The sequence below is a fragment of the Chionomys nivalis genome, chromosome 9, assembly GCF_950005125.1.
Source record: "Chionomys nivalis chromosome 9, mChiNiv1.1, whole genome shotgun sequence".
Taxonomy (NCBI): domain Eukaryota; kingdom Metazoa; phylum Chordata; class Mammalia; order Rodentia; family Cricetidae; genus Chionomys; species Chionomys nivalis.
In genome coordinates, this window is record NC_080094.1 from 53,234,648 (window position 1) to 53,339,656 (window position 105,009).

A 105,009-nucleotide genomic window follows, 5' to 3' on the forward strand; every position below is an offset into this window, starting at 1 on the left:
GACTGCAGTTATAAGCAGTTGTGAGCCACCTAATATGGGTGCTAGGAGTCAAGCTCAGTTCCTCCGCAAAAGCAGTGTACACCCTTAATTGCTGAGCCATCTCTTCAGCACCACTACTATGTGAGTCTAGATAGCGAATTTAAAGTAATAGCTCTCTTCTTTCAGAGTGTTCCACTCTTGAAACGGATCTATCTTAACCAATATCTTTTCTCTGCTCATCGCTGACTGCCCAGTTCCTTTCTCAAATTCCTCAAATCTCCTTTGCCTCTCAAGCTATTTCTGTGCCCTCTTTATTTGCATTTTTCTGCATTTTACATTTTTTTCTGCAGATCCCCAGATTACATTTCTAGTCTCCTGTTCCCAGGTATACCTACTTCTCTCTGGTTCCTAACTCAAGCTCGCTCCTTGGCTAATACTTTGAGGGCTCTGCAATCCCCTGTCATTGGTCCCTCTAACAGAAGTACACCCTTCTCCCAAAGCCAAAGGATCAGGTATTCAGTGGCTCCGGTGACAAACCTGATGTCAGGTTACAGATATTGTTTTCCGAGAAGCCACACTACAGTGTCAGCGGAGCCACAGGCTGCCTATAATGCCGTGTCCTCACCTGGCTATTCCTTCAAGGTGAGAATAACCAGTACTCACCTCTAGGACGAGTGTGCTCCCGGAAACATGGCTCCGAGCCGCTGGCCCCTGCCGCCTGCACTGCTGCTGCTGCCTCTGCTGCTCTCACACAGAGGTGAGACATGAAGTAGGCTGGGCATGAAGGAGATACTCTTTCCCATCTTTTAAAAACTGTGTGTGTGTGTGTGTGTGAGAGAGAAAGAGAGAGAGAGAGAGAGAGAGAGAGAGAGAGAACGAGCTTTCCCCTCTTTTTAAAACTCTGCGTGCACACACACAAGGAACCATGAGACACAGGTGGAGGTAAGAACAACTACTGGGTTTGAGTCTCGTCTTCCACGGTTTTGAACTCAGGTCACTAAGCTTGGCAAGAGATGCCTTTACCCACCGAACCATCTCACTGGCCTCACTGTTCCCTTTAATAAGAGTGTGCAGGCTAGCTGAATATGGTAGCTTGTGCCAAGTACTCTGAGGCAAAGGATTGAGAATTGATTCCAGCCTGGATCATATAGAGAATCGTTGTTTTAAAAAGTCTATAAATAAGCCTAGTAGTGGTGGCGCACGCCTTTAATCCTAGTACGCGGAAGGCAGAGACAGGTGGATCTCTGTGAGTTGGAGGCCAGCCTGGTCTACAAGAGCTAGTTCCAGGACAAGGCTCCAAAGCTACAGAGAAACTCTGTCTCGAAAAACAAAACACAAACACAAACAAAAACAAAAAAGTCTGTAAGTAACAGTGTGGAGGTTACCAGTTAGATAACAGCTAACAGACAAGGAAGAGGGCAGAGATTGGTGCTGCGGGTGGCACTAAGGCTCAGAAAGCAGACCAAGCCTCCTCGTAGAGCAGCGGTTCTCAACCCTCCTTTAACACGGTTCCTCATGTTGTGGTGACCCCCAACCATAAAATTATTTTCATTGTGATTTCATAACTGTAATTTTGCTACTACTATGAATCATATTATAATTATCTGTGTTTGTGATGGTCTTAGGCCACCCCTGAGGAACACTGCTGTAGGCTAATGTCAGCTCATTTCACTTTATCTTCAGCAGTGCCGAGGGGAAAGGCTACTTTGGGCTTTAGGCTTTCTCATTTAGTGACTTCTCATCTCTCTTCTTATAGTGACTTTGGCCCCTACTGGGCCTCAGTCTTTGGATCCTGCTCTCTCCCTTCTGAAGTCATTCCTCTCCAGTCTGGACCAAGCTCCTCAGCGTTCCCTCAGCCAGGCACGGTTCTCTGCATTCCTGGCCAACGTTTCTTCTTCTTTTGAGCTTGGGAGGATGGGGGAGGGCCCAGTGGGAGAGCCCCCACCTCTCCAGCCCCCTGCGCTTCGACTCCATGACTTCCTCGTGACACTGAGGGGTAGCCCAGACTGGGAGCCCATGCTAGAGCTTCTGGGAGATGTGCTGGCGCTCCTGGGACAGGAACAGACTCCCCGGGACTTTTTGGGGCACCAGGCAGGTGTCCTGGGTGGACTTGTAGAGGTACTGTTGGGAGCTTTAGTTCCCGGAGGCCCCCCTGCTCCGACGAGGCCCCCATGCACCCGTGATGGGCCGTCCGACTGTGTCCTGGCTGCTGATTGGCTGCCTTCTCTGATGTTGTTGTTAGAGGGTACACGCTGGCAGGCCCTGGTGCAACTGCAGCCCAGTGTGGACCCAACCAATGCCACTGGTCTGGATGGGAGAGAACCAGCGCCTCACTTTCTTCAGGGTCTGTTGGGCTTGCTTACCCCAACAGGAGATCTGGGCTCTGAGGAGGCTCTTTGGGGTGGTCTGCTACGCACCGTGGGGGCCCCCCTCTATGCTGCCTTCCAGGAGGGGCTGCTCCGCGTTACTCACTCTTTGCAAGATGAGGTCTTTTCTATTATGGGACAGCCGGAGCTTGATGCCAATGGGCAGTGCCAGGGAGGTAAGTGCTGCCAGGGTGAGGGATGGGTTGGAGCAGGGAAAGAAGCTATGACTAGGCTCGTTTTCTTCCTTGCTCTTTCCCTCCTAGGGAACCTTCAACAGCTGCTCTTATGGTAAGTAACAGGAGACCTCCACTTCTGGGGAGCTGGGTCTGAGCAGTCTGTAGGGGGCGTGCTGAAGGCTTTAGCCCCCAGAAGTCAGATGGCTATCAGGAGTGTGGATTAGTGGTTTTGGAGTGCGATGCCTGGGTTGGTTTCTAACTCCCCTTCTTCGTTGTCATGTGACCTTGGACACATCACTTTTGCTGTGCCTCCCTCTCCCCATTTGTGAAACAAAGTAATCACTACTGCAGGGTTGTTGTGAGGAATAAAATAAGTCCTGCGGTGGAGGCGCACGCCTTTAATCCCCGCACTCGGGAGGCAGAGGCAGGCGGGTCTCAGTTCGAAGCCAGCCTGGTCTACAGAGCGAGTTCCAGGATACCCAGGGCTGTTACACAGAGAAACCCTGTCTCAGAAAACCAAACCAAACCAAAACGAGAGAGAGAGAGAGAGAGAGAGAGAGAGAGAGAGAGAGAGAGAGAGAGAGAGTTGATGAAGTATAAACCAGTTAGAATAGTGTCTGGCATATAGTGCCTAACACATATTCACTAGTAAAGATGGGACTGGAGTGGGGCACAGACGCCCGGGCTCCTCTATTTCAGTGTGACAATGCCAGAGCACAGTTGGACATACTCAGTCGTCAGGATGATTTCCTGATATGAGGCCAAACAAGTGTTGTGTTTAAGCTCCCTAAAACCAGATAAAGACAGGAAGTAGGATAAGACCAGCTGGATAGAAGTAGGTTGTCCCAGGCAGTTTTGTGTCCGTTCCTCTATCCCAGTATTCAAGCCAGGAAAAGCCTATGCTGGTCACACCCCCTAGAAAGCTCTGAGCTAGGTTCAGAATCTTCAACTGGAGGAAATGTGACCTGATTCCCATCCTGCTTGCTCTTCCCTGTGCACCCAGGGGCATGCGGAAGAACCTTTCCTGGGATGCCCAAGCGCTGGGCTTTCTTTCTGCAGCACCACCACCACCCCCTGCGCTTCTGCACTGCCTGAGCAGAGGTGTGCCTCTGCCCAGGGCTTCCCAGCCTGCAGCTCACATCAGCCCCCGGCGGCGGCGAGCCATCTCTATAGAGGCCCTCTGCGAGAACCACTCGGGCCCAGAGCCACCCTACAGCATTTCCAACTTCTCTATCTACTTGCTCTGCCAGCACATCAAGCCTCTCACCCCACCGCCCCCTCCTGCCACCCCACCGCCCCCTCCTGCCACCCCACCGCCCCCTCCTGCCACCCCACCGCCCCCTCCTGCCACCTCACCGCCCCCTCCTGTCACCCCACCGCCCCCTCCTGTCACCCCACCGCCCCCTCCTGTCACCCCACCGCCCCCTCCTGCCACCCCACCGCCCCGACCTAGCACAGCTGTCATTTGCCAGACAGCTATATGGTATGCAGTCTCATGGGCACCACGTGCCCAAGGTTGGCTCCAGGCCTGCCATGATCAGTTTCCTGATCAATTTCTGGATATGATCTGCGGTAACCTCTCGTTTTCTTCCCTGTCTGGCCCCAACCGTCGCTTGGTAAAGCAACTCTGTGCTGGTCTGCTCCCACCCCCCACCAGCTGCCCAGAAGGCTTGGTCCCTGTGCCCCTTACCCCAGACATCTTCTGGGGTTGCTTCCTGGAGAATGAGACACTGTGGGCTGAACGGTTGTGTGTAGAGGAGAGTTTGCAGGCTGTGCCCCCCCGGAACCAGGCGTGGGTGCAGCATGTATGTCAAGGTCCCACTTTGGATCCTACTGACTTCCCACCTTGCCACGTTGGACCCTGTGGAGAACGCTGCCCGGATGGGGGCAGCTTCCTGCTCATGGTCTGTGCCAATGACACCATGTATGAGGCCTTGGTTCCCTTCTGGGCTTGGCTAGCAGGCCAGTGCAGAATAAGTCGTGGAGGCAATGACACTTGCTTTCTAGAAGGCATGCTGGGCCCCTTGCTACCTTCCCTGCCACCTCTGGGACCATCCCCACTCTGTCTGGCTCCTGGTCCCTTTCTGCTTGGCATGTTATCCCAGTTGCCACGCTGCCAGGCCTCTGTGCCAGCCCTTGCCCACCCCACACGCCTGCATTATCTCCTGCGCCTACTGACCTTCCTTTTGGGGCCAGGGGCTGGGGGTGCTGAGACTCAGGGGATGTTGGGTCAAGCTCTGCTGCTCTCTAGTCTACCAGACAACTGTTCCTTCTGGGATGCCTTCCGCCCAGAGGGCCGGAGAAGTGTGCTGAGGACAATCGGGGAGTACCTGCAGCGAGAAGAACCCACCCCACCGGGCTTAGAGCCCACTGTCGGCCTCGGCTCTGGTCTGAGCAAGGTGGAGCTCCTCTCCTGCTTCAGTGTGAGTACAAACGCCCTGGAGCAAGGGAAGGGGCCGCAGGAAGTTTCTCGAATGGAGAGGCGAGGAGTAGTGTCCACTCAGAGTGACGAGAGCACACCGCTGTAGAGTTGGGCTGGCTTGGGTTCTGTCTTCTCATCTATAATCTGAGTGATAAAGATAGTAACTTTTAGGGTAGTTGTGAAGGCTCTGTGGAATGCAACATGATGCGGGTTTAGCCTAGTGCATGATTCAGAAACATGCGATAAACTCCATTATTCTGTCACACTCTGTGATTCTCCCCTGGCCTGCTACAGGAAGTACAGGGTTTGATCCTCTCCCTAACAAGTGAGAGCCGTGGCCTGGAACGTAAGAGTGAAAAAGAAAGACTTAAGGGACTACAAGTTAGAAAACAGGTTAGGTTCATCTGCCACATAAATTACTGTGATCTGAGGCAAGCGATGTTTTCCTATTGTAGCTTCTTTCCGTATGACGAAAGGAGCTATCAGTGTATGAAATTTCATCATTAGTTCGTTGGTTATCTGTTATGTAAAGGCACTTTGTGAAATTTTATTAGTTGATGTCAGGGCCACTTTTTCAAGTCTTAGACTGAACGAAATGGAATTATTGACAGTGATTGTAGTTTGGTTCAGGCCTACATGTATTTGTGGAGCCAACTATAAGCCTGGTGTAGGAGACCGTACGAGAGAGGATAGGACATGGCCCCAGACTGAAAGGGGCCTACCATCTGAAGAGATGTGCATATGAACTTCAGAGGAAGGGCGTGCAAGCATCCCCACAAGTTGAGCTAAAGTCCCTGGGAAAGCTTGAGGAGGAGCAAAAAGACAGCGCTCTTCCTGCATGTTCTTCTCACTAGCCTGTACTGTGGGATCTACTCCAGAGGGAGAAGAGTGTTTGGGCCCTGAAAATTCTAGTGCAGGTAGGTGGAGGGATGCATGGGTGGCTGAGGGACAGCTGTGGCTTGAGATGCCTGCTCACTGAGGTCAGACCCACCCTAGCCTCCTGTTCCCAGGCCTACCTGCGCATGCCTCCAGAAGATCTTCAGCACCTGGTGCTCTCAGCGGAGATGGAGGCTGCCCAGGGCTTCCTGACACTCATGCATCGTTCCTGGGCTCAGCTGAAGGTGGGCAGAGAGGGAAGAGGAGCAGGGAGAAAAGGAATAAAGAGATCAAAGGCCCCCAGACCCTAGTGTTCTGGGGGGATTGCTTCAGTGACAAGGGGAACCCTAAAGGGGAGGTGACGAAGACACCGGATGCCCTCAGAGGCAGCACCCGTTTCTGTGTTCTTACAGGTACCGCCGTCTGAGGAGCAGGCCATGGGTCGCCTGACAGCCTTGCTGCTCCAGCGGTACCCACGCCTCACCTCCCAGCTCTTCATCGACTTGTCGCCGCTCATCCCTTTCTTGGCCGTCCCTGACCTGATGCGCTTCCCACCATCACTTTTGGCCAATGACAGTGTGTAAGCACCACCCCTGCCTCTGTCAGAGTCAGGTCAGAGTTCACCTGCAGAGGTCCCGTTCAGAGCTCCCCCCCTCCCTGTCCACAGTGACAGACTGTAGCAGAGAGGATAAAAGAAAAACGTTAGCACCTGTTACTCTCCTTAGCCTGGCTGCCATCCGGGACCACAGCTCAGGAATGAAGCCCGAACAGAAGGAGGCCCTGGCCAAGCGCCTCCTGGCCCCTGAGCTGTTTGGAGAAGTGCCTGATTGGCCCCAGGAGCTGCTGTGGGCAGTGCTGCCTCTGCTTCCCTATCTTCCGCTGGAGAACTTTCTACAGCTCAGCCCTCACCAGGTAGGAGAATCATCTTTATTCGATCACACCATCCTCCTCAAGGTGGAATGGGAGTCAGTAGCATCTCTCCTAGTGGGGTTCCTGTCTCACCACTACCCCACCTCTCCTTCCCCATCTCAGATCCAGGCCCTGGAGGACAGCTGGCCAGTGGCAGGTCTTGGGCCAGGGCATGCCCGACATGTGCTCCGTAGCCTAGTAAACCAGAGCATGGAGGATGGGGAAGAACAAGTACGCAGGTACGTAGTGGAATCGACCATAACCAGCGTGGAGGTGGTAGAGAAGCAGGGAAAGTCCCCTAGGAAGGAAGGGGCAAGAGAGGAGGACATGGCCCTGGTGATCTAGGGGCTCAGAGGGAGACTGATATATCGTGTTCACATTTCCTAGTTTAGCTTACGTGCCTACTCTGCGTACCAAATAGTTCACCCTTTGGTATGGTATCAGTGACCACATGAAGGTCAACTTCATGCCCCCTTCAGGCTTGGGTCCCTAGCATGTTTCCTGAGTCCTGAAGAGCTGCAGAGTCTGGTGCCCTTGAGTGATCCAATGGGGCCGGTAGAGCAAGGCCTGCTGGAGTGTGCAGCCAATGGGACCCTCCGCCCAGAAGGACGGGTGAGCCCCTTGGTACAAATTGGAAAGACTCCAGACTGCCCCACGGACTATATGAGTGACTTGCCCAGTTGCACCAACCGAGGTTAAGCACAGTGGTGTGGGTTCCTAATCCCACTCCCTGCCATCTCTGTTGCTTAGTGCCGACTCATTCTTGCCTCTTTTCACCTCTTCCTAGCCCTACCCAATGACTCCTTTTGTGATCTTGAACCAGGTCCACTCTGGTCTCATCCCTGGTTTCAAGTACTAGCCCAAGCCCTGGTAAATCCAGGTGTGAGTTTGGAAGGGCAGTCCTGGATACAGTTGTATTTTCTCTGCAGTCCCAAGCCCTCCTCTGTTCCAGGTGGCATATGAACTTCTGGGAGTATTGCGTTCATCCGGAGGAGCCGTCTTAAGCCCCCGAGAGCTGCGGGTCTGGGCACCCCTCTTTCCCCAGCTGGGCCTCCGCTTCCTGCAGGAGCTCTCAGAGCCCCAGCTCAGAGCCATGCTTCCTGCCCTACAGGGAGCCAGTGTCACACCTGCCCAGGTGGGCTTGTCTTACTCCCTGAAGCCCCAGTCATGAGAATCACATGTAGAGATATCATCAGCCCTTCCTTTCCCTGGGTAAGCCTCTTTCCCCTTTTTCAGCTCAAGAAGACCCCTCAGAGAGGTTGGTCCCTGGGATGGTTGAGAGGGCAGGTCCAGGGACCTGTTTGGGACCTGGCTGATGGGAACTGAGAGCTACTGATTCATTTTCTATCCCATTATAGGCTGTTCTGTTATTTGGAAGGCTCCTCCCTAGGCACGATGTGAGTAGCATCAAGTTCTCCGTATCCCCTAGAGGCTCTGGGCCCTGTTCCCATGACTCTTGCCTCGGCTCTGCCCTCCCTGTCAGTTCCTCTCATACCTGTAGCTCTTACTATACAGGGTTATTGTTTCCAACATCCTGCCCCTCCCTTCTTCAGACTGCTTGTCTCTTGTCCCTTAGCTCTCCCTGGAGGAACTCTGCTCCTTGCACCCTCTGCTGCCAGGTCTCAGTCCCCAGACACTCCAGGCCATCCCTAAACGAGTTCTGGTTGGGGCTTGTTCTTGCCTGGGCCCTGAGCTGTCAAGGCTATCGGCTTGCCAGACCGCTGCACTGCTGCAGACCTTTCGGGTATGAGAACAGGAGAATGAGATAAGCAGAAGATGGGTGGGACACAGCGGGCGGGCACCTTCCTCATGGTCAGAGACCACACATGCATGCACGCTTTCATGCACACATGCACACAGATACCACTCATTCTCATGCAGGTAAAAGATGGTGTTAAAAATATGGATGCAACAGGTGCTGGCGCAACTGTGTGCATTCCTGGTCAGGTACGTGCGGGACCCCCAGACTGAGCACCTCTCCATCTTCTGGGTGGCTTCATCGGGCTGGTGTTGCCTCACAAACTCCCCCTACAGAAGCTCTGAGAGTTCAGTAGCCTCTGTGCCCACCTAGATCTTAACAACATCCCAATTCCAGATTCAGATAATTATTGCTCCCATTATCCCACACTGTCAAAGCCAGAAGGCCCAAGATCCTCCAGGCCAGCCTCCTGCTTTCAGACAAAAAGAATGAGGCTGAGAAAAGCTCGGGGACTTCCATTCATCAGGTGTTTAACTAGCTCAACACAACCACAACAGCCTGCGGCGTGAGAGCACCTAAGTACTCATTGCTGCAATGGCAAATGCCATCCTCCCCGTCCTGGATTTGATCCCTTTCTGCCCTTCTCTGACCCTCTCACCTATCGCTGCACTGCTGTACCCATCTCTGCCAGTAGCCCAGCCCCACCACTTGGCCAGACTGCCTGCTTCCCCTGCTCCCACTAAAGCTTCTACAGCTGGACACTGCGGCTCTTCTGGCAAACCGAAGGCGCTATCGGCAGCTGCCTTGGTCTGAGCAGCAGGTAACTCTTTCTTCTGCCATGGGAACACCCTCCATGCTTTCTCTACTTCATTTACTCAGTCCTTGCTCTGATAACTTATCCCCTATCACTGAGCTCTCTCCCTCCCTCTCTCTCTCTCCCCCAAGTAGGACTCTGGGGAAAGGGGACTGGTAGGAATCACAAAGTGAAGAAATAAGGCCTCATGCTCACCTCTGAGGTCCTTAGGACAGTACCTCTGCTGGGAGCTGTTCCCTCTTTGTCTATCTATAGGCACAGTTTCTCTGGAAGAAGATGCAGGTGCCTACCAACCTGACCCTCAGGAATCTGCAGTGAGTAGCTTGGGCTAGACAGTCGGTTCAATTCAGTTAGTTTTATTATTGTTGTTGTTATTAAGTGCTCACTAAATGCTGTGTGATGGGGGCGCAGGGATGGGCTATTAGTCCATCCTTGCCAGCATTCAGGTTTTCTTCCCTCCCCTTGCTTTCCTCCTTCCCTTCCCCGGTGCCACAGATATCCAATTATTGCTGTGGGACTCAGAAAACCTGGGCTCATGTCACATCCTTGCTACCAAGAGTCAAATCTCTAAATCTAAGCTTCAGATGTTTCCTTTTATATAATGAGAATTAAAATAAAGTTATTGTGAAAAGTGAATGAAATTAAGGCCCATAATATCCTTCACACGGTACCTGGCTCAGTAGAAACTCCTAATAGACATTTGCTGTTCCTAATTTAATTCAAGGTGACTTTAGAGCCACTAGAGAAAGAAGTATCACTTTACTTACACCTACAGTAAGAGAAGCAGGGGCTTTGGAATCCGAAGACAGCTCTAGTCTCAACTTACTTCCAGTAGACCGATGTTAAGAATATCCCTTGACCTTTGTAGAGCTTTGTTTTCTTGCTGCTAAACAGCGATGATGTTATGGGAAGCCAATGATGTTATCTATGTACAAACATTTCACAAGCTGTAGATGACTATCAATGAGCACAGTCTCTGTGTGGAGAGTGCTGATATTAAGGATCAGGCAGGCTATTACATGTGTTAAGGAGCATCTTCCCACTCAATGCCCACAGGGCTCTGGGCAACCTGGCAGGGGGCATGTCCTGTGACTTTCTGCAGCAGATCAGCTCAATGGTCGATTTCCTCGCCGTGGTGCACATGCTCTACCAACTGCCCACTGGTGTTCGAGGGAGCCTGGTGAGAGGGAGGCTTTAGTGGGAAGCGTGGACCCTGGGCTCAGAATCCCAGTCTCCATGCCCAGCTCTGTCTTCACCCTGCCTTCTCTGCTCAATACTTCCCAGCGGGCCTGTATCTGGGCAGAGCTGCAGCGGAGGATGACAATGCCAGAGCCAGAGCTGACTCCCCTGGGGCCAGAACTGAATGAGCTCGACATAAAGCTACTCCTGGACTTACCGTAAGTGCTTACCTGGAGATATGGGGGCTGCAGGATGCTCACCTTTGAGTAGACGCTCCTTCTTGGGAAAAACCCAGAAGAGGTAGCCTTTTGTCCGGTGGTTTCCTGACAGCATCTGCAGTCCCAAACAGGAGTCTCTCAAAGATCTTTTACATATCCATCCACTCCCAAGAACGGCCCTGACACAGGCTGGCAATGCTGTGTTGTGGTCATCAGGTGAACTTGGGAAAAATCTAGGCTACATTAATGGATATGTAGATGTGTAGTAACTGAAATGAAGGAGGAAATGGTCTTTTTAGTTAGTTTGTTTTTTGTTTTTCAAGACAGGGTTTCTCTATGTAGCTCTGGCTTTCCTGGAACTTGCTCTGTAGACCAGGCTGGCTACACACAGAGATCTGCCTGTCTCTGCCTCCCAAGTACTGGAATTAAGGGTGTGCACCGCCACTGCCTGGAAATGGTCTATTTATGCCCTAGAGGATTGTAATCTGATTAGCACATTGTGTTTTCAGTATATTCAGAGGAGTGGATGGGGGCAGGGGATGAAGGGTCTTAAAAAGCCTCCAAGATCCCAAGAAGCTATCCATAGAAATGTATAGGTTTATTTGTGAGTGGTTCCATGGGGGCAAGACTAGGATTAACAAGATAAAAGCTTAGAGTTTTTTGCACAATGTAATGCAATTGAAGTAGTGAGCTCCTGATCAGTTTGTGCTATCCAAACCTAAGCTTGATGGTCCCAGGGAATGAATGTTAGAGAGAAGATTCGAGTATGAACTGGGGGAGAGAAGGCTAGTGAGAGGCTCCCCCATCCTTGAGATTCTGGTTTATGAGTATCTTTTAAAAAGAGTCTCACTGGCCTGGAACTCACTGTGTAGACTAGGCTGGCCTGGAACTCCTAGAGATCCACTTGCCTCTGGCTTAAAGGCATGTGGCACCAGACTCAACTTTTTTATTTTTTAGATCTTTAATAATTTATTATTTTATGTGTATGATTATTTTGCTGCATGTATTTCTACACACCAAATACACCCTGCTATCTCCAGAGGCCAGAAGACAGTGTCGGGTCCCCTGGAATAGGAGTTCTAGATGGTTGTGAGCTGGGAATCGAACCCTGATCCTCTGTAAGAGCAGTCAGTGCTCTTAGCCACTGAGCCATCTCTCCGGTCTCTAGTTTATGAGTACCTTACCCATGTGTTTACCTTTCTCATTTTCCCAGCCCCTTGCCATCTGAGCTGCAAGTGAGAGGCGGGAAAGGCTGGAGTTAAAGACTTCCTGAAGATGTGAGGATGGTGAAAGTAGCTAATGCCCATACATGTTTGCAAGATTTCTTATAGATTTTGGTTCTCATACACTTGGCCTTTTTCTATATAGGGAGTACAGGTACCACTTCTGATTTCTGTTTTATTCCTTTTAAAGGCCATTTAAATGTATTTAACTATGTTGATTCTCTAAGATAATTGAGAACTCCAAGAACCCAGCCAAGGTAGCAGACCTTGGACCATGAGTCAGAAAACCGGAGTTCCTGGAATGCTAAGAGTTTTGAACAGTGTTTAATATCTGGAGCTTTTGAGTTCATTAGATCAGGTGGGATTGTTTCAAAGGCTAGTTAGAGATAGCCACCGTCCTTGAGCTCTCCCTTCAGGAGCGTGGTGGGAGCTGGCTCAGGACTGCTGAACGTCAGGTCTGCGTAGAGTCACAGTTGAGATCTGATATTAGGAACTTGAGGCTTGTTGATCCCTCCTCAACTCGGCTCCCTTCCACGTGAGTGTCACCACTGTCGAATTTCCATAATAGGATCCAGCTGATGGACAGATTGTCCAGTGATTCCATTATGTTGGTGGTCGAGTTGGTCCAAGGTGCTCCGGAGCAGCTGCTGGCCCTGACCCCACTCCACCGGGCAGCCTTGGCAGAGCGGACCCTAAAAACCCTGGTAAGAGCTCGCCCCTTCAGACTCAGATCTGCTGTGCCCCTCTTCAGTGCTCTTTCAGCCCTAGGCCCAAGCCCTAGACTGCTAACCTACCCACTGGCCTTGGCTTCTAGATCCGCCTCTCGAGTTTTTGATCAACTTTCTTCATGTTTCGTGCTCGTGTCCCTTGGAGTCTAAGAAATCCTTTGGATTCTGCCTCTTGATCTTTCTCTCTGCTTCTGGCTGAGCTCACTTGGTTTGTAAAGCAGTGAACAAGAGCCTTCATGGCTGCTGAGTTGCACGTGGGGGGGGATCAAGGGACTTGGTGTCCTGTTCAAAGTGTCTGATACTGTGGGTCTGGTGCATTGTCCAAGGCATGATGCCTCTCTCCAGGCTCCAGAGGAGACCCCGATCTCTGAAGAAGTGCTGGATACACTGGGCCCCTTGGTTGGATTCCTGGGAATAGAGAGCACACGACGGATCCCTTTACCAATTCTACTGTCCCAGCTCAGTCAGCTGCAGGGCTTCTGCCTAGGAGAGACATTTGCCACAGAACTGGGAAGGTTGCTGTTGCAGGAGCCTGTTCTTGGGTATGGCCCTTTGGTAGCATCCTATACCCAGGTCCTTGACCGTCAGTCAGGGTGGCATCCCATCCCATATGCTTAAAGGTACCCTGAGTCCCCAATCTTTTCTCCCAGTTCACTCAACTCCATGCTGTCCCATCTGTCCCCCCAGGAAGCCAGAGTTGTGGAGCCGGGATGAAGTAGAGCAAGCTGGACGCCTCGTATTCACCCTGTCTGCGGAGGCTATTTCCTTGATCCCCAGGGTGAGGTGAAGGAACAAGGAGACTGAGAGGTGGCTCTTGGGAGCTAGGCCATAGAGGACAAAGGAAGGGCAGTCTGTGCCTGGGGAGGGAGGCTGCTGAACAAAGGCAGGACTTGTTTATAGCTTTTGTTTTCCATTTTGTTTGTTTGTTTGGTTTTCTGAGACAGTCAGGTGGGCCTGAACTCAGTCTGTAGCCCAGGTGGGCTTAAAATTTGTGGCAGCCCTGCTTCAGCATCTCCAAGCCTGAGCTGCAAGCTCTGATGCGAGGATCTTGAAACTATAGCTCCTGGCCCTGACTGCCAGATTGCCTTTCCTTCCCCCCACTCTTTCTCTCTCTATTTTTTTTTTTTTTTTGGTTTTTCGAGACAGGGTTTCTCTATGGTTTTGGAGCCTGTCCTGGAACTAGCTCTTGTAGACCAGGCTGGTCTCGAACTCACAGAGATCCGCCTGCCTCTGCCTCCCAAGTGCTGGGATTAAAGGCGTGCGCCACCACTGCCCGGCTCCCCCACTCTCTCTTGCAGGAAGCTTTGGGCCCAGAGACCCTGGAGCGGCTTCTGGAAAAGCAGCAGAGCTGGGAGCAGAGCAGAGTGGGGCATCTGTGTGGGGGACCCCAGCTTGCCCACAAGAAAGCAGCTCTAGTAGCTGGACTTGTGCAGCCGGCTGCCGAGGGTCTCCAAGGTGAAGCTCCCAAGTCCTCCAGCAGAGTGTGTGGGAGAAGGTGGCAAGGCAAACAACGCAACTGGAAGCCTGGATGGATGACTGTGGGTGGCTGAGCTTCGGCTGTTATATACAAGGCCCTGGGCTCCCTCATGGACACCACAGTGGGGAGGGAGGCTGGGTTCTAGGTGTGCTGGACCTTCCGAGCGGTTTTCCTGCTCCCTGAGCTTTGGTCATCAGTAAAGCACAGGGGTTAGAAGATGATATTCAAGGTCTCTTCTAGTTGTCAGGGTCTATAATCCTGGGAGTTTATAACCCATTAAATGTTTAAAGTCGGGTGTGGTGGTATACACACCTGTCACCCAAATCCTTGGGAGTGGAGTCAGGATGATCAGGAATTCAAGGTCAGCCTTAGCTACATAGCAGATTTTAAGACCAACCTGGGCTACAAAAGAAACTGTCTCAAAAAAAAAAAAAGAAAAAGAAAAAGAAAGAAAGAAAGAAAGAAAGAAAGAAGAAAAAAAAAACTATCTCAAAACAAAACAGCACCGGGTGGTGGTGGCGCACGCCTTTAATCCCAGCACTCGGGAGGCAGAGGCAGGCGGATCTCTGTGAGTTCGAGACCAGCCTGGTCTACAAGAGCTAGTTCCAGGACAGGCTCCAAAGCCACAGAGAAACCCTGTCTCGAAAAACCAAAAAAAAAAAAAAAAAAAAAAACAGAACAGTTTTTCTTGTTCTCTCTGACCGGCAAAGTGTGGCGCTCTCTGCTGGGAAAAATCCCTAGACAGAAGGAGACATCATGAGGCTAGAGACCTGGGTTCTAATTCAGCTCTCATTAAACACCTGAGCAATCTCCTCTGTCTTCCATTTAACAAAGGATGGCCTCGTGATAGCCAGTCGCTTCTGTTCAAATGCCCCTTGAGCCCTGTATTTCTCACTGTCATCGTTCCCTAACCCATGCTGCCCACACTGCTCTGCTCACCAAAGACTAAACAATCTGCAGGTATCACTGGAGGCATAGTTTAGTATTAGACTGACTCTTGGTCTCTGCCTTCTGCCTTCAGAACCTATACCAAGCTGTGCAGACATACGGGGCACCTTCCCAGCAGCCTGGTCTGCCACACAGATCGCAGAGATGGAACTCGCAGACTTTGAGGACTGTCTGTCACTATTTGCTGGAGATCCAGAACTTGGTCCCGAGGAACTGCAGGCAGCCATGGGCAAGGCCAAGCAGGTTAGGGAAGGAGAGACTAATAGGGCCAGAGGGATTCAAAACATGAGGAAGTTGGGTGTGATATGAGACAAAAGGGGATGGAGACTTGGGTACGAGGTGCGGAAGCAGAAGGTGAAAGTGAGAGGTTTGGATTCTAAGTGGAAGGTCAGGGGGTCGATACTGAAGAAAGAGTAGTATAATAGGCAGAGGGCCTATCTGAACGTCTATCAAAAGTGCCCAAGGAGCAGGTTCTTAAAAGGCAATTGCTGGGTCCCATGCTGGACTAAGAATCTCTGGAGTTTGGATTTGGGATCTGCACTTTAGCAGGTACCTCAAGGGGTCTTATACGTATAGAGTTTAGATAGAATTCATGGCCTAGAGCTTTCTCTCAACTAGAATGGAGAATCCAGCCTTTCAGTAACCCCTAAACCAGAGAAACTCTCATTTCACTGTTGCGGAAACCGAAAACAAGGCGAGCGGGATTAGACCGGTGTCCCACAGCTAAAGTCCAAGACCCTGTGTTTGACTCCCAGTCCGGTGCTTTTTCTACTCACATCGCCCCTGTCTTCCTTCTAGTTGTGGGGCGCCCCTCGGGGATTCCGTCCTGAGCAGATCTTGCAGCTGGGCCGGCTCCTGAGAGGTCTGGGGGAGCGGGAGCTGCAAGAGCTTACGCTGGTGGACTGGGGTGCGCTCAGCAGTCTGGGGCAAATAGAGGGCTGGAGTTCTGTCCAGGTAACACCTTCTTCGCCTTGCCCCAGACATCCATCCTGTAGTCCTAGTCCTCTAAGTTAGCAAAAGCCCAAGGGATTTTTCTCTTGAGATACTTTCAGGCCATTCTTTCTATCTTTTCTTGATTTCGGTTGTTTTGTTTTTGTAGACAGGGTCTTCTTATGTAGCCCACTCTGGTCTTGACCCTCTTCCAGAGCTGAGGATAGCCTTGAGCTTCTGATCCTCCTGCCTCTGTCTCCCAGATTCTGGGATCGTAAGTGTGTCACCACATTCAGTTTTTTCTTTCTTAATGCTCTATATTAGTGACTTTAGGAGCTCTGTGATTTGTTCTCTGAGGTCCTGGATACATTGTATCCGTTAGCCCCTTTCTCCTCCTAGTATCTTTGTGAGGGAGGGCAAGGATGTTACCTTGATTTTCCTCCACGGCTATAGGATTTTCTGATGGTTAGAACAAATCAATGTAGTCCAGTAGCCCTTCCACTCCCATTTTCCTTCCCATCCATTAATTCCCCATGATTTATCTCTTTATCTTGTGCCCTACCAGCTCCGCGCTGTGGTCTCCAGTTTCCTGCGGCAGAGTGGTCGGCGTGTGAGCCACCTGGACTTCATTTATCTGACAGCGCTGGGCCACACACTCTGTGGCCTGCGGCCAGAGGAGTTACAGCACATCAGCAGCTGGGAGTTTAGGTTACCTATGGAAGGTTTGGGGTGGCAGTGCTGTGGTGGAGACGGGCTTACAAAGGGATGGGCCCGTGAAGGAAGGGAGTCCCTTTGAATTCACCTCTTCCTCCATCATCGAAGTTGAATTCTCCTCCCTTTTTTCTGACTGCTCCACAGCCAAGCAGCTCTCTTCCTGGGCAACCTGCATCTCCCGTGCTCCGAGGAACAGCTAGAAGTTCTTGCCTATCTCCTTGTGCTGCCTGGCGGCTTTGGCCCAGTCAGTAACTGGGGACCTGAGATCTTCACTGAAATTGGCACAATAGCAGGTAGGGAAGCTGGGCCACCGATAGTCACGAGTGGTCAGGGTTTCGTTACCACATCGTGGGTGGGTTGTGACAGTGAAATGTGCTCTGCTTCCTTCACCAGCTGGCATCCCGGACCTGGCTCTTTCAGCATTACTGCGGGACCAGATCCAGGGCCTGACTCCTCTTGCCATTTCTGTCATCCCTGCTCCCAAGTTTGCAGTAAGTTTTGGTGGACTGGGACCTAGAGTTCCCAGAGGGAGAGTTGGGTCCCAACGGGGTTCCATGGATGTACTGACTCCTGTCCTTGCCTCTGTCTAGGTGGTATTCAACCCTACCCAGCTGTCTAGTCTCACTAGTGTTCAGGCTGTAGCTGTCACACCTGAGCAAATGGCTTATCTGAGTCCGGAGCAGCGACAAGCAATTGCGTGGGCCCAGCACGAAGGGAAGGAGATCCCGGAACAATGGGGTAAGTGACCGACTGCCCAGCATGAGAAGCTGTCATCTGATCCAGAGTCCAAGTCCTAACTGGTGCTGTCTGGCCCTCCGCCCACACAGGACAGTCTCTGGAGTAGAGGGCTCTATACACAGAGAGTTCGTTCTGCAGCATCAAAGGCTCCTGGGGAACAGACCGTGATATTCTTCCCATTCCTTGTCTCGTTACAGGTCGAAGCTCAGCCTGGGACCTCTATGACTGGTTCCAATCCTCCTGGGCTCTGGCACTGATCCTCAGCTTTGTTGGCTTCCTGTTATGATACTATTCCTTCTGTTGAGGGAGAAAACTTGCACCATACTGAACATATTGTGAATGGCAGTGCGTTCTAATTCTTCTCAGGAGGGACATGGGTGATGCGTTCCACCGCCCACCTGAGAAGCAGCGCTCCCAGCATATGTGGCTCCTGCCAACATGAATGACCCCACTCTTTGTTTTCACTTCCTGCTTCCTCCTCACCACCCCAATAGAAAGAACACAGACAGCTGGGACATAATATGGAGTCTTTACTAGGACAGGGAGTGAGGGGCAAGCAGAACAGGCCACCATTAAATATGCTTGATTCATTTGCTGGGGATGGGGAGTTAATGTTTGCCATGCACAAGAGGTGCGGGGATCCGAATATCCTGTCCTCTCTCCAGACGCCGTTCACAGTCAATCAAATAGTTCACTCCGTCGATGACCAGCTGCACCAGCTCCACCTGCAGGACACTCATCCTTGTTCTCCACATCCCACAATCTATCTGAGCTTCTTTGTCTCTTCTTTTTATTTATTTGCAGACAGGATCTCGCTATGTAACCCTGGCTGGCCTGGAACTTGCTGTGGAGACCAGGCTGGCCTGGGATTCACGGAGATCTCCCTGCCTCTGCTGGTCTTAAAAGCCTGAGCCACCTTGCCTGGCCTGAGTTTCTTTCTTAGTTTCTTTCTCTCTCTTTCTGATCTTGTATCTCTGAAAACACATTTTTTCTCTCCCCTCCCCCACTCAACCTGAACTTTATTTCAGCTTTTATTACATTCCTAAGGCTCACTCACTGTCTCATCGCAATTCCTCGACCTAATTCATAAGACCTCACCTCTGACTTGCCAAGTCGGTCCAGATTAGAGATGTCAAAGACACTGCCTGTGGCAGCGGTGTCCACCCCTCCTGTTCCGCGCTTCTGGAGTCTTAAGTTCTCCAAGATCTTTGGGAAACGGCTATCCTATAGGCAAGATAGAAATCAGGGCAGGTCAATAGAGGTAAGGGCTGTTCCTACTTTGCCCTGTCCTTTAGCCATGATATGATATGCTATGACTGGCTCCTTCCAGAATGCCTCCTCCCTCCTCAAACCCCACTTCTCACCTACACCCCTCTTTAACCCCACATTTCCTTTACTTTGCTTAGCAGGGGCAGTTTGATGTGCACTCCTGCCCGAAGTCCAGTGCCCAGGTTAGATGGACAGGTCAGGATGTATCCCAAACGTTCATTCCACATGAACTCCCAGCCTCGTTCCTGGATCAGCCTCTCCACCTGTGTCAACAGAGGTTCTGTTGTGAGAAAATCAGGGACAGACATACCCCTCTTATTTAGCCCTATAAACACTCTGGAAATAGGTCTCCAACAAGAAGCTTTAGGATGGATGAATGACATGCTCTTTGTTGTTAAAAATCATTGTCATCACACATGAAAGGTAACTTTGATATTGCATTATATGCATACTGGTAAGATTGTGGACGAATAGATTGTTTGTGTGGAAGAAATTTGAGGGAACAATGAATACATTAAGGGTGACCTATGAAATGAACGGAAGTGGTAGACAGAACAGAGAAATGGCTGATTGTTCCATGAGTTCTTCTTACATCAATTATCTCTTTAACAAAGAGCAGAGGGTCCCTTCGGACAGAAAGGGGATGATAAAATTTGCCACAGGAAGAGGCAGGAGAGCCTACTCTTAACTGGAGAAGGAGCATGTGTAATAAAGCAGAGAGAAATGATAAAGTAGAGCAGAGAAGCCAGATCCATAGGTACATGTGTGAAAATGAGGGGGGTACAAGAGGGGTCCCTGTTTTTCTTGACCAGCCTAACCACCAGTAGAATTGAAGAGACTGGGGTCTGCCAGGATAGATACAAAGACCACTACCCAGGATAAGTGAAGATGACACCTTACAGCTCAGAAGGAATCATAAGCCTGAAGCTAAACATGCTGAAGCTAACACTTATTGCAGGACAATTATTTTGCCTGCATTATGTCATTTCATCCTCACAACCTAAAATATAAGCAATCTTATTATCTCAACTTTATAAATGATGAAACTGAGTCATATAATTAAAGAGTATTTCTCTACCCACTCATAAAACATTATCCATCCCTTGCCAAAAATAGTATAAGCTTCCCAGCTAGAATCTAAAAGGGAAGCTCTCTTTCTTTACAAGTCCAAAAATAGAACTGTAGATACAAGAATATATAAGGATCAGATCTATGGCAGCTTCTATCACAGAATTAAATATAGAAACCCAACCCATAAGACACAAACTCACCTCTCATCTAGAACCATACATTGTAGAACAGAAGCCATTTCAGCATCCACCTTCCCTAGTCTCTCTCCCTTCTCAGCTCAAAGCTGAGCTACAATGATAGAATCCAGAGTCGAGGCCTACCTTGGCTTAGAACTGTGTGATGTATCATAAACATACCATTCTCTCACCCCCTACGTCAACCCAGGCTCAAACGTTCTCCTTAGCTGCACATCCTACCTCACACCACCCGCCCCAGCACTGGTTTGTCACATCATCGGTTCTTTCTTTGCATTACTTGGCAAAGATTATGCTTTATTTCCTTCCTCAGGTGACTGACATTCTTCCTATTTCAAGAGTAATACATGCCCTGGTTTTCCAAGAATGACCCCATTTGTAACTATTGTCCTCACATGGTTAATGATTAACCTTTTCTATTATCAGAAATACCCTGGGTTGGTTGACAAATGATATAGCCAATCTGCCTATGCTGCTCTTGGGTTTTTCTCATTTCCTCCCACTTAGCTCCCTTGCACACCCTTCTCCAACCTCTTTGAGGCCCCGGCAGAATCTTTCAAACACTCTCTTCATGTTGCCTCCTTTCTCCATAGAGATGACCCGTGTGTGGTCCTCCTCGTTCACCCAGATCAAAAAACTCTTCTCATTGTTGTGCCTGGGGGCAGGAGGTAAAGGGATCAAGACAAGAACTGGGGGACAAGTGTGTGTGTGTGTTTGTGCGCACACGCGTGTGTACACACATGTGTATCTTACACACACAAGAGAAACAAAAAAGGTGGATCAGCCTCATACCAGATTCCCCGGGCATCTGGCCAATCTCGAGCCATTCCTGCTGCGGTCAACAATGGGGACACAGGCTTATCAAACAGAAAATGGTCCTGAGGAGAATAAAGGGATTAGACTTAGGAATTATCACAGTATTGTCTGGGCCTCTCAAAGTCCGTCTATCTTATCTGGCCCAGCCTCCCCTCTGACCCTTTCCCAGCAACTGCTCCCATAACCCAGTTCCCCCTCAGGGCCCCTCACGTCTATAAGCTGTTGCTGCTCAGCCTCTGTCATCTCACTGAGCCGATAGTATCGTCCAGCCAGGTCACCCTTCAGGCCGCTCAGTGCGTCCACCACCACACGCTCTACCTCTCGTCGCTCTGCCCGCGTGCAGGCTGGAGGCAGACTGAGTCCCCTGATGCTTCGGCCAGTTCTGACTCTTGAGGACAATACGTACCTCTCGTCAAAGTAGCCGGAACGGATCTGAGGAGTCAGAGAAACGGAGAAGTCACAGACACACAACAGGTGGAAGCTCTTAGGGACTATAAAGCACGCACTGGAAGGGAGGACACACTGGACAGGCAACTGAAGAGGGCATTGTGATCATTTCTCCAAACTTCCCACTTTGGCCTTTTGAGGTGTGGGGGGTCTCTCCTGAGCCTCCCGAGAACTGAGATTACAGGTGTGAACCTCCACCCCAGTCAAGGCATCGTCACTTTTAAAAGAATATTCTTTCACAATTTCATACACGAAGTGTACTTTGATCATATTCTCCCCAACCCCATTATCCTGACACAGTCCCTCTTATCCGCTCTCTTCATATCTGCTAGTCTTCAAGATAGCTACTTCTTTCTCTTATCACTATCGAAAGCTTAGCAGTATAACCGTGAGTCAGGAAGCACAGTGTAACAATTAGCGATACAGAACACTGTGCACAGGCTGCACAAATCGCAGGTGTCAGAGTTGGCTCACTTTACTGGCATCAAGGTCAGTGGTGTGCTTCATTGTTCGGGGGTCATATCCGTTGTGTCGCTCCTGGATCACAGGGTCAAAGAGTTCAGCAAATACCTGGTAGGGAATGAAGAGGGAGAGGTGGTTATAAAGAGGAACTCCTTCCTGCGCTTCAGCTGTAGATAGATTTCACTGGGTCAGAAATGTGAGTACAGACAGTCCAGAGTCTTGAGGGAACAGACATGAGGGATCTTCAGGGAAAAGGAACTGGGATTTCCGGGAAGGCGACTTGGGTCACCAGGGAGACTCTGAGGGGCCCCCTACCTCGTAGGACTCCTCATCTCCAGCCACCATGCCCACAGTCTTGATGAAGGGGTGGCCAGGGTTGTCCACGCCAGTCTGGATGCACTGATCTAGAGTCCAACCAGTGGGTGTGGTCTTGTCGCAGAGCCGTGCATAGACTGCTGGGGTCAGGTGACTGGCCATGCAGTTGTTGTGCTTTCGGAGGTCTGGGTACTCAGCGCTGGGAAGGGGGTACCCAGTAACCATGGAGGGAGGGCACAGGAGACTAGATCTACTGGTGTCAGCTGGGAGCTGTCCAGTGAGCCCTGTCTGGCTTTGCTCCTTGGAAGGAGGGGGAATTAGAGGTAGGCTAAATCTTGATAATCTTTTTGGGGATTTCCAGGGTCTTTTTTTTTCTCCCTAATAGTTCTAGATGCCTGTGGCTGCCTCAATTCCCCCAGACCTAAACAGTTCCTTTTCTCTAGTGTGCACAGCATTAGGGGTGGGGGAGGGGAAACACTCGGGAGAATTAAGGAGAACAAGGAGAATAGGTCGAGCTGGGGAAAAGGTAGTCTTTAGTCATGCAATAAGGGATTTGGTTAGTGGGTGAACCTAGACTTTGCAGGCCAAAGCTGGCTTGGAGGCAGGGACATCGGGTGACAGGTTCTTACACATGTTCTTGCCTTACGAATTTGGCCCTACTCCTTCTATACGGCTGGGATCTCCAAACTGTACAGAAATCTATCTTCGGGGGCCCTGTCTATTGCTCAAAACATCCTTTCTAGCCCTTCGGTTCCCATCACCACCACCACCCCCAGCCCCCACCTCGTGCGTCTCAGGCACTGATACCTTGGGGGATACAGTCTCCGTTCACTGGCGGCTCGTACAGATTCCGGGCGGAGCAGAATCCCAGCGGCGAGAGACCCAGCTCCAGCTAAAGCCAGGAGTCTAAGTCCAGGGCGGGCAGACAGCAGACGGGAGAAGGGACCAGCCATGGTTTAGGGATGCGGCTACTGGATTCGGAGCAGGATCTGGAGCAAGTCTGGAACTAGGAGGGAGGATGCAACCAAATAGAGAAAGAGCCTGAGCTGGGTCCGAGGCTGAAGCCAAAATAGGGGTCACGATGAAGGCTGAAGCTAAAGTGGCAGCCGGTGCCAACCAGGCTGCAGGAGAAGCGCAGCGAGGAAGCAGCCAGCCAGAGCAGAGGGAGGCCCCAGCCGCAGTCTCCAGGGGTGGGGCTCACTCAGGCTCCGCCTTCCCGCCTGCCACCGCGCTAGGTGTGCGGGGGTGGGGTTGGGTAGCACCAGCCAGGTAATTAGGGAGGCCGGAGACTCACTCGATGAGGTTGGGGACATAGGGCCCACCAAGAATGAGGGCAGTCAGATTTCAGCACCAACTGGAGGACAGCACCACGGGGTTGCCGAATTTGAAACACCCTTCTCCCATGCACCCTCTGTTTAATCCGAAACCCAATCTTGCCTATTTTGTGGGTATTGGGGGGGAGGGGGGAGATGACATTGACCAGTCTCTTCTCTGAATTCGATCTGCACGCAATCTCTCCATTTTTCCCAGGAGAGGCAGCCACAGGAAAACCACAAAATAAACTGATAGAAGAGGAAGACCGAGAGAGCAGAACAGAACTGACGCCCGCTGCCTGCCTCAAGGTCACCTTTTCCTAGGAACCGGGAAGAGGAAGGGGAACTCCCTGCTACACCCAGACCACACTTTCCTAACAAGCAGAGAAAGGCTTACTTAAGAAGAATCAGGAACCTATTAGCTTTATTCCATCTGTGATGTCTCCCCTCATCCACACTGCCCCCAAATCTTCAGCTTGGCTATTTCCTGCCTCCATTTCTCATGGGGCCCTACCCCCCCCCTTTTTTATGTCCTCCCCTACTCTCCCCTACTTCACCTTTGATCTTTTTCCTCTTCCTCGATTCTAGGCTCAAACCTGTCTGCTGTTCACAGGACTCTGGAGTCCTGTCTGAAGCTTGCCTACCTGTTGATTGCTCTGGGCGTGGGGCTGGGGCTGGGCAGGGAATGGTGAGTTTCTTCTTCCTTCTCTCCCTCCTCTGCAGCTGGCAGATCCTGAACTGGAGGGGAATATAAAGAGAGAAGGAGGAGGGTGTGGTGAGATGATTGGGTGTGGAATGGAACAGGCAGGCACAGGTCTCCTGAACCACATGGATTTCCTCTCTTGGCTTTCAACACAGTTTAATCTGGAGGGAAAAGGTTGGTGACTTCCAAGGGCAGAAGGTCATCAAGAAATCTGTGCCTTTTTCCTGGTCCCCTCTCTCTTCTGTGAAGTGCACATTCAGACTCAAAAGGATTGTTTCCACACTAGAAGTGGGACTAGGCGCAACTTGACTTTTATTATATCAGGAAGGGGAATAAAAGCTGGATCTGAGATAGGGACCCAAGCCTTGGTGTGGAGGGCCAGCCAAGGCAGAGCAGACATATTGGCCTAAGTATATCTTTCTTAAGCTTCCTGATGTTCCAAAAGACAGTAAGATATTTGGGAATCTTTTTTTCTTTTTCTTTTCTTTTCTTTCTTTCTTTCTTTCTTTCTTTCTTTCTTTCTTTCTTTCTTTTTTTTTTCTGAGACAGGGTTTCACTGTAGCTATCAAGCCTGTCCTTGACCTAGCTCTGTAGAGCAGGCTAGCCTCAAACTCACACAGATCCTCCTGCCTCTGCCTCCCCAGTGCTGGGATTAAAGGTGTGCGCCACCACCGCCCTGCTTGATATTTGGAAATCTTATGAATCTTTGGAAAAAAGAATTGAAAGACCTGGATAAATCCAGACCCCCCCTAGCAGGAAAAAATAGAGCCAAAAATCTAAGCGGGGAGAAAAGAATCAGAAATCTAGGATTAGATGATTCAGTTTCAGGAACTAGCTGAAGATAAAGTTAGATTGTAATCTTGAGAAACAAGGAGTTGCCCCCTTGTGACCATCACTGGTATTCGGAATTTTCTGTGACACCCTCCCTACCCCTTTCAGATTATTGGGCTGTGGTTTCTTCCTTTAAAAACCCCCTCTCCCAGTTACTCGGGGTCAAACTCCTCTCCTGCGAGGGTAATTAGTCTCAGCCCCAGTGCACTGGTTCCCATCTTGTCGATTAAACAATTGTAGCAAGTACAGTCTCTCTTGAGTTACTGGTGGAGGGGGCGGGGGGTTGTGTTATCCCGAGACTTGAGTGAGAGTCTCCTCACACCGGGGGTCTTTCAGAATTACCCTTCACAGTCCCCACTGGCCCCACAAATACTCATTTCCTTATTACCCTCAAGTCCCCCCCCCCATGTCTCCTTTTGACTTCCATTATTTGTGGGTATCCTTAGAAGCTAAACACTTCTTTTTGGGGGCTCCATTCCTTGAACCACTTCTCTTGATAAAATACAATTCTCAGAGAATAGTTTGGAATCTACTGTTGGGGCTTGCTCACTTTTGGAGAGTCAAAAAATGTTACCTCTGCTGTGGGTGCTCATTATCTAGGTAAAGGAGCAGGTATGAGTAAGTAAATATAATTACTTGGGATGGTATGTATTTACCCAGATAAAAGAAGGAGGTAATCTTCCAGAGCAATGGGGCTGTTATTTGGCTGAGAAAGTGTTGGGAGTGGGGGAGAAAATGTTGTCAGGGATGGGAAGAGAGACTAGCAGAAGGGGAACAAAGATAGCTAGAGCAGACAGCAAGTTATTCAAGCTTGGAAAATGCCTTCCTTCATGAAATAATAGCTCTGCTGAGAAGTCATATATTTGTGTACTGAGACCCTGTCAGGTATCTGATGTGTTGTCAATCATTTTTTAAAAAATTACCTTATGGAACTGGAGAGATGGCTCAGTGGCTGCTCTTTCAGAGGACCTGAGTTCAATTCCGGGCAACAACATGGTGACGGACAACTGTCTATAACTTCAGTTCCAGGGGATCCGATGTTCTCTTCTGTTCTCTGGGCACCAGGTACACAAACATGCAGGCAAAACACCTACACAAGCCAGGTGGTGGGGGCATACACCTTTAATTCTAGCACTTGAGAGACAGAGGCAGGCAGATCTCTGTGAGTTTGAGGCCAACGTGGTCTACAGAGTGAATTCCAGGACAGGCTCCAAAGCTACACAGAGAAATTCTGCCTTGAAAAACCAAAGAAACTAAAAAACAAAACAAAAACCAAAAAACACCCACACACATGCAAAAAATGTTCTCTTGCATATGGGAAGAAGCTATCTCTATATATATAGTAGTTTATTTATTTATTTGTTAATGGTTATCATTACTAAAAAATAATTATCATTACTAATATTTATTGCTTTTAAGTACTTTACAATTACAAGGAACCTGAGAGGTGGCAGTAGTACATGCCTTTAATTCTAGCACTCGGAAGGCAGAGCCAGGCAGATCTCTGTGAGTTCAAAGCTAATAGAATGAGTTCCAGGACATCCAAGGCTACACAGTAAAATCATGTCTCAAACAAACAAACAAAAAACAACCCCACAAAACCCTACACTTACAAAGAACCTTTAAAAGTGGAAGTTACTTCATTGAGAATTAAATCATTCTAACATACAAGTATTTTCTGTGGAATCGGTGAATTTTTACACTTGGGAGATGCTGTAATTACTTGCTCCAATGGTTGGAGTTGCAGAAGAGGTATGAGTCTGAACATTAACTATCACTGGTTATTTGTCGATCCTGTCCTTAGAATCATCTCTAGCCACTCAGCAGGCCTTGAGGGGTGGGGGTCAGTAAGTTAAGGCATATAACTAGGAAAGTTGTGAGGTCCCTAAAGTTACAGAGAACAAATGGAGAATTTCAAACTCCTGACCAGGGAAACGTAAATGAAGATTTAAGGACAACAACATACATAGAAGAGCATGCTCTGGTACGATCGTGTCTGTCCCATTTAGACAAGAAATGTCCTTTATGGGCTCATGTGTTGGAACTTGTTTGCCAGCTGATGGACTTTTGGGAAGTGATTGTATTCTGAGGGCTCTGGTCTAATCAATACATTTATCCCTTGATATATTCATAATGTTATGACATTATTGGAACATGGTGAAAAGGAGGATATAGGGCCTAGTTGGAGAGAGTTTGTCCCTGTGGCATGTCTCAGACAACGCATCTTGTCCTCTGCCCCTTCCTCCCTCTCTGCTTCCTATTAGCCAACAAGCAAATGCCTTTTACCAAACCACCCTTAAGTTCTGCCTCTCTCATGGCCAAAGCAATGGAGCTAAGGATCAAAATTTCTGAAACCCTGAGTCAAAACAAATCTCTTTCCCCATGGACTGTCGCAAGAAGCAGTACTTGTAAATGTTTAGTTCCACCCTTACAAATAAGCACGGTGGAGGTGACTTTCCCAAAGTTACAGTTATTTTTGTTTGTCTGTGTTTGTTTTTCTTTTTTTTTTCTATTTAACTTTATTTTATATGCATTGGTGTGAAGGTGTTAGATCCCCTGCAACTGGATCTTCAGACAGTTGTGAGCTGCCATGTGAGTGCTGGGAATTGAATCCAGGTCCTCTGGAAGAACAGTCAGCCTCTCAGCCCCTGTTTTTGTTTTTCGAGACAGGGTTTCTCTGTGAAACAGCCCTGACTGTCCTGAACTTGCTCTGTAGACCATGCAGGCAGGCCTCAAACTCACAGAGATCCGCCTGCCTCTGCCTCCCTAGTGCTGGAATTAAAGGCGTGCGCCAAAGCTACACAGTTAAGAGTAGGAATCAAACCCAGCTGTTCAGATTCCAAGGCTGGAGAATAGAGAAGAAGCAGAGTGTAGAGACAGAAAACGGTTTACTCGGTTTCTCATGTCTACCATTTGCTTATATCTTTCCCAGATCAGTCTCTTTGTTCCTCCCCTTAACTTTTCCCATCTGTTTCTGTTTGTCTCCAGCGTCCCTACCTTTCCTCTTTCCACCTTCTCGCCTCATGTCTACCTATATTATACCTGGATTTGCTTTACAGAAAAAAAAAAGACTCGGTTTTTGCCCTCATGGAGGTGCAATGTCACAAACTTTGCCTCTTTTTCGTTTATCTCAGTCTTTTTTCCTCCCATTGGTGTCAGTGGTTAACCTCTCTGTCTAGGCTGTGGACTGGCGACGCAGTAGGAAATAAAGAGACAGAGGAGCATAAGGCTGCATTTCCCCAGGCAGCCACGAGGAGCCACCCTCCTCCACTCTGAAGCTCCGGCCAACGCAGCCTGACTGTTGCCGGTGCGCGCCCTCCGCGGATTGGCGGGACAGCAAAGAAGTCGCGCTTTGATTGGGCCGCTGTCAGGTGTCGCTGCCTGCAGGTTCGGCTGCGCGAGCGGCGGGAGGCGGGTGAGTGCGGGCCGGGGGCGGTGGGGGAGTGGCTGGGGCTGGGGGCGGTATCGGGGAGGGTGGGCTCGGCGAGGGGCTCGGCCTGCGCCCGGAGCCGTGGGTAGTCCAGGGTGGGGACAGCTTCGGAGGGAGGCCCAGCCGGGAGGCCTCAATGTCAGCCTAGGGAGAGCGAGGCGGGGACGGCGGGGGCGGGCAGAGGCGAGTGCGGTCAGGATGGGAGGGCGGGATTCGTGACCCGACGCCTTGAGAGAGAGGACGGCCGAGCGGGTCAGTGGGAGAAGAGACTGGTGTGGAGGGGTCTGCAGGAGGCATAAGGGGACCCCCGGGAAGATGGAAGGCTTTCAGGGACAGGGCTGGGGGTCTCTGGGAGGAGGGGCAGGGCTGGATCGCAGGGGAGGGTACCGAGGTAAAGGGTCGTGCGCGAGAAGCCGAGGGAAGGGAGGACCAGCGGGCGCTGGAAGCTGGCGGAGTGAGGGAAGGGACTGGCTGGCCAGGGGAGAAGGTCTGCTGAGGAATGGATTACTGGGGAGAGGTGAGCCTCCAGAAGGGCTAGTCAAGAGGAAGGGAGCTCTTGTTATAGGGGATCCTCGCTGTAGGGGGCCATTAAGTGTTCGTCATTAAGGGAATGATGCTACCCAGTGTACCCTGGAGGCTGAGGCAGGAGGATTCTAAGTTCAAGGCTATCCTGTGTTACACAGAGCCTGTCTCAAAAAAAAAAAAAAAAAAAAAAAGAAAGTGTTAGCCAGTGTGATGACTCATGTGTAGGTTTGAAGTGTTTACTTCTGGGAGTCTCTGAGTGGGAGAATTGGCTGGATTCATTGCATTAATTGAACAGTGATTGGGGTGCAGCAGTCAGTGTGGGGAGTAAGGTTAGGGGAGTCAGTGAAGAGCCATTATCACAGATTGGGGAGAGAAGCAGGATGAGTGAGCTACACTGAGAACGGCCGGCCGGCAGCAGATGGAAGACTGGTGTCAGAATAAAGAATATGTCAGGCCGGGCGGTGGTGGCGCACGCCTTTAATCCCAGCACTCGGGAGGCAGAGGCAGGCGGATCTCTGGGAGTTCGAGGCCAGCCTGGTCTACAAGAGCTAGTTCCAGGACAGGCTCCAAAGCTACAGAGAGACCCTGTCTTGAAAAACAAACAACAACAACAACAAAAAAGAATATGTCAGAATCTAAGGATCTAAGGAAGTGGGAAGCAGGCAAAGAGGCCCATGCCAGTGATCCCAACACTTGGGAGACTGAGGGAGGACGATTGCCATGAGTTTGAGGCCAGCCTGAGCTACAGAGTGAGACACTGCCTCCAAACAACGGGGAAGAGTAGGCAGGGAGGCGTGGGACGGGACTTCACTTTTGAAGGTGAGAAAATTCCGTATTGGTGGTGGAGTGCGGAGTTTCTGTGTTGGTTTCCTTTTACTATTGTTGGAGCCTCTACCAAATGCAAGGTGATGCACGCAGACTGTCCTCCACTCTAAGAGCTGAAGAAGTTACAGTTCGCTGTTGCCCTAGCCCTCTCCAGATCTAATTTAGCGTCGGTGCTCCCTAGATTGCCTTGTTTCCTCCAACCCCTTCCCTCCCTTCCAAAGCAAGACTGCCCTTTAGCCTGGTGTAGACGCTGTTGCTTTCTTATGCAACAAAGTTTGGGGAAAACATAAGGGGAAAGAGCACAGCAAACAGGAAAGTGTTTTTTTTTTTTTTTTTTTTGGGAACACCACATTAAAACCCCAGCCTCTCCCAGAAGTACATCCAAATAAAGCCTGGCTTTGTCATAGCTATTCCTGCCAGGCTTCTATGTTTGCTTTGTTAACTATGAATTTGGATCTTCATCTCCTTTCAGTCTGTGTTTGTTTTTTTTTTTGTTGTTTTTTTTTTTGTTTTGTTTTGTTTTTTTTGTTTTTTTGAGACAGGGTTTCTCTGTGGTTTTGGAGCCTGTCCTGGAACTAGCTCTTGTAGACCAGGCTGGTCTCGAACTCACAGAGATCCGTCTGCCTCTGTCCCCCCCCCCCCCCCCCCCCCCGAGTGCTGGGATTAAAGGCGTGCACCACCACCGCCCGGCTCAGTCTGTGTTTGTGAACAGACTTCTCCATCCCTATTATCTCCCATCACAGGGTTCTAGTAGAATTCCATGAGCATGGCTGGATATTGTTTACAAACAAACAAAAACAAACAGGGAAAACTTGTTAGCAGCACAGAGGTGGATAGGCTGTGGTAAGACAAGTGGAGAAGGAATCTCAGATGTAGGGAGAACTGCTGTTTCAGAAAAGGCACAAAGAATGTGATGAAATTCTAATTGGGGAGTTGTGAAGTATCTTTGGGAATGCCTCGGTTAGGTCGCTTACAGGGAATTCAGAGAGATGGTCTGTCAGTCAGGAGGAGTGGTGTCTGCAGACGGCCTGCATAACTGGAAACGTCAAGTAGAATAATGTTCTGTCTGTGGTTGAGCAATAGAAGCATGAGATGGGGAGGCCGAGATGGCCAAGGTCTATAGAAATCTATAATTTTCTAATCAAAGCTGCAACCCTCGTTGTAATGGCAGATTTTAAAATTAAAATGGAGAGAGGAATTATGGAAGTCTTTAAAATGCTGTATGTTAACTAATTCGCAAAAGGAGTTCTTGGCTTCATTGGGGCTGGCAGTGTTTCTGAGAACTTCTATGGAACATGGAAAATTTCTGTTGAGTGATTCCATTTTATTTTTGGAAAATAATAATAGTTGCTCATACCCTTACAATTCATTATTAGCAAATGCTAGCCTGTGTGTATAAGCTTCCGATCTTTTGGAGTTTTGAAAATAGACATTTATTTATAGGTAAGATTGTATAGGTATCGCTGGAAACTCACCGCCATTCTCGCTTTTCTTCAAATGTAACTACTGTTACAGATTTGATGTCTTTTCAGTCCATTTTTAAAATTATGCCATTTTAAAAATTATATGTTTTGTTTTGTTTTGGGGCAGGTCTCACTGTGGTTCTGGCTGGCCTGGAACTCACAATGTAGACCAGGATAGCCCTGAGCTCACAGAGATCTCCCTGCTTCTGCCTCCCAAGTTCAGGTACTGAAGGCGCGCACCACCACACACAGATTCAATCTTTTAAATGGCTACTAACTGGGGGCTGGAAAGATGGCTTAGTGATTAAGATCCCTGGTTGTTCTTTCAGGGGACCCGGGTTCCATTCCCAGCACAAATGTGTACAGAGACACCTGCAGGTAGAACACCCATACATATCAAAGAATTGCTGACAATCAGCAACAATAACAAACCAACCAGGAGCCTGTACTGACTGCATATGCAGTTATGAATAGCACGTGTTTATTTACGCAAATGGTTGTGCTCCGTGTTTTTCTTGGGCATTGGTACTCGGAAACTGTTGCATACAGCTTACATGTATAGTGTGTATGTTTGTGGATCCATAGCGCACATGTGCAGGTCAGAGGACAACCTGTGGAAGTCAGTGTCCCTCCCTCCAACCCTCATCCTCGTCAGGTAGCTCCTAGGGTTCAAACTAAGATTGTTAGGCTTGGCAGCAAGTACCACCATCTGATCCGTCTTGCTGGCCCTCATTCATTTTTAAAATCTGGGTTTTTTTTTCTTCCATATAAAGAGTTTACCATCCTTCTCCTTATGGCATCTGGATTGTTCTTAGTTTTCCGCGTAGGTCACAATGAGGTAGAGAAGGGAAGAATGTCCTTGGGTGTATCCACGTGGGTAGGGGAGTCTTACCACAGCCTATCCACCTCTGTGCTGCTAACAATTTGGGCTCGCTAGATGTTGAGCTAGCATATACATTTTAGAATTTCTTGTGGCATTCCTGCCGTCTGCTTACTAGAAACCAGTGTGGCACTTTGCGGTTCTGGTAACCAGGAATGTTGCCTGACGGATTCTCTCTGGTGTTTCCATTAACACTCAAGGCATGTGCACGTAGAGTGGAACTGCCAGCTTGTTCCGATCCAAATTCATAAGATGTTCTTACCAGTGTGGCCTTAGGACGTTTTTTCCAGTCTAGCTGCTGCTATAACAGACCTTGTCTTAGGCCAGCGTTGGTCTTGCAGTACTAAAGGACTGGATGGACCACTGAGATCGTTGTTTGAACGGATTGAGAACTGCTGTGTGAGTGTTTACTCTCAGTCTCTCAGCACCAGACTTCCCTGCTTGGACTGATTCTCTGGATTTGGATATCTGTTTTTCTCAGATGATGTGGATGAAGGAGAAAGGGCAAGCACAGGAGATGTTAGTGTTCTGAGACAATGCTTAGCGTGGAGGGTGTCCTGGAGAAATGTTTCTTGAGCTAATAGCAGGTAGTAATGAGGATGGAGTTTAAAGGCAGATCCTTGGGGTCATAGCATCTCTTTGCCTTTGAGTCGAATCCTTGACTGTGCTTGGGGAGGTGCTGTGGGGAGGTGGAGAGAGCTGGGAACATTGTGGAATGAATCCAGTGTTTGAAATAAATGTCACTCTAACCTTCTCTTGGTAGGAATCAACTGTAGCCTTCCTTGGAGAACTGCTTCTTCTATTTGCTGCCTGGAGTTAACATTGTTTCCTGCTGGCAGAATCAGGGACATGCCAGCACTGTAAGGCTTAATCTCCTGATCCTCTTACCAGTTCTTGGCTGGGGTGGGGTAAGCAGGGAAGAAAAGGAGTCCTTGCTTTGCTCTTACTTCTCTTTAGTCATGTCAAATCGTAGTACAGTTTCCTTTCTTATGGGTCCTTTCCATCACTTTCTTTCTTGTTCCTCTTGTACCTGTGTAGTTCCCTCTCATTGTCTAGTTCCCTGTACCCCATCCCTACCCACTGTAAGGGTGCTGGATTCTAAGCTGATGGGGTACTCACTTCTGCAGAGCGGGATGAGTGGGTGTTCCGGCGGGGATGTGGTCATTGACGGCCAATGAGGACGAGAGCAGTACGGCCCACTTCTTCCTCGGAGCTGGAGATGAGGGCTTGGGCACCTGTGGAATAGGCATGAGGATGGAAGAGAGTGACAGTGAGCTCCTTGAGGACGAGGAGGATGAAGTGGTAAGTCTAGGGAAAGCGATGTAGCTTGGTGTTGGGGCCCCTGCCCTAGAGAACTGATATTGCACTGGTTGGACACAGCGGTTCTTTGCAGACACAGACTCCCTGTTGTAAACAGGCTCTATCCTGACTAGGGGAGGGGCCATAGAGATTGGTCAGTCGTCTCTCTCTGAAACCCCTGCTCAAACGTCCTCCTCCTGTTGTCTTCTGGTCACTGCTGCTGCTTTTGAAGAAGCACATTTCCTACGGGCTTCTTCTCTAGTGGGCGTCCTTTATCCCTCGGGCCTTAGAAAGATGTGACAGTGTTGGAGGTGACAGATGTGGGAACCTGGAGTTCCTGAGAGCGCTTCTTTTCTCTAGCCTCCAGAACCTCAGATTATTGTTGGCATCTGTGCCATGACCAAGAAATCCAAGTCCAAGCCAATGACTCAAATCCTAGAGCGACTCTGCAGGTTTGACTACCTGACTGTAGTCATCCTGGGAGAAGATGTCATCCTCAATGAACCCGTGGAGAACTGGCCGTCCTGCCACTGCCTCATTTCTTTCCACTCCAAAGGTTAGGGTCTGGGAGGGAGGCTGGCCGTGGGGGGCTGGTTTGGGGAAGGAATTCTTTTCCCTCTAGTAAGAGGCTGTCAGCTTCTCCACACACAAGGGAACATTGAAGGGGAGTTTACCTTCTGTTTCAGGATTTGCTAGGTATAGGTTAAAGCCTATATCCCAGCCACACAAGTGCGAAGGCACTTACTCTCTCTTATAGACTTGGATCTCTGGGAGGATCCTACATGTAATTGTGTTCATTTTCCTGATGACTATCCTGGACTTGAGGAACTGGGCAGATAAGTACTTGGTTAGATGTGTCTGAGGAGCTCAGTGGCAGCCGCTGTCTCTAGCAGGTCACAGTCTCCTGCTGCTTCTCACTCTGCCGCTTTGACTTTCTTTGGTCTCTCCATTTCTTTCTCCCTCGCAGGCTTTCCTCTGGACAAAGCTGTTGCTTACTCCAAGCTTCGAAACCCCTTCCTTATCAATGATCTGGCCATGCAGTATTACATCCAAGATAGGTATAGTTTCCTGTGGACCAGAGGGGTGGGTGGCCTGAAATGCCCACTTTAGGAAGCCTACTTTGGCGTGGCGCAGTGAAGCAAACATGCTTCATTTTTTGTACCATTTTATAGTTCCCTGTGCAAATAAAATGTCTAGTCTTTTCCCTTTGTCATCCCCACCTTTCCTGCCTGGTTAATTTATTTGGGGGGGGGGTGACAGGAGGGAGGTGTATCGGATCCTGCAGGAGGAAGGTATTGATCTGCCAAGATATGCCGTGCTCAACCGTGACCCCGCCTGTCCTGAGGGTGAGTAACTAACTGCCTTGATTTCCATGATTTTAGCCCGGTATTTGTTCCTTAAACTTCTGCTCTAGACATATCTGTGTGGGCCTTTGACTGTTGGATTATAGGTACAGTTGTGGGTCTTTAGACAGAGCCGTTGAACTTTTATATAGATATTATCATATCTAAATGCCATATATAAGCATTGCTGTATCTGTTATAGGACGTGGTCATAAAATGTGAAAGGTTGTTTAGATTAAAACCTCAGGGAAACAGGAGTTGGAGATACTCTCCAACCTTAGTTCCTAAGAACACTCCCACGCCCATCTTTCAGAGTGCAGCCTGATAGAAGGTGAAGACCAGGTGGAGGTCAATGGCGCTGTCTTTCCCAAGCCCTTTGTGGAGAAGCCAGTGAGTGCGGAGGACCACAATGTTTACATCTACTACCCCAGCTCTGCTGGGGGAGGAAGCCAACGCCTCTTTCGTAAGGTATGGGAGACATCTGAGCGTCTGGGAAGTCAGAGAGTAAAGGACAACGGAGTGAGGCTGTTGGGAAGAGAGAGGGGATCTGTGGGCAAAGCCTGGAGATGGAGGCAATGTTGTTCTCCTTTCCTTTCCTCCTCAAGATCGGCAGTCGGAGCAGTGTTTACTCTCCCGAGAGCAGCGTCCGGAAGACTGGATCATACATCTATGAGGAGTTTATGCCAACAGATGGCACAGATGTTAAGGTTATGGTGGATACAGAGATTTAAAATGTTACAAACACCCGGGTGGGAATGAGGTGCTTGGGAGGCAAGTGGCAGTGTGTATGGATCTTAGAAAACAAAATGTGATTTCAACTGGCTTCACATTCAAGTGCACCATCGCATACATGTGGAGTCAGAGGTCAACTTGGGGGAGTCACTTCTCTCCTTCATCCATATGAATCCTGGAGACCAGACCTGTCAGCCAGCATCTTTACCTGCCGAACCATTTCATGACCCAGTCTTTGTATTCTTAACGTTTGGAGGAGTTTTTGGTCTTGTCTTTGTTTTAAGACAGGTTCTTACTGTGTAGCTCTGGCTGACTAGGTTGCTGTGTAGACCAGGTTGTCATTGAACTCATGAAGTCCTGCCTCTGCCTCCTGAGTGCTGGGACTGAAGGCGGGTGCCACCACTCTTGACTGGGCAGAGTTTGGTTTTTATTGTGGAAGAGTCTACAGACCTAGTGCTCATATTGTCTTCTCACACACAGGGTGAGCTGTGGGCATACTCAGTGGTGCTCTGTACCCGCAGGTATATACAGTGGGGCCCGATTATGCCCATGCTGAAGCTAGAAAGTCTCCAGCTTTGGATGGGAAGGTTGAACGGGACAGTGAGGGGAAAGAGGTGCGCTATCCAGTCATGCTGACCGCCATGGAAAAGCTGGTAGCCAGGAAAGTCTGCGTAGCTTTTAAGGTAGAGAGGGCTCATGGGGCTGTGGGATGAAGGGAAGAAGGGGAAACGGGCAGGGTTTGGGAGCTGATTTGCTCTGCCTTTTCACTTTTGCAGCAAACAGTCTGTGGATTTGACCTTCTTCGTGCCAACGGTCACTCCTTCGTGTGTGACGTCAATGGCTTTAGCTTTGTCAAGAACTCGATGAAATATTATGATGATTGTGCCAAGATTCTGGGGTAAGAGACATAGTGGGCAAGGGTACGGGGAAGAGGGCTCAGGAGCTTTCTCTTTATAAAGCGGGTGTGATGTCTGTGCCTGTTACCCGGCACTTGGGAGGTGGAAGCAGTTTCAAACTATCCTGGGATACATGAGGCTGTATGGATAAATAAACAAACAAACAAACAAACAATTAAGCTTTTGCTTTATTTTAACTATTTTAAAAACGATTCAAAAGTCAAAAATGAAAAAGGAGAAGGAGCTACTTGGCCCCTGCTGTCTCCGTAATACATTCCTCAGAAATGACTGCTATTAGCAGTGTTAGCTGTGACAGATCGCCTTTCTCTCCCATGTGTAAATAGCTATATTTAGTTTACTGACTGTGATAATACTGGGTTTTGCGTTCAAAATAGCGTGTAATACCTAAGCCATTCAAAAAAACACAAGGGATGACGGTATAGTGAGCATCCACGGGTATGGTAGTTCTAGCCAAGCATCAGGCCAGATATGGTGGTCCATACCCTTAATCCCAGCACTCGGGAGCCAGAGGCAAACGGATCTCTGTGAATTCCAGACCAGCCTGGTCTGCATCACGAATTCCAGGCCAGTCAGAGCTACACAGTGAGAGACCTGTCTCAAACAAGTACATTGTTGAGAGTGGCATGGTGGCTCAGAGGGTAGAGCACATGTGTGTGCACAAGCCTAGCTATGAGAATTTGATTCCTGGAACCTAAGGTGGGAAGAGGGAAGCAGCTCCACAAATTTGTCTTCTAACCTCCACACCCATGCCATAACATGTACCCACAAACACATCATGCACACATATGCACACAATAATTAATGAAAAAAACCCACATTATTAAGTGTTGGGCTGGGTGTGGTGGTGCACACACTTTTAAGCACTTAGGAGGCAGAGGCAGATGGATCTCCATGAGTTTGAGGCCAACCTGGACTACATAGTGATTTCCAGGGCAGCCAGAGCTATTTAGCGAGACCCTTTCTCAAACAAACAAAAACAAACAAAATGTTAGTTATGATAGTTCACATCTGTAATCACAGTAGGAAGGTTGTCACAAGTTTGAGGCTACTTTAAGCTACAGAGTGCTGGTGGCACACACCTTTAATCCCAGAACTTGGGAGGCAGAAGCAGGTAGATCTCTGAATTTGAGGCCACTATATGTGAGTTACAGGACAGCCAAAGCAACACAGAAAAACCCTGTCTTGAAAACAAACTAAAGCAAAAAATTAAAACCAAAAATATTCTATTAAGGCCAGGCATAAAGATATACACATATAATTCCACATTCAACAGACCGAGGCAAGAGAGTTTCAAGTCTGAGGCAAGCCTTTGCTACCAAGCAAGACCCTGTCTGAAAAAAGCGGGAGATGTAGTAGAATTGCTTGCCTGAAGCCCTGGGCTCAATCCCCAGCCCCTCATAATAGCAGTGTTGACTCAGACTGGAGTCCCAGTATTTGGGAGGCGAAGGCAGTGTGGGGGATGAGAAGGAATCAGGCTTAGTCAGTGAAGCGCTTACTGTACAAGTGTGAAGACCCAGATCTGAATCCCAGCTACCATGTCACAAGTCGCGAAGAGCCTGTAATTGCAGCATAAGGATGCAGAAACAAAGAGATCCTAAGGGCTCACTGTCCAGCCAGTCTAGATGATTGGTGAGGTCCAGGTCATCCAACTGGTGGAGAGTGGTCAAGGAAGACACCTGACTGTGACCTCTGACCTCCACAGGCACACATAGGCTGGTGTATGCACCTGTACACAGGAATATAACCCATCTACCTACACACATACAAAATAGAACCTAAAGACCATCTGCTATCTAGTGAGTTTGAGGCCAGTCTGGGATACATGAGAAAAAATACACTATTAAGAATATGTGAAGACTGGGTGTGATAGCCCATGCTTTTAATTCTGGTGCTTGAGAGAGGTATGAGGTCTCTGTGAGTTCAAGACCAGCCAGGGCTGCAGGAGTGAGACTCTGTCTGGATATAAGGTTCAGATGGTATAAGAGCTTGCTATGCAAACCTGGTGACCTGAGTACAGTCCCTGGAACCCATGTAAAAGTTGAAGGAGACAACTGACTACTGAGAGTTGTCCTCTGACTGCCACACGCCTCTGACTGCCCATGCCCACACATATACCTCACACACACACACACACATCCCCACACATATACATCACACACACAGACACACACACACATCCCCACACATATACATCACACACACAGACACACACACACATCCCCACACACATACTTCACACACACACACATACACATCTCACAAACATAGACACCCATGCCCACACATATACATCACACACACAAACACACACACCCATCCCCACACATATACATCACACACACAAACACACACACACATCCCCACACATATACCTCACACACACACACATACACATCTCACAAACATAGACACCCATGCCCACACATATACATCACACACACAAACACACACACCCATCCCCACACATATACATCACACACACACACACACAAACACACACACACATCTCCACACATATACCTCACACACACAGACAGACACACATGCCCACACATATACATCACACACACAAAACTAATCAATTAGTTAATTAATTAAGAAAATTCAAGATGGACATGGTAGCACATATCTATAATACTAGCACTTGAGAGGCAGAAGCACGAGAATCTTGGAATTCAAGGCCGGTCTGCTCTACGTAATGAGTACCAGCCCAGCCAGGGATACATAGTGAGACTCTGTCTCAGGAAAAAAAAAGTTTTTTCACACATGTATTAGAAAAATAAAAGCAGGGCTAGAGAAAAGACTCCGCAGTTGAGAGCACTGTTACTCTTGGAGAGGACCTGACTTAGGTTCCCAGCACCCATATGGGGCTCACAACCATTCGTGATTCCAGTTCTAGGCGATCATTACCTTCTTCAGACCTTTGTGGTCACCGGGCACACAATATGAGCACATACATGCAGGCTAAACACTCATAAAGTAAAATAAAATTTAAAAAAAGTTAAAGAATGTATAAGTTAAACCTGGTGGTGTATGTCAACACTGGGATTGTGAGAGGTGCGATTAGGAGACTCAAGAGTTCAAGGCTAGCCTAGTGAGCTGGAGGCCAGTTTGGGCTATGTGAGATCCTGTTTGAAAACAAAAATAAAGAAAAGAAAGAGAATATAGTTGAAATGCCTGTATAGTGCTGAGGTTAAATCTTTTCCCCACACCCAAAGGGAACATTAACCTTAACTGGTTTATCACTGCCGTGCTTTTGTTTCTGCCAAATGGTTAGGCTCTGTAGCAAATGCCTTTAGCAATGAGCCATGTCCCTGGACTTTTTTTTTTTAATGGGGTTTTTGTTTGGACGTTTCAGACTTTATATTAATGCTTTCTTTTGCTGCATGACTGCATATACGTGTGTGACCTTCTGTCATACAATTGTTCGTTTATTTTTCCTTCAACTGTGTTATGTTTTGCCTCCCAGGAACACCATTATGCGGGAGCTTGCCCCACAATTCCAGATCCCATGGTCCATCCCCACAGAAGCCGAGGACATTCCCATCGTCCCTACCACATCTGGCACTATGTAAGGAAACGTTAAAAATCTGGGCTGGGTGGTGGTGGCGCACGCCTTTAATCCTAGCACTCAGGAGGCAGAGGCAGGTGAATCTCTGTGAGTTCAAGGCCAGCCTGGTCTACAGAGCGAGTTCCAGGACAGGCTTCAAAAGCTATACAGAGATATCCTGTCTTGAAAAGAAAATACGTAACTCCAGCACCATGTCTAATCTCAGCGCCCTTTGTTCTCTGATGTCTCAAGTAGAATGTGATGGTGGGAGGTGAAGGTTTGGGGTGGGAGGATGGCTCTGAGAACACTCCCCATCTTAGGATGGAGCTCCGCTGTGTCATCGCAATTATCCGTCATGGAGATCGAACTCCAAAGCAGAAGATGAAGATGGAAGTGACCCACCCGAGGTAGGAAGAATGGCCTAATTTAGATGGAGAAGGGACGGAGCACAGTTCCCTGGAGGTCTGATTTCTTTTCTTACTTTTTACTTCTTTAAAGGTTTTTTGCTCTCTTTGAAAAACATGGTGGATACAAGACGGGAAAATTAAAACTTAAGCGACCTGAGCAGCTCCAGGTAAGACGTGGTGGGTCTGGGCAGGAGCCCTAGTCTGACAAGAAAGAGTGTGGGGTTGAGAAGGGCTGGACGGGAAGGTGAAATGGACAGGAGGAAGGCCTGCACGGTTCCTGGTGGTCTCTCTAGGAGGTACTGGACATTACGAGGCTCCTGTTAGCCGAACTGGAGAAAGAACCAGGCATTGAGATCGAGGAGAAGACCGGGAAGCTGGAGCAGCTGAAGTCCGTGCTGGAGATGTGAGAAAGGGGACAGCAGCAGGGAGCTCCTCACAGGAACTGAGGTGCAGGGCAGAAGGTGATGCATGGCTGTTCCCTGCAGGTATGGGCACTTCTCGGGTATCAATCGGAAGGTGCAGCTGACTTACTACCCCCACGGAGTGAAAGCTTCAAATGAGGGCCAAGGTAAGCAGCTTTCTCCTGTATCTCATCCTCCTTTTCTTCTTTCAGATTTTTAAAATTATATTTACTTATTTAGTGGGGGTGGGGCACATGTGCCAGAGAGCAACTGTGGAGCTCAGAGGACAGCTGTGGGGGTTGGTCCCCTCTTTCTACCATGTTGGGCCTGGGGGTAGACCTTAGGTGCTTAGGTTTGGTGGCAGATGCCTTTACCAGCTGAGCCATCTCACTGGCCTCTTTTTTAAGACCCAGTCTTGCTGTGTAACCCAGGCTGACTTCAAATTCCCAGCAATCCTCATGCCTCCGTTTTCCAAGAGCTGGTTTTCCAGGCATGTGACACCATACTTGGCTCTCAGATCTCTTATTCTCGACCTTGTGGATGGTTTCTACCTGTAATTACCTCTGTTCTTGTCAGAAGCCTAATGTCTGTGTGTTCCCATCATAGTCCCTGGGAAATGCCCATCCACACACCTTCTTCCCTCAGATCCACAGAGAGAAGCCCTGGCTCCCTCTCTCCTGCTGGTACTGAAGTGGGGTGGAGAGCTGACTCCCGATGGCCGTGTACAGGCCGAGGAGCTGGGACGAGCTTTTCGCTGCATGTACCCTGGAGGCCAGGGTAAGTGTTGGAAAGTGAGTGCCCACACGGCTGGGATAAGATAATTAGAGTGAGGGGAGGGGAGCGGAGGGAAGGGGCAGATAATATTGTTCCCCCACATGACTGGGTGACAGTCTGTGCTGGAATTCCCCTTTGCTCCAGGTGACTATGCTGGCTTCCCTGGCTGTGGGCTGCTTCGTCTCCATAGCACTTTCCGTCATGACCTCAAGATCTACGCGTCCGACGAGGGCCGCGTGCAGATGACCGCTGCTGCCTTTGCGAAGGTAAGCCCTCTCGTTCTTCCACTGCCTCCGCTTCCATTAGGTAGAGAAACAGTTGGAGGACTTGGTAGAAAGTGTTCAAGAGCTGCTGTGCTAATTCAAGAGACGTCTGTGTCCAAAGGGACTGGGAGCGGTTGGAGTCGGCCTCTTCAGGCTCTCTCTCCATCCCATGTCTGGGATGTCGACCAGGAAGAGAAGCTCGTAGACCTGTGCTTTCCTTCCAGGGCCTCCTGGCTCTAGAAGGGGAGCTGACACCCATTCTGGTGCAAATGGTGAAGAGCGCCAACATGAATGGGCTGCTGGACAGCGACAGTGACTCCCTGAGCAGCTGCCAGCACCGTGTCAAGGCACGGCTGCACCACATTTTGCAGCAGGATGCACCCTTTGGCCCCGAGGACTATGACCAGGTAACATGCTCCTCCTCTGTATGCCGGCTACCCTGCAACCTAATTCCTAACATTCTAAATACTACTACCTGTTATATGCTAGGCACTGTTTTAGGATATTAATCTACAGTATTTTGTTTAATCCTCCCAACCACCCTTTGGGGTAAATTCATGTCCATGTGGATAATGAACACAAATTCAAAGATTAAAACTATTTATGTAAGGGCTGGAGAGATGGCTCAGACGTTAAGAATACTAGCTACTCTTCCAGAGGTCCTGAGTTCAATTTCCAGCAATCACATGTGACTCAGAAGCATCTATAATGAGATCTGGTGCCCTCTTCTGGCCCGCATACATACATGCAGGCTGAATACTATACATAATGAATAAACAAATTTTTAAAAATTTATTTATTTATAAAGATATGTTGATATAAGTTTGGCATCAGGGTTCATTTGGCAGACCTATCATAAGACTATTTAGAATCCTTATTTATTTCACTCAGTGTAAATGTCATCCATTTTGCTGCATTAATATTAATGTGTTTGATTGTGTCTTGGGCTCTGCTAGAGGTATTATATGCCCTGTGGTTTATGTTTTAAATCCTGTAAAGGGAAGCTTAGTCCTTAAACCACTGACCTAGGGTCTTGAAGTTGGAGCACTGTTTCAGTGATCTGTATAAACACCGCCTCCAGGATTATAACTTAGAGTGCTCACCGGTTCACTGTCTCACAGTCTTGGGCCTTAGTTGTGCTTTCTGAAGTGGTAGTGCAGTGCTGATTGGAGTGGGAATCCATTATATCTGGAGGCTTAACTAGAACTCTGGGATAGCAGGCTCTTGACTTCATCCTCTCCCTGTAACTGCAGGACCTGTCCCCTTCACAAGAATTTGTCATGTGATTGGTCTAGTATCTTAGTTTTCCCAGGTGAAGTTAGAAGCGTCCCAAGTTTCCTTTCTTCCTTTTTTTTTGAGGCAGGGTGTTGCCATGGAGCCCAGGTTGGTCTTGAACTTGCAGTGACCCTCCTGTCTCTGCCTCCTGTCTACAAAGCTTCCAAGCTTTCTAAAGCAGGGGTCCAGAAGTAACACAATGAATGGTTGTCATTTTATCGTGGTGAAGCAGTCACAAAGCGAGGCCTGGTTCACAGAAAGAGAGAGAGAGACAAAGGACAAAGAATTAATGGTCACCTTTAATCTGCCTGGGAACTCTTAGAACTGGCCCACCCCTCTTTCATCTTACAGAGGAGGGACCTAAGTTCTAAGCAACTTAAACAACCCTTTCAAGGTGGCGGAGGTAGTCTAGACCCCAGGAGTCTTCTCTGAAGGCCTGGCTGCTTAGTACTTCAGTCCCTGCTGCCCATCAGCATTGAAGGCAGTTGCCGGTCCCAACTCAGTCTTCTTTTTCCTGAGTATCTAGGCCACAGTTGGCCGGGTAGTGGGTTGGGTTTGTTTGTTTGTTTACTGTCCCACACTTTATTTTGATAAGTTCTTTATTTTAGTGTGTATTTAATTTTTTTATGTGAATGAGTTTTTTGCCTGTACATACATATGTATATGTATATATATAAACTCCATGTTTGTACAGTTCCCATAGAGGTCAAAAGAGGGCATCAGATCCCTGGAGTTATTGACAATTGTGAGCTGCCGTGTGGGCGCTGGAAACCAAACTCAGGTCCCCTGGAGGAGCAGACTCACTCTTAACAGTGGAGCCATTTCTCTGGTCCCTCTGGCAGCTTCTTGAATGACTTACTAAGGGGCAGACTTGTTTCCTTATTTTCCCAGCTAGTCTAGTGTTGTTCACTGTCAAACAGAAAATCTAGGGTTTCTCCCTATCTTTATGCCTCCTTTTGTTAGTGAGAATGAAGCTTCTGAGACCTTAGCCAGAGCTCTTTATTCTGTCTACACTTATTCCTTCCCATCTCTTTTATTTTAGTATTTTAGTTGTTTGTTTGCTTATTTACTTATTTATTGTTTTTCAAGACAGGGACAGGGTGTTTTCTGTGTAGCCCAGGTTGTCCTGGAACTCACTCGGTAGACCAGGCTGTCTCAAACTCACAGAGATCCTCCTGTCTCTACCTCCCAAATGCTGGGACTAAAGGTGTGTGCACCACCGCCCAGTTTATGGTTATTTTTAAGTGTATATGTGCATATGAATCTGTGTGTGGGTTTGTGCACTTGAGCCTAGGTGCCTGTGGTGTCCAGAAGAGGTGTTGAATCTCATGGAACTAGAGTTCTAAGTAGCTGTGAGCTACCCATGTGGGTGCTGGGAACCAGACCCTCCCTGTCCCCGTGCATCAACAGTAAATGCTCTTAACTACTGAGCCATCTCTCCAGCCCTCCTCATTTTGTATTGATGGTAACTGTCTTAAATTGAAGCTGGTCGTGGTGGTGCACACCTTTAATCCCAGTACTCAGGAAGCAGAAGTAAGGTGGATCTCTGTAAGTCTGAGGCCAGCCTGGTCTACAGAGTGAATTCTAGGCCAGCCAAGGCTACATAGCAAGACCTTATCTCAAAAACAAACCTAACAACAACAACAACAACAACAAAAAGACAAAAAAATCCCCTAAAAACCCTAAGCTGAAGCTGGGTTAGACGGAACACTGGTACTGTAAGTCAGTGTGAGACAGTCCTCTCTGATTCTCATCAGGACATTCCAAAGACTGTACGGAATTTATTCTTTATTCTCCAGCATTCCTCACGTGTATTTTATAGTACCCAAGTGAAGTGTACTTTACTTGTGAGTATACTTTAATTTCTCTGGATCTGAAACTTTTAAGATGGTCCCCTCATGGATGCCTGTGTGTTGGAGCAGACAGTGTCCTCATTTAAAGGCCCAGAACTGCCAGGATGCCCAGGAACAAAAGATCCCTCCTGAAATGAGCCAGCAGGCGGATCTGTATTACAGCCAGTTTCTCTGTAGTAAACCACAGTCTGTGAATCGGCCTGAGCCTTTTCTCTCTGTTCCTCACAGCTGGCTCCCACCGGAAGCACTTCTCTCCTCAACTCCATGTCTATCATCCAGAATCCTGTCAAAGTCTGTAATCAGGTGTTTTCCCTGATTGAAAACCTAACCCACCAGATTCGGGAACGGATGCAGGACCCCAGCTCTGTAGGTGAGTGTGATTACTACCGTCTGCCCTCTAAAGTCTCAGGCATGGATGCATTCCTCAGGAACTCCCGATCCCTCCGGTTCTACGCTGGAAGTCAAGTCTGGCCCCCTTTGACTGTCTGCCTTCTCAGACCTGCAGCTCTACCACAGTGAGACTCTAGAGCTAATGCTGCAGCGTTGGAGCAAACTAGAGCGCGACTTTCGGCACAAGAGCGGGCGCTATGACATCAGCAAGATCCCTGATATCTACGACTGTGTCAAGTATGATGTACAACATAACGGGAGTCTGGGGCTTCAGGGCACAGCCGAGTTGCTGCATCTTTCAAAAGCTCTGGCCGATGTGGTCATTCCCCAGGTGTGTCTCATATAATGGATCCAGTAGGGTGGGAAGAATGGGAGGGGAGGAAAGAAAGGAACCTAGAAAGGAAACGTGGAGAAGGAATTGAGTTTCTGCAGTTCCCAGGACTAGTCTGGGCACCAGGACTGACTGAAGAGACTTTTGGAGGGGCTGTGATGGACAGGAAGGAAACACCAAGCCTGAGGGAAACATGTGTGGCAAGACTGAGTTGCTTCTTCTTCCTGGCCTATGGCCCTCAGGAGTATGGGATCAGTCGGGAGGAGAAAATGGAAATTGCTGTGGGCTTCTGTCTTCCCCTTCTGCGGAAAATCCTGCTTGACCTACAGAGAACCCACGAGGATGAGTCTGTCAACAAGCTGCATCCCCTGTGAGGGAGGGCTGGGAGGGGAACTGGATGGAGGGAGGGAGGGCATGCTGGGAGCCCTGGGGGGCCAAGAAGAGATAGGGTCTGGGCTGGTGAGGAGAGAAGTCTTTAGGTGGGAAGAGGAGTTGCCACAGGAAAGAATCATTCTGACTGGGTATCTGATTTCACTTCCATGTCAGGTACTCCCGTGGAGTGCTCTCTCCAGGGCGCCATGTTCGAACACGTCTGTATTTCACCAGTGAAAGTCACGTTCACTCCCTACTCAGTGTCTTCCGTTATGGGGGACTTCTTGACGTAAGCATCCTCCTCACTCCTTTGACCTCTGAGCATCTTTTCTAGCAGTCATCAGCTGTCCTTGCGTCTGTTTTTGCTGTGGACGTTTGACATTCTCCTCGGTCCCCTGCCCACTCCTCTTACTTGTCCTTGGGCACTGGCTTACCTTTGTTTGTGTTTGGTAGGAGACCCAGGATGCACAATGGCAGCGAGCTTTGGCTTATCTTAGTGCCATCTCAGAGCTCAACTACATGACCCAGATTGTTATCATGCTTTATGAGGACAACACACGGGTGAGGAGCCAGCGGGTGGGATGAGGAGAGGGCCCTTCTTCCTACTCCCATTAAAAAGCAACTTACCTTTTATTTTTAAACACTTAGTATGCTCATGCGTGTGTATGTGTGTGTGTATGCATGCGTGCGCACGTGTGCGCATGTAGGTATGTGCAGGCACGCACTGTACATGTATAGCAATCAGTGTGTGCATGCACTTGTAAAGGTGTATGCAGACATGCACTGTACATGTATAGAGATCAGTGTGTGCATGTGTGCGCATAGGTGTTTGCAAGCACACACTGTATATGTATAAAGATCAGTGTGTGTGCAGGCATGCACTGTATGTGTATAGAGATCAGAGAACAGCTTGCAGGAGTTGACTCTCTTCTTCACTGCAGTGGGATCAAACTCAGATCATTGGGGTTAGTGGCAAACCCCTTTACCTGCTGAGCTGTCCCATTCATTGGTTCACAAAATCTTTCTTATTCTTAGATTTTTATAGACTTTGGTCAGTAGTTTTTCTTCAGCTGCCATATCTGTTGCTCTCTTTACAGTGTACTTAATAAGTTTGTTTTCATCTTAAAGAAAAGGAATTTCTAGAATCCAGCTAGATGCAGTGTGTAGAGGCGCAGAGCACTTAGAAGGAGTCCACTGGAACAGAACTCTGTTCTGGGGCGATGTTGAGCCAGAGAAATAACCTAGAACAACTGTGGAATTTGGGACGATGTTTTATGAGTCTTGTTTCTTCTGATATTGCTCTCTATGTGTGTACATATGCATATACACACATGCCTTCTGCATCAGTCTTAGCAAAGACATCTTTAAAGTTCTGCTGTGTATACCATAGCCAAGCTGTTACTAGGAGAGATGGAAAGGAAGGATTGTAGAACGGGAGGTGAGGCGTGAGCTCCAACAATAGATGAGTCCCAGACTGAGGGCAAGACCCTGAAACCTCAGTCTTGGCTTTCCTGGGTGGTTGTATCCTTGTGAGTTCCTCTCTGTTGCTCCCGTGTGTCCTGTCACCACATCCGGATTCTCCCAATACCCTTCATATGCTGATGCCCCATAGGACCCATTGTCGGAGGAGCGGTTCCATGTGGAGCTCCACTTCAGCCCTGGGGTGAAAGGTATTGAAGAGGGCAGTGCCCCAGCTGGCTGTGGATTCCGCCCAGCTTCTTCAGAGGTGGGTCAGAGAGCTGGGATTTGGGGCTCTAGGACTTAGGGACCAGGGAACCAGGTGGTAGGAAACAAGGAAGTAACCTAAGGTTGAGGAGTTTGCTATGAGGAAGATGAAAACCATTAATGACTCTCCATTTGTCTATTATGAAACAGAATGAGGAGATGAAAGCAGATCAAGGCAGCATAGAGAACCTGTGCCCAGGGAAGTCCTCAGATGAACCAGACCGAGCATTGCAGACCTCTCCCCAACCTGTCGAGGGCACTGGCCTCCCAAGGAGGTCACCCCTCATTCGGAATCGAAAAGCTGGCTCCATGGAGGTAATGAGATGGACAAGATGATGATGGGGTACCAGTACTCGTAGGAAAATATCCTCGTTCCTCTGAATCTTCTTGAGACGTAAAGCTTGAGTCCCCTTGCAGTGGTATTTACTATGTTTACCTAATATTTCTTTCACAGCTGGTCCCCAGTAGGACTTCTTTAAACTGGTTGTTACTTGTGATGTTAAAGACTTGCCAATGAGCAATACCTAAGGGGAAAATTTTTAGGATAAAGTAGACACAGTATGACTTCTGGGCTGACATCACCATTTGACTCTCAGAAGCTGTGTGACCTTGTCCAGGTAGCTTCTCAAACCTTGCATCTTTTTCCCTCTATACAATGTGAGCAATATCTACCTTGTCTTATGGATGCACTAAAAGTCACTGCAGTAGCCGTGCAGTGGTGGTGGAGGCCAGGCCCTCTCCTTCTCTTTGTTCAGGCTTGAGCACTTGAATGCCGTTGGGGTTATCTATAATGTCATGCCAGAAGGATGATTGATCATCCAGAGTCTGTGTCTCTCCTGATGAGGAGGTTTATCTGCCTGGGTCTGTGTTGTGATATTTTTAAAATTTTTCTCAAATCCCACTTCTGGTTTTCTAATCTAGAGGACAGAACTTGTACAGATTTATCACTGTCTCTCCTTACTTTCCTCAGGTTTGGATTTGTCTTTTTAGTAATGCGATTTTCTTCTTTGGCCCAGTGGTGCTTTAATTTCCTCCATGACTTTCCTTTCGATGTCATGACTTATTTCCGTCTCAGAGACCTTGCCTGGTCTGGATGCTGCTCGGAACCCTGGATCTATTCAACTGCTCTCTGCAGGCCTCTGTCTTATGGGACTTGTTTTTTCTGTTTTAGGGATATCTCAGAAAAATCTATAATAAACTTTCATGGTTAATGCAGAGATTTACATTTCAGATTTTAGAGAAGGCCAAGAAAATAAACTGCAGTCTCTGTTCAGACTTACCCTTTGCTTCCCTGCTGTTTTAGGGGGGGTCGCTGATTGGAACATGCGGTTTCTTTAGCAGAGATGTGCCTTAGTTTCCCTTGAGATGCAGGTGGAACCGGGTGCCCAGCACTCTGCACACACTGATCCGACGACATGACAGTATGTGCTTGTCTTCCCGGGCTGTCCCTTTGTCGTCTTATGTCAGCACAGGGGACATAAACAATAACTCTGTACATCCTCTCTCAGGCTTACTGGGATTGTCTTCTTTCTGGAAGTTTCCTTGAGTGTGATTCCTTTTCTTTGTGGCATTGGCAATTGAACCCAGAGCCTCACATATGCCAGGCAAGTGTTCTAAGCACTGAGTGGCATCCACAGCCCTTTCTGTTGTTATTTTGAGACTGGGTTTTGCTGAATTACCAAGGCTGATTTTGAACTCACCCTGTAGCTCATGCAGACTTTGAACTGGTGATCTTCTTACCTTATCCTCCTGAGCTGGACTCACAGGCTTGAGCTCCAGAACTCTCTGCGGTTCCTGTTGTAACCACATTCCTTCTTTTGGGTCTCTGGTATTTAGATCTTGGCTCATTCAGGGTGATGACTACTCAGAATGTGCTCCTCAGCCAGTCCTTAGTCACATAGCCTTCTATTATTAATATTTTCTTTCCTTGCTCTGTAGGCCAATGTTGGACATCTTATCCTCATCAATGACATCTCATCCCTCCTTCTTCTCTTGTCATCTCATATTTTTGAACTGTTTTAGATTATAAAATTTGTGACCTTAATAGCAGCTGTGCCCTAGCTGGCCATCCTCTCCAGCTCTCTGACTCTGCCCTTTGGGCACTGGGACTTTGGGAAGTTGGGGGCTGAAGGAGCCTTGACCGGCTTTCCACCCGGTCTGATTGCAGGTCATGAACATGCAGTGCACGGGGAACCTGGACCTGATCCCCTTGAGGGGACGGCGCCGCAGGAGGTCAGGAGACCTCCCTCGGCTTTCCCCAGCCATCGGCCTACAGCCCCGGGCTGTGTCCACCACTCACCTGGCTTCCTGCACACAGGTGTCTCTTCCCGCCTTGCCTTCCTTTCCTGCCTTCTGTCTTTGCTTTTGGGATCTAGGGAAACTGCTCATTGTTTAGGTGGGATGTGTGGATGTTGGGAGCTGTGTGATTGGCCCTCATGGAAATTTTTGGGGAAAAAAATCAGTTTCATGTATCCAGGAATAAAATAATTGGAGGGGAGGGCTTCTTGGCTTATATAAGAAACTGAGGATGGCTCCATTCACCCCAGCTGTCTCTGGAAAAAAGAGAGGGCAGGCCATACTTTATTTGTGGCTGAGTCACTGATTTTTGAGTCCTAGGAAGGAGCAGGTAAGACTCAAGTGCCTACTCGGCTGAGGACGACAAATGGTTGGATTGCGGTTCGCCAGATCTGGGGGGTGGGGGCAGGGAGGTTGCAAGGACCAGTGTTTGAGCAGTAGACATGCCTTCTAACATAGATGGACTCCCTGGACAGTTCACTCTGCAGCGTGCACTCTGTTCCCTTTTTCCTCTTCCACCATAAAAATCTTTCGGCTCATCTAATCTTTTTGATACTGCTTGGCTTTGTAGGGGCAAGATTCAGAACTTGGGTTTTCTACTTTGAGGTGACAAGGGGATTGATACAAAGTCCTTTTTCTACAGGTGCTGTCTGAGACTTCATCTTCAAGGCCCGGTGGCTACCGGCTGTTTTCATCTTCGCGTCCCCCAACAGAGATGAAGCAGAGTGGCCTAGGTAGGTTTCCCGCATCTCTCACCTGTTGCTGGAAAGGCTTGTCTGTCTGTTATCCAGAGTTTTATCGTGGGAAATCTTCATCGCGGGAACTGTCAGATGTAGGAAGGGATGGAGTGGAGGAGGCCGGAGTCACCTTTGGATGGATCTAGGTGATTGTGGAAATCTTCATCGCGGGAACTGTCAGATGTAGGAAGGGATGGAGCGGAGGAGGCCGGAGTCACCTGTGGATGGGTCTGGGTGATTGTTTTCACCTCAGAAGAGCGTTCACCTTTTGATTTTCCCACCAATCCCCATTTCCCTAGCTGTAGGGTATTTTTCTGGCCTTCCTTCTCATTCCTTATCTGTCCCTCCAGTCCAACCCAGACTTTAAGGGACCATGGAGGCTTTGACCCTTCAGAGTTATCAGTGACAGGTGCTTGGGTTATGCAGGTAAAACGGAGGTCCTCGTGACCCCGGTTGTCGTACTTTCGTGTGAGACCTTGGGCCACATCTCCTCTGGAGCCTGTGTTCGCACCCTGCCTTCCTAATCCTGTAACTTTTTCCTTTCCTTCCGGAAGCTTGAGGGACACAAATCTGAGACGGGTGAGGTGGCAGAGGCTTCTCTCAGGACACTGAGGGAATGTCTCTTGATTTTTTTGAGCCCTGGAAAGGGGTGGAGAACGTCATTCAACCTTTTCTAAGGACACAGACTTGAGGAAGCACCAAGCCTCAGAGGGTATGGTATTCTATGGGGCAGTCCTTGAGATGGACTGCCTCTGAACACAATGCCGTGTAAGCCAAGTAACTAACTGCAGGTCAGAGATGATTTGCGGGGTCTGAACTGGTTCTCCTGGCTCATTTTTTAAAAATCTTGTCCTATTCTCTATATTTAAACCTTTTAATTTTTTTGTTATTTTTGTCCTTGCTGCTTAATTTCTTGGTCCCAAAATGTTAATATTTGAACTGGTAAAGAGGAGAAATGTTTTTTTTGTAACTTTCCAAGCTAATTTTATGGAAGTAGACTGACTTCTAGAACCCTGAAATCAGTTGGTTGGTTTGGGGATTAAACCAACTCTGAGGATTAAATGACAACTATAGGTCAGCAAAGTGGACTTCTTGCCCCAGAAATTCCAAAGGTCAAGAAACAGCAAGATCCAGTAAAGAATAGATTTCAGAGCCGATTGTGGCACACATCTTTAATCCCAATACTCAGGAGGCAGAGTCAGACACATCTCTGTGAGTTCAAGGCCAGCCTTGTCTACAGAGAGTGTTCCAGGATAGGCTTCAAAGCTATACAGAGAAACTCTAATAAAATAAATAATAAACAAAAAAAGAAAAATAAAGAAGATAAAGGAGTAGATTTTAGATAGGTTAGAAAGTAGATAGGTGTGTAAGTGGGAGTCTTTTCAAGAATAAGTCATAAGCAGAGAGAAAAATGGAAATAAAACAAGAAAAGAAAAAGAATAAGGCATAGGATCCAGGCGTGGTAATACACTTTTAATCCTAGCACTTAGGAGGTCAGAGTTGCGGGGAGAAGCAGATATATTTCTGTGAGTTCCAAGCCATCCAAGCCTACACAAATAAAACAAAACAAATAACCAAGCGGTAGTGGTGCACACCTTTAATCCCAGCATCAAGGGAGGCCAGCCTGGTCTACAGAGTGAGTTCCAGGGCAGCCAGGGCTACAACAGAGGAACCTTGTCTCAAAAACCAAAACCAAAACCAACGTAAAACAAAAAAGAAGAAAGAAAAGAAAAGAAAGAAGAATAAGGCATAGGAGACTGGGTATATATAGTGCAGTGGCATGTGCCCATAGACCAAAACACTTGTGGGGAATGAGATGGGGGGACCCCTAAAACCCAGGGGTTTGGGCTAGCCAGAATGGACAGCACAGGGAGACTCTCATCTCAAAATCAAGCAGACAGAATGTGGCAGAGTGAGGGATTCACAGACCTAGTGACAGATGGTAAGATAGAGGCTGCTCTCTGAGACACCTGAGGACCAGGCAGAGTGGGGCTGGCGTGGTTGTACCAGAAAAGTATTCAGCAGAGGAAGTCAATGTAGGACAGAGCTTGCTGTGGTCTAGGGTAGAGCCAGCTCCCTTCAGCTTTCTCTGAAGAAAATCTTTTGTAGGGTGACATTTCATTCTAAAGCCTGACTGAGCATGGAATTTGGGAGAAGTTGCTACATAAAGAGGTCCCGGATGCCAGAGTAGAAACCATTGCCTAACTGAGCTTTCTGATTTTTCTGGTAGCCCTGAAATACTGGGACCCTGGTCTTCTCTGTAGGCTCAAAGGATCCTCTCTTCCAGTCTGAATATGGGCATGACATCCCCAGCCAAACTCAGGGTCTTGATTATGATAAATTTGGAAGTAGAAGGGCAAATTCCAAGAATCTGAATGTCTTACTTTTGCTTTTTGAGACAAGGTCTTTTTGTATAACCCTGGCTATCCTGGAACTCCCTATGTAGACCAGGCTGGCTTCAAACACAGAGATCCTCCTGCCTCTGCCTCCCTAGTGCTGGGATTAAAGGTGTGCGCCACCACACTTATGAATGTCGGTCCTAGGCAGAGGCAGGCGGATCTCTGTGAGTTCGAGACCAGCCTGGTCTACAGAGCTAGTTCCAGGACAGGCTCCAAAGCCACAGAGAAACCCTGTCTCGAAAAACCAAAAAAAAAATAAAAATAAAAATAAAAATGAATGTCGGTCCTATGACCTCCAGGTCTCTCTGTCCCTGAGGCTGTAGATGGAGGACTGGGGAGTTCGGTCCTACTCTCTCTAGGTCACCTGACTTGCCCTTTTCAGAGGTTCTTCATGTTTCATTTACTCCTCAGACTTGCACTTCTTTTTTGCTCTCTTTGAACTTACATATGTGAGCAGCTGGTTTTGATCACAGGCTTGCAAGACAATAAACTTTTCAGAGCAGGAAAAGAAAGATGGTTTTCCATTGTTTCTTGATTTCTGTCTTAGTAGGGTGCTTAGCACATAACTGGTATGCCCTACTTTATAAGCAGATGACTTTTCAGATGTCTTCTGATTTGTGTCCATCTTGACTTCAGAATCTATGCTGTTTCCTTGTGAAGAAAATCCTTCTCTTCTGACAAAACATAGCATCCGGAGGAAGGAGACCTGGATTCTGGTCCTCCTTACCCCCTGTACTGTGACCTTGAGCAAAGGAGACTCCTTTTGGGTCTGTTTCTTCACCTATTATGTAAAATGAAAAGGTTAAACTAGATGGTCTCTGAGTCCCTTTCAGCTTTAGAAGGCTCATACTTGTGAGAAAAGCTCTGAATGATAGATTGTTAGATGAAGAACATGGAATTGTGTGCCAGCCAAGTACCCAAACCCAGTCTCTAGTTCCAGTGAAAGCTTTTTTCTTCCAAGCCTCCAAGGGGCTAGATTTCTGGGTCTCTAAAATCCTCTATCCAGAGTAAAGGACCCCTGGTTAGGTGTAAGGGAACATGCACCGGCGAGGTGGTTCAGCAGTGAAGGCTCTCACTTGCTGCCAAACCTGATGACTTGAGTTTAATCCCTGGGACCTTCACGATCGAAGGAGAGGACTGAGTACTGCAAGTTGTCCCCTGGCCTCCACGTGCACGACATGGCCTGCATTCTCACCTCCTACACAAAGTAACGTAGCTTTTAAAAGTTTAGGGAGACTATTCTTTTAGTACTTCTGAGAGCTACCTGGAAAGCACCGTCCACCTCAGTAGACCGAATGCCTAATAAGACTAACACCGTTTCTGTAGTGGCCTTTTGTCTCTGCCATGTAGATCTTCTTCTGGAGAGTTGCTACTTTGCTTGCCTGGTGTGGCTATGGACAGTAGAGGACACTGGTTACCTGGAGTAGCCGCGTTGTGGTGGCGCTGAATGGCTGTGTGTGTCTTAATGTTGTACTGTGAAGTTGGGTGTTCTGTATGCAGCTTTGTGTGGCTACTAATGTGCTCCCGGCCTTGCAGGCTCACAGTGCACAGGGCTATTCAGCACCACAGTGCTGGGCGGTTCCTCCAGCGCTCCGAATCTTCAGGACTACGCCCGCAGCCATGGCAAAAAACTCCCGCCTGCCAGTCTAAAGCACCGAGATGGTATGTGGGTGGGTTTTGGGGGGCAACTCTCTCTCTGTCTCTCTTTAAAAAAACAAACAAACAAAAAAACAAAAACAAAACAAAACAAAACAAAAACCTTGTCTCCCAGCAAGCATACAGCTTCAGAACTACCCATGCTTAAGATGGCACTGGCATTGGCCTTGTACTAAGCTTCCTCATGGATGATAGATGGGAGAAGGAGCCAGGACCCCTTCCACTCCTCCATTTGCATTCCCTCTCACCATACAGATACTACTGATTTATGCTTATCCCTTCATAAGCTCCCACACACAGCCTGGCTGCATCAATTTGTACTCTTTCCTGGATTCTGGCCTGTAGGATGAGGACCGAGAGGATGATCCATGGTCAGGAGGAATGCAGTGGGGTCTTTGCTTAAGTTCCAGGGAATCAGGGCTAGGCATGTGGAGGTTGCTCAGCGAAGGTGAGAAGATGATGTGGAAAGATACTGGGGGAAGGGAAGGATGTTTCTATACAGATTTCATTTCCAAGTGCCTAGGGAGAGAGCGTGGTGGTGAAATCAGGGTTGTTTTGTGGGACCATGCTGTGGTGGAGGTGACATCAGCTCCTGGAGAGTGCAGCAGAGGAAATAAATGGAGTGCTGTAGTCAGGGTCCCAGGGTTGGGGATGGGACCAAATTTCACAGCGAGGTAAAGCACCAGGTGCACAGTGGGCAGGTTCCAAAGCCGAGGGTGGGCACAGGGGTGGGTATAATCCCCGTGATGTCTTTTCTCCCCAGAGCTCTTGTTTGTCCCGGCCGTAAAACGATTTTCTGTGTCGTTTGCAAAGCATCCGACTAACGGTACGTTTGCTGCTGACTCAGCCTCATTCCTCCCTCATGTCACCTCCAGACACTTAACCCTGAGTTCTGACGCTAACTTGGCCTCTCCTTCCACTATATTGACACCTGCTTTCTCTGAATGAGCCCCTCACTAAGTGTCCCTTCTGGGGACATTTCCCTCGTGACAACTGTAGCCGTCTGTGGCTGTAGCCTGGATAGGCTGACCTATCCCTATGGCAACTCAGGGTCTGATTTCCATAGTCACTGTCATCACCATCCCATAACCTTTGTCAGCATCACCACCGAAACATCAGTCACGACGCTCCCTTTCCTATCACATAGCTGCCAGGCCGTGTACAGACATACTGAGGTTGTCCTTCTTAGCCGAGAATAGCATCACCTAGATAGGCCCCCTCTCTCCCTGCTGTCTCGGTTTATGTAATTTTGATCTCCTTGATGGGGTGGAGGCAGCGTGTGTTCTTCTTTTGGACCAATGCTACAGTTACTTATTAGGGCTTTGGTTTGGACACATGACTTCCCATCTGCGTATTCCTGTCTCCTGCCATTGTGTGTACTTTGTGTGGCTCCTGTGTTCCTGACATCCGCTTTATGTTTTACTAACCTAGTGCCTGAGCCTAGAAAACTGGAGCCCAGGTTGCTTTGGGATAAAAGAAAAAAAAATAGGAATAGGAGATATTAGGTAAGAAGAAAGGACTGTACCTTGTGGTTTCTTTCTTTTTCCTTTTATCCCCTTTGGCTGAGTGGTCAGTGCTGAAAATTGAACCCTCGTATCTGTGTGTACTAGCCATATGCTCTGCCGCAGAGCTAGGCCCCAGCCTCTACATTTTGAGTCTTTATTTTCCATGAGGCCAGGTATATCTATAGAAACACTGTCTCAGAGAAGGTGAAAATAAAGGGATGAGATAGGATACTTGGGGAACTTAGGAATTAGCAATATTTTAAGAATATAGAAGAACTAAGTCTGTGTAAATTGTACCCTGAAAGGTTGTGGTCTCTGTGGGGTGTGGCAAGGACACCTAGGACCTGCTCTCAGCTGTTTCTCTGTGTTGTATCTTGTCCCCTGAGTAGATCCAGTTTTGTTAGATACGGTTTTCTTGTATTCAAGAACTGAGATTGTCAGAGGAAGGTAAAATTACCCTGATTTCCAGCCCCTGCCCCACCAGCTGCCTCATCAATGCAGGTGTTAGATTTTGGCCTGACCATGTCATGTATATCTTCTAGACACTACGGAAGTCTCTCTCTGGCTTGACCACCCTGTATTCCTTCAGTTCATTTCCACCACCAGTCTCTCTTCACTGCCTGTGACCAAAATCCCCGTCCGTAGTGACACGTCCGTGCTAACTCATAGTCTCGCATACCACAGTTGTCACAGAGGAGAACTTGATGCCCAAAAGCCCGAGACTTGGACTTAGTTGAAAATATAGTACCAGGAGCCTGGGCCCCTGAAATAAGAGCTCAATATAAAATTAAAATAAAAATGCTTTTCTAAAGCTTAAAATAGGCCGCCAAAGTCGGAAAGGGAGACCTTCCACTACTACGGTGAGGAGAGCTGGGTCTCCGGAGAGGTGATGAATGCATTAGTGTTGCCATCGTGAGACTAGCATCGTTACTTGTTGTACAAGTTCAGTCTCTACCCCTTTCTTCTCCTTCCTCTCTTACCACCTCCCAGTTTCTTGGGTGCCATAAGAGAAAAAAAAAACCCAAGTTCATAAAACAAATCCTCAAGCCTATATCTCTAGTTCTCTGAAGCCTTGGTTAGCAGACTCAGCAGCTGAAGAAGAAGCAAGAATTAATTTTGCCATAAGGAGGAAAGGAAGAAAGACCTGGACAGTTCAGGTATAGTGCAAGAGAACAACCTAAGGTCTCCGACACCTTGCACACTTCCCCAGGGTTCTTCTAGCCTCCTAATCTCTCTTGTGTTTGAGCTAGGAAGTTAATATGCTTGCAAAGCCAGGACCTGGGATCTGCCTGTTGTATTGAGAAATTTGAACTGTTGTGTTTGACAAAGAAGATCATCTTGATAGAATTTAGCCCTGAAGACAACACAAGAGCTCTACACATGGCCAACGTCTTGCTTTACTGACTCAGCATTACAGAGCAGTTGTTCTGTCTACAGTTGCCTATGGCAGATTCTTCATAACCATGTGCCAGCCCTACTGGCCAGCATCACCAACTCCTTGTATGATGTGTGGCTTTGACACAGCAGTTAAAAAAAACAAACAAACAAAGCCCCCAGAAACTGGACCTGGCTTTGGAAAAGAGACAAGGCAATGCTGTCTCCATACTCTGATGGGAGAGCAGTCCTAGTGCATCACTGCTTCTCTTCCTGAGGAGCTTTTATAGCCCGTGGCTACAGCAAGCACACGGGTATGGTACATCACTGAACTGTTGGCTGAGCTCACCAAAGCAAGTTCATCCAATGGGAAAGAGACAGTGGTTCATACTCATCCAAAGTGTCAGAGCACTCAGTGGGTTTGTCAGGCTCTCTATATTACATCACCCCACACAGCTGTGTGACCATTGGTACAGTCAGGCCTCACTGTACTAGTCCAGGAAGAACTAAAAACCAAGCTCTTTGGAAGCTATGGTCTCATGGGACCAGCAGGTGAAACAGTTCTGATCTGGGAGTTCTGAGCAGTCATCTTCACCCACTTTGACCCTCCTGCCTTTCCTGGATTAAGCCCTTATTCATCCTCATGTCAGCCTTCATCTCCATATATTTCCTCCAAGATCTTACACGGCTGTTCCTCTTGTACCCCTCATCACATGGCTTTCGATGCCTTCAGCCGTTTTGCTGCTGAACCCCAGGCATCCACAGAATGTGCCAAGTGACTGAAACAATGAGGTTTCCGAATTAGCATTCCTCCACACACCAACTGCACAGAGAGTGGTTAGACCATCATCCGTGGAGAGACAGTGTAAGACTATCTGACTTCTGGTCCCAGTGACGGGCACATCACCACCACCCATATTCTGAGACTAAAGTGTTTATTTGTACAAGAGGAAGGTAAAGGGCAGTTAGTCATATTTTTACTGTAAAGAGCAAACTCTGGTTCTACTTGCACTGTTTCAAAGGAGCCCTTCTCCTGGTTTCCTGCCAGCATTTTGTGCCAGCCACCTGGCACCAGTCCTGTCTGTGGCTTAGAATCTGCATCACAGCGGGCCTTAGCCTTCTGGAATGTTTCAGTTTTGGAGTTATCTTGACATCTAATATTTTGACCTTCTTCTCTAAGTGACTTTGAATCTCTTCATCTCTCCCAATGTCATAAATGCATTTGTCTGAGAAGTAGGCCCTAGGGTTTGTCTAAGCCAGATCAGAGACACTGAGCTCTATAGAGTCAAGGCTGCAGAGTTAGCAGCTCACTCGTATCCAGAATGCCCTACTGCTCAAGGGAGAAGGGGAGGGCCTGGGCTCTCATTAATGGCTTCTTTGAGTCTCACTGTGTAGTGTAGTGTCAGTACTCTTCTTCCAAGTTAGGGATGGCCAGTCTCTCTGACCATCTCTCCTTCTTCCTTAGCTTACCTCGGGTCTAAGTGGCCCCCACCCCCAGGAACGCTGTGCCAGTCAGCACCCCCTCATTGTGTCTCCTTCTTTTCTTTCTTTATCTTTGTGCTTCCTATCGTGGTCCCTCTGTCCCCTACAGAGCTGCTGGATGACCAGCACCCTGTGGTCCGGTTGCTGCGCACTTTTTCCTCTGACTGCCCAAGGGGCTGGCCAGTTTCCTTGGATGCCACGCTGGCGCACCACCTGCACCAGTGCTCCTACCACCTGCGCCTCTTCCGGAACTGGCTGCGCTCAGGCCAGGATGACCCCGAGTGCCTCTACGGTACCCCCTGCCGCAGGCTGGCTGCTGCCACTACCCTGGCTGGGACTGATTGCTTTGCTTACTGCATTTCTGGCTGGAGAGCCTATCTAGTCCCTGAGGTTATGTGACTTGCATTAGTTGCTTGATTGGGACTGGGGCCAGGCTGCCTGGTAGCTGTAGCGTTGGCTGCTCATCCCCCTTCTAGTCTCCTTTCTTACTTCCCCCTAACGTTACCCCTTCTGTTCAGCGTAGGCATAATCTCTTGCAGTGGAATCTGGTGGTTTTTGTTTTTTGTTTTTTAATGTTTTCTTATCGCTCTAATCTTCTACTACTGTCCTCTTCAAATTCAAATATTTTTCTAACCACTCTGATGAGCTAGAGACTCCTCTGCCCTCCTGCCACTAGATTATAAGAGGAAGCCAAGGCACAGGGGCATCAACTAAATATCAAGACAAACAAAGCTGGAGGTTAGAAGATGGTCAGGTATGGTCAGTATGAGCTGGTGAAGAGGAGGCTCAGTCTTTTGTAAATGGTTCTCCCTCCCTGTTTTAGTTCCTTTCAGGAGAAGCAGCATTGGAACGAGTGGGGACTGAGAGTGTTTAGGACGTGTTCTTGATTCTTCAGCGGGAGCATTTTCCCCGTTAATAGTCCTAGGAGTAGGGCTGTTCACTGATGTTTACCTTTGGCCCTACCAAAACTTATAGACCTGTATTACATGGTATTTTTCTCAGGGGTGGGGCTTGTCTCATTTTCCTGGTGGAATAGAGAAAACCTAGCAAGCCCAGGATGTTACTGCTAGAGCACAAGGAAAAGCTTTGATGTGATGGAAATGACCAAGAAAGAACTTCCATTGCCCGCCCTGTTCATGCATGTGGTTTCCCTCAGCGAGCTTCATGTACTGCATGCTCTCCAGTTTGCATCCAAGCATTCTAGCCCTTCTACCCACATCCTAAATTTGCATGAACCCCTCCTCCAATTCCATGCCCTTCTCCTTAAGCTGTCTTTTTTTTCTTCATGATACCTGAAGTCTGCTGTTTCTTCCGAGCTCCATGACCCGCTGCCTCATGTTAGACATGCGATTTCAACCCCTTGCCCCTTGATCCCCATTTTATTTCCCCCAGAAAGTGCAAGAGCAGCGTTAGTGCTCTCATTAGTTCATGGACACTGTGTGCTATTCATAGGTGAAGGTGATTTGATCACTTGGAGGCTTAATAGGTAGACACTTTAGGGAAAATTGGAGATGAGATAGACTTCCTGAAGGGCTCTAAAGAGTTCCTTCTCCTGGGAATCTTGGATGCCCCATACTCCAAAAGCCACAGACTCTCCTGATGGCTCTCAGGGACTCTCCACCCTTCCTTGGCCAATTGAAGTATATCTGCTGAGAATAACATTGGCTTTGTTCATCTCTTCTCCAACAGGATTTGAAGGGTGCTCCATGGTACCTACCATCTACCCCCTGGAAACACTACACAATGCCCTTTCCCTGCGTCAAGTGAGTGAGTTCTTGACTAAAGTCTGCCAGCACCACACTGATGCCCATGCACAGGCATCTGCAGGTATGGGAAGTACTGTTTGAGTCTCTAGCTTTACCACATCTATAGTTTGTAGAATAGGAGAAAATACTGAATTTAAAATGGAGGGAGAATGGTTCGGCAGTTAAGAGGACTAGAGCTCTTTTTGTGGTAACCACATCAAGTGGTTCACAGTCACAGTAACTCCCGTTCCAGGGAATCTGACATGCACTTCTGGTCTCCATGGGCACTGAAACAATCTGCACATAATTGCACATAAATAAAGACAAAGTAATATCAATTTAAAAGTTAGGAAGTTGGGGATTTAAACCAGTGATAGAGCACTTGCCTAGCAAACCCCAAACCCTATGATCTTTCCTCAGCACCAGAAACAAGAAAGAGTTGGAAAGACATGCCAATGAGTAAGGTACTTGTGTAGTAAGTATAAGGTCCTGTGTTCGATCCCCAGAACAACCCATATTTTAAAATACTGAGCCAACTTGGTGGTGCACTCCTTTAATCCCAGCACACAGGAGGCAGAGGCAGGCAGATCTCTGGGTTCGAGGCCAGCCTGGTCTACAGAACAAGTTTCAGAACAGCTAGAGCTACACAGAAAAACCCTGTCTCAAAAAACCAACTGCTGGGCTGGAGAGATGGCTCAGAGGTTAAGAGCAGCAGCTAAGAGCAGCGGCTGCTCTTCCAGAGGTCCTGAGTTCAATTCCCAGTAATGATATGGTGGCTCACAACCAACCATGATGAGATCTGGTGCCCTCTTCTGGCATGCAGGCAGACATAGAGGCAGAATACTGTATATATAATAAGTAAATTTAAAAAAAAAAAAAACAAAAAACCAACTGCTTTTACAGAGGAGCAAAGTCAGTTGCCAACATCCATGTGTAATGACTCAACTACCTGTAATTCCAGCTGCTTGGAATCAATTTAAAAATAAAATGAGGACCTGGAGAAATGGCTTAGCTGTTAAGACAGTTGCTGCTCTTGCATAAGACCCAGGTTCCCAGCACCCACATCAGGCATCTCACAGCTTCCTTTAATCCAGCTCCATGGGCTCCCATCCTGGCCTCCCCAAGCTATCTCATGCACATGGTGGACTTAGAGATAAGCAGGTACACATACTCATAATTTTTTTTCCATGACAGGCTTTCTCTGTGTAGATCTGTCTGTCCTGAAACTCATTCTGTAGACCAGGCTTGCCTCAAACTCAGAGATCCTCTTCCTTTGCCTCCCATGTGCTGGGATTAAAGGTGTATGCCACTACTTCCTGGCGACATATTTTTAATGAAAAAAATATTAATAAATCTTTTTTTGTTTGTTTTGTTTTGTTTTTTTGAGACAGAGTTTCTTTGTAGCTTTGGAACCTGTCCTGGAACTCATTCTGTAGACCAGGCTGGCCTCAAACTCACAAGAGATCTGCCTGCTTCTGCCTCCCAAGTACTGCCTGCAAAAAAAAATAATAATAAATCTTAAGAATATGCCAGATGCTGGTGTCATACTTACAGACCCAGCATAAGGTAGGCAGATACACACGTATCCTGGAGGGTCTGAGCCAGCCAACCAGCCTAATTGGCTGGTTCCAAGCCAGTGAAGGAAACTGTCTCAAAGAAAAAACAGTGGAGGTGCTGATAGTGCCTACAGAAGGACACCCAAGGTTGTCTTCTGACTTCAACACGCGCACGCACACATACACGTGCATTCACACCTACATAAATACATGTATGTATACGCATTCACACTCACACACGGATAGTTAGGAACTAAATAAAGAGGCTTGTGAAGCCAAGGGACATTGACCCAAGTTGAAGAACACAGGACTCTCAGCCATAGGGATTGTATGGCCACTTGACTTTTAGAACTTCAGCTATCGGGGCTAGAGAGAGATGGCTGGAGGGGAGGGGGGTTTAAGAGCACTGGCTCCTCTTATAGAGGACTTGGGTTCAATTCCCAGGATCTACGTGGCAGCTTATAACTGCCTGTAACTACAGTTCCAGGGAATCCAACATTCTGACACAGACATGAATGCAGACAAAACACCAATGCACATAAAATAAAATTAAATAAAATCTTAAAAAAAAAGAAAACTTCAGCTAGCAAAATAGGCAGAATTTTCATGGTCATATTGGAGGCATCGTCTGTTTTCTTGTGTAAGCTGTGGCATTATCTCGCCCTAGATTGCTTTCTGTTTCCATAAACACCATGGCTACAGGAACTGGTGGAGAAAGGGCTTATTTCATCTTACATCATGAAAGGGGTCAGGGCGGGACCTCAAGGCTTGAACCCGGAGGCAGGAACAGAAGCAGAGACCGTGGATTATTGGCTTGTTCTCTGGGTTCACATTCAGCTCTCTTTCTTTTATTTATTTAGATTTATTTATATTATGATTATTTGCCTTATATGTGCCCGTAAAGATCAGAAGAGGGAGTCAAACCTTTGGAATTGGAGTCACAGATGGTTGTGAGCCACCATATGGATGCTGAGAACAGAACCCAAGTGCATTTTAACACCGAGCATCTCTCCTTCCCTTAGATAGCCTTCTTACCCTCCTAGGGCTACCTGCCCATGTGAGCTGGGCCCTCCCACATCAATCATCAATCAAGAAAATGCCCCACAGACTTCCTTCAAGCCAATCTAATGGAAACATTTTCTCAGTTGAGGTTCCTTCTTCCCAGATGGCCCAGCTCTGTCATATTGACAAAAACATCCAAGCAGCCCAGATCCTGACTCCCCAGAGCCACTCATGAGGTGTTTCTTCTTAACAAGGCAGTTAACTTGCAGTGTACTGAAGATCAAGATCCAGTTGGGCTCATGGCTGCCATGAGGTTCAGTTTGAGTCTATAAATTTGCCATCGAAAACAGCCTGCATTTTAAGAAAGACCCTGTGATCCTGGAGAGAGAGAGCTTTGAGAGCACTTACCACCTGGTAACTCTTTTTATTATTTATCTTATGAGTTTGGGGAAGGTATGTGTGTGCCACAGCAGGCATGTCAAGGTCAAAGGATAACCTGCAGGAGTTGGTTCTTTCGTTCCACCATGTGGATCGTAGAGATCAAACCCTGATTGTCAGGTTTGGCAGCAAGTGCCTCTACCCACTGAACCTTCTCTCCCACCCCCACTTGCTACTTCTTGAAATATAAAAGCCAAATTCATCATTTCCCAGCTCTTCACTGAAAACAAAAAATCTGCTTATAAAGCTTAGTGTTGGAGTTGAATCATCCTTCTTTCCCCCCTTCCTTTTTAAAGTATGTATCTGCCATCCAGCAGCTTCTAGAGATACTAGTATGCAGAAGCATCCAGCGGCATTTGTAACAGTGTGCAGACGGCACTAAGTTTTCCCCTTTGTTTACATCTGGAGGCAGAAGAGCTCCTGCAGCTACACGGTGAGCTGTATGGGGGAGAGCTGCAGAGGAAGAATATGTTTCATATAACTTTTCAATGGAGAACAGGTCAAGAGGATGATTTTTAAACTCATCTGGGCTTCATTTTAAATACTTAAAAAAAAGCAACAAACCAAAAAACAAAACAATGGAAACAAAAAACAAACTCAGCAACCGATTTCCTTGATTTGCAAGCGTCAGGGAGAAAGCCTGAGCCCACCCAGGTGTCAAGGCTCCATGATAGCAGGCTGGTGCTGGCCGGAGATGGACCACAGCATGGGTCTCGGTCCTAAGATGTCACTCTTCCTAGTTTGTGTCAGCCGCAAATTGACGTTGATGGGAGATGTTCTTCTGAAGAGGCAGAACTGCTTAGCTGTTATTCTTCCATGAAACTTTAGTATAGGAAAGTAAATAAAAGAATAGTTTGTAAGAAAAAGAAAAACCATGGTTGGGTAACCACAAAGACATAGAGATGACTTTGAGCAACATACAGCTGAGGCTGGCAAAGTTGGGGCTGGCAAGATGGCTTAGCAGGTTCTTGCTGTCAGGCCTGATGATGTGAATTTGATCTTGGGACCTACTTGATATGAGAGAACCAGCTCCCCTACGTTGTTCATGACCTTCACCCACATGGGTTGTGTATGCATACATGTGCACACACACACACAAGTACCTCAGCAGCTAAAAACACTGGCTGCTCTTTCAGAGGATCTGGGTTTGAGTCCCAGCACCCACATGGCAGGTTACAACCATCTGTAACATCAGTTCCATGGGTCTGAAGTCCTTTAAAAGTCTCTTCGGGCACTAGGCATGTGCCCGGTGCACAGAATACATGTGGGTAAAATGCCAGTATACATATAATAAATTTAAAAATTTAATTTGATATCAGCCTCTAACCTCCACACAAGTGCACATACACAAATATACATTCATACTTACTGTGTGTACACACACGCGTGCACACACACACATACAAAATCCTGAGAAAAAAAAAGAATATCACTTCTTCACAAGGTGATTTATAAGTTTAATATGATCCAATAAAAGCACAAATCAATTCTATAGTTTTTATTGAAAAATTAGGAAGAAACTAAGTTGTAAAGGAAAAGCAAAACAAAGCCAGGGACTAGAGTTGTAGTCCCTTGGTACAGTGCTTTCCTGGTAGGCATGAAGTCCTAGGTTTGATCTCTAGGGCTGCATAAATCTGAGCATGGTGATTGCCCTAGTTAGGGTTACCATTGCTGGGATGAAACACCACTACCAGGTAAACTGGGGGAAAAGGTCTATTTTGGCTTGAAGTCAGGGCAGGAACTCAAAATGAAACTGGAGGCAGGAGCTGATGCACAGGCCATGGAGAGGTGCTGCTTACTGGTTCGTTCCTCATGATCTGTTCAGCCTCCTTTTTTATAGAACCCAGTACCACCAGACCAGGGGTGGCTCCACCCACAATGGACTGGACACTCCCCCAGTCACTAACTAAGAAAATGCCCTACAGGCTTGCCTGCAATCCAGTCTTATGGAGGCATTTTCTCAACTGGGGTTCCCATGTCTCAGATGACTTTAGCCTATGTCAAGTTGGCATAAAATTAGCCAGCACAGTGATGCACTCTTGTAATCTTAGTTCTTGGGCAATTGAAACAGGAGGATTCCTACAAGTTCAGAGCCAGCTTGGACTACACAGTTCAGGGCCACACAGGACCACAGAATGAGTGAAACCCTACCACAGATGAACAAACAAAAAGAATGTAGTATTGGTACATGAATTAGTAGGCTAAAGAAACAAAATTGAGGGGCTGGCTCAGAAGTTAAGAGCACTGGCTGCCCTTCCAAAGGTCCTGAGTTCAATTCCCAGCAACAACATGGTGGCTCACAACCATCTATAATGGGATCTGGTGCCCTCTTACGGCCTGGAGGAATACATGCAGGCAGAACATTGTATGTGTAATAAATAATTAAACCTTTAAAAAAAAGAAACAAATTGAAATTCTATAAATTAATGAAGTTGACATTTCAAAATACTGAGTAAAAGATAGTATCTTTTCTTTTTTTTTTTTTAAATATTTATTTATTTATTATTATACAATATTCTGTCTGTGTGTATGCCTGCAGGCCAGAAGAGGGCACCAGACCCCATTACAGATGGTTGTAAGCCACCATGTGGTTGCTGGGAATTGAACTCAGGACCTTTGGAAGAGCAGGCAATGCTCTTAACCTCTGAGCCATCTCTCCAGCCCAAGATAGTATCTTTTCATAAATAAAATAGGTCAAAGTGACAGAAAATTAGAATCAATTCCAGACTTCACATCTGCCAGAATAAACTCCATATGAATGAAGTACTTAAGCGCAAAAAAAAAAAAAGTTATTTTTTGTTTTTCAAGACAGGATTTCTCTGTGTAACAGCCCTGGCTGTTCTGGAACTCGCTTTGTAGACTAGGCTGGCCTCGAACTCACAGAGATCTGCCTGCTTCTGCCTCCCAAATGCTGGGATTAAAGGTGTGTGCCACCACCACCTGGCTTATTTTCTCTCTCTCTCTCTCTCTCTCTCTCTCTCTCTCTCTCTCTTTTGGTTTTCTAAGTGCAAAAATTAAAGGTAGATAGATCCAGGGGTTGTTCCACATAAACATCTGTAGGTTTATCTACATACACACACAACGCCCAGCAAAAACTGTTGGAATAATTTTCAGTACTCCAGAAAATAGTCAAAGGCTCATGGGCAGCAGGGAAGGGCTGCATTAAGTTAGAGGTAACCTGGAAACCAGGCTGTAGCTAAATGGTAAAGCACACGTTTATCATGTGGGTCCCTAGCAGCACACACAGAACTAATTACTAATTTAAAATTAAATGATAACCTGAAATGGATGAAAGGGGCTACAGCTCTTTAGTTGTTTTTGCTCCACCCCCTAGTTTGGTTGTAGTTTGTTTCTTGTTGTTTTAATTATATGTGGGTTGGGGTGTTATACGTGTCAGATCCCCTGAAGTTGGCACCGCAGCTGGCTGTGAGCCACCTGATGTCGGTGCTAAGAATAGACCTTGGGTCATCTGGGAGAGCAGCAAGAGCTCTTAGTTGCCAGGCCATCTTTTCAGCCCCTGGCAGTAATGTTAAAGAAGACAGCCCATGCATCTCTCCATGTGGGACCATTGTTTCTGATTCCAGAGAGACACAGAAAGCAGATCTTAGTCTCAAAGGAAAAGACAAAGAGGGGAATAAAACATACTTAGAAAAGTAATAGACAAAACCTTTTCAAATTTAATAAAAGACTTGTATTTTTATTTCCAAACAGTTCAGCCAGTTCCGACAGGTTATGTGCAAAGTGACCCACACTGAGGCAATAATATTCAGACTGTCAGAAGACAGAGACACAGAAAATGTTTGTTTGTTTTAAGATAGGCACTCTCTGTGGTCCCAGCTGTTCTGGAATTCACAGAGATCCTCCTGTCTCTGTCTCCTAGAAAGACATGTGCCACCACACCTAGCAGAAGACAGAACATTTTGGAAGCAGCAAGAGAGAATCAAGTTATATTTATCTATTTGGGGCATGAGGCATATGACGTGCATGCAGAAGGCAGAGGACAGCTTGCAGGAGTCAGTTCTTTCCCTTCACCATGTGGTTCCTGGGGATCCAGCTCAGGTCATCAGGCCTGGCAGCAGGCACCTGAACCCTCGGAGCTATCATCTGCTCTGTAGAAAATACATTTGATACCATATTTTCTTTCATGTAGAATGGAAAACTGTATATGTGTTTGTGACATGAATGCAGAAGGGTGATTTTTTTTTTGTAGTTGTTGGAAAGTATGAGGTTGAGGTTGAGGAAAGGATAGAAGTAATGGGGGTGCAGATAAATGTGAGCAAAGTCTAATAATGCACGTGAAAAATCCACAAGCCCATTATTTTGTATACAAACAAATGAATAGTTGTACATTTGAAAGAATCATAATGTAAAGTTTAAAAATGACAATGGTTTGGGTCAAGGTTTCTAGGGTATGTCTCTTTCTCAGCCAGAGGGAGGTGAAGCGACCCCGACTCAGGTGAGAGCCCTTAATGCCTGGATGCTTTGCCCTGTGCCTTTTCTTCATGCGTCTCTCCCTTCCACCTATACAGCCCTCTTTGACTCTGTGCACAACCCGGCCTCAGATAGCCCGTTTTCCCCACCCCGTACTCTTCACTCGCCACCGCTGCAACTCCGGCATCGCTCTGAAAAGCCACCTTGGTGTAAGTAAACCTTTCTAGTTGCCTAATCTAAAACCCAGAGGGATGGAGGGATGGGTAGATAAGAGACCTATCCCGTTAGAGTTAGAAAGGTGAGGATTGGAAGCCTAGGAATGGGGTAAAGAGGTGTCTCAGTGGTTGTAGCAGTCAGGAGCATGTGATGCTTCCAAAGGACCCAGCACTCACATCAGGTGACTCACAACTGCCTGTAACTTCAGCCCTGAGGGAGAACCTGATACCTCTGGCTTCTGCAGACACCTGTACATTCATATGCTTGTGCACACACGCACATACACGCACACACAATTAAAAATACTAAAACTAGATCTTTTAAAAAAGACCATGAATGGCTGGGACTTGTTACTGTGGTTCACTGAGGAGGCAGAGGTAGGATTATGAGTTTCAGGCCATCTTGAGCTATATATTAAGCTCAAGACCAGCCTGGGCTGCATAGCAAGAAAAAAAAAAAGAAGCTGAGCAATAGTGGCAATTGCCATTAATCCCAGCACTTGGGAGGCAGAGGCAGGTGGATCTCTGTGAGTTCAAGGTTAGCCTGGTCTACAGATTGAGTTCCAGGATAGCCAAAGCTACACAGTGAAATGCTGCCTCAAAAAAACAAAACAGTACAAATACAGGAATGACCATTCTGGGAAGCAGTTGCCTGTGCTATTTCCCTGTTCACTTCTGTCCTCCAGCCCCACTGAACAGTGAGCCAAAGGACCTTTGACACTAAAGGGTGGAGACTCTCCACCTGACTCCTCTGGTCTCCCCACAGCATTCCTTACTGATGTTGACTAGGAGACAACTTAAATATATAGAAATACTTAGAAAAGCTAAGAGCCAGAAACACAAGTCTCACGCAGACTTGGCGCATGCTCTAAGTCCAGTACATGGAGGCAGAGACTGAAGGTCTGAGGCCAGAAAAGGGCTACATGGAGCAAGATTGTCCCAAAACACAAAACCAAAAAAAAAAAAAAAAAAAAAAAAAAAACAAGCAGAAGAAACCAACAAGAGCCTTCTGCTCCAGTGACCCTTCTGGGTCCTGCTCTCACGTCCCCTGATGGGAGGGAGGGCCTTCTCCTCTGTCTTTGCTGTCTTTAGCCTGTCACTGTTTGTTCTTGGGGACAATATGAACAGTGGACTCGAGGGAGACAGGCCCCAGGGAGGAACAGACCCTTCCCCTATCACCCTGCCTGCAGGAGTGACGGAGCCCACACCAGCCCTTCATGAACAGAGTGGAGTAGAGCTTTGCATGTCGGCACTGCGGCCAACAATCACGGAGCTGCTGCCTTCTGTTCTGGCACCGTGTGTGAGGAAAGACCTTTGTGCCCGGATGCCAAGAGTATGTCCTCAGATTTAAACTCACTTCACCCTCACTGAGCCTCTTCTCTGTCCACTTGTGGTCAGACCACAGGCTGGACATTAAGGCTTCCTCTGTAACGGAGGAAAGCTCGGCTTGCTTCTCATCTTTTCCTTCTTGTCTCTATCTAGCAGCGGACCTTCACTGGTAAACGTCGTCCCTGAGGTGTCTTTAAAACCTTGTTGGGCCCAAACCATGTCCTTCCTCCTGTCCACCTTCCCCCATCCCCCCATTCTAAGCATGTCTTCTCTGTTTCTTTATAGCCTAGATGGAATAGGAGGAGGTATTTAAACTCAGTGGCTGAGCCTGTTCAAGGTCAGCCTTGTCAACTTTACCAATTCTTTTTGGTACAATGTATTTAGGTGTCTTGTTGTTTCTAGACTCAGACATTGTTGATACTATGTGATTTAGTATATAGTTGAAATTCCATTGATAAATATGACACTTACAAAAGAGAAACTTTTCTTGCTTGAGGTCACACCTTCCTGTAAATGAATTGAAGACTTTAAGGTTCTCATTATTTTTACTAGTTCTCATTTTTCTAGATTTTGTTTTGAAACACTCTGTAGACCAGGCTGGCCTCAAACTCAGAGGGCTGCCTGCCTCTGTCTCCAGAGTGCTGGGATTAAAGGCATGCACCAACACTTCCTAGCTTTTCTAGGTTAAAAAAAAAAATGTGTATGAGTATTTTGCTTACATGTATGCCTGGGGAGGTCAGCAGAGGGCATCGAATCCCCAGGAAATGGAGTTGTGAACAGTTGTGAGCAAACACATGGGTGCTAGGAATTGAACCCAGGTCTTCTGGAAGAATAACCACTGAGCCATCTTTCCAGCCTGTTTTTTTATTATTATTATTTTTAAAGACAGGACCTTACTATATACCTCTGTCTGGCCTGGAACTCAGCATGTTGGCCAGGCTGGCCTTGGTCTTGCAGCAGTCTTCCTGCCTCAGCTCTCGGGTGGTGCAGGAACAGGCATGCACCTCTGTGTCTGGCAGGGACTTCCTTGTCTTTATCAGTGCGTGTGCATCCACTTCATTTGGGGTTCTCAAGAGGATTGAGGAAATGAGCTTTGATTTGTGTGTGTGTGTGTGTAAAAGATGAAATCTTACAGCATTGTATGTCTGAAGACCTAGACGGTCTTTGTTTGTTCGTTTTTTGGATTTTCAGGACAGGGTTTCTCTGTGTAACAGTTCTGGCTGTCCTGGAACTCTGTAAACCAGGCTGGCCTTGAACTCAGATCTCAGCCTGCTGCTGCCTCCCTAGCGCTAGGATTAGAGGTGTGTACCACCACACCTGACCTAGGAGGTTTTTTTTTTTTTTAATTTATTTTTGGGTTTTATTTTTTTCCTTTTTTAATGAAGAATTTTTAAATACAATCTTTTCTCATTTTACATAGCTATCCCTGTTCCCACTCCCTCCCCTCCTGCCACCCTACCCCCACCTCTCATCGACTCCTCAGCAAGGGTAAGGCTTCCCATGGGGAGTCAGCAGAGTCTCCTCTTCCCTTCGAGGCAAGACCAAGGCCCTCCCCCTATATCTAGGCTGGACAAGGTATCCCTCCAAAGAGAATGTACCCAGTGTGGTGGTTTCTCAGAAAATTGGGAATCAATTTACCTCAAGACCCAGCAGTACCACTCTTGGGCATATACCCAAAGAATGCACACTCATACCACAAAGATATGTGCTCTACTGTGTTCATAGCAGCATTGTTTATAAAAGCCAGAACCTGGAAACAACCTAGGTGCCCCTCAACTGAAGAATGGATAAGGAAAATGTAGTACATTTACACAAAGGAGAACTACTCAGTGGTAAAAAACAATGACATCATGAAATTTGCATGCAAATGGATGGATCTAGAAAAAATCATCCTGAGTGAGGTAACCCAGATCAAGAAAGACAAACATGGTGTGAACTCATTCATAAGTGGATATTAGACATAAAGCAAAGAACAAGCAGCCTATAGTCCACGATCCCAGAGAAGCTTGGTAACAAGACCTAGAGGGTCTTAACCTTGGGTCCACGGATGGTTTCTGTGAATGCCATGAATCATACAGAAAGATGAGCGTGAACAGTGGTATATATACCTTTTCCCTGGAAGATAATCCATGATTTCTACAAGAGCCTTAATGATGTCTTGACGGCCCTACCCAAAAGGGAAAGAAAAACAAAAGACAAGAATTGTCATTTGAGAGCTCTGTTGTCGTCTTCCAAGTCCTCCATCTTTAGGCCAGCAACAACAACAACAACAAATCAGAGTGCTTTCCTCACACGGTGCCAGAACAGAAGGCAGCAGCTCCGTGACTGTTGGCCGCAGTGCCGACATGCAAAGCTCTACTCCACTCTGTTCATGAAGGGCTGGTGTGGGCTCCGTCACTCCTGCAGGCAGGGTGATAGGGGAAGGGTCTGTTCCTCCCTGGGGCCTGTCTCCCTCGAGTCCACTGTTCATATTGTCCCCAAGAACAAACAGTGACAGGCTAAAGACAGAGGAGAAGGCCCTCCCTCCCATCAGGGGACGTGAGAGCAGGACCCAGGAACAGCAGGCTCTTGCTGCTTTCTTTCCTGGCATCCTCATTTACTGGTTGCCTTTATTGTTTTCTACCTTTACCAGAACTTTCCAGGTAGACCAGGCTGACCTTGAACTTTCAGTGCTCCTGCGCTACAATTGCAGGTGTGAGCTACAGTGTCTCGCTTCTGCTTTATAAAGTTTTGATACATTCTCTTGCTTTCTTATTTCTTGGGATAGCTCTTGTTCCAGAAATACATCGGTTGCTTTAAAGAATGGTTCTTCTTTTGATCTTAACTGAAAGGCCAAGGAATGTATTCCCTTTTTTTTTTTTTGGATAGCTGTTCTCACTTAGCCCAGGCTGCCCTTTGATAAGCATAGCTGAGGATGACCTTGAACTTCTGACCCTCCTACCTACCAGGTGCTGAGATTATAGGTGGGCACCACCATTCCTGAGTTATGCAGTGTTGCACACTGAACCCAGGGCTTTGTACATAAAGTGTACATAAAGGTGTGCGGCACTACCGCTGAGCCACACCCATAGTTCACTCAACTGGAGTCTTTGAACAGAATAATATTGTCCTTGTCTTCTCCCCTTCTTCCTACCCATATCTGTACACTAACCCTATAGAACTAGAAACTAAGGAGGTGGAATCTGATAATCAGTATTTACGTATTCTCCACACTCCTGATGTGTAGCAGATATTGGGAACCATTGAGACAAAATGTTCACATGCATCCAAAGTATGAAGGAGGAACCATAGACATATGGAGTTGGGATCAGAGAGTGTTTGTGAGAAGCCAGAGGAAGCAGGCCTTATTGTCCTGACTCATAGAGGAGCCTTAGCGGTATTCCTGTAGTCTCCATGAAGCTAGTGTGGCAGTTCCTGCGCAGAGCTAGCTCGTGTCTGCATATTTAGGAAGAATTCAGACCCCCTTTCTCCAAAACATGAGCAGCAAAGCAGATGTGTTCTAGTATTTAATGTGCTCGCGTCAGCAGAGCCTCCTATTCCAGCTTGTTTGACTTGACCTCTTAACTTTGCTTTATAGACAGCAGTGGTCCTTCCAGCACCGTGTCCAGTGCTGGACCTTCCTCTCCTACTGCAGCGGATGGAAACTCACATTTTGGCTTCAGTGATCAGTCCTCTGTAAATACACATATGACTGAAGAAAGCCAAGGCCTTGGGCTGCTCCAGGAGCCTCCTGGAGACAGAACACAAGAGTTCCCCATAGAAAGACCCCAAGAGCTTGTGGAGCCCGATCAGCCTCCTCAGGAATCACCTGTGGAAACCAGCCCTCTAGGAGGCCAGGATGTTGCTGAGGTCAGCCAGTTATGCCAGGAGGTCCCAGATGCCACCCAGACATGCTCTAACATCCTTGAGGAGGTCCCTGACATCAGCCAGCTGTTCCTGAAGAACTATGACACTGCCACCAGCACATGTCAGCCAGGCCAGGCCAACCAACTGTCTCACAAGGCTTATGAGGAAGCCAGCCAGCTTTGTCAAGACAACCCTGAGGAGAGTAACCAACTGTGCCAGGAGGTCCCTGTGGAGCTGGGCAGGATGGCCCATGGAGGCCCTGTAAGCATTGGTAGCATGGTCCAGGAAACAGTTATGGAAATTGGCAGGCCAACCCAAGAGATCCCTGAAGAGATCGGCCCGCCATGCCAGGAATTCTCTGTGGAGGTTGGCATACTGGCTCAGGAAGTCCCTGCCATCATCGAGTTGTCTCAAGACATTCCTGAGGCTGACAGATCATCCAAAGAGCTCACTGAGGAGGCTGGTCTGCAGGCTCAGGAGGTCTCTGAGGAGACTGATCAAGACTCCAGGGAGGATCTCCCCCAAGGCCAGGATCCATCTAGTGATGTAAACACTGAAAGTCAGCCTCTGGCCCAGGACCAGCACTCCTCCAGCAACGTGTAATTAGTCGCTTTCCCCCTGGTGTCGTCCTCCACCAGCCATCTGAGCCAGTGGCCTTTCTGTTGGCTGACGCACCAGCCAGAGCAAGGCCTGGGCTCACATCAGGGATGTCTGAGGAAGTATAAAACCTATGCCTAAGGGGAGCTAATCTATGTTCAGAGCAGTTATTCGCTCTTCACTAGCTGTGGGGTAGGAAATCATAGATTGTTCAAGGAAATGCCACTTAACTGTTGATACTGGTGAGGGGATAGCAAATGTACAATGGAAGGCAGAAGGCTTTCTACTTGTTGAAGGAAATATTCACAACTTCTTAAGGTACCCTCAGACCATATGTGCATTCAAGGAAGCTCTTGTCTTCACTGTCACAGGCAGGCCCAGGGCAGCCGCCCGAAATGTCTGCCGAATAGAGTTGCCTTCTCACAAACATCTGTCGTGGCCACTCATGGCCTAGAATGGGCTCATGGGTGTTTCCGTATAATTGCCAAGTGCTCCCTCTGCCCTAGTCCTGCTCCTCTGGACGGTGACTCTAGAGAAAAGTAATATTAGATTGCCATGCAACTTCAGGGTGACTACCTGCTCTGGGAGATTTGGATCAATCTATGAAGCTAGGCCTCCTTTTGTTGTGAGGCTGTTGGGTTTAGAAGATGCTATAGTAGAGAGAATAAGTTCTATTTTAAGCAATTAGCAGAGATCAATGATGTACAGACATGAGCAAAGATTTAATATATATATATATATAAACATATATATTTCTGTAGTTTGCCAGGGACAGACTGGCCAAAGATCAAACACTCCAGGGTCCCCACGACGTCTGTCCTTATACCATGTGTCTTTAGGACCATATATGATTATGAAGCTTTTCCCAAAGATTTAGGGGTGGAAGTGGGCGTGGATAATGCAGTCATTGGAGTCAGGGGCCGGGACATAACGAGTGCTCAATAAATACGAGATAATGAGAACACAGGTGGTGACGCCTTTGTGAACTCGATAATCAAAAGGTAAGCCAGTTGTGTCTGTGACTGAATCAATCAAACTGTTGTAGTTGAGCAGGGATTGGCTTTAAAAATAGAGAAGTCTGGCATTTGAGTCCCTATAGGGTCAGTCTTCCTCCCCAAATGTTTTTAATGAACAGAGTGCTGAGAAGTGTGACTGGAACAAGATTTGAGTTCTGTGAAGTGGCAAAGGCCACTGCCTTCTCACCAGCTCCCAAGAAACACGCCCTAATGTCTTCTCCAGTGCCTTAGAGGGAAACTGACATGAAGAAGTAATGCCTGGTCGTCTCTTTTTTTTTTTTTTTTTTTTTTTTTTTTTTTTTTTGATTTTCGAGACAGGGTTTCTCTGTAGCTTTTGGTTCCTGTCCTGGAACTAGCTCTTGTAGACCAGGCTGGCCTCGAACTCACAGAGATCCACCTGCCTCTGCCTCCCAAGTGCTGGGATTAAAGGCGTGCGCCACCACCACCCGGCCTCTCCATTGGCATCTTTTTTTTTTTTTTTTTTTTTTTTTTTTTTTTTTTTGGTTTTTCGAGACAGGGTTTCTCTGTGGCTTTGGAGCCTGTCCTGGAACTAGCTCTGTAGACCAGGCTGGTCTCGAACTCCCAGAGATCCGCCTGCCTCTGCCTCCCGAGTGCTGGGATTAAAGGCGTGCGCCACCATCGCCCGGCTTCCATTGGCATCTTTACATTGGGAAAGCTCAGGACACTGGGAGAACTAGAATGTCCCTTTTCCATATATACATTTATAACCTGACCACTCATGACATACCAAGGACTATAGAGGGGGACGGGGTGGGAGTAGATAGTAAAAGGCTCAGAGTTTTCTGGGGAAATACAGTGATTGTTTTTGACTCCATAGAATGCAGATCCCATTCCCTAAACCAAATGTATATGCCCACATTTTTAAGCCATTTTCAGATTGTTTGGTGTGTTTGTTTTCTTAATTTTTATTTTTGTTTTTTTTTTTTTGGGGGGGGGAGCATTGCTTGCATGCGTGCCTGGTGCCCACAGAGGCCAGAAAAGGTTGTTGGAGTCCTGGAACTGGTGTTATAGAGAATTGTAAGCTGCCATGTGGGTGCTGGGGATTTGCTTCAGTCCTCTGGAAGAGCAGCCAGTGTTCTTAACCACCTCTCCAGCCCCTTAGGGTTTTTTGTTAGTTTGTTTGTTTTTTGAGACAGTTCAGGCTGCTCTCAAACTCCTGGTTCTCCTACCTCTGCCCTGAGTGTTAAGATCACAGGCATATCCATCACCCCTGCATCTTCGCAGACATGATGCCGGCTCCCACATCTCTTCCTCCTCTCACCCATGCTGCTTCTGGCTCCCCTGGGTCCTGACATGGATTTGAATAGTCAAGAGTCTTCCGAGGTAAATGATGCTGCTGACTGAAGCAGAGAGGTGGAAACCAGGACAACTGAGTCACGTATGGAGTCTGGAGAAGCCTAAGCAGCACTACACCGTCTGCAATGAACTTGATTTATTGTTAGACTTGAAGGTGGCTCTGTTACAGCAGCTGGGAACTGTAGTGGGAAGTGTGGGGAGGAGCAGAGCACAGCAGCGGGGAGAAGGGAGCTGGGAAGAACATGGGGTGGGTTCCTGATTTCCCATTGGCTTGACAGAGAAAGCAAGCCTCAGGGACCACCTGCATCTGGGTCTCTCAATCCATCAGGGTTCAGCAGGACTGCTCCCTGGCTTGCCTGTGGTGAGGTTCTTTCCTGTAGTAGAATGCTCAGCCTGTCTGCTTCACTCTGGAGGAGATAAGCTACAGCTCTGCTTCCTCTCTTCTTTTCCCCTCCCCTCCCGTTTTCCCCAAATTCTCTAGACCAACCTCCACCTCCCAGAACCTCTGTCCGAGAGTTTGGGTTTAGAGAGGCAGCCAATGTTCCCATTTCAGCTGCAGGATGGTAGAGGATTTGGAATGTTGGGGGAGTCACACATGGCTAAAATGTCAGATGTAGGGGTGTCAGGAGTGTCAGGCAATGGCTTATTTTTAACCCATTACACACCAGGCCATAGCAGATGACCACATGCAGAGAAGCCAAGCAGGGGATGAGAAGGGATCGGGACTGTTGGGACGGGATAAGTGAAGACTAAATGATCAGGGAGCCTGGAGGACTGGGGTTGGGGCTCTCCTCGCCCTTTGTGCTGCCCAGGTATGAAGCTGGGGCTGGGAGATGAGATCCTTTTTCCTCTCCCTAGTTCTTGGCCTAAAGAGCTTCAAGTTTTGAATTGAGACATTCAGATATTGAGGGAAGCAATAAGACAGTATAGCAGCCATCTACCTCCGGGTCCCTGCTAGAAGCCATACCCTGGTGGCTAGGGCATGGGAGATGGAAGAAAGGAAAGAGCACAGCTCCGGGTACCTTACCAGCCGTGGCCTTCCCTACATCATATAAGTTACTGGCAATCCTTTCTGGCATGCCAAATAAATAACGAGGTTGGAGAGGGGGTTCATCTCCCTCCATGGGGAGGACTGTGCTCTCTGAAACCCTTCCTCCTCATCCAAGACCAACATTTGGCAGTGCTAGGACAGGGTTCCAGGCGTCAGGTGATCTTGTGTAGCTTTGTATCCCCCCATTACCTTTGGTTTTGAGACCCCAGGAGCAGATGAGGGGAAGGCCACTACCTCTCACTTAGCCCAAGTCCTCACACATGACCTCTTCCTGCTGCCCAGCTCCATTTCCCTCAACCTCAAAGGACTCAGCAGTAACCATTCTCTGTATGCGCTGTAGGAGTGGAGCCTTGGGGAAGGGAGGGCGGGTCTGTTCAGAATTCAATCTTGCAGGCTGGAAAAGACTCGTCCTGCATCACCACGGTGCTGCTGCTAGCCAGGACCAGGACGTTCAGTTGCTGCTGTTGCTCATGCGTCTGCTGGTACCACTCCCGAGTCACCTCTGTGTCGTGAGTGGGGATCAGAGTCACCTAAGCGGAAGAAAACATGCCTGAGGTGAGCATGTGAAGGAAGGACAGATGAAGGGGAAGGAACACCTGGCAGTCATAAATGAACCTGCTGCCGGCCGGAAGGACTGTGCCCTCTTGTGAACAGGGGCTGACCTGCTGTTGCCTCTGACAGAGCTTCGACCAGAATCCTTCCCTTGTGCGTCCCTTGCTACTCACCTGAAGGTTCTCTCCCCACTGGGCCTTGCCTTCCAGCAGAGCATCCAGCACAGCCCGGCTTGGCTCGCCATTGGCAGGGTCATTCCCACTGACCACATAGTAGGATGCGCGCACTCGGCGGAAGAAGTCCAGATCCGCAGTCTTGCCACTGCAGTGATTTGGGATGTAGGCAAGATCCACATACACAGGGGGGCCGGAACCACCCTTGGAGCCCAAGGCTGCTGCGGAGACAAGCAGAATGCATTGTAAAAAAAGGGGGGGGGCAGTAGTGTCCATACCACTAGGGAGGCAGAGGCAGAGGCAGGTGGATCTGTGTGTCAGAGGCCTGCCTGATCTACAGAGTGAGCTCCAGGACAGCAAGGACTACACAGAGAAACCTTGTCTTGAGAAACAAAAGGATTATTTGGTTGCCTCCATGCTTGCTTGAACAGCTGGAGCCTTTAGCTAGCCCGTACCTACGCCAACCCACAGTATTCCCGTCCCCCTTTTCTGACATACTCACTGGGTCCTGCCTTGAGTCCATTGACTAAGCCTTTGGACATGGGACTGTGTCCATCCTTTTCTTCTGCTGGGGTGACCTGGCTTGGAGTTCTGCGGGGTAGGACCCTAGATGTTCGATCTGCAGGCCCTTTACCAGGAGTAGGTGACCGTTTTCCCCGAATATCCAGACGCCGTGCAGGAGATGCTGGCTTGGCCCGGCTGGGGGCCCTGCGCCCCAGTCGCCCCTGCACCTTCTCCTTTTCTCGTAGTCTCTCAACTCTCCCAGACTCTGAGCTGAGCCCCTCGGGGTCAGCCATGCAGACATCTGGTCGGGGAGGGGAGGGGCGGGGGTCTGGCTGGGGAGCCGGGGGTGGGTCATGGCCAGGCCTGGGGTGGTGAGTTCCACTAATTCCCCCGGCCTTGTCCACAGGCAGGAAGTCCCCATCTTCATCTGAGTCGAGGGCTGCCTCAGCTGTGATGGACGGACACTCTTCAGTTTCTGGTGGGACATCAGAATCTGACTGTGAGGAGCCTGAGTCACTGGTTGATGTGGGGGGTGTCTCATCAGCCATAGGGCATGGGCCCCCTGTGGGCCCTGGCCTCCCTGCCCGGCGCCGCCCTCCTTTTCCTACCAGCCGAGCTTCTTCAGTTGAAAGGTCACTGTCATCTGTGGATGGAGGCAGAGGTGGGTTCAGGAATGAAGGAGAAAGCTCCCCGCAGTGGGGGCGGGGCTCTGTAGCACATCCCTGAGGTCCAGCCTCAACTTCAGGAGAAAGACTACAGTGTGGGCCACCGGGGCTCTTCCCAGGATGCTCAGATGAGAGCAGTGTGTCCTGCCGTGAGCGCCGCTCAGCTCCCTCAGGCCAAGACCCCCGTTCCCAAGCAGGGCAGGCCTCAGCAGCGTCTTCTTTTTCTCCCTTGGCTGTGGCAAGCCCTAGGGGATTGGGGCTGGTTTCTGCTAGGCCATTGGCTGCGTGAACTCCAGAGAGGCTCTGGAAGGGGCTTGACTTCTTGTTGAGTTCCCCTGAGCACTCCAGGCGGCAGGGCGGCGTACCATCATCCATGTCTCCAGGCAGGCTTGGAGCTGGGGCTGGAGCCAAGTCCAGTGAGGGTAAGGGGGCTGGGCTCAGGGGAGCAAGGTCCCAGAGGCTGTGGGCAGCTGGCTCTGTTCCTGGGCCCAGTTCTCCTTCACCCTGTTCAGCAGTCTCTAAGCCAGGAGGGAAGCGTTCAGCCACACTTGAAATTACAGGTGTGGTAGCCTCAGAAGAGGACCCTTCAGACAGGGCTGGAGAGGCTGGTCGCGGCAGATTGGAGAGGAGAGGAGCCTCGGGAGAGCTGGGTGATGGGAGTTGGGGTAGTGAGGAATCCAGGCTGGGCGCCTTGGTTACTTCCAGGTACTCATCATGTCGGGTTCTGGTTGGAGTTCCTGGAACCAGGGCCAGTGCTCGATCCCCAGAGAAGGCAAGGGAGCCACAGGGTGCAGACCGGGGTTCAGCTGGAGAGGGCAGCTGAGGGGGAGCAGGTTGCAAGGAGGAGAAGCCGAAGGCCGAAGCAGGAAAGTCCAGACTTGGTCGGGCAGGTCCTAGATTTGAGTCTGAGGAAAGGCTGGTATGTGTCTCTGTTTCGGGCCACATTGAGGAGTGGCCCACAGGCATGGGGTGCCGGGGACTTGGGGACTGCGTCTCTTTCTCTGACTGTTCCCGAGCCCCCTTCTCCAAGTCTGAGTCACTAGTGCTGTCATCCCAGTGACCTCCGCACGATTCTTTTGGCGATGGGGTCCTCCTGATTGGACTACAGCTCACTGTGCTTCCATTAAGAGGGGAGCTTGGGTCTTTGCTCAGGGAGATAGGAGCCCGGGGCGGCACTGCCGGCGGCGTGAGACTGGCCTCCACGTTGGGCCCTGGCTCTGGTTCTTGCCTGGGAGGTACAGTGGGTTCTGCCAGAGCTGCATAGCTGAAAGTTGAAGTGTCAGGTTGAAGGTTTTTGGGCGAGACAGGAGAAGAAGTCTCCTTCTCTGCAGATGTATCACGGCCAGCAGCTTCCTCCTTGCTTGAGAGGCTTGGGGGCCAATCTCCAGATGCCCCCAGTGGAGGCTCCCGAGTGGGGCAAGCAGGGCCCAGCCCGGTGAGCATCATCTGCTCGTAGATGTCTGCATACTGAAAACTCTTCTCGTCAGGATAGGGTGTGGGCTCTCTTTGCTCTGGCTCAGTCTCTTCAGCATCCCTGGTGGTGTGGCTCTGGCCAACTTCTGGGACCTTTGAACTGCAGGGGCTGCAGTCAGGAGCCCCAGCCCTACCCTCTCCTTCCCTTTCCCCTTCAGCTTTTCGATAGTCCTTCCCCAGTGGGGAGTACGGTCCACCTTCCAACTCAGCTGCCCCCTCTTGCACTGCGGCTACCACACTGTCGTACTCAGCCATGCCCCAGGAGAAGGGCGCGGGGGTATGTGGTTCTGGGGCAGGTGTCGGGGGAGCTGGAGCTGGAGAGAGGGGTGCAGGGGGCAGGGGTCTATCCTTAGGTACCCATGGTGGGATCTCAGCTAGCCATGAAGGGGTGGTGGGTTCATTCCTCGTGGGTGGTGTTGGCGTAGTGTCTGGGACTGGACTTTCTCGTCCTGGGGCTGGAGGAACCCTCTGTCCAGTCATCTCAGGTGGGGAGGCTGGAGGAGAAATGATCTCAAAGGGAGAGCGAGCCAGCTTGTCCTCTTCCTCTGGTGGCAGGCCAACCGGAGACTCTGCAAGCCAGCGCTCCACCTCCAGCCCCTTCTGTGGCAGCGGCTCCTGGAAATCCTTGAAGTCTGAGGCCCAGGGACTCCGGGGAGTGTGCTGCAGAGAGGTCACCTCTTGTTCGACTGCTCCCTCATCAAGAAAAGTACTTTCGCGCTCCTCACAGTAGCGTGACCGGGCTCCTTGGCCATCCAGCTCATGAGGGAACCAGACCTTCCTCTCAGAGCTCAGCTCGGTCCAGTATGCATCATCCTGCTGCAGGGCCATGTCTCTGTCCCTCCAGTGCCTAACTTCCTGTTCAGGAGACTTGCCCTCCCAGGCTGGAACAGGCTCTTTCTGTTCTCCCAACAGCTCTCCTCTGGCTGGAGATGTTTCTCGCCATCCCTGGACCATATCCTGCTCCTTCCAGTATTTCTCTGCCTGCTCTCGGGCCTTGCCCTCCTGCACTGGACTCTCTTCCAGCTCCAGCACGCTAGTCTTCTCCACAGCAGCTTCATCGTTCTGGTCCACAGCCTTGGCTTTTTCTGGAGACTTTTGGCCAAGGATCGTCTCTTCCGGTATTGTGCTTGTATCTCCCAGGAAAGAGCTCCTTTGCCCCTGAGCTTTGTCCTTCTCTTTCAGAATCCCATCTTTCTGTTCAGCAGCCTCGATGTCTTGGTCCAGGGTACTGCCCTTCTTTCCTGGGGCCCAGTCTTTTAGTTCTAAGGCCAGGTCCTTCTCTTCTGAGGCCTCGTCCTTCTGTTCTTTATTATCTTTGCTCTTCTGTTCAGGGGTTCTGTCTGTCTGTATCGGTTCAGGAACGCTGCCCTCTGGAGCCCCATCTTTCTGTCCTGAGGTTCTGTCTTTCTCTTCTGGGGTCTTGTCTTTCAGCTTGTCTTTGTGTTCTAACTCTCTGTGCTCTTGTTCTCTGTCTTTTGGTTCAGTGGCCTGGGTCTGTTGCAGGGCTGCGCCCTTTTGTTCTGAGGCCTTGTCCTTCTCTGCTGGGACCTGGTCCTTCTGTTCTAAGTCTTTGTCTTTGGATTCTAGAGCCTTGGCCAGTCCTATGGCTGAATCCTTTTGGTCCAAGTCTCTGCCCTTCTGCTCTGAAGTCTTATCCAGCTGTCCTCCAGGCCTGTTCTTCTCATCTAGAGCTTCCTCTGTCTGATGCATGACTGAGTCCTGCCCGACGGCGGTCACCTTCTCCTGCTCAGCTTTGTCCTGCTGTAGGGTTTTGTCCGTAAGCCTGAGGTCCTCTTCCTTCTGCTCAGCAGTTCTGCCTTTCAACCCTGGAGCTTTGCCTTCCCACTCCATGGCAGGGCTTGACAAAGACTCAGGACTCTGGGTGAGGGAGCTGTCAGATGTCATAACATGTGCGCCAGGGCCTGTGACCTCCCCAGGTGAGTGTCTCCTGTCGCCTGACAGTGCAGAGGGAGAGAAAGAACTGCCGGGTGATTTTCCACCAGGGCTCTCGTCTGTGACACTTGCCTCTGCAGCAGTCTCACCTGTGGGAGGTGACACTGTGGCCATGTAGGTCTCTGGAATAGACACAGGAGCGAGGCGGCAAGAGGGTTCTTCAGCCTTCATCAGAGGCCCCCTTTCTTCCTTTCCTAGGCTTAGTTCTCCAAACTGGAGAGTGCCGAGGTTTTCTGGAGAGAGCTGCTTAGATGAGATATCCAGAGAAGTCTCCTTGCTAGGGCTCTCTTCTGAGAAAGACAGTGACTGGGTGTCCTCTGGAGACACCATTGGCCAAAGGTCTTTGTGTAGGGGCTGTTCTTTCAGGCTGCAGGGAGATCTGGGGGTGGATTCTTGTTTGGCAGTATCTGGGGAGACCACACTGAGGACAGACAGAGACTCTGCATCTTCAGGGGAAAGGCTTTGATCAGTAAGCCGAAGACCCTCATCTCCCTGAGGTTCACGGTGTTCTTCAAGCGATACCCTCACCTCTCGAGGAAGGGTTTCTGCTCCTAGCGCTGAACCTGCATCTTCAGGCTCAAACACGATTGCTTTGTCTTGTTCTGGCAACAGCTGAATGGTGCAACCAGTCTGACTCTCAGCAATGCTGACAGGAGCATCCTGGGCTTGGGGGCTCCTGGGAAGAGGTGCTTTCTCCTCTCCTAGTAAGCCCTCTTCAGGCCCTAGCTTGGCTGTCTTCTCTTCAGCATCTTCCTTGCCCACACTTGGAGCATGTGCTGTGTCTCCCCAGGAGTCTTCTTGAAAGTCTTGAGGTTCAGACTTTTCCTCCACTGGGGACTGATGAAAGGGTGTGTGGGTGGCACTGGGTGGGCCAGATGGTGGAGGAGATGCCATCTTCACGGTGCTGTCATCTGGGCTGAGGCACCGTTCCTCCACTTCTCCAAGCGCTGCTTCTGCTGGATGTAGGGCATGTCCAGGGGCACCAAACACAGCGGTATACTGACTGGGCAGTCTCTCAGATGCTGTTACATTTCTTTCTGCTTCCTTTTCCACAGCTTTCTCCCCAGCCAAGCCTCTCCCTCCAGCCTCTCCTTTCTTCTCCAACTCTCCAGTCACAGAGAAATCCTCACAGGGTGGGGACTTAAAGCCCTTATCTTCTTCCAGCGAAGAGGTGGGTGAGATGGTACCAGCTGATGGCACATAGTCCAAGCCCTGAGTGGCTTCCGTGCGGGAGGAGGGGATACTTGTGACCGTGTCAAGCAACAAAGAGCTCTTGCCTGTCTCTTCCGTCTGGGGAGCTGTGAGCGAAGCCACAGATTGGTCTTCAGCCACCGATGTGGCAAAAGAAGAGAGTTTGTCACACTCGGTGATTGATGTAGCTGAAGATACGTGTTCCTCCTCAGCCAAAGGGGCAGCCACCATGTTGGGAGGGTAGGTGAGTTCGGGTTCGGGTGCCCCATAAGTTTTGCTTGAGGTGGTAGGGACAGTGCTATCTGCGGGCTGGCTGGCTTCAAAGGGGCCAGGACCTTCAGGCCCCGAGAGGTCATAGGTACCTGTAGGAAATCTGGGTGGGGCTGGGCGTTCCTCTGGCTCATCGTGGATCTCCTCGTCTGAGATAGTCTGCTCTGTCTCTGAGTAGCCAGGTATTGTCTCGTCCTGAATGTAAGAGACGTGCTCAGTGGCTCCTGCAGGCGTGACCAAGCTGCTAAGGAAGGATGAAGCCTCCTTCTCAGGTACCTTGCCCTGGAATCCCAGTTCCCGGCCCCCAGGAACCTCTCTGCTCTTTGGAATTACCTTTAAGGCTTCCTGCATGTGTTTTTGATAAAAGCTCTCCGCTTTTGTCTCTTCCTCATCCTCGTCTGAGGGGTGAACCTCCTCCATTTCTTCTAGCTCTGCCTTTTCTATCACATCCTCCTTTCCCTCGGGCTCACTCTCCTCCCTGGCCTCAGCGCTCTCTGGGAGCTTCTCGGCTTCCCTCTGCTTCTTTTCCACCCAGGTTTCTTTCTCTTTCTCTGTCTCAGCCCCTAAGTCTGGGCCTCTGTTCTTGCTCCCTTTGTCCTCAAGAAAGTCTGGGATGACCTCCTTCTCCTTTATCACAGGTTCTTCTTGGTCCAGCCCTGGGACAGAGGGACATCTTTCCTGGATGGCTGTGCTTGGGTGTCCCTGCTCTGTAGCATCTACAGGGAGTGGTTTCTCGCCTAGTCCTGTGTCCCTTTGTTCGGCCAGCAAACCTCTCTCCTCGCGCTTCAGCTCCTCAAAGTCCTGTGTGAGGTCCTCTGGTGAGGACAAGGTCAGCTCTCTGTGCCCACTGACAGTTGGGAGTGGTGCAGGCCCCTTCTGGGCTGGGGGTGTCCGGGGCTCAGCAGACAATTCTTTCTCCCCACGGGCAGCTCGGCCTTTGTCCGTCTTGATTCTTCCAGGGGCCTTGGCTTTATAGAGGGTCTTGCGGACCTCGGGTGTGAAAGGCTTCAGGTCTGGTTTGGAGAATTTCTTTACTTCCAGTTTTATGTCTTTCCTCTTCTCATCCTTCTTGGCATCCTTTTTCTCTTCCTTCCTTCCTTCCTCCTTCTTGAGTTCCTTCCTTTCCTTCTTGATCTCCTTTTTTTCCTTGTCCTTTTTCTCCTCCAGCTTTGATATCTTTTCTTTCAGGTGCTTCTTCCCCACTTTGTCCTTGATCAGCTTTCGCTTCTCAGCCTTGAGCGCTTCACTCGACTCGGTCCTCACCCTCTCGGGCTTGGAGGGCTTTTCTGGGGGCTTCTCGGATGCTTCTTTTGCTTTCTTTTCTGTCTTGGCTAACTCCTTGGCCAGCTCTGAGCGGGCCTCCTTGGCCCCCTCTTCTAACACTTCCTCGCGCTTGGCCAGCTTGCTCACTGCTGTCTTGGGAGCAGCTTTGAGGCTCTCCTTGCTGTCAGCCCGGTGTTTGATTTTGCTGGGTTTCAAGTTGGCAGGCACAGCCCCAGCAGCCAGGTCCTTCTGTGTCGCCACTGGGTAGCGCAGGAAGTCCAGGTGCCGAAGCTTTTCCAAGCCTTCCAAGATTTTGTTCTGAGGAGCATTTCCCGGAAAAAGCACACGCACAATCTTCTCAGTAGGGTTGGCTGGGAGCCAGACCACCAGAGCAGTGATGGAGGTCAGGTAGGGGACAGAGATCTCTGCCTCTTTCCCATTGGCCAGCACAATGCCCGTCTTGGCTTTACTATTGCCCGCCCACTTCTGCATGAGGAACTGCATCTCCTTACTGTCCTTGACAGGGTTGAGGACGTACATGTCCAGCCTGCCCACACCCATTTTGTGGAAGAGGGTCAGTGGCTCAATGGTGTTGCTGACCACGCGATACAGAGGCTCAGCTTGGATGCCTAGGCGGTTTAGGTGCTGAAGGGTGAGACAGGCCTCCTCGATGCTGCGCTTGGCCTTCCGGGAAGCATCTGGCAGCCGGAGCTTGTCGGGCACATTAAAGAACACGACTCCAAGCTCGGGGGAGATGAGGTTCTTCACCCAGTCACTGTAGCTGCTGGAGCCCTGGGACTGCCCCTCCTCCAGCTCTGCCACTTTGCGCTGCAGGAGCCCATTGATGCCTGGCAGATTGTCAGCCCCGATGTGCGTGAGCAGCACGGAGTCAATGCGGTCCAGATGCCGCACCAGCTTCCAGAAGCAGGACTTGCGATCAGAACCACCGTCCACCAGGATGTTAAAACCATTGACAGCAAAGAGGGCAGAGTCCCCACGACCACCGGGAAAGATGTAGCAGCAAGGCTTCGAGAGCTTGAGGAAGCCTCCTGAGGTGGGGGGTTCAAGCAGGTCAAAGGGGGATGGCACATCCACAGTCTCAGAGACATACTCGGAGAACTCAGCCACACCATCCATGGTGGGTAACACAGGCTCAGGATTTAGCTGGAGGCTCAAGGTCTCTTGGGAACTGGACAGTCCTAGGTGGCTCCAGTCACCCTCCCCTAAGCAGGAAACAGTGAGGAAGGCCTGGATCCCAGGGTCTCTATTGCTGAGCCATTGGGCAATCTAGAGGAATGGGAGATAGAAGCCGATCAGGTCATTGGGGTTATCTTAATCTGACTCGGATTCAGCCCCCTAATCTTTGCCTGTTTCTGGATAAATGCCTAGCTCCTGTCAGGGTTCCTGATGGTCAGACAATGCAAGACTTCCCCTTCCTTGCCTTTCTTGTCACAATTCAAATACTGTCCCCCTTGTCCCCTTCTTCCCAGACACTCAGCAGGGAGCTTACCTCAGGACTGTGAAGGACCCGGGCAAAGTTTTGGTAGGAGTAGGTACCACTCTGCAGGATAAGGTCTCCCTCCGGCTCTAAAGTTTGTCCGCTCAAGATGAGTAGCTTGTGAGCTGATGGGTTACTAAGAAGATGGTGAACCTGAAACAGGAGGAGGGCAGAGTGGTTACAGATACGCCGGACCCAGGGGAAGGCACTGAAAATCCCCGCTGCACACTGGGATAGCAGAAAGATGAGGGTAGGTTAGGGCAGGGCATCAGAGTAGCCTCACCTCTGAGCTAATGCTGTCTGCGCTGGGGTTGACTAGGACGATGGTCTCTAGGCTCTCACTCTGGTGGCAGAGTGTCCTTTGGCCTGAGGGAGAGAGGTGGACATGTGTACTGAAATTAGTAGACATTAACTTAAAATGAGAAATACTGTGAGGGGCAGCAGAGGGAAAACAGACGATCAGAAACTGGGGTACTGGGGAAACTGGGTTCTGGTTAGCCTTAGACCCTGCCATCTAGAATACCACCAAGTAAGATCTAGGAACTGCCTCCTCCTCCTCCTTCCAGGATTCCCCTTCCGCTCCCCCACACTAGCTGACTTCTCCCGTCCATCCATCTGCCACACCCTCTGCTGCCCAGGCTCTGCCCCTTTGCCTAGAACTTCAGCCCCAGACTGCCCTGTTGACAAGAAGCCTTTGTCCCTCTGGAGCACTAAGTTCCTGGTGCCGCCTGGGGAATGGGGGAGGGGTGGAGTTCAGGGGGAGGGAGGGCTCCTGAGCTTTCTTTCTCTGCCATTGCTCTTGGCCAGTAGTGCGGAGACAGTATTCCAGAAGATGCTGTTCCAGAAGATGCAGGAGACATGTGTCAACTTGGTTCTTAGAGTTTTATCATTCAAGGAGTGAACAGAAAATTCTAACTCGCAATGCTGTTTTCCGGCTGGGCCAAACCTTCCGACAGACCGCTGCATGCCATTCCCAAAAGTTTCCCAGCTCCCTCTCCTAGCTCACTGCCGTGCTTCAGAGGCACCTAGCTCACCGCCCAGTTTACCCTTGTGAAAGCTTCTCGTCTCATCTGTGGATACTAGAAGTAAGCGGTGGGGTCGGCTCAAAACCAAGACACTGGCCAGTGATGCCTTCTGCCAAGTGTGCCGCCTGAGTTTGAGCCCCAGGACTAGAGGTGGGGAGAGAACCAGCTCCTGCACGCTGTCCTTTGATCTACCTACGCATGCATGCACACACACACACACCCCCAAATAAGAACAACAGCAATCTGGGCATGGTGCTGTACACCTTTAATAAGAAGGCAAAGGCAGGTGGGTTTCTGTGAATTCAAGGCCAGCTAAATTCCAAGCCATCCAGAGCTACACAGAGAATTCTGTTCCAAAAAATACAACCACCACCACCAATAAAGAAACGAGAGAGTCAAGGTACTGCTCAGGATAGGAGAACGAAACCATCTCCAGATCCTTTCCCCAGTACTGTTCCTCCAGACTCACACAGAACACCAAGCAGTCAAAGTGAAGGAAGTGGTGGGTTAAGACGGATTAAAGGAGGTTGTAACCTTCCAGCCCTGCCGCCGGCATGTGGCCCTCTTCCCCTCCCCTCCAGTTAAGGGGTTACCATTGGAGGATACTGGGGAGGGGAGGTTCATAGTCTGAGCCCTCTTCTGTGACTGAGGTTGGGACAGGGTGGCTGGGATCAGAGCTGGGTGCTTGGGTCAGGCAGACCTAGGCAGCAGAGAGCTGCAAATACAGCTGAGGGGAAAACAAGGATGGAGATTCACATCCTATACCAGGTATGGTGGGCCCAGGAGGAGCTCCAGTGTTCTCTTCTATGAACTTGGGAACTGAGGAATACCTAGAGGTCAATTCTGAGGTTGAGCGACACCTCAGAGGCAGGCAGGAGCAGGACTTAAGCAGCTGGGGATGTCAGCATGCTTTGCCAGTCTTAGTAGTTCAGATTTAGGAAAGCCAGGACTACCCCAGCACAAACAAGGTCACACTTTTCAATCTAGGTGGAACTGAAAGAGATTTCCCCTCCAGCTACATCTCCTTTCCAGCAGCTTCATGGTCCCCAGTGTATCCTCTTAAGACCTCTGATCCCACTTCCTGACACAAGACCCCAGCCCTAGCCCCGGGGGAGCAAGTTCATTAAGTCCCGAATCCCCCCCCTCAGGTCTAAGGGACAGTCCTGTTTCTCTTTTCTGCTCCCCAGCTCTTCCGATGAAGGGCACTGCCATGTTTTCCCTTTATCTTTGTAGAGGACTATCTTAAGAGGTTGGGGCGCTCCCGTGAGCAGTGCTGGGGGTGGGGGTGGGCTTTTGGGTGTGAAGCTGAGTGGGCAGGAGGGCAGGTGTCTCTGCAGTGAGGCGGAAGGGGGGGTGCTCAGGCAGCTGCAGTTTGCCGCAGTGTGTGAGTGTGTGTGAGTGTGCGCGCTGAGCTCAGCCTCCAGCTCCGCCCCCACCCCCCACCCCAGCATGACAAGTCATTTTCTTGGCTGCCTCTGCATGCTGTGGGGGGGTGGGGTGGGGATGGGGGTGCATACAGAGAGGGAGAAGAGACTGGCTTCTCTGTTGAAGAGCCCCCATCTTGGGAAGAAAAGCGCGGATGAGGTGAGGGTGGGGCCGAGACAGGGAACCCGTGGGGTTGACAGGGACCCGGAATGCAGGGCAGCTGCTGAAGAGCCGGTGCTCTCAAGCTCCTGAGTGGCCTCAGAGAGGCCACAAAGGGGGGCTTAAAGCCCCAGGCTCAAACTGGCCACAGGGAATGGGGGTGAGGGGAGCCAAAGACAAACCAGTTAGCCTGTGAGGAGGCACACGCCACGTCCTAGGGACCCACTCCTCCTTTCTCTTCCAGAGTGTTACCCACCTTCCCTTACTTAGCAAAAAACTCGGCGGCCCTACTCACCCCAGGATAGAAGCAGCTGATAACATAAGGACCCTCTCAGTAGCTACATTCCATAACAGCCCCCTTCCTCTCAGATTCTTCTAGATGTAGCCCCCCCAAATTCCTCCTGTGTCCAGGCTGCCAGGCAAAGCCTGTGGCAACACCCTCTGTTGCTGCCTCTCAGCTGATGGTCCCCACCCCCACCTAGTACAGAGAGAGGTGGACTGTCACAGCCCCGGTTGGTTCCACTGGCTCTGGATCCAGGCTGAACCCCAGTCAGTAACGTTCACCTCCTCTAGCCATCACAGGCAGCCTTCCCACCAGGCTAGCCTAGGTCCAGATGCACCCGATTTACAAGGTGTCAACTGCTCCCCATCCCGGCTCCCTATCAGAGCACCCCCATCCCTCTGCCATGCAGTGCCCTCCTGTTCGGCTCTTACCCTGGGGTGTGGGAGGGAGCCCCTCATGGAGGCATCGGCTCCGGCCTTAGCCGGGGCGGCTTCAGGGAAGAGTCTGCGGCACTTGGGGTGGGAGTGAGGGGGGGCTGCTTGCTGGGAGGGCGGTGACAGGGCGGGGAAGAGGGGCTGGTCTGTGACGAGGCACTAGAGACTTAACTGTTTCTTGGCCTTCCCAGTGTCAGCGTCCTGGTGCTTCTGTTTGGCTATGGGGGAAGGGGAGGGATCTAAGGGGACTGTCTAACAGTTCAAGGAGCCAGATGAATCTCTTCTGCAGCTCTGAGTACCTTCTCCCCAAATCCTATTTGGTTAAGAAATATTCTCTCAGCATCAACCAAAGGACCAAAGTCTCATGCACTGGGGCACAGAGCCGCATGGGTCCTCCCCCTTCCTCTCAGAAACCATCTGCTGCCTCTCCCCCTCAGACAGACCCAGAGAGTGACCTTCAGTCAGTGCAAGAGCAGGAGACAGAGAAGCTGGGGGGCCAGCCATAAGTGGAGGGGAGCAGTGTGGGGGTGGTGAGTGATGTGGTAGGCTAGACCCTGCTCTGCCACATCAACAGAAAACTGGGGAGATGCAAAAATGCATCTTCTTTTAGATTGGAGGGTAGTGTGAAATTCTGGAGGAGACTCAGTCCCCAGCTCACTGGGGTGGGGCACAGGGACCCTGGGAGCTGCATGCAGGTCCATGCTAATGCAGCATGGCTGTGAGAGCGCCCACACAAACAGCGGTTTCTGAGTAGTGCTGTTGGGAAGAAGTCTCTGCAGGGTAAGAGGGACTTCCGCCTTTCGGCGAAGGACCAAGGATCACTGCCCAGAGCCCAGGCTCAGGCAAAGCTTTGTTGCTATGCAGTCCAGTCTAATAGAAACCCCTCTTTGGGTGAGAAATGATCTGTAGGGTGTTTGAGTCCTGCTCCTCCTTGTCTCTGTCCCTCCCTCTGTGTCACTTTGCCATGTCTATCTTACTTGATCTAGAACCTTCTTATGTTGACCTTGTGCCCTTCCTTAGTCTCAGCCTCTGCCTCAGACTCCACTAAGTGCTCCAGGATTCACAGGAAAGCTCTGGAGAACGAGTGCGAACACCCATTTGCCTGTGATGTTCTTACGCTCGCATCCCTGCCCTCAATAACCCTCCCTGGGTGTGGTCAGCTCCTTCCGCCCACTCACTGGCCAGCCTCAGCCCCAGCCCCACCCATGCTCCAGGCTGCCAAGGACTGCTTTTGAAGGTCAGAGAAGCCAAAATAGTCTCTGCTCTCAGCACCCCTCACCCACCTTTAGCTTCAGTCAGAGGAGAGGAGTAGCTGAGTCACCAGGACTCTGGGGACCAGGGGGAACAGAGGGAGAAGAGCCCTTGCTCAGATCCGGGATGCAAAGCAGCAACATGGCCATATCCCCATTGGATAGGAGAGGCCATCTGTACAGACACGTGCTGTGTGTGCCAGGCTCAGTCCTGAGCATCCTGAAGTAGTGCCCACCCTCTTCTGCAACTTCATTGCTCTTCTTTCATCCTGCCTCCAACCTCCTGTCTCCTCTCTGCTTTTTAGGGCTCTCTCAGTGTTGGCGGGGGCACTTGAGTAGACACTGGGCTTGAGAACAAATTTACATTTCCCGTCTGGAAGCAGAGTCCACATACCCCGCCACCCGGCCCCGCCACACCGCATCTTGGACATGGTTCCAAGTCACAGTTGGTTTTTCTTCTCTCCCTGTCTCTAAGCAGTCAGTTAACCCTGAACCCATAATCCCTCTCTCCTGCAGTGAAGTGGGGAGAGGGAGGTGTGAACAGACCCTGATTTCACCCCTGATGCCACTTTCTGAACCACTCCACTAAACGAGTCAGATAAACAGTCCCAGAGTTTGCTTTCTGAACTAGCAAATGAGTATATTAGTGCCATCCTTCAGCCATGCTTTGAGGACTGACTTCACCCAAAAAAGTCCCTCTTCCTCCCTGCAATCCTGACTTTGCGATGCACAAACATGACTGGATATTTCTCTCTTTGGGGAAGATTTCAGAAAGAATACCCTAAACCAGAATCCCAAACCAGACTAGTATCAGGGTAAACTCAGCAAAATGGGGTAAATCTCAGTCAAACCCCAACTGGAGATGCTTACAGAATGGAGGCTCCATGCCTATTCCTCGGCCTCCCTTCCTATCTCAGATAACAATGTAAACCTCTAATTTAGGATCCTCTGAGCTCACGGATGGAAACAGTCAGACGGAAGGACTCAAAGGGGTTTCTCAGCCTTCCCCTCTCCACCCCCTCACCTCTTTCCAGCTCTCCGAGGTCTCGGGTAACCCAGACTGGTCATGGGCTTGCTATGTAGCCAAGAATGGTGGCCCACCTCGACTTCCCATTACAGGACTGCACCACTACACCAGGCTAACCTGTACGACTTCAAGTCTTAGACTGCCAGTCTTCTCTTTCTTATAGGAGTTCAACCATAGATGTATCAGAGTTTTACTGAAACTCAGTAGTAATGTGTCAGTGTGGTGGCCCACCATTCCTTATCCCCATCCCTTGGGGGCTCAGGGCCTTCTGAATGTTAGGTGGTCACTCTACCACCAATCTGCATGGTAGATAGGCACTCTGCCACCAAGTTAAGTGTTAGGTGGGCACTCTACCACCAAGGCACCCCAGGCCCTAAGCTAAGTTTCCAATTATCCTAAGTTTTCCTAAGTGTTAAAAAAGCTTAGAAGCAGCTGGGCGGCAGTGGCACACGCCTTTAATGCCAGCACTTGGGAGGCAGAGGCAGGCAGATCTCTGTGAGTTTGAGGCCAGCCTGCTCTACAGAGCGAGTTCCAGGACAGGCTCCAAAGATTCACAGAGAAATCCTGTTTTGAAAGACCAAAAAAAAAAAAAAAAAGATGCTTAAAGCTTCAGGGATTTTTAGGGGAAGGAGCTATCAAGGAAGACCCCCCCCCAATCTCTGCCAAAGACCACATGGTATGAAAACTACCCTTTAAAGCTTTTTACCAAACTTGACCACTAGACGGAGCTGGGCCACTGACTATCTGAGGGTCCCTTTTTTTTTTCTGTATGTGCGTGGGGGTGGGTAGAGAGGATGAGCACTAGTAATAATGTACTATTCCTGTCACGGAAGATATATTTTGTTCTTTTATTATTTTGGCCTAGACTGTGAAGAAACGGTGGTCTCCCCTATGGTGTTGGCCAAAACGGTCAAGTCGTGACATTTAGTGTATCTCCTTGAGCTCACCCCAGTTCCTGATTACCTTAGCCCAGTCAATCAAAGAAGGCTGAAGGAGGAGGCAGTGTCTGCAGCTGCTTTGGGCAGACAGTGTTCTGGGACAGCTGAAACAGAAGTCAGTGGGGTGGGGCTGTGGCTGCCTTAAGCTCTGTGGCTTTCTCTCTCTCTCTCTCTCTCTCTCTCTCTCTCTCTCTCTCTCTCTCTCTCTCTCTTTCTTTCCTTTCCCAGGAAATTCTCCACGTTTTCCAGGGACAGAGGCCACCATGAAAATGTCTAAACTGAAAACCAAAAGCAAGCCCTACTCTTGGGTGGATGGCCCCAAGCCTCCTGAGGACATCATAGCAAAACTCTGTACAGTTCCGTAGGTGTTTCTACACCAATGCTTGTTTCCGAGACGTGCCTGAGAATGCATCTCCCTGCACACCGCTTCCCAAGCATTTCCTGCATCTTAATCTGTAGCACAGCTAAGGATTTTGCCTTAAGTTCCAATCATTTCTTACATTACTCAAAATCTCTGTGGCCAAAAGGACAAGGCTAGAGAATTTGGTGTGAATTCTTCATAGGAAATAACTCCAAACATCAGTAACTAGTTTAATCCACTGCGGTCTTGCATAATCTTTATGCAGTCTTGCCTCTAGGAGTGTTAAGTGCTAATATTGCCTTTGTTCACTGGGAATAGTGGAAGATGCCATGACATAGAGAATTTTCAACCGAAGGGAATCTCAAAAGAGTGCGTGGCTAGTTCAAGAGGACGCCAGTCCCATCAGGAAGATCTGACTTCATGCTTCCTAGTTTTCTCCCACTTCTCAGCAGCTCATGAGAAATTATCAACGAGGAAATGACCAAAGATCTGCCTGCCAGACTGGAGGAGCAGAAAGAGGTGCCTGTCTACTGTACTAGACTGTTGAGAATTGTTGACATATTAATTCTGTGGTTTGATGGCAATAATTTTGAGCTAACTGGAATTCACATTCTATACAACTACCTGGAAGCAGGTGCGGTGGTGGAGGCCTACAGTCCTAGCACTCGGGAGGTAGAAACAGGAGGGCAACAAGTTTCACGCCATCCTAGACTATATATCAAGCTCAAGGTCATCTTGGACTATATAATGAAACCCTGTTTTTTTTTTTTTTTAAAAAAAAAAGTTGCGCCGGGCGGTGGTGGCGCACGCCTTTAATCCCAGCACTTGGGAGGCAGAGGCAGGCGGATCTCTGTGAGTTCGAGACCAGCCTGGTCTACAAGAGCTAGTTCCAGGACAGGCTCCAAAACCACAGAGAAACCCTGTCTCGAAAAACCAAAAAAAAAAAAAAAAAAAAAAAAAAAAAAAAAAGTTGCGTGGATTGGATTGGTGTGTCTACATTTACAATAATATGACCAGATGTCCAACACCTCCATCAGGGGATGTAGGACTTCTTGCACTCAGTAGACATCTATCATAGGATGCTAATTTCTAAAATCCTATCTCACACTTCTGGACTATTGCTGCCACCCAGCAGAACTGATCTCAGAACCAAGGCTTAGGAAACCCAGGAGACCTTTGTCCCAGCCTTGATCTAACGGTGCCAGTCTGCTCAGCCTCTCCTACCAGCGTTCTGCTCTGCTCTGAAGATCTGCTGCCTAAGCAGAAGAAACAGAAATGAATCCTGGAGGGTGGGCTGTGAGAAACAAGGGTCTGGAAAGTTGAGTGAGGCATTCTGGGATGTTTATTGGGGGCGCAGGGAGGCCGAGGGATGCGGAAAGGGAATGCAGGAGCAAAGCCTGGGTCTCTGCCTGCAAGGGGTCTCATCGCTTTCCTAGCCGTCTGCCTGCAAGGGGTCTCATCGCTTTCTAGCCGTGCTCATCAACTGCTGGTACGAACACCGCTCTTTCTGGACCAATTATGCTCTGACGTTATATCGTGTGTTTGAAGAGCGGACTGGGTACGTGTGGACCGCTGTCGAGCCATAAATATCCCTCCCTCCTCCCCTGCTCAAACCTCCCACAAGGCCAGTTCTGCCCTGGATACTGGTCCTCTCCTCTTCCAGCCCACACCCAAAGGACTGAGACAAATGACCCTAGTCCTAACCTTTGACCTCTGAGGAGAAGTGAGCTAGGTGCCGCGTAATGAAGAGTCTCAACTGTTGGTTCAGGTCAAAGGACGATAAGTCAATGTTCCAGGAGAGAATCCCTGTGAAAGAAGAAAAAGAGAGGGTTCTAGGCAAAGTCACCTGGCAGGACTGCAGCGAGCATGGTTGAGCTCCTGGAAGAGGAAAGGCGGGGAAGGTAACACCTCAAGGGGGATAGCTAGTACCTGTGCGTGTCCCTCTCAATTGCTTTTTCCCCTTTGTGGGAGCCAGAGGGCAAAGAGCAGAGTTGATACTGAATTTTGGTGATAAACGAGCCCTGCAGTTTTTGTGTGTTTTGCAAGGCTGTCTAGTTATGATAGACGTGGCACTCAGGGGCTATTCCTATATACTGCTGGTTTTCGTGTTTCCTCTAGCTAAATTAGATTCTAGGTTCCCTTTCTATTCCCCCCTCCCTTACCCTCACCCCTCCGAGGAGGCTTACTTCCACCCGCAGGTGGCTCCGCAGCACTGCGCCACAGACACAGCTGAGGGAGGTGAGCTGAGGAGCCACGAAGGTCACTCTTTCAACTTGACTGCCAGCATTCGCAGGTTTGTGATGTGTACCCTGCGTTCAGAAAGCTCCCCTAAAGAAGAAACTGTAAGGTAGGGACATGGACTTTTCAGAGTCGGGTGAGGACTTCCCGATATCTGATTGAGACACTGCGGGAAAGGGGTGTGACCCGAGGGACTCCAGGGTCTGCCTGGAGCTCCTCCTGCTCTGGGAGACTGCGGAACAGCATGGGGTATGTGGGAAGGATGGACAAGCAAGATATTGCAAGACATGCAGGTGACAGGGCACAGGTCTCGGGAAGTGCACATAGAAATGGAGGCTTTAAAAGTGTGCACTAGGAGGTGAATGCAGATCAGATGGCGGAAAGGCACGGATGGAGTGTTGCGGGACATCCAGGACAGCGGCTCACCTTGTTCAAGGTGGGCCCGTACGGCCCTCAGCTGACTCTCGGTACCGATATCGCCGATCACGATGAGCAAGGAGTATTTTTGCAGATCCCAGCGCGCCGCAGTCACCGCGCCACGGGCCTCACACAGAGGCTCCGCCGGGTTCTGAGCCGGCGATGTGCCGGTGCTCGGGAGCCCCAGCTCCCGAGTTGTCTCCATGGCAACGCTGCCAGGCCGCGCGGTCCCGGCCTCGGTCGCCATGGAAACTCCCGCGGAGTGCTAGGCTGGCTGCGTCCGCTGCGGGGAGAGTGCGAGCAGTTCTTAAAGGCCGGCGGCAGGAGCAACTCATTGGTTGCTGCCTGTCTGGGGGCGGAGCCAATGAGCCGCAAGGGCGGGGCCGGGATGAAGTCTCTGTGGCTCTGCGCTCCACGACGGGATGCTGTCATCCACCTGCAGTTTTCCTGACCGTTTTCCCCTCCGATTTGAGCTGGGGTAGCGGCTCTGCAGGATCCAGCAAAGGGCGGAGTCCACGGCCTCCGCTCCAGAACAGCATCTAGTTAGGCTGTGTCTGCGCTGAACATGTGTGGGCAGTTACGCAGCCTTGCCGAACTGTGGGGAGCCATCTTGCCCCTCGCTGTCTCGGAGCTTCTATAGTGGTCTCTGTCTGGGTATTATCGTTGTCTGGATTTTTTTTTTTTCTGCCTCCGACCTCCTTCAATGCCTTCCAGGGTCTAGGTGGTCAGCCTGGATTTCCCTGTCCTTGCCCCAAGCTCTGGGCGTGGTCAGGCAGGCTGTGCAGTATTTGTGGGGACGGGATGACCTTCCTGCCCTGAGTCCCTAGTGAGTTGTTATTCCATGGATAGTGGTTGGCTAGTCTCCATATCTGTTGAGTGTAATGAGCTCAGACTGCAGCAAGGAGGATTTGAGTAAAACCCAGGAAAGAACTTCCCAACACAGTAGCCAACCTTAGGAGGCCATGCAATTCCTGTACAGAACTGAATTAATGTTCTCTCTTTTCTTCTACCTCTCTCCATCTTTCCCTCCCCCTCCCCGCCCCATTCCTCAAAGTGTCTCCGCCACTACAGCACCCCGATTCATTCTGTTGAATGTATCATATCTTATGTATCAGACAGAAGGCCCATCCCTAGGTCCAGCAATACATGCTTTTTCTTCCATTTACCTTGCACTTGGAGATGGCAAAAGAAAAGAGGGGTTGGGGAGATGGTGCAGGTGGTGAAGTATTCCTCTTGCAAGCTTGAGGACCTGAGTTCCGATTCTCAGAACCCTAAAGAGCCAGGCACAGCGATGAGGTGGAAGGAGGGGGTAGAGACAGGTGGGTGCCTGGAAGCTTGCTGGCCAGTTAGCCTAGCCTACTTGGTGAAGTTCCAGACCAATGAGAGACCCTGCTGTTTTAAACAAAGAAGTAGAGGGTGTCTGAGGAACAACCCTCCGCGTTGTCTTCTCACCCTAACAAGCGTGCACACACATGAAATCCCACTCCCCACAAAGATAGAAAAGAGTGATAATGTCTGATACAACAAGGCTGTCAGTGAGCCATGCTCTGGTTGTCAAACCCTGGCCCTGTCACCAGCCAGTCCCTGTATTCTGTAAATGCGTGAGACACGGCTGTGGAGATCCTTTTCATAGCAGAGTCAGGAAAGCCATACTGGCAGGCTATCAGGTGGTACACAGGGTACCTCTTCACACACACGCCACTTGCAGACCTGAATCTGGAAATCAGCACGGAAAAATGCTCAGTCCTTTTTCTACTGCAGTCATAAAGAGGAGCGCATGGAGTCAGAATGGATTGTGGGGCGCGGAAGGGGACCGTTTCCATAGCAACGGGAGAGCCGAGGCTTTCAAGTAGCAGAGGGTCTCTGTATAAGGGACAGCAGCAGTTAAGTACAGAGGTTAGACAACAGATGCAAATGGTGCAGGAGGAACCACACGTAGATCAGATGGTAGACACAGAAATGTAGGACTCTGGTTTCAGACCCTGCTAAAATCAAGTCTTAATAATTATGGCTGCAGCTGTAGACTGTGATGGTGCTAAAATCATGTGTGCTCTGGATGAGTAAGTACTCAGTGGGTCCCTTTGGCAAAGGCAGACAACGTCATAGAAAGATTGGCTCCAGGTATCTCCTCATCATTCTCTTCTGGGTGATGTTTCCATTACCATCATTATAGTACCAGAAAATGTTTTGTTTGTTTGATTTATGTGCATTGGTGTTTGGCCTGCATGTATGTGTGTGAGGGTGCCAGATCCCCTGGAACTGGAGTTCCGGACAGTTGTGAACTCCATGTGGGTGCTGGGAATTGAACCCGGGTTCTCTGGAAGAGCCCTCAGTGCTTTTAACCACTGAGCCTTCTCTCCAGCCCACAGAAAATATTTTCCAAGCTGGGTGTAGTGGTGGCTCGTGTCTGCTGATTCCAATGCACAGGAGGACAAAGCAGGAGGATTGTTATAGTCAAGGCCAGAGTGGGCTACAGGGTGAGGCCCTGCCTCAAACAAGCAAAGCTCCACCAACAAAAAATATATTCCTAGGTGTAAAATTATACATCTAACAGTCGTACGAAGTGCTCTCTAAAGAAAGCCAGAGTGTGTGCATGTGTGTGCTCCAGATTTTTTTTTTGAAATAGTCTCCCTATACAGCCCTGGCTTAAATGAACCCACTATGTAGACTAGGCTGCCTCAAACTTGGAGATTTACCTGAGTGCTGGGATTAAAGGTGTACCCAAACACGCCTTGGAAGATTTTTTTTTTTAGTGTGTGTGTGTGTGAACACATGGGTTTGGGTACCCTTGGAGGCCCCCCCCAAAAAAAACACTAAAAAAATCCTGGTATCACAAGTGGTTGTGAGCAGCCCAGTGTGGATGCTGAGAACAAACTCTGATCCCCTGCAAGAGCAACAATCATTCTTAACCACTGAGTCATCTCTCCAACCCCTAAGCCCCAGAATTGATTGATTGACTGATTGATTGATTGGTTTTTTTCGAGACAGAGTTTCCCTGTGTAACAGTTCTGGCTATCCCGGAACTTGCTTTGTAGACCAGACTGGCCTCGAACTCACAGAGATCCCTCTCTGCCTCCTGAGTGTCAGGATTAAAGGTGGGAGAAAACATATATGAAAATACTTGGGCAGCTGAGTGAAGAAGAGTAGGGAATGCTGCCACACATTGGCATCCCAGCACTTGGGAGTTGGAAGTAGAGAGATCAGGAGTTCAAGTCATCCCGGTTACACAGCAAGTGGAAGGCTACTCTGCGCTGCGTAATAGACCCTGTCTCACAAAAACAAATAAATAAAGGCAAAGTACATTTTAAAACAATAGGTCTTTACCTATTTTGTGTCTAAGTTTAAACTTCTGCTTTGGCAGAAGCCATATAGAAAAAGAACGTTACTCAAAGGCCCGTCTATTGGTGTGTGGTGGTGCAGGCCTTTAGTCCTAGTAAAGTAGGTGGACCTCTGAATTCAAAGCCAGCTTGGACTACATGGTGAGTTCCAGGCCAGCCAGGGCTACATAGTTACACTCCGTCTCAAAACAAAAACAAAGCAAAGAACAAATCGAAGATCCACCGGAAGGATTGTTGGAGACCTGTGGTATTCGTAAGTGGGCAGTACTTACAGTTGTTCGGGGTGGCTGTGGAACTCCTTTTAGTGTTATATAACTGTGGACCCTTTGCCCGTAGCAGATGATCCTACAGGGTTCTCTATGACAGATGTAAGGTACAACTAATGCCTTGGAGTTATGTGTATGGAAGGTCCATTGCCTCACAGAAAGCATCTCTAAGGGTGCTGAAGGAGAAGTCCTCTAGTGCAAGAGGAAGAAGACACTAGCACAGACTCTTCCTTAGGCATGCGCTGACCTGGACCCAAAGGGAGATAGCTTAGGCCAGGAAGTGTTTGCCATGTAAGCATGAGAATCAGTTTCCTCTCTACAACCCACATAAAAAGCCCAGCATGGTGGTATATGCTGGTAATCCCAGCACTTAAGGAGGCAGAGACTGAAGGATCCTTGGGTTTTGCTGGTCAACCAGCTTAACTTAATTAGTGAGCTCCATGTCTCAGTGAGAGACACTGTCTTAAAAACCAAAACAATTTAAAAAGGTGTTTGCGGACTGGGAGGGTGCTGTAGAGATGGCCTGGGGGGTCAAGAGACTGGGGGGCTGCTGTAGAGATGGCTCAGGGGTCAGGAGACTGGGGGGGAGGTGCTGTAGAGATGGCCCAGGGGTCAGGAGACTGAATAATCTTCCACAGAACCAGAGCTCAATTCTAAGCCTCTCCATAGTGACTCACAACTATCTGTAACTTCAGAGCCTTTTCTAGCCTCTATGGGTTCCAGACTTGCACATTACTGTGTAGACATACATACACACACACTAGAATGATAAACAAATTAAAAACAAACAAGGTAGACAAGAGTCCTGTCCTGAGTAGTTTTATGTCAATTTGACATAAGCTAGAGTGGTTTGGGAAGGATTTCAATTAAGAAAATTAAGATCTCCCTGTAGGCAAGTCTGTGGCGCGTTTTCTTAATTGAGTTAATGAGGCAGAACTTCAGCCTGCTCTGCTAGGTGGCATGGTCTTATCAACCAAAATATTCAAAGGGAGCTCAGATTCCCACCCTGTGCTGGGTTTGGTTCTGCCTGGAAAGCATTCTTTATACAGAGAGAAGGGTGTCGGATTACAGGATTGCTGAGTCAGAGGTTTATCCTTGGCTTTGGGGAAAAATACCGCGGCCATAATGCATCCCAGCCGTTACAGGGTCACCTTCTAGCATGAGCAGATGGCTCGCCCATAAAGACCTGGAGTCAAACCCTGAGAAGGCACGAGTTAATCTCGGACAGATTGAGGAGAGAAGGAACATTGCTTTATTTGTTGTTATTTTTCGTTTGTTTTGCTTTTTCAAGACAGGGTCTCTAGGTTGTAGCCCTGGCTGTCCCAGAACTCGCTCTGTAGACCAGGCTGGCCTCAAACTCACAAAGATCCGCCTGGCTCTGCCTCCTTAGTGCTGGGACTAAAGAGAAGCTTTGCATTTATTCCTATATCTGGCCACCATAGTAGACCCACAATAAATATTTACAGAATGATTTTCCTGATTTTGACTTGCTCACATAAGGGTATGGGTAGAACAGTAAGTCTCTTTCTCTTCCAGAGCATTGTGAAGAAAAAAAGATGAAGACATTTCCCTTTCCCTACTGGAGTGGTATAGATCATATAGTCTTATGTGGGGGGATCTACACACTGATTTTCATAGTTTCTAGGAAATTTACATTCCCACCAACAGTGTATAAGCCCTTCTAAACTCAAACACTAACACAATAGCCTTCTGACCGGGTAGGAGAACTGTGTGTGTGTGTGTTCTTTCCTTCCATCTTGTTTGAAACAGAGGTTCTTGCTACTGTTGCATATGCCAGGCTAGCTAGCCTGTGAGTTCCTGGGGACTGTCCTGTTGCTTCCTCCCGTAGGTGTTGTGGAATTAAAGGCACATTCTACCCTGTCTGGGTTTGTGTGAGCTGTGGGTGTCTAAACTCAGACCCTCATGACCCTCATGCTTACATGGTGAGCACTTCACCCTCTGCAACATCTCCCCCCCACACCAACTTTGGTTTGTTTGTGGAGATTTTTGTTGTGTTTTGTTTTTGTCTTGTTTTTGAGAGGGTTTTGGCATGTAGCCCTGTCTAGACTTGAATTCATGAGCCCTCAGCCTCTCCTCCTTTCTAAAGTTAAAACTGCAGGCTAGCCTTTAATCCCAGTGAAGCAGGCAGAGCTCAGTGAATTTGAGGCCAGCCTGGTCTACAGAATGAGTTCCAGGGCAGCCAGGGCTACACAGAGAACCCCAGTCTCAAAAAACCAAAAATAAATAAATAAAAAAAATTGCAGGCTTGAGCCAAAATGCCTTCAGTCTGAGAAAAGCTGTTTCTTAAACAGGACACTCTTTTTTCTTTCTTTCTTTTCTTTCTTTCTTTCTTTCTTTCTTTCTTTCTTTCTTTCTTTCTTTCTTTCTTTCTTTCTTTCTTTTTGATACAGGGTTTCTCTGTAGCTTTGGAGCTTATTCTGGAACTAGCTCTTTAGACCAGGCTGGCCCGAATGCACAGAGATCCATCTGCTTCTGCCTCCTGAGTGCTGAGATTAAAGGTGTGTGCCACCACCGCCCAACCACAGGGTACTCTTCGTGGGCTATCTTTGTGGTTCTGGAAATGGTGTGTCTGGTGTAGCTTAGTTTGGAGGCCCTGACTACGTGAGTCAAATTCTGCACATATGCCTCCCTCCCCGGAATATTCATGAAGTGTGTTTCTGTTCTTTCAGGGAATGCTTGGCTATCACAAAATCACAAGTACTTTTTCTCATTGGTTGTTATTTGAAGATCCTTCCCCAAAGCAATTAGGAGCCTTACCTCTATTAAGTAGTTATCTGCCTGCAGAATAAGATACTATGAACTCTGAAACTTGAAACTCTAATGAAATGCTACAAACTCTAATGAAAACTTGAAACTTAGACTTATGTCTTTATTCAAACATGTACTAGCTTTTCATAATCTATTTTAGTGGTGATTTCCCCTGCCTTTTTTCCCAAAGTAGAGTGATTTAAATGAAGGATAGGAGTCCTTACAGATCAGGAAGATCTTATTACCACACGTCCACAGGGAGCGGGCAGCACGGTCACCTTCAGTGCCTGTCCTGCGGCACCCTTCATCCAGCTTTGCCGCTTGCCTGTCCCTCAGTCATCCCACCGCCTCCGCTCAGCGGGTTCCTTTTTCCTCGAATGCTTTATCCTTAATTCTCATCCAAGGGCTTATCTCGTTGTGCTTACCTTTACGTCTCCCTTTATTTGTGGAATAAGGTTTTGTCTCCTTCCACAAAGGACTCCAGAGATGTAATTTAAACACGGCTCCTGTGAAGGCGATTTCCCTGCTTGTGAATTGCATGACCTTGGGCCAGCTGCTCACCTTCTCCATGCGCCAGCTTCCTCATCTGTAGAGTCACACTCAGAAGGCCCAGTGAGATGGCTCAGTGGTTAAAGCGCTGGCCGTGAGCCTGGCAACCTGAGTTGGATCCCTGGAACTCATGGTTGAAGGAGAGAACCAATTTATGACATCTATATACATGCATGGCATATATGTGCCCGCATGCAACATGCTAGTAGCATTTTTAAATTAGTCATTTAAGCAGGCAGTGGTGGCGCACACTTTTAATCCCAGCACTCAAGAGGCAGAAGAAGATGAACCTCTGTGAGTTCGAAGCCAGCCTGGTCTATAAGAGCTAGTTCCAGGACAGGCTCCAAAACTACAGAGAAACCCTGTTTTGGAAAACCAAAATAAAATTAATCAATAAATAAGTCATTAAAATTATTATAACAGAGACTAGAGAGATGACTCAGCTATTACGAGCACTTGATGCTCTGGCAGAAGACTCAAGTTCTGTTCCCAGGAAACACATTGGATAGCCCATAACTACCTGTAACTCTAGCTTCAGGATAGCCAATGCTCTCTTCTGACCTCTGAGAGCACACACACACAAATATGGCATACATTCACACAGATACACACACACATACACATTAATTAAAATTATTTTTGAAATTTTTGTTTAATTATGTATACAGTGTTTTGTCTGCATTTATGCCTGCAGGCCAGAAGAGGGCACCAAATCTCATTACAGATGGTTGTGAGCCACTATGTGGTTGCTGGGAATTGAACTCAGGACCTCTGGAAGAGCAGCCTGTGCTCTCAACCCCTAAGCCATCTCTCCAGCCCTAAAAATAATTTTTTTTTAAAGGTTGTCACTGTGTAACTCTGACTGGCCTCAAATTCACTGTATAGACCAGGCTCGCCTTAAACTTACAGAGATCTGCCTGTAACTGACAACTGTCTGTAACTCTAGTCCCCGGGGATCCAATGACTTCTGGCCTATGTGGGCGCCAGGCACACACATGGTGCATAGACATACATGCAGAAACCGCCCCATACACATAAAAAATAATTAATTTTTCTTTTCTTTTTTTCTTTTTGGTTTTTCGAGACAGGGTTTCTCTGTAGCTTTGGAGTCTGTCCTGGAACTAGCTCTTGTAGACCAGGCTGGACTCAAACTCACAGAGATCCACCTGCCTCTGCCTCCTGAGTGCTGGGATTAAAGGCGTATACCACCACCTCCCGGCTAATTTTTAAAATTATAACAATAGGGGGCTGGAGAGATGGCTCAGAGGTTAAGAGCATTGCCTGCTCTTCCAAAGGTCCTGAGTTCAATTCCCAGCAACCACATGGTGGCTCACAACCATCTGTAATGAGGTCTGGTGCCCTCTTCTGGCCTGCAGGCATAGACACAGACAGAATATTGTATACATAATAAATAAATAAATATTT

The 105,009-nt window shown here is 48.9% G+C and overlaps 4 protein-coding genes across 23 annotated transcripts; 2 read left to right on the top strand and 2 right to left on the bottom strand.

The window, feature by feature from the left end:
• The first annotated feature begins 669 nt into the window (after positions 1-669).
• Strc (stereocilin) lies at positions 670-17,778 on the top strand. Its single transcript, XM_057780620.1, has 30 exons — positions 670-736; positions 1,736-2,521; positions 2,609-2,633; positions 3,525-3,775; positions 3,944-4,944; positions 5,798-5,860; positions 5,954-6,044; positions 6,204-6,399; positions 6,545-6,731; positions 6,852-6,967; positions 7,208-7,340; positions 7,681-7,863; positions 8,087-8,125; positions 8,305-8,472; positions 8,610-8,675; positions 9,122-9,247; positions 9,497-9,555; positions 10,298-10,421; positions 10,526-10,638; positions 12,430-12,565; positions 12,935-13,131; positions 13,277-13,367; positions 13,888-14,044; positions 15,088-15,257; positions 15,813-15,968; positions 16,510-16,652; positions 16,803-16,951; positions 17,052-17,149; positions 17,249-17,396; positions 17,594-17,778. The coding sequence occupies exons 1-30, from the start codon at positions 670-672 to the stop codon at positions 17,680-17,682; spliced, it is 5,328 nt and encodes a 1,775-aa protein (XP_057636603.1). The 3' UTR covers positions 17,683-17,778.
• Positions 17,779-17,909: 131 nt separating this feature from the next.
• Positions 17,910-23,141, bottom strand: Ckmt1b (creatine kinase, mitochondrial 1B). Its single transcript, XM_057780621.1, has 9 exons — positions 22,778-23,141; positions 21,971-22,169; positions 21,668-21,763; positions 20,957-21,178; positions 20,723-20,808; positions 20,462-20,585; positions 18,794-18,928; positions 18,495-18,620; positions 17,910-18,121 (listed from the first exon to the last, which is right to left on the bottom strand). Exons 1-9 carry the CDS (start codon positions 22,921-22,923, stop codon positions 18,005-18,007), a joined length of 1,251 nt encoding a protein of 416 aa, XP_057636604.1. The 5' UTR covers positions 22,924-23,141; the 3' UTR covers positions 17,910-18,004.
• A 5,044-nt stretch (positions 23,142-28,185) lies between these two features.
• Positions 28,186-75,642, top strand: Ppip5k1 (diphosphoinositol pentakisphosphate kinase 1). Of its 19 annotated transcripts, none has more exons than XM_057780649.1 (33): positions 28,186-28,232; positions 32,704-32,800; positions 33,068-33,242; positions 33,600-33,795; positions 34,207-34,297; positions 34,500-34,585; positions 34,896-35,050; positions 35,188-35,289; positions 35,836-35,997; positions 36,091-36,212; positions 39,701-39,802; positions 40,102-40,188; positions 40,280-40,355; positions 40,482-40,591; positions 40,674-40,756; positions 41,235-41,366; positions 41,508-41,629; positions 41,851-42,033; positions 44,983-45,124; positions 45,252-45,475; positions 45,718-45,845; positions 46,022-46,136; positions 46,301-46,408; positions 47,460-47,573; positions 47,723-47,887; positions 49,740-49,889; positions 50,511-50,601; positions 54,540-54,665; positions 55,423-55,485; positions 59,130-59,312; positions 60,710-60,847; positions 68,291-68,401; positions 73,314-75,642. In XM_057780649.1, the coding sequence occupies exons 3-33, from the start codon at positions 33,096-33,098 to the stop codon at positions 74,183-74,185; spliced, it is 4,686 nt and encodes a 1,561-aa protein (XP_057636632.1). In that variant the 5' UTR covers positions 28,186-28,232; positions 32,704-32,800; positions 33,068-33,095; the 3' UTR covers positions 74,186-75,642. The 19 variants fall into 19 exon arrangements, with proteins under 19 accessions (XP_057636632.1, XP_057636635.1, XP_057636651.1 ...); XM_057780652.1 differs by having other exon boundaries at positions 45,718-45,821; XM_057780668.1 differs by lacking the exon at positions 73,314-75,642 and adding an exon at positions 69,598-69,713.
• Positions 75,643-76,633: 991 nt separating this feature from the next.
• Positions 76,634-96,932, bottom strand: Map1a (microtubule associated protein 1A). Of its 2 annotated transcripts, none has more exons than XM_057781959.1 (7): positions 96,672-96,932; positions 95,712-95,813; positions 87,389-87,471; positions 87,118-87,258; positions 78,791-86,894; positions 78,289-78,506; positions 76,634-78,093 (listed from the first exon to the last, which is right to left on the bottom strand). In XM_057781959.1, the coding sequence occupies exons 1-7, from the start codon at positions 96,907-96,909 to the stop codon at positions 77,938-77,940; spliced, it is 9,042 nt and encodes a 3,013-aa protein (XP_057637942.1). In that variant the 5' UTR covers positions 96,910-96,932; the 3' UTR covers positions 76,634-77,937. The 2 variants fall into 2 exon arrangements, with proteins under 2 accessions (XP_057637942.1, XP_057637941.1); XM_057781958.1 differs by having other exon boundaries at positions 78,289-78,509.
• Between the last annotated feature and the right edge of the window lie 8,077 nt (positions 96,933-105,009).

Excerpts from the sequence above, each read along its gene's own strand:
- Strc (XM_057780620.1), top strand. The coding sequence starts at position 670 with ATGGCTCCGAGCCGCTGGCCCCTGCCGCCTGCACTGCTGCTGCTGCCT. Across the intron at positions 6,400-6,544 it reads CTTTTGGCCAATGACAGTGT|CCTGGCTGCCATCCGGGACC; the intron begins GTAAGCACCACC and ends TACTCTCCTTAG. Across the intron at positions 10,639-12,429 it reads AAGCTACTCCTGGACTTACC|GATCCAGCTGATGGACAGAT; the intron begins GTAAGTGCTTAC and ends TTTCCATAATAG.
- Ckmt1b (XM_057780621.1), bottom strand. The coding sequence starts at position 22,923 with ATGGCTGGTCCCTTCTCCCGTCTGCTGTCTGCCCGCCCTGGACTTAGA. Across the intron at positions 22,170-22,777 it reads CGGAGACTGTATCCCCCAAG|CGCTGAGTACCCAGACCTCC; the intron begins GTATCAGTGCCT and ends CCCCCTTCCCAG. Across the intron at positions 20,809-20,956 it reads AGCAGCAACAGCTTATAGAC|GACCATTTTCTGTTTGATAA; the intron begins GTGAGGGGCCCT and ends TATTCTCCTCAG.
- Ppip5k1 (XM_057780649.1), top strand. The coding sequence starts at position 33,096 with ATGTGGTCATTGACGGCCAATGAGGACGAGAGCAGTACGGCCCACTTC. Across the intron at positions 33,243-33,599 it reads AGGACGAGGAGGATGAAGTG|CCTCCAGAACCTCAGATTAT; the intron begins GTAAGTCTAGGG and ends TCTTTTCTCTAG. Across the intron at positions 46,409-47,459 it reads TTTATGAGGACAACACACGG|GACCCATTGTCGGAGGAGCG; the intron begins GTGAGGAGCCAG and ends GATGCCCCATAG.
- Map1a (XM_057781958.1), bottom strand. The coding sequence starts at position 96,909 with ATGGCGACCGAGGCCGGGACCGCGCGGCCTGGCAGCGTTGCCATGGAG. Across the intron at positions 95,814-96,671 it reads ACGGGCCCACCTTGAACAAG|GGATTCTCTCCTGGAACATT; the intron begins GTGAGCCGCTGT and ends CTTCTTTCACAG. Across the intron at positions 87,472-95,711 it reads CTTCTCCTCAGAGGTCAAAG|GCCAAAGGACACTCTGCCAC; the intron begins GTTAGGACTAGG and ends TCTCTCCCTCAG.